Source organism: Harpia harpyja, chromosome 10 (genome assembly GCF_026419915.1).
Source record: "Harpia harpyja isolate bHarHar1 chromosome 10, bHarHar1 primary haplotype, whole genome shotgun sequence".
Taxonomy (NCBI): Eukaryota; Metazoa; Chordata; class Aves; order Accipitriformes; family Accipitridae; genus Harpia; species Harpia harpyja.
Window position 1 is genome coordinate 42175625 of NC_068949.1, and position 144179 is coordinate 42319803.

The window sequence follows — 144179 nt, forward strand, 5'->3', positions numbered from 1 at the left end:
GTTTTACATTCCCTTCTGACCATGAAATCTTTATGCAAAGACAGGTAATTTCTACTCCTCCTGCTTTGCTAATGTGATCGATGAGCTACAGAGAAAACAATAGAAGAAATCTCATTAATTGAATGGCTTTTGTTAGGAAAAAAATGTCAGTAAAATACTCGGCGTCCTTGGGGTCACACAGCAAACATGTGACAAAGCTGGGGACAAGTTCTCTGTGCTCTGCCATACAGCTCAGCCTCATTTAAGTAAAATAAAGCTACCTGCATCAACCAGAGTAAAGAATGGGTCTTTTTATAACAGAAACCATAGGGCTTCCCAGATAAGATGTTTGAAAAATCATTATCACATATTGCCTTGGAAAATAGAAATAGATAACTACAAGGTGCCTTGATTTACCTTTATTTATACACAGGGCATTTTTCTAAACCTTGGATTTTTTCATGGTGTTTTTATTTTCTTAAGATCATTTTAGGATAAAAAAATCCCACATATTTGGCAACCACTAATCATTCCCTTCTGAATTCTTGCAGGAATGTAACGTATTACCAGTCTTTCCAGATATAGTTAGATATAAACATTTTCCCCTAGATTAGATTATTAGATGATTATTTGCTTTTAAAAAAAAAATGTTAGGCCCTCGTTTTACAAATCCTTGCTGTAAGGACAGTGGGGTTGCTTGGATGAGTAAGAACCATTCATATAATGAGAGGTATAAAAGATCCGGCCTGTGTATTTAAACTTTTATGTTTTGTTTTGCAAATCATGGAAATAAATGGTTTCCTATTTCTAAAAGCACCTAGCCAGTCTGAAGAAAGGTAGGTCTGAAATAACATTAATAATAGCTGCTGTAGATAGGGCATGTTTTGCTTGTATTATTATAAATATACCATTATAATTTATTGCATTTTACTTTTTTGTATTACAATGGGATGTAATTGCAGGGGCTATTTATTTAGGAAAAAATGGCAATATAAATAAAACCTTTCTAAATTGCATGGATAGAGAGATGCACAGACCAATTTGTAATGACAACATGCTCAAGAGTACCATGGGTTAACATGGACTTTAGGGTCCCAGGTAAGCTAAACTGCAATAGTCTCTCAATAGATATTTCAGAGCTAGAAATTCATTCATGTAAAGGCAGATACATAAAATTCTGCTATATTAGTACCTACAGTTTAAAGGAATACGATAAAATAAATTTCAGTCCTGACTTTAAATTCTTGAATAATGGGGCCTGTGCTGTCTATTCTGTTTACAATGGCTTGTGCTTTGTGAATACATATCAGATGTTGTAATATATTTTTATTACATAGAGTTAATGGTTAATACAAAGTGACATATATAAGTAAATACTTACTATATATGTATATTGTGATTTTGTTAAATTTACTGTTAATGAAATGTGATTATGATAAATGACTTGGTGTGAGCTATTTTTTCATATAAAAGTTAACATTTTAAAAAGTCTGTTTCACCTCTTTGTTGCAAAAGTCGAGCCTGTAACGTCATCGCAATGCTATCACCTGATCAGTCCCGCTCATTTTTGGAAAACAACCACAAAGTCAATTGCAACAGAATATTACTTCACTGCACTATGAGCAACACAAGTGAAATAATTGGAGAACCTTAATACATAATGCATATGTCTAGCCTTAACTCATATGTCTAGTCTTAAGACACATGGTCCTACTTAAATTTAGCTGTTCCTTGACGTCTTGAGGAGGTTTCACGGTTGCTGTGAAACCGGGGGGGGGGGGGGAGCTGGTAATGTGGGGCTCCCTATTCCAGCTCCCGGAGCATCCTTGCCCACCTGGAGCTCCCACAGCCCCGTCTCCGGAGGTTTCCAACTCATCCTGAACACCAACCCAGGCCGCATACCCTGCAGAGGGAATAGCTGGTAGTCCTCACAGAGCAGAAGTCTTTTATGGACTATGTAAAGTCCAAAATCTTTGTCCCCAAATGTGTTCTTCTGCTGACTCACAGGGTTTAATCATTAACTGTGCTTTAATAACAACATCATAACTTCAATACTCAGATGTAGGTAAGCACTCATTGAAATCAACAACAGTATCTCCGGTCTTCTCCCTGTGATCTCTAGACAGAGATTTGAGCTGAAGCTTAAATTCCACTCCAGTGCACAGATTAGGCCTCTTAAGGGCTCTTTTGCTTCCCTTACAGGTGTTAAATCTCCTCCGTAGAAAAGCAGAAGAGACCCCAGAAGAGCTCAAAATTCTCAGACATCGAATAATTTCTGATTTAACCAACATGATTACTTTGTGCTATGCCTTTGGTTCCCATTTCCCCCCTTTATTTTAAACAGCTCAGCAAAAAAGTTTCTCTTTTCCATCTTTCTCTGTGCATGCCCTCCCTTCTTCTCACACACAGAGACGGTCTCAGAAAGGCTGGCAGGGCTGGACGAGGTAAATAATTTATTCATGTTCAGCTCACAGCCACTTTCAATTTGTACCGAGGGCAATGCACAAATCAGGCTCCAAATGCAAAGCTTTCACTGTTGTCTTTGGAAGGAGAAGCTGGAGACGTGCTGGCTCTGCAAACCTCAATGCCACAATAATGTCCTCTCACAGGGGGAAGACGTTTCCCAGCATCACGGGTCCGTCCTGGGCTCCAGGCTCAAACAAACACTCAAAGGAAACCTGCTAACACAATGTAAGAGATTCTGGGAGGCTGTTCCCTCTGAATCTGTGGGAGGTTTTATTTTGCTCTGGTCTCCATTACAACTTCTTCTTTTCATCCCTTAGGAAGGACCTAAATATTGCCTTTCACATTACAAAGGCTGATGCAAAGGAATATTAATTCCTGGAAAGTTTTGCGTGGAGATTTAGCAGAGACAGAATAATTATCCTGGAAAATGCATCTCATTTCAAAGGACTTGCCATCCACATGGTTATAAAACATATTTCTTTTGCCAGCATGATGCTAGGACGCAGTTAAAAGCTTCATGCCAAATTCTGCTACCCAGACTTTTGAGGGAAACAAGCTGTAATGCCAGCAACACAGTGGACATGCATCCAGCGTGGCAAGACACCTCAAACAATAAAACTGCTTACTTATTCTTTTGTATATAGTGGCACATACAATGTAGAAAAGGGGCCCAGCCAGAGCTGTAGGACTCCTAAGACAAAATAAAGAGATGTATGTTGGCTCTTAGAGGTGTAGTCCATCCCTTGAGTCAGTTTGGTCCTCGCACACTGGAGCAGTACATGAGAAGGTAAATCTCAGCACATCATCAGGTGGCCAAGAGGCTTCTGAAGGGGAAAGGCAGTGAGCTACTTGGTGGTTTTTGGTCCATTAGATAACAACAAGCTGACCTAAACTGATATGATATCCCTGTGTGTGACCGTAAGGCCCGTTTTCCAATGGGTGTGTGCAGATAAGCCATGCAAACGATGCAGGAATATCCGTATCAGTGCCATTTACTCCAATTATTTGTGTTAGCATCCCTCCCAGAGCATTCCCAATGTATTGGACAGAAAGACTCTAATGAAAGATAAAATTAAAGAAAGCAAACCAAACACAGTTCTCTGGCAGTAAATAAGCAGCTGTTCACGTTTAGCGTTGTGTCAACAGAGAGAAAAAGCTTTCCAGAGGAAGAGAAGATTAAACAACCACTCTTCAACGTAAGAAAAGTGCTTTTGGAGGGAGATACAGCTCAGGAGAAGCTTTTCCAGTTAAGCAAGAGAAAAGAGCAAGCAGCAGCTCCAGCCATTCCTGCCCTGCGTGTACTCTGGCTGGCACAAGTGCAGCCCTGGAGCCCCTCGCTGTGAGCTCTCCCTGACACCGAAAAAAGGAAGCACTTGGGTTTGGTTTTTTTTTTTTTGTTTGGGTTTTTTTGTTGTTTAATTAAACTCTATAAATTCAGATCATTGCAGCACAGCATTTTCCAGGTAATTTCTTTATTACTCTCTAAGCCCCATATTTGAATATGCATGTATCAAACCATTCTATTTAATAATTAGGATCAATTAACTTTGATGGTAATTTTGAACATGCAGAGACTTCAGCTGAAGGAAACACTAGGAGGAAACACTGCATATCATTCTAAGTTTAAGCAGTCTAAATGATTCAGCTTTCCAGATGAGGTTGGACATAGCTAATGCCATTTGCCTTTGGGTTTTGGTAAGGAGTTTTATCATTTTAAATTGCCAATATTTCTTTTCAGATTTCTTTTTCTTTTCTGCACTTCCTGAAAGTGCTTTAGAGAACCTATTTCCAATATGACAAGTGATGTTCTGACATCTTTCCTAATGGTTTCATCATTACATCCGACTTAGTAATTTAAAAATTAATACTGCACCTTTGCTGTCCAGGTATCACATTTAATTCCCATTTTACTAACTGCAGCTACATAGCATTTTCCTATATCTGCCTATATGTGATGTCACTTTTGCTTTCATTAGTTCTGTAAGCTTCTTAAACAGTAAAATAATGATTATATACTTTTTCAACAGAGCAGTAATTCCTGTTGCTATGTATTAAATATCCTGACTTTCATGACATATGGGAAGAAATAATGTTGGCTTGATTTATTCTGTTCTAACTGTTTCTGAAGTTGTGTGCTTGAAGCTAATACTCCCAAAATCTTAAATCTACCATCACAAGATTTCATTAACATCTTGGGGTAAACCTCTCATTCTGTTAGTGTTTGAGGAAAAGACCCACTGGGGCAGGATCCAGCCAAAAATGTTTGTAGTATTATCTTATCACTCCTACTTCTTTCTGTTGTAAACCCTCCACTCCTCACAGGCAAACTGTCAAAATCAAATTGTTTCATTTAAAAGCAGGTTGCTCTGGAACCCATACAACTTCATAGTGCTCGTAAAAATAAATGTAATATGAACAGCCAGCCCAGCAATGCGATAGCATCCGAACTCACTCTAGTCTGATTAGTTATCACCTTTTAGACAAACCATACTTAAGTCTTGCATTTTCTCCCTGAAGGGCTGTCAGTCATCCTCTCTGCTCCCGCATTTGCCCCAGGACCACTCGTGTTGTGTCCCAGGGTCTGCGCAGGGCACAGCACCTATGCAAGGACCCAACACTGGGGATGCCCACGCACCTCTGGGTGCCAGGTGAGGCTTCCCTTGGCTCCTCTGTTTTGCAGGGAAGGTTTCTCCACCTTCTCATCTACGTCACCAAGTCCTTGAGTCACCACTCTGAAGTCATCATTGTTAAGATGGACGTGAGAAAGGACAAAGTATGTTAAATGCATTTTCATCTTCTCATTCAGTGTAAGAGTTGCCAATAACCATAAACATATCAGATACCTTTAGGATGTCCAGTGCCTTGATAATTTAAGAAGTCGATTTTTCTTCTAACTCTAGGAAATTTAATACTTCTCAATAAATTAATGTAATCTGGCCTACTAAGCATGCACTTGCACGAGACCCTTCACCACTATTTAGAGGAGTCTATGTCGCAGGCTGGTTTTCAGCAGCGAGCAAACCTGGCAGTACTCTGCGGCTCAGGCTTGATCCGAGTTGAGTCTTTTCTGAACTTGGGCAGAAGAGCAAGAGCCAGGGTGGCACTTTGCTTCACTGATTATTTACAAAGGTCTACACTTTCTCAGGATTGCAGATTCTTGTTTTACCACTGTGAGAAAAAAAAAAGTTCATTTAAAGTTTTTAATACATACAAAGTCATGATACAATAATTTTTACAAGGCTGCTTTTTCCTTCCATTTTTTCTGGTATAAAGATTGCTTTCAGTGCTTTGTCGTCTGTCCTCATTTAATCCATTTCAAAAATATCTGCGCAGCACGAAACATTGCCGTTGATCTCATTAAGTGTCTTCTAATAATTGCAGGTTTTAAGAAAGCTAAAGACAAAAACTGACTGAAATTAAGCTTGTAATGAAAAAGAACAAGAAAAAAATGAGTAGGAGTATGGTAATTACATGCTTATGACTGTGACAGCAGGCAAAAGAAAACAGAGCAGCAGATGGTAACCAAATCTAAAGGAAAAATGTAAGTGATGCTGAACTCAGACAGTTCTCTAAATAATGGTGTATTTAGCAGCAGGTAGATGTTTCACCTAAAGAAGTGCTGCCTGATAATTCAAGGACAAACATCTGATGTAGGAGGGACATAGGAGCCTTCTTTATTTGGACGAGAAATCACTTTATCAATTTCTATGTACTGCGGGGCATTTACCTCACTTTCCTGGCCATCTTTATGATTTTGCTTATCAACAAACTTACATTAGATTTGATATTTGTCACTGGTAGTGACACAAAACATCACCTTCTTCTGCGACCTTAGTAGCCTTAACATGGCTATTTGCAACATAGCCTGAGTCAGTAGTAGCTGGCCTCTAGTTCAGTGGGGAAAACAAACATGACACTAAAAGACAACAAAAATTACCATCAGCATTTTAGCACATGCTTCCAGGAAGGCTGGTCAACATTCTAATAAAGGTGTCATGTGAATAAGTGTAATGGAAAAATCAGGGCTTCCCAATTTCCCATGTCTGTGCCTGCAAGAGAACATGAAAGGCCAAGAGAAGCCGGGCAGGAGGTCTGGCCAGCAAAGTGCTGACTTACAAGAGGTTTTTTAAAGAAGGGCAGAAAGCAGGGCGTGTGTGCAGTCCAAATGTTTCATCAGCAAAAACTTGTGTGTCAGGTCTGATAAAACCAGCCAGCTGCCTAAAAACCTCTTTCCAGCTATGAATTATTGGGTATGTATAAACACAGTTAATAAGTTTCTTGGGCTTTGTTTTGCTCGTGTTGTTATAATTCTGGAACCAGCAATGTACGACCACTCTGTAGAGCCAGGCAGTATTTGTCTAAAGATATTTTTACTCATATTTTGTTTCTCCTTTGCAATGCAAAAGAAAGAAGAGGAAGGGAATATATATCCATGCATTTCTCATATTTACATACGTATATATTTATATCGCATATAAATATGTATGTGTTCTACAAATGTATTCCTCCAAAGGAATACTACGAAGGCAATAAAATCTATTATCTGTTAAAAATTAGTCAATTATTTCTGAAAAAAATATTAGTATTTTGAAATTATAATTATTTTCACTTCTCCTATGTCAAGAGGACCCAAAGAATATTGCTGCCTACCAGCAAACAATCAATATACATAAGCAGTGAGATCATCTCAGAAGAACTTCTGATTACTTTAGATTGTTTTCTCCTCTATTTTTTGGCCAACTTGCACAGTCTTCTTCCAGGAACCGAGGCATATTCTTGTCTATGGTAAAAATAAGTAGATTAGATTGAGTTGATTAGGTGGTGACGATACAACCTGTGCCTTTCTAATTTTACCTTTTCTTCCTCCGTAACCCAAATTCCATGTACGTTCCAAACTCTTCATTGAATTTAAAGAGTTTCCTGAGGGAAGTAAGCATCCGTTGTGGCCCACGTGGATTTCCAGTCTCGTGCTGCTTGCTCAGCTCATCCGCACCACCCGTGAGCTTCCACACCATGGCCCAAACCAGCCACGTCCTTTTATGTTTTGCATTATGCTCAGGACCTTCATTACATCATCCCAGGCTGCCTTACAACGTATTTTCTCGTTCCCCTTTCCATCTCAGTTCCTACCAGCCCGCACCATGACCCGCAGATAGGCTGACGAGTTACTGCTTGTTATTCTGTATATTTTGCTTCTTTTAATAGATGCAGGTGCACACGCTGCTGAAGTGTTTTCCCCAGGAGCCTGCAGTTCTTAATCATCCTATTAAAGTGACTGTCTATTTGCCATAATTTTCACATTAAAATTATCTGCTTTAACTGCACACAGAGAGCTGTTCAAATTATTTGTTGTGAACAGCTGATTGAATTTAGCTCTGTTTGTTGTTTATAAATTGTCCCCTGCCTGTTCACAGTTTTAGGGAGCTGCTGAGTCACTGAGGTTGTTTAAGATATTATTTCAGCTATTTTGGGCTGGGAAGGCATGAGCACTATTTCTTACAGTGAGCTGATCTGAGCATACAGCTTCTGAAATGCCATGGGGCACCTTGCAGACAAGCACCTAACCTGGTGGCATTCCTGGTCTTCAGTAGGCTATCGGAGTTTTTCTCATCGTTAATGCATGTGTGCATAAAGTCTTCCTACAGCAGCAGCGTAACAGAAATAGCCTCAGTGTTAACTTGGCAGCAGCAGCCTCTATGGATAGAGCACTGAAGCATTAAGCCATCAAAATAGATATACGTCCAGACTTCTGTTTATGTGGAGCCTCTATATTTTTGTCTTTCCGTACTACGTTTTTCAGTCTTCTGGTCCAGCTGGCTGATGTGCATAAAACAAGGGAGCTTCCAGACAGGCATTTAGTGTCACTTGATGCGGAGTAACTGCTTGCTTTAAATATCTTGCTCGCCTGGACAGAATGGGTATACGAGTGCATTGCTCCTGCCTTGGAGCAAAGGGATGAAGATGACAACCTCAGATATCTTCTGGTATTTCTTAAGAAACAGTGATAAGGAAAAGGTATTAGCTACCATACTGACCATGAAGACCTATCTTGCTCTGTTGTTTGTTTTTTAAATTGTTTAACATGTTTTTATATCAGGGTTTCAAAAAATCTGGGGGGTTTGCCTTGCAGAAAGAAATGTGCTGAGCCGGCAGTGTGCCCAGGTGGCCAAGAAGGCCAACGGCATCCTGGCCTGTATCAGAAATGGTGTGGCCAGCAGGAGCGGGGAGGTGATCGTCCCCTGTCCTGGGCACTGGTGAGGCCGCACCTCGAGTGCTGTGTTCAGTTTTGGGCCCCTCACTGCAGGAAAGACATGGAGGGGCTGGAGCGTGTCCGGAGAAGGGCAACGAAGGAGGTGAAGGGTCTGGAGCACAAGTCCTGTGAGGAGCGGCTGGGGTTGTTCAGCCTGGAGAAAAGGAGGCTGAGGGGAGACCTGATCGCTCTCTACAACTACCTGAAAGGAGGTTGTAGCGAGGTGGGTCTCCATCTCTTCTCCCAAGTAAGAAGTGATAGGATGAGAGGAAATGGCCTCAAGTTGCGCCCCGGGAAGTTTAGATTGGATATTAGGAAAAATTTCTTCACCAAAAGGGTTGTCAGGCATTGGAAGAGGCTGCCCAGGGAAGTGGTGGAGTCACCGTCCCTGGAGGTATTTAAAAGACTTCTAGATGTGGTGCTTAGGGACATGGTTTAGTGGTGGACTTGGCAGTGTTACATTAATAGTTGGCCTCAATGATCTTAAAGGTCTTTTTCAACCTAAATGATTCTGTGATTCTATTATTTGAAAGGCTCTATAAATTTAAGAAGACGTCTCCTATTTAGGAATGCTTCCCGTGAACTCAAGAAATACAGAATTAGTCTCAGCTTTTCCAACATGCATTTGTTTATAACATGCAGATATGTGCATTGTTAAAGCTAATTTAGCTTGCAGAAGTTGTGCCTTTGCTTTTGAAACAACATATCAGTGAACTGAAAACTACCAAACACTGCTGTGACTACAGCTTCCACCATCCCCTCCCCTCTCACTTTGCATTCACAAGAAAAAAAACATTAGAGACAAGCACTGGTGATGCTACTCAGTTTATTTGTACATGAAGTACTGTTTGCCTGAACACAGGAGGAATGAAAAACAGAGAACAGTTTTCCTTGCTCCCAAGTCTCTTCTCTCTTCCTTCCTCTCCCTCTGGGACGTTTTGCATGAACACACTGCCAGTGAGTTTCTTTCAGGCGTTCTCTTGTTATTTTCTTGCCCTTTACACAGTTTCTCTCACAGTCATCTACACCATCACAAACAAGTGATCAGCTTCTGAGACACAGCTAGCTGATGAAGGGAGGCAGTTACAGCTGAATTTCAGGGAGTTTTCTGTACCATCCGTAATAAATGGACAATGCTGGATGTACCAGTTATCCACATCAGTCCCCACGTCTCCTTACTGTGACACCCGTCTCTCTTGGGACTGTTGCTGTTCTCCATTTCTCCCTTTTGCCAGCAGAACAACATCACAAAACCTTTTTTCACCAAAACAGGGTGACTTTCAGCACTGACTTGGACTATGGGTCTGTCTCTGGGAGGCTAATGCTTACTGATTAAGATATTGTGCATTCAACTTAGAGAGGGAAGAAGGGGCAAAGGCAATAGGGTACCGTGCCCACCATGATTAAAGTGATCTCCTAAGTACAGAAAACCTTCTTATAAGTTCAATGTTAAACACAAAATCCCTATAAGAAAAGCTGTCTTAGGAAACAGCAAGTGAAAACCAAAATATCCTCGTCATAGTACCAGTTCAATGTCTTAAAAATTTCTAGTCTGGCTCATGCAGAGTCATGAATGCTGCTTAAAAATAATGAAATTAACAGAAAAATATAATTGAGGGCATTGGCATTTGGCCATGGTTCCTCCAGATGCTTGCAAACTTCTGATCTTTGGCTTTCTTCTACAACTCTGAAGGCTTTTAAAAAAACCAAAAGCTGAGATTCTTCCAGCGAGATCTGTAGTATAAATACAAGTGTTGGCAGCATTTTATCAGAGCTCAAATGACATATTTTTATCAGTATTTTGTTTACAGCAGCACCCACAATGTGCTGGGCCTTTTACAAACATTCAAGTGGGGATGGGTCACAAATTTTGATGTAGAAAATCATCATACTTTCACAGTAGGAAAGTAGGAAAAATTAACTCTTGGCAAGTAATGACCACTGTCTTTGAACTACTAATAAGGAAGTCTATCAAATGCAGTGACAAAGTGGCTAGGCAATTTTATCTTGGTGTCAGTAGGTTTGGTATAGCTTCAACAAATGACCATTTGTTCTTGTTTCCTCTCTAAAGCCTCTTTATAACCTTACTCATATAAAAACATGGCCAGGTTCCTAAATATTTCAAGGTAGCATTTTCAGATAGGGAAGTCATGGGAAACTTTGGGGTATTCTTCAGGGTTGCCCTGGGTTTGGCTGGGATAGAGTTAATTTTCTTTCTAGTAGGTTGTACAGTGTTATGTTTTGGATTCAGTATGAGAATAATGTTGACAACACACTGATGTTTTCAGTTGTTGCCAAGTAGTGTTTATACCAAGTCAAGGATTTTTCAGCTTTTCATGCCCAGCCAGCAAGAAGGCTGGAGGGGCACAAGGAGTCCGGAGGGGACACAGCCAGGACAGCTGACCCAAACTGGCCAAAGGGGTATTCCATACCATGTGACGTCATGCCCAGTATATAAACTGGGGCAGTTGGCCTGGGAACAGTTGCTGCTTGGGAACTAACTGGGCATCGGTTGGCAAGTGGTGAGCAATTGCATTGTGCATCACTTGCTTCGTATATTCCAATTATTTTTTTTTATTATTGTCATTTTGTTATTGTTATCATTATTATTTTCTTCCTTTCTGTCCTATTAAACCGTTCTTATCTCAACGCATGAGTTTTACTTTTTTTCCCAATTCTCTCCCCCATCCCAAGTGAGGGGGGAGTGAGAGAGCGGCTGCGTGGTGCTTAGATGCTGGCTGGGGTTAAACCACAACAAGTATACTTTGTTTTTTTTTTTTCTTTTCCCCCTCTTTTTTTCTTTTTTGGAGGGTAGGAGGAATGTTAAAACCATTGTTTTACATCTTGAGTTCTTAGGCTGCAGCTTCATCACTGAAATTCAATGAGATATAATCAGGAAAGCTGATAAATACTACAGACTCCTACACTCTGCTCTGATTGTTACTATAATAAGGCTACATTCGTACAGTTTGGTTTTTCTAATGTCAAACAATTGGCAGCTCTGCAGTTTTGATGCCCCCTGAGGGCTGCCTGTCCTCATAATTTCTTCTGTCTACTGACAGTAAACATATGAAGTGTATACAACATGCCCACACAAGGCACATAAACACACACCCCGGTATTGTTGTGGGTCACAGAGTCTCATTTCTACTCTATTATTTTTAGCATCCTTATTTGTTCTTTCCTCGCCCTCCAGAGTTTATTTTTTAACTCTAATAACAGACATTTGTTTTATTTTTAATTGGGAATGGATCATTTCAACATCCTCAGCAGTTCATGATACTTCTGTAATATCTTTGTAGAAACTCAACACCCCTCTCCAGACTCTCTGTTATGGGACAGTGATGATTCAGAGCCGTGCCTGTGCCTGGTATGAGCCAAATACTCTGAAAAACAGGAGGCAAACAGAGCCCTGGCTTGGCTTCTTTCACATGTGCTCCACTGATCATCCATCTTCCTGCCACGAAAAGGATATCACACCATTTCCTCCTTCACACCAAACATGAAAATCATGTCAAAACATAAACTCGTTGAGGGAATGTTTCTTTGACCATACCATTTCCTACCCTGAGTTTTCTCCAGCTCTCTTCCAGTTCCCTTGGTGTGAAAAATACCCTGTCTTCTCCTTCCTGCCAGATCCCCAAATTCACAGTAATGTTCTGTTATTTGAGAAACTACAGTTATCAACATTTGGGGAAAAATAATATGCCAGCATCTGCTTCCAAACTCCCTGGCTTGGACTGGAAATCTTCAAATGCCACCACTTAGGCTGTTCTTTGTTGGTCACCTCAGTGACTGCTTTAAAAACAAGAACTATTTGAAAATTCAGGAAAAGGCAAGTTCAGGGAAGATTATTCAGGAAAATAGGGGAGTAGAAGATTTCAACTTGAATCCTCTTTTCCATGCTTCATTTTTTCCTCTGAAAAAGTGGTTATCTTTCTCCCACCCCCAATCTCATGCTTTTTCTGTTCTCATTTCCCAAACACTAGACCTAAGAATCTAAGAAGTTCCCAGCAGATTACAAGGATGAGTTCCAGGGAAGCTCTATTGGTTTATATTTTGTGCAGATCTGGTCCATAGTATTTCTTCTCAACCAGCATTAATGGTGCATTTTCAAAAGTGGGGAAATTTTGCTCTTTGTTATTGTCCCCAGAGTTAGTACCAGCAAGGACCAAGCAAGTGACCAGGTGAAACCCCATCATTCTCAAGCACTTACTACATTCAATTTTCAGTCTGCCAGCAGCAAATCATCCAGCAGTCAAGGAATTAATAATACATCTAAAAAAAGTGATAATCTGAAAAGTACTCTCTGGAGACTCACACTGCTTTAGGAATGATAGATTGCTTCCGAAGCCAAGATGGAAATTCATCAATTAATTTGTATGAACACTTTCATTAGCAAGAAACTGGTTTTATAATTCCGTATTTTCTCCAAACCACATATGTTCTGCACATCACTTAATGCTGAAGGTGGCATGGTTATTGACAATATAGTGCCATCTATACTCCAATTTAGAGTGACTCAAAGGCATTAAACTGATCCTTGATGACCTTCTTAGGGCAAAAGCAGTATAAAGTCTGCAATGAAATAGTGCTGTGTAATTTCCGTAAAACCAGATACCTTCTGTCTCTGGAGAATAACTCTCAAAGTTCTAACACTCAAGCAACATATTTTAGAGTTTTAAAATTACAATATAGCATAAACAATAGAAAAAACATTTAGAATGAAACTGAATAGCTAGATTTAACAGCTTACGCTTTGTTTCTGGTGGAGCTGTTGACTTGATAGTCTTGGTCCTTCAGTGCAGCCAGAGGGGGTTGAAACATAACCAGAAACCATTATGCTCATTAATTACAGTGGCTCTAGATGCCATTCATTAGCTAAATATAGAAAAATAAACTTTTGCATTTAGGCAGATACAGAGGAGATCATAGAAGCAGAGTCTGTTTTTCCATTCGCTTTCCACTCCTTCCCAGATTATATTGTAAATCTACCAGTTCTGCTTGTGAAAGCCTGATCCAACCTTGGAACCACCAGCAGCTGATTAGTGAGCTGGGTTAGAGCTCTGGCATGCCAGTAGGAGCCAACCAAATTAATGATTCCATTCACCTGAGAGTTAGAGGGCCCACAAAACTATAATAAATAGGAATGCGATTTTAACACCTTTTACATTAAAAAACATCCTGAAGCCATGTGGTAAGAAATACATCTCAAATTTAAATCCCCCATGTCTATTCAAGTGAGATTATGCTGCCATTGATCCTTATTAACCCAGGTATTGAATTTCTGTCACATCTAAACCTCAAAAAGTAGTTACATTTTTCATATTTTTACTTGCTGACAATAAGGCTGGCTGAAATTTGTTAGATCTTTAAATGATGATTTACCCTGAATGCTCTTTTTTGTTGCTCCTGGGATAGTCCAGAGTTAATAAGAATGATTGTGTTGTTGACAGAAGTGGTGTATTGAATTCTTGAAAGCAGCTGCTGCAAATTAAGTGAGAGTTAATGACCAGAATAATTAAAATATCAGGTGGTTGATATTACTTCATATAATAATAGGTGGGAAGTGTTACTAACTGCTTTCTCTAAACCACATCAGTGTTTCAGAATACACAATAAAGAGTTGGAATGGAAAAGACTTCAACAGAAAAGAGAAAGCTTTCTGTCATAATTGTGATTTGGTATTACTTTCATAAATATTATTTCAAACATGCGGAGGAGGGTTTTTTGCTTGCTTATTTTGCTTGCAAAAATCAAAGTGTTGTTTTGCATTTTTTTGTTGTTGTTGGTTGTTTGTTTTGGTTTTTGGTTGCGGTTTTTTTTCATCTCATTCTCATGGAACAGCCCATTCTGTATACACACATTTTATCACAAGCCTGGTTGGGCTCCCTCCATATGGGCACTTACCAAGCTGCCATGCTTGAAGCTACATTCTGGGTTTCTATATTTATCTATTTCTCTAGATCTGTATTCCATTTATCTTTTTCTGGCCTTGAAAGCCACTGTGCACATTGTTTCTTTACCCTCTGAGACAGCATCTTTCAGCCCCAGTCTACACTGGACATTGCAATTCCTCAGTATGGAGTGAAGGGCAGGATGATTTATTATTTAAGCTACTGGCTAAAAGTGCTCCTTTTCATATGGAATTCATAGGTGTTGCAAGACAACTTTAAATACACCTATAACTTCCTGAAGTCTTGCAGAAATTCTAAGATCTGAATGCAAAGGATTCCTTATGGAGCTATTATTTAATCTTATTTTTTTTCAACATTTGCTCTTCATCAGTCCTTCAGCTTTTTCTTTATCTACGTTCTGATCAGGAAAATGGAGCTTTCTAAATTGCCCATGCCTTCTCTTAGAGTAGTATTAAGCTAAAAGAGTAGGCATCTGCAGAGCAGCGCAATGCTTTTTGTAGTATTTTGCTGAACCCCCCCCCCCCCACTTTCAAAAGTTCTGGTGTACCTTGAGAACCCAAGTGTTATCTCCAGATGCGATGCTGGCACTTCCAGCCATGCTCTGATGATCTTCACAGATGAAGGCTGGACCTTCATCTGGGAGCCTGGCTAACGGGAAGAGGTAAATGCTGGAAAGGTCCCTAAAAATCAGTTTAATAAAGAGAGTCAAGCAAAGTAGCTTGAGCAGAAAACTGTGTGCGATATTGTTTAATCCAGCCTGTACAAACCACCAGACACAGGGGAGGGGAAGATGGATTTAACCTCTCTGATCCTGGCACTATAGCAGATGATTAAAGGCACTCGTATAACTGAAAAAGCAGATTAAGTATGTAAACATGCAGCTATAAACTACCTTTATGTTCACTGCCTAAACTTTTTTCACGGGCTTTCCAAAACGCCATTCTTGGCATTTTTTACTGATAAATGTATTCATTTCAGGTAGTTATGAGTCGAAACGTTATACCAAAAATTGTCCAGTCAATACAGCCCCTCTGAAATTTATGAAAGGCATAAAAATGTCCTTTTTCTGCCTAATGAGCAAGGAACAGATAATGAGCATGAGAGCACTGTTTAAAATTTTTATGTGAAGCAGTAATCTAAATCTCCATCAAAATAAAATTGGGTAACTTGTCAGGTTAAGAGGACAGAGAAGCTACCAAAATGGAACAAATTGTCCTACAGATCTGAATGTGGACTTGGTGGGTTTGTAAGTCTCACCTAGACTAAAACTGGCTATACATGCTGTAAAATGGTGATTATATCAGTGGAAGATGGCAGAGAATGGTTATTTAGTGACTTACTGTTCCAGGCACAAGATTGCATTCACCCTGATGGCTCCATTGAACATAACTTTTGCGGCTCAAAAATTATATTATAGTGTTACAGTGAAATAAAGAAATGTCATCTCAAGGTAAATGACCTTCAAAAAGAAATTAAAGACTAGTAAGCACATTAGACTAAGTGTATAGATGTGATTTAAACTTGGAAAATTAAGGAAATACCAGAATAAAGACCTAAAACTTCTAAAAGTTAATCACCTGAAGCCAAAAAGCATTCATAGCCATTTATTAAGGACTGGAAAGGACTGAGAAAACTGCTTGCCACTATGATAGCACAAAAAAACACAGGCAAAAGTGGTACTAAAATTATCCATGAAATCAACTGTAAAAATCACAGACCCTCTCTCCATGTATGCACCTGCTCCAGTAAGAAAAGGAAAAAGACTTTTAGAAAGTTTTATTCTCTTAGTGAGTATGAAAGAGAGCTTCTTTGGGCTCCCGCTGGGTAGTTGGTAAGTGTACACAGAACTGTTTGCCCCGCGGTGTTTCCATGCCGGCATAGCAGTGTACTGCAGCAGGAGGTGATGCTACCACAATTTATATGACCTGTATGTGCTTTTACATTTCCCCCCCTCAGGCTTATGGCTGCAACCTGACTAAATACACACAGAGACTGCTTACAAAGATAAATGGTAAAGAAGCACTTTTTCCTCCAAACTGGCACATCTTCAGACCCATAGCAAATATATGCCAATTTTTAAAGGAGTGAAAGTCGTTGGTGCGAAACCACTTGTACTCTATTTCAAGTTAACTCCTCTTTGTTCCAGTGTTTCTCAAAAAGGTCAACCACCTACCACTGCATGATAAAAGAGGCAATGAAATGTGGCTGCATAAGTCCGTCGCCGACTGCTGAAATCCATGCTTTGGGAGGATGTCCCAAATCCACTGAAAATAACGAGCTGAACTTAGAGGAAAAAACGCACAACTATACATGGATAAAAGAAGGGAAAGTAGCTTGTGACAGAAGCTGAAAATATGTGACAGACTTAAAATATCCAATGAAAAAATGCATTTCTTCACCAGCAGTGTCAGTAAGTTTATTTACATTCATTTTTATCAGTGTGTTTTACCCACACAGAGCTCAACCTCCTCATAAAAGAGATACTCAGATACTCCTAACAGCCTTCCGGTGCCAACAGATTAAATTTGGGTTAGAGATTACCAAGATCCACTACATTTATACCAACATGTGCAAGCAGATATAGTTTTAGTAGATACAGCTTTATTGGCTTCAGCATTCACAAGCTGATTAGCAGATACTGAGATCTGCCTTTGAGAGGTTAGCATTCTTGTAGTTACTATGATGGATGAGAAAAACTGAGATATGGGGTGATAAAAATTATGAGAATTAGATAAAAAATGAATAGCTGGATAGAATGATGTGGATAGTCAAGGAGAAGCCAGCCAGCTCCCACTGTGTTTTATGATTGTCAGGGCTCTGCATGGGAGCAGATGACTGATGGCTGGTGTTACCAAGGAGAGTAGAATATGTCCTGTTTTAACCTTTTATTTGCTTAACCTTTACTGTGTGGGTGAGATTGTGCAGCTGAATTTCTTATTACTTGGAAGGGATTGTATTTTTTTCTTTTATATCAGGGATGATCAAAGTTTAGCAAAGTCCTCATATAAGTAGCTGTTAAAATGGATCTGTAATTATAAAAGGATCATATCTGTCCTCAAGTTTTATTTCCTGTCATTTCTGTAGGGTTGCCTATTTTCCTAAAACACTGAAAGGAAAAGAGATTAAAAGCACAGAATTTAGAAAAAAATTATCTGTTCTAAAGATGTGGAAAAGATAGATAAATAGAAAACACTGGTATCCAGATTTATTGGTTTGTGGTTTGGGTCTATCCAAAGGTTAAATAGTGGTGCTATGTATTTGAAAGAAAATGAACATTTTAACTCCCAAGTGCATAACTATAGCAGTAAATAGGGCACACATCAGTTCAGTATTATTATATTCAGGGCAGGCATAAGCATCTTATCTCAGCATGAGATATTCACGCATCTGAAGTTCCTAGTAAAATCCCTTTGAACTTGACTGTTTTCCAGTGTAAAGGTGCTGGACAATCAAAAAATAATTGCACAGACAAGTACACTTGACAGCTATTAGGCCATTTATTTAGTAATGCCTGGACTAAAATGGAGTAAGGTCACCTGCATTAGTCATAGTTCTGCTGTGCCCAAGTATGTGTAAGCACTAGTCACGGCCAGTAAAGAGCACCAAGGCCACTGTCTTCAGCATCTGATGTTACTGAGGTCTTCAGCAATCAGAGTCCATCTAATTTTTAGCTAATAGGCATTGAAGAATTTCCCATCAAACCCACTTCTTGTTATTAAATAAAAAACCCCTTCTCATTGAGATAACCTCATACCTGAGAACAAAGCATTGGGACCTCTAGGTTTGTAAAGTAAATCTCAAACCAGCCTGAAACATAATTTCACGGTAGAAAGAACTGACCTGCCAGTGGTTTCCATAAGACAGTGGTTTCCACCTTCAATCTGATTATCAGTGATTTAAATTTGGCTGGTTAGTTCCTCGTTTGCCTGTGCATGCCAACCACCCCCAGCAAGATAACTGGGTAGCCTCCGTGGGACTCCAGAGAGAAGCCACCTAAGAATCTCCATCAGTTCATAACAAAAAAACCCCCATAAAAAATCATGTATGGCCCTGATCTATTGTGGTGGTAACAAAATCTACACATGCTAATGAACAAGCCAAATTAAACTGCTAGCAAAACGTCTGCTGTCATTACTCCACATTCCAAACTTATTTCACATTGCTACCTGCACAAAGATATCATTAATCCCTTCTCAGCTGCCAAAAAAACCCCTTCTTGACAATTTGCTGTTAAATTTGCTATACAAAAATATATGGCATATAGAATGTTGTAAGGGTGGTAGATAGAGTGAAATAAGTAAAATGTAATTCCAAATGCTAATGTAATGATTGGATTATTTGTTTACCTCTATTACTTAATTTAAATGATGCTGACTGGGAGCTGGAGTTCCATAATTCAAGTTATAGGAAATAACATATGCACTCTTCCATTTTCTTTCAGCCCTTGCTGCCAGATACATTGCTGTTATTTAATGGAATCTGCAGAACAAGCATGGGCTGGAATTGTCTAAGAAATTTAAGAATATGACTATTTATTATGCAAGGTTTCATGATTATATTATTCATTCTGCAATCTTTTGCCTTTTATGTGTTTGCAAGATTCACTAACAAGAAAAAAGATTTAATACAGATGGCACATGGTATTTTTACAGTAAGTTTTCTACTTGCACTTTATTTTTCCTCAGTTTTGAACGATACTTTGGTGAATGTCTTTTCCAAGAATCATATCAAATAGGCAAAAACTGTAATAGCAATTAAAATGTTTTAAACAGAATTGTATTTGGAAGTGTACGCTGCAGTCTTTCTACCAAGCATATTAAGAGATGTTTATTTAGCCACAGACTTTTGACTGGCTAAAGTCATACAGCTGGCCCTTCATTTGGTATAATTAAGGTCATAACATTGAAGCTAATGGAGCAAAGCTGATTTTCACCAGCTGATACTGTCCAGTGTTTATTTAGTTCATTCTTTGCTAGATCTGATCTGCATCTTTCCTGAACCTCAATCCTGTCCTGCCGTACAATTTTGTTACTTAAAAGCCAATAATAAAGCACAAATCTTGCTCCCATAGAGTCGTAAGGCCAGAAAAGCAGCAGCAGCTGCAGTGGCAAGATGAGCAGACCATGCAGAGGAATACCAAATCCCTTGCATGTCATAGAAGACAGTGGCACAAGGTGTGCATGAGCACAAAAGGCACTTATAGACAGGCCAAAAATCAAGAAAAAAGGTGGTATCAGTGGATTTGTGAACTATGCACATATCAGTGACCAAGCCTCTCCTCTCATACACATGATACGACTGGCTGTATCCACAAGAAAAGCTTTGTTTCAAGTCCTTCTCCCAGGTTAGAGAAGGGGAGTCATGCCACATGCTGAAGTGGTCCTTATCCCATACCCTTTTCACTAGGTTTAGTTCACGGAGTAAAAACACAGCCTTAAAAAGCCAGAGGAGAAAACCTGGCATTAAACTCGAGAATCGCAAGATATCCTTAAATATAAACAACCCAAGCAGGAAAGCTAAGGTGGGTTATTCGCTTCAGGTTTTTTCCCCAAATATTATGGTGCTTGTCAAAAGGTAGACTTTCAGGGAAAGGGGGACTGAAATTTTGACACAAATTTTAATGATATTCAACAGAAGTTGTCCCCTCTCAGCTTTCCTCCCATATGAAAATAAAATGTAAAGAGTGTCAAAACTTTTTTGAATTGCAAAAATATACCAATTTTACACTTTGGAAACAACGTGTTTCAGCTTTTCATTCAAAACAACACTTCTCCTTTACAAGTATCTCTTTTTTTTTTTTCCTTTTTTTCTATTTTTAAAGAAAACAGATTTACAAAGGATTAAATAACCCAATGAGCAAACAATTTCGTTCCAGGTTAACTCAAAACAACTTTCTACATTCTTCCTGCCTCTCCCCCCAACCTGGGGCTTATTTTGGTTCGACTTGAATTTTGTTTCCGACTTTTCGCCAAACTGAAAAACCCCACTATTCATCCAGCTCCACTAACAGAAAGGCCTCGTGCAGAGAAATACGTATGAAGAGACGGGCTATGTAACTCTCACTACGACTACAGCCAGGCTGACAGAAGCAGAGCTCGTGGACGCCGCGGGCTGCGATCTATCGCTGCTGCTGCCACTGCCGAGCCCTCTGCCTGAGCCGCCGGAGGGACAGGCTGATCGGCTGCTTCCCAAACTTCTTCATGATCTCCTTGATTCTCGCCAGGTTGGTTTTGGAGATGGTGAAGTCGCACTGGGTAGCTCCCATGTCGTAGCCGACTTCGCAGGTCTTGGTGGCGGTGGTGTAGCCCTCCGCCTTCACGCCCACCACATATTCCCCGGGGTTGAGAAGACGCCAGTAATCCCCATCGGCTCCTGGGAGGAAAAGAGATGGTTTTCAGGACAGGGGCCCTTTCTCCTTGAGGAAGGTGGTGTTCATGAGAATAGAGAAACACCTGCACAGGGGTAAGATGATACCACAAGCAGCATCCCAGCATCCTCACACCAGGAAGGTGTCAACGAGGCTGTCCCCCCAACACGCGTAGCCCTCCTCATCCTGCCAACCCTACGGGAAAACACGCCTCAAACATATTTTCCAAATGATGAAAAAAGGACAACGGGCTTCAATCTGGCTTAAGATTTTTGTCAGCTGAAGTCAGAAAGATCCTGAGGCAAAGGGTCACCTTGTAATGGTTGGTGATTCCTTGGGGCTATAAAAGACCTTCCCCAAACTAAATCTAACTAATGAACCACGAGGAGCCCACATAGCACTCATGGTCATGGCCAGACCACCCGGACACATGTGTTTTGGTGCTATTTAGTATGCAAAGTGTGTGAATGCATAATGTCAACTCACTTAGAAATCAAAGTAAATATCCCCTTCCATAAAATCTTACATTGAGTTTTATTACGCTAATTTTCCCACAAAGTATAATTCACCAGGGTACTTAACCACTTGCCTACCTGCAAATGCTCAAACAAAGCTCTTTTAATCAACTAAACTACTCATGCACAAAGCAAAATGTATTTTAACACCTCGTTGAATCAGCACTTTCTGTTTTCTTCTTTTTTCCCTGTAAATGATCTCAGATTACCCATACGTACATAAGGACTTCTTTTAAAATATTATTTTAACTAGCAAGTATGCCTAGCTGTGAACTGAAAAAGGTGAAACACTAATATCTAAAATTAGTTTTGCACTCTCTCCTGGGAAAACCCACTGTGGAATGAAAGTGCATATTCAAATATGCAATTCTATACAGAAATAAAATGCAACATCTCTTGTATGAAGAGGGGTTGGGTTTTTTTAGCAGTCTCTGAATACAGGTGTGAAGTTGTGTGCAAGAAGCACACCTGGCCAGGTTAGTTCTTGCATACCAGCTTGATCAGGTTTTTCTTTCAGCCAGTTTGACCCTGCCTGGGGTGATGATCAAGGTCCAGATTTTCTATTTCTCACGACTCAGGCATTTTTTGGAAGGGCTCTCTGAGAAGCAATTTATTCAGTTCTCCCCTACTATCGGGTCTGTTGGCACCTTAACCAAAAGGCAAAACATAAAGCTGTCCAAGTTTCTTGAATTTATCCCTAAAGGCTCATTTTTGGCTGTAAACGCTCTGGTGATACTACAGGGCTGACAAACGGCTATGGATCACCCTGTGCGTGGCTGTGAACACATCCCTGCTCCGAGGCTGGCTTTAGCCCCTCGAGTTCAAAACTGACCCACATTTTTCTGACACATTTAACAGGCAGTTCATCACAACCCCACACAAGGCCAGAAAAAAAAAATCTACACATTCACACACCACTGGTAAATTATTACAAAGCTGGATATTAAGCTGTTAGCAGGATGCACTTTACCTCCTTTCCATTTACAAGTAAGTAGACATTAGTATTTCTGTCAGCTGTCATTGCCCAGAATTTAATACCAGACTAAAAGGGGGTTTTTTTGAAAATCAGATTAAATGCAGTAGGTAAAAAATGCAGCAGAGCAGATGGCAAGAGAAACACAATTAAAAACACAGATAAATTTAGTAAATAATAGGATTGCTAAAATAATAGGCTCCAGAGGGAGCAGGCTAGAGGCAGACTACATCTATCTCCATCTATCGAGTCTGCTTGGATAAAATAACAATGCATAAAAATACAAAGATAGTATTATTATCAATTAAATGTGTCAGATGACTCCATAAACACTTCAATTAAGAGCAACACTCTTTGAGCCTGAGAGGACAGACCTTTGTTACAATTGTCATATTTACACTTAAATATACCAAATTTTACTAATTTAAATACATTATAAAAATCTATCCTAATGCTTTGTTACCTACAAAAGACTCTTCAGAAAAGCTAGCCATAGTGCTGCACACTCAATGCATGTAACAACTAAAACTCAACTTTTCTCTACTGAGCAGACAGCCAGGAATGAGGCTGGAGAGTTATAATACCAGAATTATACTTAGCTTAGACTAATGTTATTAAATATTACTAAATACCACTTCAAAATCTTTGGGTTTGGTTACATAATGTATTCTGAAATCATATGAAACTTATGAAAATATTCAGAAAAATTTCTCTGAACATTGTGTGAAATTAAATTAATTATGGTTTATTGCAAAAATCACACAGAAACACGTATCTGTCTTTGAACTCTGGCTGTAAGAAACTGTACCTTTCTTCATTGAGATTTGCTTTGAGATTTCCAAAGTGCACAATTACAGGAAGCAACCCACAAAACTGCCTTTGCACCGTGGGGAAAAAAGGTGTCCAGGTGCATTTGGTCATCCAATTGATGAACTCTTTTCCAAAGGTTACCTCATAGAGCACAGTCCACATCTAACCGTAACAGCATGCAATCACTCAGACTTAATCAATAGTTACATCTGCATCAAGAGAAAATGGAATAATTTTCCACAAAGCTCTTACTCTCAGAATCAATGACTTCAATTAGCCTATTAATATTGTTAGCCTAGTGTCAGCAACCCTCTCTTCCCATAAGATATATTGTACATCCAAGAGAAAGTGAAAAAAAAAGCTTTCTATGCACTTTTTTTTGTCCACAGGAAGAAGCACAGAAATTTCCTCAAACAAGTAAATGTTATTAGAGGGCCTTTACAACTTTTGTCTGGCTCTACAGGGTAGGTGACCACATTTATGTATCAAAGAAACACTAGATACCTTACAGCTTAGCTCACTTCAAACAAAACTTATATAAATAGAGATAGCGGCCATAATTCTTCTCCTGCTTGACCTATTTTTACATCAAGGCAACTCACAGGTTTAAATGGATATGTATTTCATTTTAAAAGGTATAAAAGAAAGAAGACTGCTGAAAATTTGCTTGCTTTCTCTGGAGTTTTACATGTCATTTTAGCTCTTTGGCTCCAACATAAATTCTCTAGTTTCAAAGACTAATGAGACATACATTGTTATCTGTATAATATAAAACAAGATAGAACTTTTATGTTGCCATCTACAAAGCGAATCCCAAACAGTGTCAGCTTAAATGTCTCATTAAAAAGAAGAATTAAAAAGAATGAAATAAGTACTTTTATTTGTACTAACAACTGCAGATAGCCTTGAAGCCATAGAAGCTCAGCTCTAAGTCTAGATGTTAATATCTGCAAGATTCCCCGAGCGTTACAAGGTGGATTCTGGGATCTTGCAGATTTATTACACATGCCGCTGGGACTCCTTTCCATATGCACGTTCGCTGTCTTTAAAGCGTTGATTTTTCTTTCATGTGGCAATCCAGCGTACTGAGAGCTGGAGATTAATCACCCATTGCATTTACTTGGCCTCAACCAGAGCAATATATTAATTCTGTTAACAGAGTAATACAGCCTACAGTTTATGGCAGTCTTTCCAGACTGCCAAGACTTCCAAGACAAGGAAAAACAACTGATTACTTTAATTCCCACTATCATTTCCCAGTAGTCCTATTTTGAAATATTTAAGGCAGAATCATTATTGCCTAATTAAATATCTGTCATTCAATGTTTTCTTTTACAACAGGGACACAGTAGCACTGAAATAAAATTAATCATAAACTAAGTTAGATAGTCCAAGATTTATTATTGGCTCAGATAATCTACTGTAGCAAACATTAGAGATTTGGAAGTCTCTTACCTAAAGCTCTAAGATACTCCACAGCCTGAAATCAGTTTACGTGTCAAAATGTGCCATACTGTACCTCAATGGCAAAGCACGTGAAAGTGGCAGCAAATGAAAAACCCAGAATGCCAGTCAGGACATGAAAACTACGTAAAATTAGTGTTCCTCTTTCTAATATTGAACCAAAACTAGACTATGCAACAATATGGTTTGTCTGATTATTCACCATGATGCTACTTTTCCATAAAAGTCCAACAGAAACCTTGTTAACCTCTTGCAACCAGCACTTTAAGTGCATCACTGAAGACTCCTGATGACATCTTATTTTGCTATTTCTTTCTGCGTGCTCGTCTCCTTGCTATATCCCCTCTGTTGTTTCTCCGTTTAAGATTACTGTGTGTCTTAAATCACAGTACAGTACCTACACAAACACAATGGCCATTGGACACTATCCCACCTGCTGCCTGTCAAAGCAATTTTCAGGTATTACTATTAATCTTGTAATTAGCTAGCGTCTATTTAAAGCAGTTCTTTATTTATTACCATAACTACTTTCCAGGCCATTGAATAGGCTTAGAATTTACTCTGAGTATACATACCTGTGTCTGGGTATAGATCAAGACTGTGCTAACAAGGCAAATAGCCATTTGTGCTTTTTTTTTTTTTTAAACTATACATATTGAAAAGTAATTCTCTGGGCTGCAATTCACCTGTGCAAAGCAATGTTTCTGCTGAGCCCCATTAAACGATCTTTTACAAAGCTGTAATGTTTTGCAGGAGAATCTTCAGGTTGTGAAAATCCTCTTTCCCTGCAACAGCTGTTTCTCCTCTGGACACAGCTCTAAATCACATCTCCAACACATTCACAGTCCTGTAACTGCTAACAGCCAGAGGAACACTCTTCACCCAACAAGGCATTACCTACACCCTTGTTTTTCAGTGCTATAATTATTCTGGGTTAGATTTGCACTACCTTTACGTTAGAAAAGGCGCAATAAGAGTTCTTTAGACGCAGCCTTACGTAGGCTATTGATTTGGGGCCGATAAAAGGCTATTTGCTCAATACTTTAAAAGAGGTGGAAAGAAGAAGAGGGGTAGAGAGGAAAGGCATAATCCTGTTCTTGTCCACCCAGCTGCACCATGGAAAGAGGTGACTCCCTCTTCACGTGCCACTCCTTCTGCAACACTCTCCTTAGACTGTCTACTATCTGCTGGCTTTTCGCAGAAAAGAGTTTAAAGTCGCAACGAGGTTCTGTATTTTGTTTTTAAACCATAAATCTGTTCATTTGCACTGATGTTTTGGGGGTTGTTTTTGGTTTTTTTACCTGTGCGAATGTCATGGTTAACACCTTCTACTGAAATAACAGCATTTGGGATTCCCTTTCCGTGCACATCTTTTACTATGCCTTTGATGCCCCGATGGACCTATTGAGAGAATAAACAAACAAATAAATATTGCACAGCAATGAACAGTACCATCATTAGGAAGAGATCACACATCATTAATTCCATACGTGAATTACAGGTATTATATTCCTACTTTACGGTTCACACAGTTTTGAAATATCATTATTAACCCAGTATCAGCCTCCCAGGCATTAGCTCCTTGTGAATCAGCTTTACAAATTCTGTTAGGATTCCTGAGGCATCAAATTCAAAACATAGATAAAACGAGCAGATAACGCAGCAGACGTAAGGTTTTTTTCTGGCAGTCCTTTCTAGCAAGCTCTGCACTCATGCCAAATTTTGACAAGCTTCATTATTTTATTCTCCTAAGTCAAAACAGCCTGGCTGAAGTGATATGCCAGTATTGCTCGTAGGTAAGGTTTCTATCACAAATACCAATAGTCATGTAATTAGCCATGCAAGAAAAATATCAGAAACAAACTCCCTTCCAATTCGAAAGGAGTCATCAAGTTATTCAGAAGTTACTCTTCTGTTGAATACCTGTTCCATAAAAACAATCAGGGACTCGCGGTTGTTTTCCCATTCTTCAGGCAACTCGCTCTCGTGGGGATACTTGTCACAGCCAACGTAGATGGATAGCTCAAAGCAGTTTGTGTGCAGATAACTGAAGTCATTTATGCCTGTCAATAGGGAGTAAAAAAGAAACAATTTTATATCCTCTTTTAATCTATTGATCAGATCTGATTATTTTATGCAAAGTAATATAGAACTTATTTAAACACGAATTGGGTATTTATTTAGCTTAGTCAGCAGACCTGGCAGGGCAAAAGATTTTTAGAAATGCCACATCTCCCATAGCAAAGCATCAGAGTAACACCAGAGCTATACATTTAACAAAACAAGACTTTCTAAAGACAGCGTCCCATCAACACATTCAAAACAGAGGACACAAGATTGCACCATGACAGCATGGGCCGCTGTGTCAGCCCAGCACCGCATCCCCAATTCCTTTGCTGCAAAGAGCAGCGTCCTTCTGCCATCACAAAACTTAAAGGAAATACAGATTTAGCAGAAAACAAACAAACAAAAAGTCATTCCAGATAACGTTTCTATTATATTGGTGGAGAAGATGGGGACACAACCACAAGATGTTAGGAAAGGTCTCTCTTTACAGCAAAAAACTTGTGCTTTGCTTTTAAGAAAGCACTAAGCTTCACTAATGCTGGACACTTTCCCATGGAGCAGCTCTCACTTATGATTGTTATGGGCAGAAATGGGATGAGTCTACGTTAGCTTGCATGGATGCGCAGCCATTAACCGAATTTATACAACCCTAAATGCCAGGACACAGAGCAATGTGCACACAGTCATTGTTATGTAAAAGTGATTTATCAGAGCAGTTGATGAAATAGTTTCTCAGTCTAAATGTTTTCCCACATCAGTAATCTAAACGATAGGAAAGCCAGAAAAATCAAGGTAGTAATAATTCTTTTAAGTTATATATGGCATCTGTTAGCTTGTAAGGAATGAAAGGATCTAGTCTGTTTTCTCCCTATTACGGCTTTGCAGAGGACTGGAATCTGCACCGTCGCTCTGCAATAGCAATTTCCATCAGAAATATGTCCTAATCAAAACCCAGGAACCTCAGGGCCTCTGACCTCTGAGGAGCTGCAGTTTAAGTCCATGTTACAGAGAGCGCTGTGACCTTTGCAAAGGTCCTGAGCACTAAGGAAGACTGTATTTAGATACAGATCTCAAACATTGCCATTCTGCAGGTTTCTCTCTGTTTTTCACAATTATTTTTCCTTTGGGAAATTCCATTTGTTAGCTCTCCACAATCACACAGATAACATGATACAGTACATGAACATTACAGGAAGAAATGATGTGAACTTCATTTCTCATTCCATCTGCAGTTCTAATAAAAAATATTTTAAAAACCATTTATTAATGATCAGTAATTGTTATATTTTAAACAGCAAAGATTATCAGGAATTGCATTCACCGAGTGTTTCTGATTGAAAAGAGTTAGAAAAAAAAAACCAACCAAGTTCTGTCCAATTACCATAGAGCAGTAGTCAAGTATTTAACGAGCCCTCAGTGCCTTCTGGATGCAGAGCAGGAGGATTATATAATACAGATGTTAAGCTTTACACTTTTGTTGATGAGGAAAGCCTAAATATCAGACAGTGGCATATGCTACTCTGCATAAACATGCTTACCCTCTGTTTGAGAAACAGCCACAATTATTTTCCCCTCACATACTCTATCGCATCCTGATTAATCTGTTGTGAAATGTTTTGCAATACACAGTAATTGCTCAGTTTTAATACATGTATTTAAGAAAATGGCTTAACGTTGCCAAGAGCAACTCTTCGCGTAGTGTCTGAACATGCAAATCCAGCCTTGAAAACACTGGAAATGAAATGAAATTCATCTGTTCTTTGCCTTTGTGCAGTTCAACCAGTGCAGAAACGTTATATATAAAATTGCTGAAGAACTTGCACTCATTGCAGTCCAAAATACATGCAGGAAATAGTATGGTTGGGTTTCAAAGGCACACGGAGATGTTCGATATCTGTGCAAGATATCTGTGGTGCACATAATTCTCTAGGGACTCTCTGGTGCTGAAAAAGAATTAGAAAAATCCCTTATAAATTTTCCCATGGCATGAGCAGTGAAAAGTTTATATGTATGATCACTGCAAGGCCAGGCAGCAGGTGGATGAGGAGAGAGAGGATGGGCAGCTTCAAGTTGTGGTACAGCAAGGAGATGCCACCCACACCCAAGGACAGGCGGGGAGCTTTCTGCAAGCAATATAGTGGTGGGTCACCTTCAGGTCAGTCGTTAAGTTAGCAGGGGTTTAGTTTAGGAGAAGAAAAAGTGTTACACGTTGATCTAAAAGTTAAAGAAATAGAAAAAGTGGAGTGAGCTATACAACTACATCTGTAGAGTCATGGAATTACAGAGTGAAAGAATATAGGAGAAATTTGTCTTCAAATCTGGAACTGTATTTGGACAACCCTTTACAAGGTGCCATTGGTTAACTATCAGCTGCAATACATATATATGTATGCATGTATATATATCTGCAATACAAATCACTCTCTCCCATTTGTCTAAGTAGAGAAGAAGCCTAAAACCATCCTGCAGGTTGGAGGCTGAGCTCAAATGGAAACCACATCTTTTGAGATTTAGTCTGGAGTCCAAGGTGTAAAGAATTGAAAGCAAAAGCAGTATTCCAGCATTGTTCTCAAAGACAATCTCGGAAGTCTTACTATAATGTAAGAGAGCAGGATGTAAAGTATAATGAGTAACATTATAAAGCAATAAAACAAATCAGATGAACCAAATCCAATATGCAATTGTTACTAAGAAATCAAGATACAATTCAGCATCTATATTGTACATCATTACTTAATGTAACTTAGTGTGACAGCTGTTAGTGACATGGCCAATGTCATCTTTTCTGGATCGATTTATAATCACGTTTCTTATAGCACTTAGGAAATTAAACTCATAAATTAGGTAATTAAGCGGTCAAGTTAGCATTCAGATTTTTTTTTTAGAATTTGCAGAAATGCATAGAAATGTATTATCAGGCATTGGCCTTGTGATCTGAGTTCAATCTTTCCCCCCCGAATTCAGCCAGCACTTTTTAACCTCCTGAAAAAATATTTGAAAATTTAATTCTTGGCTCTAGCCTTTAAAGGCTGGCCAGCATTAACTTTACACGGGCCAACGTAAAAGCCATAAAAGCCATGTCCAACATTTAGAAATGTTTATGCAGTGAAACTACCTGCAAGTTACAAACACAAGCCAGCGCCAGTAAAAAGTGGTCTGCACAGACACTCGCTTGCATCTGTTTGCCATTACTGCTGCAGTTGTTCCTACTATTATTCAAGTGATGGCAGATGCACAGCTCATTTCTTAATTTCATAGAATATGTTGTCTAACTGATGTACTTATAAAAAACAAAAATTTTGAGCAGAATTCTGATGAATCAGCAGAGTGCCTGATTCTGAGCCTGCTCAAAGCGTACACCCATAGAGATAACCATGCCTATCGCTGTTAAAAATGTGCTTCTAATGGGGCTTTCCTGGAAATCGATGCTTTGTCTGCACTACAGGACACAGCTTTCCCTTCGTGCTCCTCAGAGGGGTGACAGGCTTGGGCATACGGTGAATGGTGCTGTCTGTAATTTATTCTGGCAGCAGAAATGCCTATGGAGCCCATGAAAAATTTCAGTATAAGGATGTCCAGGTCTTTTAAAAACAGGACAGTAGCAGGCAAGCAGCAGCTTTTTATGGCATGTTTTTACAACTCAAAGTGAACGCAAGTGGGGGCTGATCTGCGACCAAGTTCAACGAGAATGAGGCTGAAATTGTGATTTTCCTATCTAAGGGCCACTGGAATCTCGCCTTGGAGTTGCTGCTTCAGCTCTGACACTGGTTACCTTTGACATTCAGCAGCAGTTTTCTGTTGGCACCCTGTGAGATGGAAAAGGCTGACAGGTTCCCCCCTGCTAGCAGGTTTGGACTGGGTTGCTTTTCTCCTAGCAAATCATCTCGAAGGTACAGAATCCATAAAACTAATGTATTGCATGTGCACTTTTGGAAACCTCTGTAGTCAATGAAATGGTCACCAGGTCTTAGTGACACCATTTCCTTCAATCCTCTGCTACTTGATGAAATGCAGCAGACTTTCACATGGGGAAATATTCCTCCTAGGGCACATGTTTTACCACCATTGCCTCTGCAAGGTACACCAGGCAGTGATGGCATTATCATATTTAGCAAGGTAATGCTAATTGCAGTTTCTACAGACACTTACTTCCCGCCACAGTATGCCAGGAGGCTCCATTAACAGTGCCGTCCTCCTTTTGGAAATCCTCTGTGTGACACGCTCTCCTTCTCGCATCTGTCATCAGCCGGTGCGTGGAGGCATAGGAATACGCAAGCCAGCGAAAGACGTGGTCGTCTGGGGTAGGTGTGTAATCCTGGGTTTTCCACATCGATCGCACCATATCGTAGGGGTACGCCACCACCAGCTCTCCTCCCTGCAAATTGCCACCCAGCACAAAAGGAATTTTTTCCATCCATGCTATTATTGCCCGTGTCTCAACTGCCACCTGGGAGAAAAAAGAAACAGCAGCTTTGACTCAACCTGTGAAATCTGATAATCTTGTTTCAAAGGTAGACCAGACGCAGGAGTCCCGCTGTGAGTTTCTTAGCGTGGAGTGAGTAGCCAGCACAAGAGATGTGGACAAGGAGCAGGGCTTCTTTACGTTACGGTGCCTGCCAGCCGTGCATAAAAAGACCTAACAAAACCTTAATGTTAGTAATTTATGCAGCAGGAACATCTATGTAGAGTGAGGCCAAGAGCAGCAACTGACAGAGATGTCAGACCATGACGTTGCTCCCTCTGCCATCGGCTGAAATGAGTTTTTGAAATAAGGGGTTTTAAACACAGAACTATTTCTAAAGCCCACAGAACTGCCACAGTTAAGTGCCTTCCCCTCAAACTGGTAGAATCTCAGCCACTAGAAATAGTTGCATTATATTTAAAAGGCCACATAAAAAAAAAAAGTTAAATTTTTGGCACTACGATCCAATAAATTACTTTAGCATAAGCCACTGCATTGGTTTTGCATATGCCTCAGCATTTGTAGTGCTATTTCAGATAAGAATATATTTCAAGTAAGAACAAATAAGAAAACCCCAGGAGAAATTTGTATGGCGACTGAGTTTGCAGAGCTCATCTACGTCGCAAAACTAGGGAGAAGCCCGATTCACGGGACTGAGCCCTGCGGTGGATTCTCTTTGTCTACCTGTTGCTGCCTGAAAGTTGGGTATCGAGTCCTCCAGGTTCTCATAATTGCCAAGGGAAAAGAGAATCATCCAGGCAGCAGTTCCCTTCCCAAGGGCTGTCTCTAAAATATGGGGGTGAATGGTACTTTTCTGGCACATTTTTATTTCCTGACAAGGAAACCTAGACAGGTAGCTTAGGTCAGGTATGTAACTTCACCCACAAGTTACTAATTTCTTGAGAAGTGCAAAGCTCGCTCTTTCAGCATGCCCCAGCCTTTGTGTTCCCTGCTCTCTGGTCTTACTCACGGTGGCATTTTCAGACAGGTACCAGTCGGGGATTGGGATGTGATGGTTTGGAACTTTTCTTTTACTCTTCTTCTGATCTTCCGACTCCCAGAGCAAAGAGTTTAAATCAGGGAAATTATTGTTGATGTCAATGCCGTCCTGAGTCCATCGTCCTAAAGACCAGCCCCCTAATTCTGAACCCTTAGGTTTAAAGAAAAAGGGAGAAAAAATATCATTCAGAAAAAATATCAGTCAGAATACGACAACCTGTGAGCCCTCAGCAAAGTATTTGGGGATGTGTCAGAGAGAATTCTATACAGAAAAATGAAAGGATGAATTTGATTAACTGAAGTGAATAACTGGCTTTTTTTCATTTTGTACGAAACCTTGAATGAGGTGAAGCAAAGCCCATGAAAAATTACTTGGGGTTAGCCAAAATATTCTGGTTTGTTTTCAAGGTTTCTATGTAAGACTGGTTTTCCTGTGGGTTGCAATGGAGATAGCATATATTCCCTTCCACAGCTGTGAGTGCAAATTTTGTATTCCTGTCTTGTACAGACTGCCCAGGAACATTTTCCAGTATATTTGACGAGCCCCTGCAATTTTTCCTCCTGGTGTCTGTCTTCTTCCAGACTGAATTATTACAATGCCCAACACATTGTGCTCTCCTTAAAGATGCGTTATTAAATTTCAGCTGCGGAGGAATGCAAATTTTCATGTGCTTAGCTTGGTTTCTCATGAGAAACAGACTGCATGAATTTTCCATTTTCCATAATGGTGTTCCCATTGATCTATACACCTCGGTATGGTTTGTTCTGGCAGTCTTCGTGACCCTCCTTTCTATACACATCTTCCTGTTAGCCAATGTCACATAGAATACTGTTTCTTTCAGCTTTTTTTCCCCCGAGTAAGATGTTTCAGTGGTTTGTGTTTGCTTTGATGTGTTTGGGGTTTTTTTTATTTTGATTGCTTGTAAAATATGATCTTTGAAAAAAAAAATGACAACAGGAGCATGTTTCGTTCATCTAATAGACGTAAAATAACTCCTTGATATGTTCATAATCATATTACCGCTTTATATGCCTTGTCATATCCATCTGGGTTGACTGAGGGCAGGAGGTGGATTCTGGTATCCTCAATGAGATGTACAATGCGTGGGTTCCCAGCCAGGTATTCTTGGCACATAAACTGCATTAGCAAAAGGATTAGCTCGCGTCCAAGCACTTCATTCCCATGAGCTCCTGCAATGTACCGAAATTCTGGTTCACCTGTTGAAAACATATGGAGCAGAAGCGGTGTCAGAGCAGCAAATCAAATATCTAACCAAATTTCATTGATGTCAATCAGCAACATTTCGCTTAAGGGGAGTTGGAAAAATGTTTTAACTGAACAAACGATAGATGAAAATGTAACTGTACAGAAACAAATAATTACTTTCTGTTGCTATTTTAGAAGAACAGGCTTATGTATCAGTGATATCTTAAGCTGCCATGTAAAACCCCCAAAACCCATTTTCCATGAAAGGCATTTTTAATTATACTCACAATTTCAGCATGTTACAGGCAGATTTTAAAAGTTCTGATAGTCTAAAAATAACATGAAAAATACATTGCTAGTAGTTCTTTGCGACAGATGTTAAGGCTCTTAAAAGGTAACAGCCAGTAACTGTACATAATTGATCTCTGACTTCACACGCTCCTTTTCCTTCACTCATCAAAAAACAGGTTCACATATATTTTTCAAGGTTATAGTGAATGGCACAATACTTGCACTCAATTACAAAATACTTCAGAGATTATTAGGAATAGTGCCAGCTATTAAAAAACTCCCTGTAATTTCGTTGTCCTTTGGATGAATAACACTTGCAAACATTAACAGGACAGACCCTAACTGGCCAAGCTATGGCTTGTGGCTGGATCCACCCTCCCAATTTGTCTGGCCCATGACACACTCCTTGCATTTTCTGCAGGACTCTCAAAAATAGGTAAGCGGACAGAGCAGATTAGATGAATTATTCTGGTGTTAACATCTGACATTCAGAGACTGTAGTCTAAGGTCAACGCCAAGTCTACGGAGAGATTACGTCTATTGTGCTCCATCCCTTATGGCAAAGGAGAGAGATGTCTTAGGAGCATGTTGCAGCACTCTTCCTTGCATGGAATGAACACGTATCGGGGTATTTATGGACACAGCAAAGCACAAGACACCTTTATTCTCACAGCTGCCTCAGGCACTGTCACAGTGAGATCTTCATTTTTCTCCACAGAAGGGCCAAAGACTGAATGAGTTTCTATTCTGAAGAACTATATCACCGTAGGAAATTGTACCCCACTACTCACCAGTGAAAGGTGATTTGTGAGGTTTGACCTGTCCTTACTTGCAATGCATTCACCCATATAAAAAAGGTAAATTTCTATCCAAAGCTACATAAATCCCGAAAACTAAAATCCATTCCCCAGTACTAAAAATCACTTTTAGTTATTGTAAAGAATAAAACTCATTATCATTAAAGAATTTGATCCCACATTCAAAATGCCTTCTATTTGCGCTCACCCTCCTCTTCCCAATTTAGAAATACAGCGCTGAAGTTCCTCCCACATACATTTGAAATCTTTGCTGCCATGAATATAATTCCATCAGTGATAATTACTGCAGATACAGAGAATGAGGATAAAAAAAAAGCCACATTCCAACACCCGTCAACAGATTTAGTTAGACTAAATCCTAACCAACTTCGTGTTCTCCTGGGTTGTCAGAAATCTCGACAGCATACAGCTTTAGTCCTTGGTTACTTTTTCCAATATTGTAAATTCTTGTGATATTCGGGCACATTTTGTTCACAGTCTTCATCAACTGCCAACAACAAAAAAATGACATATAGTTAGACAATGCAGCATCAAAATAGATCCACGATTAATTACTTCATTCCAAATTGGTTGTGGCAAAATCTCTTCATTTTCTTTTCTGATTATTTCTTAGTTGTAAAAGCTTTATGTTTAGTTAATGAATTTATGTTGTGTGGTAATTCACACAAATAATGTTTATTCTGCTGGAACAAGCTGAATAGCCTGCTGAAACACTACAGCATAGGTGAGGTTTGAGATCTTTCTTACATGAGATGCATTTGTAATATTATCACACAATTAAGGACTTGAGGGGGAAGTCCAATAGGAATAAACCCAACAGAACTACTGCTACTATACAACCAAACACATTTTGGAAACTTCGTGTGATGGAGGATAATTAGCCACCTTAACACTTCCTTCTACATACTCTGTCATTTACTATAGTTGAGTGAGTTGAGATGCCCCAGGGTGTTAGTGGCACAGCAATGCACGTACATTACAGGTTGCCACAGACACGTTCTGCCCAGTAAAGGAGATTTCTCTCTCCTTTGCCCTATGTGGCAGCAATTCAATTCAAAACAAACTAAGAGAGAATGATATCACCCACTTAAACATGATTTTTCCCAGTGAATTCTGATTACACCTGCCTCTGCTGAGGTAGAAACCAGGCCCACCCTTCTTGTATTACAATGTGAAATCTCACATGGCAAAATAGTTAGTTAAGGCAGTGTTGATGTGGCCAAAATAGTGAGATAGATATAATCTGAATTACTCCATAAACTCAACAGGATATACTCCTTCAGTAAATAACAGATTCCTCAGACTTTGCTTACCAAGTTTCAGCAAAAAATAGAATTAAAAATAGAAATGCAAACAGATGGTCTGAAGACATTCCTACCATCAAAATCTATGCTATTCATTGTTTCTGCAGATACTGCATGACATAGTTAAAAGATAATCAAATAGCCTGAGTGCTTACTGAAGTGCAGAGGGAAGATCATGGTTAAGGGTGTAGGTCTGTTTAAACCGATGAAGTTACACAGATGTGATCCAGGTAAGTATATCTGGAGTCTAAATTGTCCCACAAACAGACACTTTACTGTGGCATTTCAGGTGAATGTTAAAATTTACAAACAAGACTGAAAATTTATGTGTTAATAATAAGACGTCATTGCAAATAGCTCTAAATGACAAGAATTTACCCGTCTCGATTTTTTTTTTTTTCCATCGGAAAGCATTAAAGAAAGAAATAAGGACTTTACAGTAAATTGGAACCCTAGGGACTATTAATTAGACAATCTTTTCATAAACAAGGGTGCATACATTATTGAAGAAATATTGTAGCTTAACAAAACTCTTTACTCACATAGTGTTAATTTAGAAACAATATTAGATGATCATAAGGCTGATGATTTAAAAAATGCAATAATTAGATGTGTCTGATTCCCATGCCACCATTTAGCAAATCTAAGTGGAAACACAATTCACTTTGGGAAGAACATCATTAAAATTCCTCTCATAAAAGGCATCACTTCTATTTATAATCATGTTGCAAAGAGACCAAAAAGATGTTATTTTTGTACGTTTGTTCATCTCGCATGTTGGTTTTATATAGATCTGAGAAACTATTGCTTTTGCAAATCTAAACTCAGCACTTGTCTGAAAAACACAGTCAGTTATGCTCTTTCAGTGTATTGTCTAGTTTCATATCTACTTTTTTTCACCACAATCATCAGCATCAGTGTGCTGGTATTACAGGTACCCAGCTATTTCCATGGAACTCTTTAACATTCTGGGCATATGTAAGTGGGGATGTCATAATTTGTTGTTCCAGCTGAAACACATAGGTGAAGCCAGAAAACACTGTTTTACATTTTATAGTGTTTGATTTAAACAAGTCAATTACTAACTTTTTGAGACAGACTGCCTTAAATCATCATGGTCAACCTGCTCATAATGAACCAAAAATACTTTCAGTGGATATAGAGCTAGAGCCTCACAGACCAAAACTTATCCACGGTCTACTGCGGGGGGATTATTAGTTTATGTCCTCCTGACAAGAGGATGAAATGGATTTTTATTGGATCAGATACCACGTTTTTCTCCAATAGAGATAAATATTAGTTTTTTCACTCTGCCAATGAGTACAGATACCGCATTAAAAGAAGGTCTATTTTAGCAGGCTAAACCCGGCTTTCTGTAATGTATCAAGAATGTTATTGTCTCGGTCCTGTGTTTACTAATTCCTCTCCTCACACTCCAAACTGCAGGAAACTCCCTCCTGCCTGATGTATCGCTGCATCCAGGCAGGTCCCCAAGATGCAGAACAGGGGAGATGAGCCTGTCCTCTCAGAGCTGTCTCTGAAATCAAGCTGCAGAGCAGAAGCTTTCCGAACGTGCCTGGCACTTCTGTGTGCGCAGGGTACCAAGAACATCAGTTTAGGAAAGCAGTTAAAAGGATGTTAAATGTTCATTACTAGTGAGAAAAATGCCTAGAACCAAGTTCAAAGTATGTTACAATCAGTGGAAATATTTGTATTGGCCTCAGTAAACTCTCCATCATCTCTTTAATTGCAAGCATGTGATTACTTTCCGAGTCAAACAAAGAACCTTTCCTGAATTAGGGCCTCTGGAGTAGACTTCACTGTGGCTCTTTTGATAACAGTATGGATATAGTAATGTAGTTAAATGTTTATATGTAAATACAATACTGAAAATGAACATATTTCATATTTGCTTTTCTCATACTCATTTCGTACAAACGGCACAATAGGTCACCTGAAATGTCACAGTGTTTTCTTTGGGCTTTGTACAAACTGTCAAAGACAATTGATGATAACAGTCAGTCAGGGCTTTATTAACAACCAGCAGGACTGTAAAACACTTCCACAATTACATTCACTAACAGTTCTTATTTGACAGTTCCTATTTGTTTGTCACTACCAATTATTTACCCTATTAGCGCCCTGGAAAAAGACTGCGTGCAGTCTTTGAAGAAGCCCTGCAAAACTGGCCTCTGAAGGTCCAATTCCTCCATTTTGCAGGAAAGGTGGGTTAAATGTAGCTCTCAGTGCCATCTACGCTTAGAGGAGGCAAAAGGATTGTCAGTCAATGCCTTTCAGGTTAGGGCTATTCTTTATCCTTTGTGGAGATCATAGAATTATAGGATCGTTTAGGTTGGAAAAGACCCTTAGGATCATGGCATCCAACTGTTAAGCTAACTCTACCAAGATCTCTGTATTTCTTGTTCTGCTGTGAGCCAAAACAGAAACGACCTCCTCCTTGAGCGTGGAGACTATCAGATAGAGGCTGCCAACCTGGCATTGCATGCAACCTTGGAAGTTGCTGGGTATCGCTCTAGCCTTCTACATTTGGTTGTTTAACCCTCAAATAAACCTGTTCAATTGGTAATGGATACTGTGCTCTTCAATGTTCTGTATTATTGTTACATCAAGTCCATAAACACAGCTGACCGTGAAGAGCCACACAAGATTTCAGGGGTGCTTGGAGTCTGGCCTGTCCAAAGATATGAGTCACATCCAGTTAAATGGATTTCAAAATTAACAATCCTATTTCCTAAGAAAGGTACGACCTGGGTTTGTTGTTTCAAAGACAAGGTTGTACTCAAATGTCCATCTCAAACTATTTCTGGGGATATCTATCCTACCGTTTTAACAGCTTCCTATACAGCATGAATACATCATGTAAATATTTTGGACTGTAAGACAATCCTGACTTCTGCATACAAGGTACAGCAAGCGTTGCCATAAACTGAAAGAAGAAACTTGAATGCTCTTTTAAGAGAAAAAATTGGTACTATAAATTGTATCTTCCCAAAAAGAGAGTTCTATTAAAATAATCTGACACTGAGAAAATCCCTCTCTCTCACAAATACTTGACATATTGCAATGTAATGTAATGCTTCCAAAACATGGCCCAGGGAACACCCTCTCCTCCTCCTTCTTCAGCATTTATAATAAATAACATCAAAGAACAGTGTTTTTCTAAGATGGTTGGCAGTGAAGCAGCTAACAAAACTGACAATAATGCACAGGGTTTGTTTTTTTTTTTTTAAAGTTTAAGTTGACTCTGGAAATTGACAGTTATTGTTCCATTTTACACTCAGGAAAGAAATTATGAAGTTCTGAGAATAGTTTTGGGGATATAAGACTTATTGCAACCCAACCCACAATCTTCTGCCTACTAGCAGCAGAACCCAATTAGAATCCAATGATCTCTAAACAAATTAACTGCTTTGACACAGAGAAAACCAGAAATTGGGAGAGCACAGTCAAAGACAGCTCACAACTGACCAGCTCTTAGCCACAGTTGCAATTTTTCTACTTGTATGAAAAGTGGAAAAATATTCTGGTTGAAAGCTGTGGTTTTTTCCCCAGAGATATTTCTAACCTGACCAACCTGTCCTTCTGCAATGAGAATCTAAAATACACTTTATTTTATTGTTCTTGACAGTAATTATGCCAATTGAGTTTCTACTTGTCTAATCTTTGTGCTAAGAAATATAGGCCACGAAATCTCTACCGAAATAAATGTGTGACTCAGTACACAATTGCTCAATAAAAATGAATGGTGATTCATGCAGTATAAATACATTGAAAATTCAGCACACAGCAAATGATTCACACACTTCAAGTCCAAACATATTATCTTCATAGTTGAAGAGAAAGCAGGCAGAAATATTACTTTAGGACAACCCTCACCTATGCCTGTGGTGATATGAAGCAAGATTAAAAATAATAACAAAAAGAACAGCAAGGTTGCCTAATTGAAGTTAAAGGAACAAGATTAACAAGGCTAGTAGATTTAAAGTTATGCTAACAGGATTTTTTTTTTCCCTAGTGTTTTTTTGGTGAGTTTTTGCTCGTTTTCACAACTATGAATACAGAATTGGACTTTGTATAGTTTATTCTACTTATCCAAACCCACTGAAATATAGGAGAATCCTGATGGCTAAGTCAGGGTCAAATCTGAAAGGAGAAACCACTGTAACATTCACCACTCAAATATATATGTAAGAAAAATCATGGCACATTATGTGTAAAACCTCCCTCTGTCACGTAGTGTCACCTGTTTAAGGTTAGATGATGTACAAATTAAGACTTTGGGATTTTAATAGATTGTTGCTTTTAATAGATTAAAACAGAAAAAAAAAAGATTTCTTTAAATAAATTGCACCATTTAATAGTATTTTTAACAGGTAGAATTCAGATTCCATAAAAGCTCAAAAGCTTGCACCCATCCACCCTCCATCCAGGAGGTCACACACCAGCTTCTTTGCCTACCTGCCTCATTTCCTTGTAGTTGTGATGCTTAAAGTCAAGATTATCTGTGGTTGTCATTTCATTTCTTCTGTGGTAATAATTATTTGGGTCTGAGAAAAGAAATAAAAGAATTTTCATGTGCTTATGAATTTCAAATATAAAGATGCTTAGCCATAATGCATGCAAGGAACATGGAAATCTGAATTCCACTGTCCTACATGTATTTAAAACAGGTTTTCAAAAGAAAAGCTCAAAGAAACAGCAAATTTGAAATATTTCTAATTACTGCACAAATCAGCTTATATAGATCCAAACGAAAGCAAGGAGGCAGCAGGCATCAGCTTGCTAGACAGCTACTCTACACGAACAACTAAACTTCAACAGAAGAGCAGAAGGGTATCCTTAGGCTACAGAAGAGGGCAAAAGACACTGGAAAATGATGAGTCACATGCAAGATAAAAGAGTGGGAAAAAAAATCACATCAGAGGAAAAAGCCCCAGTAAATGTTTTGTGTCTACTTGATTAATTTAGTATTACAAGGAATTATCTTTTAGTTTTCTTGATGGCTATTTTCAGAGTCTATGCACTGCTTGCAAAATACAGAAAGGATCTACTGTGCACATTAAAAATTCCTGATTATTTTCCTAAACACTGTTTATGAAAGTCAGAGGCTTTTGTTACTTTAAAATCAGCATATTCATTTCTATACGGATATAATTCATAGTTTGATACTTCAAAGCACACAAAGGAGAACATGCGGATAGAACAAAAACCTTTGTGTCCTTGACTGTCCAGGCCATTCACCTGGGCAAAAAAACAGGCCAAGACTGTTAGGGCTCAGCTTTATATTTCCTGATATGTGTGCTCCTAGCCTAATCTACTATGACCTATTTTTAGAGATAAACAAGTCTATTTGGAAAACATCAGACACATTCCTCAATTTGCCATATCTGGGATGTCTGGAATTTTGAGTAATTGTTTGTCAAACCAGTGGTTGTCATGCTGTTATGAAAAATTGTTTCCCTCTGCACAAAATCATCTTCATTTGGTTTAAAATTATTGGAAAAAAGCCAAATATGAAAGCCTAAATGTTATCCTGTCTCATTGCAACGCAGCCATAAGACACTGTCTCTAGAGAAGAAAAATGATTTTTTTTTTTTAAACAGTATCACCTATCAGTTGTGACTTTTTGGGGGGAAAACAAGCATAATTATTAGTAGGAAGAATACGTAGATACTATTCTGCAACAACATTTAATGAAATTATGGAAAAATCATAACACTTAAAAATACCTTATAACTTGACATTTTTAAGCTTCATATTTCTGACATTGTAACCTCTAAATTCTCTAACTTATTCTTCCCATAAAATTCTAAAAGTATTTAGGGTTTTTTTATGTGGAAGGAAAGTAAAATTTGAACTATTTAAGTTATTTATGAAATGAAACACGGAAGTTCCATTAAGCTTCGCTGTAACATTACCCATATTCTCTACCACTTATTTACTCTTCATTCACATGCTTGTCTTCACTTCCATTCCCTAATCTACAGCAGAAATACTGGAAGGTCAGTTGAATGCTGCTCTACAAATACGACTGAAAAATGTCAAAAAACCATCTTGTTCAACAAAATCTGGTTGTTCAATGCAGTTTGTCCTTTCCAGTGAGAACTTATTCTATAACAAAACCACCTGGAAATGGATTTGAATTGGAGCCTAATCAGGTGAGGAAACAAGATTTGCTTATTTAAAAAAAAAAAAAAGTTTTGAAGAATCAAGAGGGTTAGGTTTCACATAATTCACCTGCATTTTTAGGTCTTCTTTCCAACTTAACTGCAGGCTAAATTGATGCAAGGCCACCGACAGCAACAATGCTGCACTAACCCTGCAGATGACTCTGGAAAGCCAAACCCTTAAAGGTCAACCCATGTTAATGCATGGAAATTACTCTTTAATATATTGATGACTGAGAAATGGAAATCATAAAAAACCCACTTCTAGAAAGAGACAATGTGTTTAATGCCACACAGAATATGTTCACCATTGTAAAAATATCCCTCTGTTGTAAAAATACAAAAATAAACATCATAAAACCGCCAAGATGTTGAAGGCTTTCTCTATTACCACGAGCCAAAACATACAGCAACTGATACTTTTTCCTAATACTTTAATCCCATTCCTTTCAAAATCTGGCACTTTTTCCATACATCAAACATTAATATCATGGGAATGACTGTGAATGCTGTAGAGTTGGTGGAAACTTAAAAAAGTTGTACAATGAGAATGATTGGATCTCTGGTCCTTCCTCAAAAACTGCACAATTTGACAGCTCCCTAGAGAATTAACACTCGTATTTTGCCAGGCTCTGCTGCGAGTCTGCTTCGATCACTGTATTTCTGCTGCAGCAGGAATACAGATTAGAAAATTAAAAGCTAAAATGTAGAAAGGCGTACCAGTCTTGCACACAGCTAGTTAGGTCCACTTTGGCAAAAATTATTTTCTTTTATAAAACATAGAATAAGAGACTAAGAAACTCAAACCACAGAAGAATTAGAATTGAAATACACTCATCTATTCATGGCACTACCTCAGACAGCCTTTCCTCCAAGGAGAAAAGATCCTGCCAAACCATGGCACTCCCATTTATACAGAGGAATATATTAGGTTTTTCTACCACTAATCTATCTTTACGTTACCAGTAGAGTTAATTAAGTTTGCAGGTAGAGGTAGCTTGTTACCTTCATACTTCTGTTTTTTGTAATGGAAAGGTATGAAGTGAGCTTTGCAATAACTTGAAGATGGAATCAATGCTCACAAAACAATATTATCAAAATGTTCTCCTTTAGTAAGTAAAACTTGCATCCATTCCCAACATGATTTGTTCATATGCTTCATTCTCACAGAAGTCCTGCCGTGAGTTGTATGGTATTGTACTGATAGAGCTTGCAAGCTCAGAAGTGGTGCTCATATGGTGCTCCAAATGGACAAGATAATGAAGTCAATCCAAGTGATTTAGATAAGTTTTTAATAGAAATAATATTCTAGTCTAAATCCTTTAGACTGCCTTAAAAATGAGCCATTTTGCAAATGACTGATTTATTCATTTCCATGTAATATAAATGAATTTGACTTGTCTTCACAAAATTGAACATGTCACAGGCATCACACGTGTAATCTTGAAAAAATCCGCTGGCAGACATATCAGATGATTTTAAGTTTTCTTCCACATGATCTATTTCGTGTCAGTCACAAGCATTAACATTTCACATTAAATCAGCAATGAAATAATATTCTTCAACTATGGATGGATTCTTTTCTATATATCTTGATGTATAGTCCAATACCAAACAACTAATTCCAGTTAAGCATAATGAATGATAATAATGGCTAAAAGAAAACCCAAACTCTCAACCCGCAGTAGTTGCTTCTTAAAGGTTTTCTACCAACATTTGATATTTCTAATGAATTCCTACAGTTTGATTCTGATAATAATGGTAATTCTGAGGATTGTTAATACTTCAGAATAGTATACACTTCATTTTACAAATAAAATATGAAAGAAAACCTTTACAAAGAAAATACGAAAGAAAACCTTTTAATGACACCCATGGCTTTGCTGGGGGATGTTACACATCTGTCTTGATGACTATGGAGAAATATAATACATTGGCCTTTCCCAGGAGGTTTATTTAATTTGGTCTCATTTTTATTCAGTCTTTGCTCAGGCAAACTCCCCAAAAAGCTTTAAATTGCCCAAGATTAAGTTTTAGTTTTTCAATGACAAAAGCAGAACACAAGGAGAGACTGTCACTCTAAGCAAAAATTTACTCTCACAAGTAGTTCGCTGAATTTAGTACTGCTGTATACACGATCACTTATCATGAAAGATACTTGTAGAAAGTCAGTTTTATACAAAATAAGCACACTTCTAGACTTAACTGGGTAGCCTGGCAAATAAGAGACAAGCAATGAAAATATCACTGAATGATGCATCCACTGCAAAACACAGTACTCCATTACAGAGTAGTTAAAGTTCATTTTTTATCTTGGGTTGAAAGTGATGGCGTAATCATGTTACCAATGATAGTTTTCTATATAACAATTCTTAAAAATTAAATTTCTTCACAAATTTATTGCATTAAAATAATTGCCTATTGCCTTGAATACTCTACAGTATAAATAAATGCATGAAGAGCTCTCAGCTAATTTTCTCCTATCTCTGGGTACTTTTGATCATCTGCATTTTCTTTTTGATTTTCCTTGGGTTTGAGAAAGAACAGGCAAGGAAAAGTACATCCATCCCTCTGAGGCAACTGCAAAAGATTGTGAGTGTCAGTCTACATCTATGTAAATACCAGCATTTCTGGAAACTGGAGAGAGAATTAAATGCTGGTGCTTTTGTCCTCTTTTTCCCCAGCAAGAAATGGCAGCACTGATCCTCTCCTATAGGTAGGATTTTCTGGCATCTTTCCTCCACAGCTCAACGTTTTTCCTTTGGTGAAACAGCAAATCACTTCTGTTGCCTGAAAGACGGTTCTGACACAGTTGGATAACACAGTTTTCTTTGTAGAGCTACTGTAATAGTCTAGAAAAGGTTGTTTGTCAAAACTAGCCTACAATACACCGAAAATGTATGTTGTGAGTAATATATAAGCATTTCACTGATAAAAATTACAATCACCCTATGTAATACTGATTAGATAATCTGTAATTTCTCTGTTCCAATTATCTAAATAGTGTTTTCTCATGATTTGTCCAACTTTTAGCATACCTAGCATATTCAGAAGGTTTTATTAACAGAGCCCTACCCACAGGAATGGGTCCTAACTGTCTTTAACCATTTCCATCACATACTACCAGTGCTAACAAGCTTTCCTAGAATATTAATATCTTATTCAGGTTTCTTCTTTATCTGGTATTCCCTTCTTACACTCCCTTGTGAGCCTACATGATGGAAAGTTGATGCAGAGTACAGACTGAATGCAAATTGCTTAATTTATTCAGGGATTAATAAAGACATAAACTCTAACATTACAAGTTTAAAAGACAGGAAAAGAAATTCACAGTCATGCAGAGTGACTTACTTTCCTTCAGCCCCACTTTTTTTCCTTCGGGTACTTCCCTACGCCCCATCTGCCCATGCATCGTCATTGCCTCAGCAGGACACGGCGCATGGCAACTCTAAAACACGACCAAACTGCTCCTCCTGACAACTTGATTTCTTGTACGTTCACACGCATGGTGTGAATATAATCAAAACCACACCAGGTATTCAAGGAAACTGAGCATCCCATGACTTTTTTTCAAGGGTTTTGGGGCTTTGGAAAGGATAGAAGTGTGTGAACTGACAGAGGTCCACCTCCTGATTTTGATGAATTTGGGAGGCTCACTTAGTTTTATGGAGGAAACCTCTGTCAGAAAAGAACCCTTGATTTCTAGTTGCAGAGTCAATACAGTGTTTGGCAGTGCTATCAAAGAGGCTGGACCCATGGCCAAACCAGTCGGTTATTTAACTTGAAACGAGTAAGATGACACCAATAAAGGGTGAAGAAGTCCAGTTACAGGGAACTGCAAAAAACAAGTCATGTCCTACAGGAGGAAAACGTGCATGCAAAGGCCTCTGCAACCTGGGGAACAGCTTTGTTTTGAGAGCCTTGCGTGCGATGAATAAAACGAGCTAGAAGAAAGAAATGTCAGTTCTTTCTGGGCTAAAAAGACGGGTCAGCAGCTTATCAAAACCTATTAGTTCTTTCAGTCCAATTACATTTTGAATAAACACACCCATTCTCATTGTGTTTCTCAATGAATGATTCTGGTATTTTCTTTCAGGAATAAACTGAATCAGCCACTGCAGGCAATTAACTCAATAAGTGACTACCAAGAAGAAGCACTGATGCTGTTTCCACGCTAATCCAAGACCTGCAACAAGCCGTAACAGCACTCATTGCACCAGTGGTGGAAGTGCAGATATGTTCTCACCTCAGTAGCACCTTCATCCACTGATCCAGTCCCACGAAGCTGAAGGGTGACAAATACTAACACTTCAAAGCAGAATTTGGCCCTATATAGGTGTATACCCAATAAGAAACTAGTGTAAATCAGTGCTGCGCTTAATAAAAATCACCTTTCCAAATATCGACATTTTTGCTCTTTCCTCTTTAAGTACAGTTTTATAGAATAGAAAAGGATTTTGAGAATTTCCCTACAAATTGCTCTTCAAAAGAGTTTGAGTGTCATCTTTTTTATTCCCTGGAGACACCTGTGCCTGTCCTGCATGCCAGGAAAGTCACCATGCTGAAGAAAGCTACTCTTTTCCTTCAGCCTCACACCCTGTGTTATAGAGAGTGGATCCTCCGCAAACGTGCGCAGGAATTTGGGATAGATCACAGCTCTCCAACAGCCCACCAGTCCTTTCAAGAGCTGAGGGGAAATACTGGCTCTGCAATTGCCCCTCCAGGATAAAAGTTACAATGGGAAACAAGCAACGCCCAGAGCTGGATTTTTCTAAACCCACAGTTGAAATAAATCAGAATCCTACTGAAAACATGAATATTCACATACACAGGACACCCCTGGTCACTGCCATTCAAGTTCAGGATGTGTTTGTTAGCCCCAGAAAAGCAGTTGTCTAAGTGTTGCTAACCTTCACTGCTTCATGGTTAATACACCTACAGACTAAGTTTTATGACAATACTTGCCCCATGTTCTCTTTGACAGAGAATTATCCCTTCTGTGCCCTAGATTGTTGGTGGTTGTTTTTTTTCCATGCGTATTTAAATATCTAAAGGACAAAAATTAGGCTACCTCTGCTTGGCATGTGAAGACCCTACCTCAACAGTGGAATTGGAGGCAGCAAGTCTCTGAACAGCAGCAGGAACAGTTAAAGCAGTAATGATAGGCTCTGGAAAGGCAGTTCTCTTTCTGGCTCTAGTAATTCTGAAAATACTATTCATAGCCCCCTGCAAAAATAAGAGAGAGCTATCCCCAAGGTGCCAGAATTTAGGATCAAAGGGAAAAAAAGCAGATGAGAGATGTGGAATGAGTAGTGGGCAACTTAGAAAAGGTTTGAACAGTTTTTCAAATATTTATATACGTACATACACATGTAGACACAAATCCACCATAAGACTATTTACAATGTGCTTAATAGAAACATGTCTTTGCCATAATTTGCAGTATTAAATGCCCTTTTGTTTTTTTAAGTGGCCTTGTATAAGGTTTCACTTTGTATACACTGTTTAGCAAAACCCTAACTGTATTTTGCACTCATGTAAGAGAAACAGCTAACATCCGAAGCTTGTGCTAAACACCAGGTTGTGTCTTTTCCACAGTCTTTACCAAGGATAGAGCCATTTACCTTCACCTGAGACTTACCAGGGATCATGCCTGATTCAGTAACACTTGAAATTTGCTAGAAATTCTTTACATCCCCAACTGCCTTCCCTCCCCCTACAAGATAAGCACTAGTTCAGTCACAGTATTTGCCTTCAGATTAATTCAGAGAAATTCTATGGCCTGTACAATGAAATAATAATTTTAAAAAAAAAAAATCAAACTACATAATTATGATGGTTCTTTCTTGCCTTAGAAGCTTAAGACTTCTGCAAGTGACTGTAATGTAATTCTGTTGCCTCTAGTACATGTGCACTCAGTAAGATTAATTGCATTGCACTTCAGCCCAAACAACAGAGAAATCTTGTTAGATCATCCATGCAATTTTGTTTTATTAATAAAGCCACTTATAGATACTATGCGGTTGCATTTGAAGAGTTATCCTGATACCGTCTGTGTAGACGGACAGATCGTCTCATTTCTTTCTGCATAACTCTACTCACTAAAGACAAGCATTATATCAAAAAAAGCTCACATATCCAAAGGAAATAAAATTTCTGAGTCTTGGCACAGGCAGCCATGTCAACATCAACTGAGAAAGACTCTTACCTGGCAAAGGACACCCTAAGATTTCCAGTCTCATACAGATGCTACCTTCTTCGAACCAGGACCGGGGGTTTATACGGATATAGCGTGCAACCAGTGGCACCGGCAACATATTGAGAACTGGGATCTCTTTCTCACTGTTTCCTTCAAAAATCTATGCAGGCCAAACATATGGAAATAGCAAGATCAGTTCTTCAAAAGTCTTTTAGCACTTTTGGTAACAGAAACAAACAAACAAAAAAAAGTCACCTGGTACAGCCCCGGGGTGATGGTGGCTCAGGCCAAAACTGCTCTTCAAAGAACGCAATCCCCCCATGCCCACCAGAGAGGGGCGAAGGGGCCAGAGCTCCACACCCTCTCTCCAACAAAAGGCACCTCACGGGCACGAGATGTCCCCAGGGACCCGCAGACTGACGCAAACCCTTGCACGAGCCATGCAACAAGAAACACGTCTCATCACAGGCAAGGCCACTGCCAGGGTGGCATTCACATCCATAGGCAGACACATGCAGATTTGTCATATAGGATATTCTGGCTCCCTCTCTATAGCATGTGATTTGCTCTTAAAAGTAGCAGGATCACTGAGAGATGTTGCCTTGTAGTCTTGCGCTGACTAATCTGGCAAATCAAAACTCCACATGGACAGTCCCCACTTTCCCATCTGTGCTTTCTTCATAAAACATCTATTTTGTTATACTCACCACATCTCCAGATTCATTTCTGACAGCAGTCCATGCATGACTGTCATTGCTCACCAATACTCTGTAAGAGGTCACCCAGTTACTCCTTGAAAAAGACAAAGAGTATCTAAGTTATTTTTTCATAACTTAGAACAACTGCAAATTGTGTTTAATGTAATAAAGCTTGTAAGACTGCTAGCAATGGAAATCCCAGTTGGCAAAGTCATGTCAACGCTTGGCTGAAAAAGTGCCATGAAAATCTAGATTCAACAGATAATTACAAAAGCCTAGCACATAGAAGCAAAAACCAAAGATAATAATCTGGAATTCCAGGAGGTGAGGGATTACTGCTCTCCTTTCCTTTTATATGCAGTTTGGGGATAAATAGCTTATCTAGAACAGATGCATCCAGTGTTCCAAAATCTTACCTTTTCAGCTACAGAACATTTCTTATTTCTGCTGTTATTATCAGAGAGAATGGAAAAAAACTCATAAATCCTCTAGGATGAAAAGCCCATGAATTTCAACCAGCAAAATTTCCATTTCTTCCAATACAAGAATGACTGGAGCCTGCAGTCATTCTTGTATTTATTAGCAATAGATAGGAAGAGAGAGACAATTCTGTCTCTGCACAGCAGAGTCCAATTGATCACAGTACTAGTGCACTGCTACTATATCTAGATCAATCTTCAGTAGGCTGATCTTTCTAGTGGCCTGTTGTCTGACTTACAGTAAAATCCCCTTTAATCTAAAAAAGCAAAATATTCATTCGTACTCAAATTGCGCCTTGTCTGTATTCAGCTAAAGAAGAGTATGAGGAGAAATAAAATGCTGCTTCCTATATTCTGAGAGCAGTTAGAGCTATGTAGCTTTTAAACTGTCTAGGTATTCCCCATAGTAATGGGTATACAGCTATGGAGAAGGTAATGCCCTGACTCTCCTCTCATATTTGTTGGTCTGAAAGGGCAGCAGTAATTTATTTTTTTCCCCTAACACCTTTCTGGTTTCAACAGGCAGTGACTTAGAGGAGAGTTGTGGCTTGGAGGTATCTTTGTACTGTACAGTCAGTCCAGGATGATTAAATTCTATATTCATGTATAGAAGCTGATAGTACGTAACCAGCAGTCCTCTAGAGCAGTCATTCTTGAACACGGGTTCTTAGCTAAGCTACACAGTCAGATTGCTGGGAGTGAAACCAGGGTGAGGAAAGCTCATGGGACTACAAAGAGGAACAGGGGCAATCTGGGCAGTTATGGGACAAGTAGCAGAGCATATAGATGGGGAATAACGGAGTACCTGGAAGGACACATGCACCTAAGAAAAGCTTCCCCTTGTACTGCACCCATACAAATGTAACTTTGTTTGCTTTTCTTTCTTTTAAAATCAACAAATAATATTAGCAAACTACCTATGAACACACACATTGACTTCACTGTGCTCACGTTTAAAGGGACAAACTAGCTTTTATATGTTCACTAAAAGAGAGTCAGGTTTCTAGTAAAGACCAAAAAAGGGGCAGGGATGGAACAAGAGCAAATTCATCTGCCACAAGATCAGTACAAGTTCACCCAGCTTTGTCTTGTACAAAATAGTGACCTTCAAATAATGCCTAAGTCAACACATGGCAGCAGAAAACTTATAACTTTAGATTTCCATCTGCTATCCCATTTTCTGGTTAACAGTGGTCCCACTTACACAAAAGACTCAACCTGATGTCCAGACTTACAATGACACCTAAACCCAAAGATTAGGTAAGTGCTTAGTAGGATTTAGAAAAGCACTTCTGTATGTAGTTTACGGATACCCGAAAGTCAAAGATGAGATCATGTAATTTTGAAAAAATGACTGAACAAACCCGGCTCTTTTACACACTAAACCAGTCCTTTGCAAATCTTTCACCAGCCTTCTTCAATGAATAGATTCTGCCATTCATGTTGTTTTAAATGGAGAAATCTTGACATTTGCCAAGCAGACTGAACTTTTTATTATTGTATTGAAAAGATGAATTCATCTGCCACCTGTAATGCACGCACTACTTCAACATTTGTAAACAACTTTAACAAGTTAGCAGCCCTCTGAAAACACTAATTGTCTGCCTGTCAATGGAAGATCTCCTGAGGTAGGGGATTTGCCAGAGTTCTGTGAAGTGCCATACTGGCATCTCAAGTCTTCATGGCTATAAAATGATATACAACAAAAAAGACAGTGAATTCAGCATGCTATATAAGTTTCTACTAATTCTTGTAAAGAACTTTACTTTCTTCCCTCAACTTCTGCAATAACCTGGCAGGTGCCCCAGATTTCACTGCCATCATAAACTGAAGGCAGGCAGATTTACATCTAGCACAGATAGAAATTAGGAATTTTGGAAATGGCCAATATCAGAACTCCAGGAAGAGGAAAAATAATTTTTTCTGATTGAAAACAAAACCGAGGTTGAGAGCAAAACTCATGGGTTTGAATGGGGGTGGTGGTGTACATATTCAGTGCACATAAAAAGGTGGTGTGGGGGGGTGGGGTTGGTTTTTTTTGTGGGTTAGGAGATTTTTTGGTTTTGTTTTGTTTGTTGGGGTTTGTTTTTTTTTTTAATATTCTTGGCCATTTCTCAAAATCAGGGTAAATGACCAAAAGAGGCAATGTTACAAACCAAAAAGACATTGTTGCTTCTGAAGCATTACAGAACTTTTTTTACTTCAACTGCACAAGTAAGATTAGGAGGACAAACACAATACATCCGTATTCATTACTCTACACACGAAAAAAGGTTTTCAAACAGAATATCACAACCACATGAAAACAAGATAACAGTGGACATTCTGTATAATTGAGAATTTTGTGAGAAAATCATGGCATATATAGACAGTTTTCAAAAGAATCAGCTTACTTTATTGGCATAAGAAAATGTTACTCTTACACCAATACTTCCAATCTAGGACTTTTATTTACCATATTTTAATTTTCTCACTCCCTACAGTTACAAAGGTTCAAACTTCTCCCAAAAGAAAATGTATACTAATCAGTTGTACACATATTCCATCTTGAGTGACAAGTAACATGCTTTTCAGAGGCAGTCTGCCAATTAAAATACAAATGGGACTATATCCAGTCTTGTAACATTTGCAGTATAGGACTACAGAGGGTCATGGGATGAGATAAATCAGTGTAATATATTTGGTCACATACCACATCCTATTAACTGTGCTTGCCTGTATGGAATAAGCATCCGCTTCGCGTTTGTTGAGATGCAGAATAAAACCATCACAGTTGACCAGAACCTTCTCCCACTGGCCTGAAATGCAAAACCGCCTCTAGGGCCTTAAATCTTTCCCCTTTTTTTTCCAATGTCATAAGAACAACAACTTCTGCCAATATTAAGAAGGCTGCTATAAATTCAGATTCCCCTCAGAAATGGCATTTTCTGCCTTGAAATCACATTCCCCACAGTGGGGACGGGGAACACCGCATGCACTCCTGTGTTCGGAGTATCTGGAAAACTAGCAGAAGCTAATGCACGGGGCTTCTGACCGCAGCTGAGTATCTTTAAATCCCACATATTTCTATAGATGCAGACCAGCAGAAGAGCATTCCCGTACTAAGCTGCAGATTTTCTACACATGTGCAGCACAGGAGGTCTGATGCTTCCAGGAAGCAGATGGATGTGTTGCACGTGCTCAAATCAACAGCCAGTCTGTTTACAGTAAGCACAGTGCTTTCTGGAATTGAAGAGTTTAATACATGGTGTTCCATTTATTCACGTAGACACAGAAATCTAAAGTTTTCAGGGAAATCCTTCACAGAAACACGACAGCTAAAGCAAAGCCTTGTGCTAGAAGTAGCATTGGGGAACATCATCTGTTTGTGTTGTTACCTGATGACAGGAAGATCCATCTCATTGGGTTTGGGATTTGCAGACATTAATTTCTGCAGCACGTCACATCGAATCTTTTCGGGGCCCATCGGCACTGAACAATAAAACTATCTAAGGAAAGCTAAAAGAAGGCTATAAAACTTTACAGTACTTAGGATGTCCCTACCGTTGTTTTAGAGAAACTCTTCTGAATTCACTCTCTAAAATCTCCCTGGACCTAGTATTATATTCCTCACATATTTGTTGGTTTTATAGAGTCAAGGAGACGTAATTCAGAAAAGACTGCGTCGATTGTCGAGCTCTTTCTTGGCAGGAAGCTATGGCAATAAAGAAGCCGTTGCGTGACAGTATCTTCAAAAGTATTCAAGGTTACCTCCAGTTCACCATGCTCTAGCACAAAGTGCTACTTGCACGACTGCCTCATGAATTTCATCAACGCTAGAAAAGGATCACGAGATACAGATTTGACAGGAATCATTTGGATTCAGGTCCTTCCCATTAATAATCCTTTTTAAAATTTATGCCAGCCTTATCTCTTCAGGAGAAAGCTATCTGAAAAATCTCTGTATGTATTGCCAACATTAATCAATTCATTTCACAGAAAGTAAATGCAAAAATCAAAATATGATTCAATTCACTTAATGTGGTGGATTTTTTTATTATTATTAATTAGTTGGGTTTTATCTGTAACGCATTAGGTTTAGACAAGGCTTATTTGAACATCTTTGATTTTAAATTCAGTTTCTTGTGATGCATGGAAATGTCCAGCTTGTCTACTTCCATCCGAAAAAAGACAAGCTGAGGGATTAAGTGACTTGCCCAGGGACAGAGAGGAAACCTGAATCAAAGCAGAGAATTAAAAGCAGATCTCCTACAGCCTTGGCAGGTTCCCATCCAAAGGATCAGCTTTTCTTTATCTAACCACATCATCAGGCTACTGAGCATAGGGAAAGACATCTTGACAGCACCAGAACAACAAAACATCTTTCTGCCTTGCATTCCCCAATATAATTTGCTTACTTTTCTTTACGTGTGTTAGACACATAGATGAAACCCAACTCAGCACAACACACAGCGAGTGCTAAATGAGAAGCAGTGGAGCGATGCCAGGCTTTTGGCTGCCCAGCCTCCGGCGGGCGAGTACATCAGCTGAGACTTCTGACTATTTGGATAGGGTTTTATTTTGTTGGAACAGCATCTGCCGCATGTAATATTTTAAGGCCAAGCTTCTCAATTATGGAAAGCTGAATAAGCAACAAGTGAAATAAATCTGATACTCTTATCCTAGTCTCTAAGGATGCTTTTCCACATCACTAAAACCCCACATGACTTGAGACAAACAAGGAAGGTTGGCAGGTGTTGGTCAGCAGAAGCTCAAGCCCACGGTGGCAGAGATGCTGGGGATGAGACTAGCAGACACTGGCAGAGTTCACTTCAGCATCATCTACAACAGACCTGGCTCCAGCCAACGCTATTATTCTTCTGCCATCATGATAATCGGATCTATCTGCATTACAAAACCCTAAAATTAATAGAAAATAGAACCAGACAGGCACACAGATGTGTATCCTCCAATAATATATAAATTGACAAGCCAAAATACTTGAAACAGCAGAATCTCTATACCAAAAATATGCTAGGCAAACCTTAAACTGTACTCATGCAACAGAATCAGCATGCTGGCAATTAAATGGCTTTCTGCTTGAAAAAGTAATTTGTAGTCTCATGCAATTAAATGTAAAACCATTAATATTAATATTCTATAATAATATTTATGCTGATAAAATATTAAATCACCCACTGCCAAACAGTTTCAAAAACAAGCCAAGCCAAAAAACGCTCAGACTAACCACAGGTAGCCCAGCAAGTTTTACAAACTAATTAAAATAAATATGATTTAAGAGATGGAGCTTGACTAGCAAGCAAGGGTATTTTTTTTAATAATTGAAATCTTTGAATGTTTAATTTTTAAAATTGCTTCTAGCTGACTTAAATGAATATACCGCTGTGAAATCTGGCTCTTCAGAGGCCCTATGAAGAAAAGCTCAGGGCCAGAATTTCACTTGCTCAGAATGAATTAAGCACAGATTTTTTCAAAGCTCTCTTCTCAGCGAGGAGGAGGTGGGGTTGCAAATGCATTTCCCACCCAAGGGCTGCCACTTACAGCCAGGTTTTGACAAGATTTTAACCTGTGACTGTCTGACCCTTCTAGAAAATCTGGTGCCAGCTCTGGGTGTTTCCTTTTGCTGTTATACATTCAGATAGTAACACCTGAAGGTGCCAGGGCTCCTGTGTGGGGTCAAAGACATCCTCTGCCCCAAAGATTTTTATGGTCTTAACGCCTGTCACGTCAGGCCACTCTTTGCAAAGAGATCTGCACGTGTTTGAAATTCTTCCTACACCAGACTTTCCCCTTTCGTATCTTCTATATCTGCTAAACGCAACCAAGCCGCGATTCCTTATCTTCTAAACCTCCTTTTGTGACATTTTTAATTTCCCATTCTTGTTTGCGCCTATCGCACCTTTGTAGATCAGTCACCTGTTTGAGCAGAAAAATCTGAACTACATAAGCGCTGCCTCTATACATCTTTTTGCCTCCTTCCCGTGAATATTAAAGTAACAGAAAACAAAAAGCTCTGACAGTAAGCAGCAAATACTGCCATTTGTGTGCACAGCTGTGAGCATATTTAAAGTAATGCCGAAGGGGCTCACATCTACCAAGCGCACCCAAAGATGTGGCCAAGCGCTGCTGGCTGGTGCATGCAGAAGGGATGCTGACTTGAGAAGGTTGCACGGGGCACGGGTGGAGGGGAAAGGACCGGCTGCCTGACATCCCCCAGGTAACTCCCCACGCGATCATTTTCCTCGCAACAATTCATAATGCACGTGCAAAATATACAAATGAAGGCTGCGATTAATCAAGCGCGAGTAATCTGTTGCAGCAGGCGCCTGTATTCATCTGATGGAGCCTTTTCCTAAAGGTTTCAGGACATTTGGTTTCAAACTGCCCATAGTAGTCCCTTCCATGGAGTCGTGGTTTAACCCCAGCCAGCAACTAAACACCACGCAGCCGCTCACTCACTCCCCCCCACCCAGTGGGATGGGGGAGAAAATCGGGAAAAGAAGCAAAACCCATGGGTTGAGATAAGAACGGTTTAATAGAACAGAAAAGAAGAAACTGATAATGATAACACTAATAAAATGACAGCAGCAATAATGAAAGGATTGGAATGTACAAATGATGCGCAGTGCAATTGCTCACCACCCGCCGACCGACACCCAGCCAGTCCCCGAGCGGCGATTCCCTGCCCCCACTTCCCAGTTCCTATACTGGATGGGACGTCCCATGGTATGGAATACACCGTTGGCCAGTTTGGGTCAGCTGCCCTGGCTGTGTCCTGTGCCAACTTCTTGTGCCCCTCCAGCTTTCTCGCTGGCTGGGCATGAGAAGCTGAAAAATCCTTGACTTTAGTCTAAACACTACTGAGCAACAACTGAAAACATCAGTGTTATCAACATTCTTCACATACAGAACTCAAAACATAGCACTGTACCAGCTACTAGGAAGACAGTTAACTCTATCCCAGCTGAAACCAGGGCACACGGAGGTTAAAAAGCTTTCCTTCCTCTTCTAAACAACCCCAGCGACCTGCTCCCTCCCAGCACTGCACAGCGAGTCTTTGGCAAAAGCCTCGTAACTGGAGCGAGAGCACCGTGACAAATCATACCCACGACAGAACATCATCGCTTTTGACATTTTTGTCAAACTTGTGAAAGTATAAATACGTTTCTGGGGGTGCTGTCAGAACTCCACCTATGCAGGATTATCCGAGCTGGTCACAAACCCAGCTCCCCAACACCGGGAGCGGATGGCGAGCATTCATCGGCAGCGATGAACGCTGTACCAAAATCCTGCGTAGGGCACAAGAATCGAGGTGGGAGATTAACAAGACACAGGGATGGAAGTTAAGCAACTAGACAGAGAGCACTCGAGGCTGAAGCTGCCAAAGGCTGACTCCCAGTGCTGAAGAACTGAAAGCCCGTGAGATGGCTCCACCAAGCCAGAGTTAACAGAAAATATAACTTATTGAGAAAACCCCATCATAAACACTAGTATAATATGTAACCAGTGACATTAACATATCAAGGGAGCTTTTCCTACATTGAATTCAGGTTGTTTTGTAACTCACATCAATATACTTGATATGATTTCAGTGGATCGGGAACAATTCACTCTATGAGAGTCTGACTTTGGGGAAGCTGTAATAATCTCTGCAGGCCTGTCACCCAGTCAGGGCAAATAACAGCTTGCACTGATTTAGTGCACTGTAACAATTCAAGTCAGTACACAACCGCTGCTTATTTTATTACATGATTTGGATAAAACAGCGAGACGTTTTCATTGAATTTGCTGAAGTTTCATCAGGGTGTGTTTTCACAGCCTCTGTGTGGGGATAGGAGGCACTTTGAAAGTCAATGCCAAGTATGCCTATTGTCCTGGTGAGCTGGACAAGATTTAGAGTTTATTCTACTCTGCTTTCAAAAGCAGCATTGCACTGTTGTTGTATTTTGCCCCTTCTTAGTGTGTACGGTGCAAAATTCTGTTTTCTTAGGTGGCTGTAGAAACAACTCAAATACCTATGAGTAACCACTACACTGTCCCGAATGTTAATGCAATTACGCTGAAAGGATTATCACTGCTTTTTATACTCTTCTTATTGGAATACTGAAGATTATGTATGTATCATGATTATGTCTTCATGAAGCCAGTCTTACTACTGAGACCATGGTCTTAATACCATGAATGACTGATAAACTGGGGAGGAAGCAAGGATTTTTTTACCCTCCTGCAAGCAAGGAAGTTTACCACCTTGCAATCCTCACATACAGACTGTCCGTAAAAGCAAATCTCAGCTCCTGAGGAGCTGCCACTGAGTATGGCAATAAATTAAAATTTGGGGCAACACATTCATTTTGTCACTAAAGAATGAGCAGAATGCTGTACCACCAAAATTAGAAGCAAGTAAACGGCACTGACCTAAATTTATCCTCAGCTATATCTCTGGATGGTACCCAGCTTGCTACAGACCTACAATTCCCTACGGACAGTTTGTCAAAAGGGATGCTGGGGGATCATGAAGGGCTACACTGCACACAGAAAAGGCTGAGGGTGTACCATAAAAAAATTGCAAAATTATTGCCCTATTCAATTCTAAATATCTTGTCGTTAGCAAAAACTTGATCAGACACAAAATCAAATCTGCTGGATATTTATTATTTGCTATCCCTGGAGAGTAGCACAAGGAAATCAAACAAGTGACACAGTAGGCAGCATGTAATGGTGTCTACACTAGCTTCTACTTTTAATGTAGCTTCAACAGTGACGAACAAAGGTGACCGGTTTAAAAGTGTGTCAGTTTAGAAGCAATATGTGTAAGTCATTGTAATTATTCCTTCCAGCCAGCAATGCCATTGATTTGTTGTCTCCTCCAACCAACTAACCTTCTAAGTGCTGTTGCAGGTTTGCAAGGCATGTGGACTAACATCTACCCACATCAGACTTGAAAATTGCCATCCCCCCATTTTGTTTTTCTTAAAGACAATTATGTTGCATAAAACTAAAAAAGTCTTCAATATTTTCATGAGGCTGAAAGGTCTTAACAACAACATACTTGGAAATAAGTCTCTTTTTTTTCCTAAAAAATTCAGACTTTTGCTTTGGAATTTGAGCATTCTACGCAGATTATTTCATCTATGCTCTTTCTTATTGCTGTAATTTTGTTGTTTCATGACATGCAGTGATAGTGCATAGTTTAACATGGTTGAAAGGTTGATTTTAAGAAAATGCATCAAGTCACAAATACATCTTACTCGCTGAAACATTGCATCCTCTTCTAAAAATCAAAACATCCTCTGCATTGAAACAGTCTGAAGCTTTATATTAGTCAGGACACACTGCCTATTTAGACATGTGGGTTTTCTCTTGATACAAAAAATGGTGCTGAATTATCAAAAGATAGTTTGGGTTGTGGGAAACATGTTTCCCATGTCTTTTAGATTCTTGCCAAACTGCTAAGAGTGATTAATATTTTCTTTCCCTCTGTCAAGAGGGTGCATATTTTAAACTATCACATCACTGCTTTGAATATATGGCACAATTCCACAGTGATGCTTCCAGTGTCCCACTCAACAGTCTTGAATAGTTGTTTAAAGATACTTAGTTCATAAAACTGAAAGATGTATTGGCAGCAACATGAAGAATTACATACTGTATTTCTCCCCCAACTATTCAGCCACAAACCCTCTTGTAGCCCAGCTATGGCACCATCCATCTCTCAGGGGAGCACATCACATGCCTTTCTAAAAGGTCACATCACTCGCACCACTTTCTCTAGACTGAGAAGGCAAACAAAACAGCTCTGCAGAGATATAACACTGATGTCTATCAACTACTGGATATTCATAGTGAAACAGTGTGGTAACTGCCCAGAGACACGGATCTCCATATGTTCTCAGTTCCTACAATGGAACTGATACTCTGCCCACTTTCAAGGTGTTAGCTTTTATTCGTATCGACCAACACTTGTGGCATTTCCGAGTTTGATATCTTCAGCAAAAAAATCAAAAAGAAGTCCTGGTTCTTGCAGCTGGGCCCCACTTTATCTGTGAAATTCAACATCTGCAGATCTTCTGGATAAGCTAAGCAGAGTTTGCCATTTACGATGGTAAAAGAGCGCTTTGCCGTGATTTGAGGTTTCCCAAGAATGACTGAACACCAACAGCCCTCGAGTCCACATGCTTGCTTTGACGGGTAGAAGGAAGGACTCCTCGAATTCAGGAGTTTTTGTTCAAAGCCTGTTTTTTGCTTTTTATGGGAGGAAAAAAGGGAAAGCTGAAAGATTTGACTATCGTGGAATTCACAGCCAGGCGGTTTGAGCACAAAATTTGACTCAGAAGTGTTTTTCCTCAAAAAGTAAATGATTAAATAATTTAAGTATTCATTACTAACCAAGCATGGTTTCCTTCTTTCTCTAGTCAGGTCATCTGTGCCTTCAAGATGATGTTTCTGCACCTTGGCCTCCTCTTCCTCAAGGCTCTCATGTCTCAAGCACAAGAGCCCTGGACAGCCAAGCAGAGCCACAGCCCACAGGGGAAGACAGACAAGAAAGAGCAACTTCCCAAGTGAGATTGGGAGAAGAATAACTGAGGTGAAACAGTTCCTGCCAGCATACAGAAAGCGACAGCCCCATGCATTTTTGTGGTCTTTGCATTGTGTCAAGAGTAACCTTCAATTCATCCATTGCCTGTAAAGTTCCAAAAAAAACCAGTAAGCCAGGCTGATGTGAATAGACTGTCTCTGGGCGGAGTGGGCCATCAGCAATACCAGACTACAGTTGCCAGTGCTGCTATAAAGGAGTAAAGGGTTGCTTCCACCACCAGTATACTAGCTCTGGCTACGGCATCAGATATGCCAGAAGAATCAAATGCCAGACTGCTAATAACTCAAATGTTGCAGCCCTGCAGCGAGGGGCAAAGCTATTTGATGCAGGACTCAGCAGAGTGTCCTTGCCTGCCCTCCCTCATCATTTTACATGTCCTCATTAAGTCAGCTGCAGGAAGCTAAAGGGACCAGGACAGGTACAAATCTCATCTAGGCAGAAGCTCAGAGAGGACTTTCAGTTAAGTAAATTTTTCCACTTTGTTAAAGTTTCTTGTTCGATACAAAGAGGAAAAAAAAAAAGGCTGCCTTTCTGATTCTTTATCACTATCACATAATAGCATTGGTGAACTTAGCATATATCCTAGTGTCTTGATATATTTTTTTTTTTCCCTTTTAACATAATGCTGGGAAAGTCTCCAAGGCTTAAATAAAAATCTCACCTTGGCTCTCAAGCTTGGCAGGCTTTTGCTTCTAATACAACACAGATCAGAGGGTGTTTTTTGGCTCTCCTACCTGAAATAAGCTTCTTCTCCAACATATGTTTCTATTAGTTATGAAAGCACTATATTTTTGTAGCATAACTTCATGAAGTTGGGAAGGTGCCTCAGGTAACAGAATGGCATCTTTTCGTACAAACTTTCATATCACAAATAGTCTTTTTTGATACCGTCACTGTCAGTAGCTAAGTATAAGAGAAAAAAAAACTAACAAGCCTCTTTTGCTTCTAGTGCCCATTAGAGAAAACAGTCACAAAAGAACCTGCCCACACCAGTAAAAGTCCTACTAGCCTGTTTCTCCTGGTCTGGCTTACGAAAGGCAATTCACTGCACACGAGCAATATGGCTACAGTCAGGTCATTGTCTCCTGAGACTGCCACATGTACCGAAGCTTCCACCAGTGCCTCCGAATCCTACCCTAAGGCAACTCCTGCTCCAAGCTCAGGGTCTCTACTGTTGTCTGGATTCAATTTCCCTTTGCATAGCTCTTCTCCACACCAGGATTTCATTTTTCTTTTCTTCTCACTTTCTTGTCTGCTGGAGGAATTGGGGTAGAAAGTCATACCGAGAAGATCGTCCTTCCGATGCAACAACGTGATTAATTCAGAAAACAGCATCTGCCATCTTCCTGGGTATGACGTTCCCAAGTGCTAAGACTGGAAACCCAAGGACACCACTCTTGGCTCAGATGAGGGCTGCACACGTCAGCCTAAACTCTTTTGAAAACATGAACATCTACATTGGTACCTCAGGGAGTACCAAGTTATTTCTAAAATCGAAGGGCTTACACATGTAGAAGCAGAGCACACAAACATCAACTACCCTAATTTTATCTGTTCAATCTGATGAGGGGAGAGAGAAGATGAGGTGGACTCCAAGGAAGGCAGCCCCCCAGCCCAGGCTGTATCAAGAGACACCAAGCGAGATGGAGGCCATCACGCTCTTACAAGAACAGCCACCTCCGCGGCAGTCCTTGGTGCACAAGCTGGAGGTCGGTAGGGAGGTCACTCTTTCCTGGGACAATTTCTCCCTACTCCCCTGGCCCCTCCATGGGGCAGATCTTGATCTTACAGGCCACGTTTTCCAGGAGACGTTAGCCTGCCCCACAGTGCAGGTGGTCCAGTTGAAACCATCTTTGCTCCTACGAAGCAGAAATGTGCCTGTTTCTCCACGAATCAGAGTAACAATCCAGGAGGAACCTGGACCCGCTCTCCCAGAACCAACCCTGCTCTTCCTGCAGACCCTCAGGGTTCTGCTCACCAACTCTTTGGTGGGGGAGAAGAGGGCAAAAGCAAGATTCAGTAATTTAAAAACCAACCAAAAAAAAAAAAAAGACAACTGTGAATACCAACTATAAATAGAGCATCAAGTCCTGCTGTAAACTCGCAATAGAGCCGAACTAAAAATAGCAATACAAGACGAAGCAGCGCAGCACTGGTGTTGATAGGAACAGCAATGTCAAGAGTATGAATATGGAAAAGAGTAAGACTTTGCTACAGTAATTATCTACCTAACACAGAACAATGTGGAATAAATATAGAAACCTTATTGCCAAAAAGGCTCCTACTCCCACATCAATGTTAGGAGAAATGAAAAAAACCCAGAAAATTAAATTATAGAAGGAAAATATTCTTTTTCTTAGATATAGTGGTATTTTTCTGGTTTGCCTTTTATTATATGGCACATTCATTTTCTTAAGTGAGAGATCTGACCAGAATCTAGGGCTGTGCATCTCCTGCATACTTGGTCAAAAGGTCTAGCGGCACAAGTGGGATTACTTGCTCACGTAACAGAGTGAGACTCAACAAGAAATTAAGAGACTGAACAAACACTGTAAAGATCAGGAAAAAACTAAACATCACCTCCAGTTCCTGTTTATGTCAGCTGATTGCTGTAGTCCTCTCATACAATTCTCACCTCATTCACACTGGCTGTATTATAGAGCAATCTGGGCACCCACACTCAGAAGCAGGTCAAAGAAGTAAACGCACACAAATCTGTGCAAAACAGTTATTTCCCAGTGCCGTATACTCGTTCTCTAACACAAGCAGTAACCAGAAAGCTCATGAATGTTTTCGGCATTGGAAGTGGGCATGGGTACACATGGTGGGATTGCCTCCTTAGACCAATGCAGCAAGGCAGCTGCCTTATTCGTGGCAAGCACTCCTTCCCAAAAGCTTTTTAGCAAGCAGGCTCAAACTGCATGGAGTCTTCCTAGCATCCATAAACAGAGCACAACGCACCTGCTACCGAACACTACAGTACTGGTCAACACAAACTGTGCAGTTTTTGGTTATATTGTAAATTCCTCTTTAGAACAAAAAAAGTATAGCTATAAAATTTGTTTCAACTGTTTATTTAAAAATCACGTTGTTTTGGAATTTTACTAATTATTTGGTGATTGCCTATGTATTAGGAAATCTCAAAGATGAGTGGTTATTCTAAACTAATATCTAAAACCCCTAGTATCGAAACTAATCAGGTTAAATATTGGAAAAGAATGAGGAAGTTTAACAGAAACAAATTTGACAAGGTGAGTATAAAGGCATATAATCTAAGGGAGTCATGTTGATTCCTTTGCCAGATGTAGATAATGAATGTAGAAGTCTGCTACCCTTAAACTTGTATTTTATGCCATATATATTCACTTTGCCTTTTACTGTTACTCTGTTCAATTACCTGATGTGACACAGCATTTCCACTCTTTCTTTTTTTCCTTGAAGAAACTAAACACAATACAACATGAATTCCTTGGTCTGAAAGCTCAGAATCTCATGGAGAAAAGCAAGCATGTACTTACGACCAGAGAGAGTTTCTTCCTTGTGTGATGACTCCAGTGAATTTTGTTAGCCTTCGAGCATCTACTTCAATCCACTGATAGGGGTCATTTCTTCCTGCACACCAAGCACCATCATAGAAATCATTTTCGTTAACACCTGCCTGAAAAGAAGGCAAAATCATCTTCATAAATCGGAACCAAGAAACTGAAGGTCTTTCATGGGAAAAAGAAAAGAACACGTGAAGTCATCATTCATTCCACTTACTCCTTTGGCACCAGTTTAAGACCCCTGAGACTGCCATTCTCAACAGCTATATGGAGTGACCAAAATGTTTTCTTACTCGAAGCGGGGAGGGAAATTCTGCAGAGTCCCTTTAAAACCTAAGAACCATTAATATAAATTTAAGTTAGAGTTAGAAAGCATAAACAGAGCTTTGGTTCAGTCCACCTGTCTGTGCCTGTGGCCTGATAGAGCCTTTATCCAGAACAGATTATCCACATGGTCTTCAGAGTTATGAAAGCCCTAAAAAGCCAGCTCCAACCCATATAAATAATGGTCAGTGCCGGAGCAATCTCCTTTCCCCTGGAAGCAGCAAAAGAGAGTGTAGGGCATATGGGAACAGTAATACTATTTCCCACCAATCTTCACTCCCAGAATTATTTATTTTCATCACTAGGGTGTCAAAGGTTAAAAATTCAGGAATGCCCAGCAGTACCCAAGTTGCGTACCAATCTGTATCCCAATTTATGCTGGCAAAACCACCACAAACAGCCTTCTCAACGTTTTCAGAGAAATAGCTGCAAGGTATTTTGAGTAAGCTGTATTCCAGATAGATCTGAAATAGCACTTAAAGAAACATAGCATCTGAGGTCTTCAGATATTTATCTCATTACTAAAGCCCAGGAAACATTTGGCACCAAGCTGGCTACTGCCATAGAGAGCACAGAAGCTTTTCCATATGGTCTTCTGAGGCTACATATATTTTTATGATACTCCATCAGTGCTTAATGTGGCTTTATCATTGCCATCCATGCAATTCCAAGAATGGATATCCTTAAATATTTCCCAAATATAAATGAAGAATCTGGAAAACTTTGTAAAGCAGATCTGAAAGCTCTGGTATACAGCTACTCTCTGTTCAGTGGTATAGTTTCAGTTGGTGCATGTGTATATGTAAAACATAAATGAAGTATGCAAGAACACAACTGTCAATAGTTTCCTGAATTATCCCTCAGCTTCCCACTGAGCAGTATTAGCAGATATTATAGTCATAGCTGGGTTACAACAGCAGAGATTGACAGGTCTGTCTACCTCCATGTTTACAGACCATTTCTACCAAAATGGGCATTGGGTGGGTCTAACTCAAAGAGAGGACGCAGTTGTTAATCCCTTTTCCCAATGCGAGTTTGGTGGCATCTGAGGGAAGTGCTGCAATACATAGACACACATTCACTTCCTAAAACTTCTCATTTTCTCAAGTATTCAAATCTAAGACAGGGCAGCTTAAAAATTACTTGTTTTCCTGCACCTACCAAAATTACATTAAGCTACCTACTTCTATGTATTAACTCTGATATTGTAAAGTGAAGTTTGTATAAAAGTTGAAGTACAAGATAGAGAGAAAAACTTTATTAGCAATGAAAGATAAATTCTTCAAGGAGACCTGAACAATGGGAAAACACGAGAATATAAATATGATCACTGACCTGAGATATAACCTTTTTCAAGAAAAGGTTTCCATGCATTTTAAAATAAGACTGAATTTGAAGTAGCCTTAGGGTTTAAAACCAATGCTTGCCAGGAAGCGTTAAGATCTGCAGAGCACCTTGAACCAGCATCATGCTAATAATCCCTTTCACACTGATGAAATTCCACCAGTTTCTGCAGATCAAGTAGCCTTATCTCTCAGTGCTTCAGCTGGGATCCTTGGTCCTCATTCAGATTGAGGATATTTCCTATTAGTGTGATGCTCATCAGGGTGTAAACCTCTCCTCCACATTACAGTGAGGAGAGGGAAGCAGAAAAGAGAAAGAGCAGCTTATTTGCAAAAAAACCACCCCTAATTACATACTCAAGTCTCCATGGTTTCAACCAGACTTAAATAAAGCTAAGCATATGTTTAAGTCGTATATCAAATATGGAGAGTCTAAAGGGCACACTTATAGTTACACACAGCTTAAAAATACTATGGCCTTAAATAGGGGCAGAGAGAGCAGAAAAAAAAGAAACTGTGCTGCTACTTTTTCCTGCTCTCTTATTTCCTGACATCAGCTTCTCTGAAGCTAAAAGAATATTTTTACTAGGTAAGAAGAAGCAGGTGTCTGTGTATAGCTAGCACAGAGCACTACTTGAGAAAGAGGAGTTTAATCAATGAAAAGTTCTTATTGGAAATATTTCTGAAGGAAAAGAATAAAGAACCAATAAATTTATGATAAAACTTCTCTTTTCAAGCTTCAAGTCTGTATTTTTTTCTTAAGGTGCTTGAAGTTTTGAATTTGCCCTATGGGCACTTCAAAATACTGCTTTTATCAAAAAACCCTTATAAACTCAATCAAATATTTAGTAGTTAAAATTGCTATTAAATTTCTTTGGAAAAATTTTCATTCCTGAAAGATGAGAACAATTATATTAAATATTCAGTCAAAGAATATAGCTCAAGATACCTTTTCTCAGCAAGATGTTTACTTGAATTTAAAGATTGTACATTGAATTAACAGAGATAATGGATTCAAGTTATGACATGCATAACTTCAAGCTATACAGTTTAAACACCTGCATTATCTTCATAAGTAGGAGAGTGAAGGAGCTAATGAAAACTGGAAGTAAGGAGTAGGTCTTAAGCAACCCCTTTTTTCCTTCACTGAGTTTTCAAGAATAACTCAAAGTCTAACTCAGCTTATATTCACTTGTTGCCAAATGCAAAAACATTTCTCAATATGCAGTGTCTTATGAAAAAATACCTTTTTGATCTAGGAAAAGGGACTTTTTTTTTCCTGTCACTCCTGACTAAGTTATCTATAAATGTGAATGTTGAAAATTGCAATTCAAATAAAACAAGTCAACTGCTTATAATGTACCCAGAAGCTAAGAAGAAGGGAAATCAAGAGGTTATGATTCCTTTACAAATAATATGACTTCCAATTTTAATTCATGTTTCTCTTCTGAGTTAGACATGTGCAAGACAGAATAAACACTTGCTCACGTTACCACTGTTCCAAAAGCCTTATTCTATAATGAGGAGAAAGATATTACTGCCTAAATGTATTCAAATGAAGAAAGAAATTTTAGTCTTCTGCCACAAGTCAGCTGGAGCAGCAGCAAAAATATACCTAATATCAAACCATTTCTGCTTAAATTCTTTTCCGTTCCCAGCAGGATGATCACAAACATTATTTTACCATAGGAACTTTGGGAGGGAAAAAAAGCGCGTTACTCATCACAGGTATTTATAGCAACTACTGCTAGAAGAGAAGAATTAAAGCACACAGGCTGAAAGTAGAACTTCCAATAATTTTGTCTTTTGCTTGTGTTTTAATGGAGCTTTTCAAAATGAAGTAGTGAAACAAAGAACTGAAAAACCAAAAAGCAATACATCCCGCTTGTTTGCATACGCATGCTTGCATCACTTGGTTAATCTTCAATGTTGTTTGGATTTCTCCAACCAGGAAAATGAGGAAGGGGAAGAAACATAATTTGACTAATTATTTCAGGTTTTAACCACTGCTAATTATTGTACAAGTGACAAATACTAATGACTTTCATCCCTGAAGGCAGAACGCCTCAATGAATATTATTTTAAGCTATGATTTTTCCTGATGATGTTAAATTACTACTGGTTGTGCCACTACTGCAGTTGCAGGCTAGGTCTCCAATATATGGGGCATTGCTCCTGCGCTCAAGAGGTCCCGGCTTAATCACCACATTCATACAGGACTGGGAGCAAAATCAGGTCCCACACAGTGCAAGGTCACAAGAGAAGCAGATCCTAGAAGGGCTTATCCAGTCCCGCTAAGCCTGTCTGTCTCTGGAATACAGCATACACTGACTGATAATTTCATACCCTTCAAATAATCTAAACAGAAAAACCCATAACCCTCAGAAGCCTTTGAAAAACTTCATTATTCTGCAAATTCCCTGTGAATTGAGGTAGTGCCAGTTACCTGGGGAGAACCCTACGCTTCTCAGCTGACTTCGCATCAGATGATGAGGTTGAGCAGAGCGCGGGTTTTGTCTTATTTCAGGGAGGAACGCAATAGTCACATGAATATCGTGTGATGGCACTGCGGTGATACGTGGACCATGCCACAAGGGCAACAGCCCATAAAATTGCTCATCGCTGTACATTTAGCATAGTGCTCCAGTAAAACTTCGGTGGCACAGGGGCCTCTCGGAGCCTCTCTGACTTGGGCCAAGGGTTTTTCTTCATGTGCAGTCAGCATGAAAACACAGCTACTTAAATACCAGTGCCTTTTGCCTTTCCCCAGCATGCCGCAACCCACCCTTTTGAGCGGCAAGCAGAAATCACCAGGGACCTCATTACTCATCTGACACATCAGTCCCCTGTAGTACCTATTCTTGGTTATAAGCATATATCTTCTAAGTACTACCGAAATTCAGAAGTCTTAATGCAAAGTAAAATTAAGCATTGAAACTCAAGTGACAGGGAAGACATCTACAAATTCTAAGTGGCTTTGAAAAATTTTAAAGTGCTATTAATTTTAAGCTAATCCCAAAGGAAACAGTATCTAAAGAAAAATAAAAGCAAGCCCATACATTTAACACTGCCAGTCACAGTGGTAGCTCTAGGTGGTCAAGGGTTTAGGGCATTACTCTATCTATAGTATAAACTTTCAGTAAGGGTAAAAGCTTTTGATTTGAGGATAACCAGAAACCTTTATTAGAGATAAAGGTGTAGCAGAAAGCCAGGTGTTGTTGGGTTATTTGTGTAGGAGCCTCCCACGGTCCTGGGATCAGGTAAGTCCCTGTACGAGAAAAGAGCAAAAGCAGCTTTTGGGTGATAAGGAGAATCAATCCATGCAGAATTCGTACCGCTCAGGAAAACAACAAGGTGAAAATCTGCATCAGGCAGAAGCGTGACATTGTGAAGCTTCTGTTCACAGGAAGAAAAGCCCCATCTTCTGAACGGAGAAGAGCAAAAACCCCATTTGCCCCGGACAGAAGGTCCTTTCACCCGACGCTCAACGCAGCACTCCAGGGAGGGCTTATTCTCACAATAAAAGCAAAAGAAACGGAACAGGCAAGAAGCCGTACAGTTATAACCAGCAGGGCCCAGGCGTGGTTGGTACCCAGCAGGGGAAGGTGGGATGGGAGAAGCACCGGCTCTAAGGTCCTAGTTGATGGGACACCAAAAGAAACACACTTTGTCTAATCCGAGCCCGGGAGCTTTTGGGAAGGAAGAGCTGAGTGGTACCTCACTTCTGCATGCTTCCCAGCAAAAAAAGACTGGCCCCTTGGCTTCTGCTGGAGAGTCTGGATGACATTTAGGGGAAATGTCATCTATAGGTGAGACTCTTGCACTTCTCTGTTTATTTTAATGCAGCGTTACTGGTGCTGACATGACACCGAATCAGATGGACTCCTGGTCTAAACCAGTATGGTCATTCTTGTGTTTAAATAAATTGGACTTTAACACCAGCCTGAAAAATGAGGACCCACAACCAACAGAGAATTCAGAGGTTTGCCTCATAGTCCTTGGTCTTATGCCACTATATAAACAAAACTATAACAAAATAATTAAACATTCCTATAGAACCCATCTGAATACCATCTGCATACCATTTTTGTATTCATGAGAGCTTTTTTTTCCTAGCAAAGAATATGAAATAAAGAAGCAAAATCACTCCGATCTCAAAAGAAATTAAATACAAAGGCTGCAGATGAGACCTCGCGTTGCACCCAACCCGCTGTACCTGCACACTGGCTTGGAAAGGAGGAGCCCATTCCTGCCTCCGTGTTGGTCTCCTGCCACTCATCTCCAGCCGGCTCTGCTGTTCATGGGGCTGCATAGCAGAGTAGTTTTTGGAGCTTTCTGACCAATATTAATCCATTAAAACAAATAATGAAAAAAAAAAGGGGGGGGGGGAAACTGCCTGCCCCCCCAAGAAAACCACAGAGCTTTTTGTAGAGAGGCACCAGAAGAAGCTGCAGCAAAGAGGGATGCTTCCACAGTGGGATTTTAACCAGGAGTGGTCCTTCCTCCCAGCAGCTGTCCACCATTACGCTGCAGTGGGCACCATGTGAAATTGCACTGCTAATTAGACCTCATCCTTCCTAGTCCCAGTCTGTTCATTAACTAGCAAACCCCTTCAGCTGGAGTTAAAAAAAATAATCTAATGGAGGGTCTAATAATAACAGGTAACTAATAAATTAAATAATCTGTAGAGATTTTTCACTGTTGACTTGGTGCTTGTATCCTGTTTATGACTTTTAGTTTTAAGTGTTGCACTTTATTATACAAAAGTAACATTTTTACACTGGAAGAGACTGTAATTCAGAAAACAGCACTAAGGGGAAAACAGAAACACCAGAAATGGGAAAACAGAATTTGGTCCTGCAAAGCACCTAAGCACACCTTTAATATTAATTAAAGAAGCTAAACCAGATTGTATGCTAGTGACTTCTGAATTGAAGAATTTTTTGGTAGTCTAATCACTGCCTCTGAAAAACTGCCTTAGGGCAAGAGCTTCACTTGAAACCACACTTCCAATTAACCATTGTCATTAACTACAGGCAAACAACAAAAAAAGCAACTTGCTGTGTGAGCTTCCTTCCAGGCTGATTATTAAGGGAGCTGGGATGATTTCCTGCAGCTGGGAAGGGAGCAGTTCTGGGCTGCCTCCACCTTTGCTTGCTCATAGAGCTCTGTTTGGATTTGCACCCTCAGCACACTAAGTTTGGAGTTTTTTTCTAACTACGCCCCATGAATCTAAAGGTTATCCATCAACCTTATTCACTTCTATAATTCCAGTGTTTCCCCTTCATTTGAATTACATGAGCTGACAAAGTAGTCAGAACCGATAACCATCCATTGGTTCTCTTGATACAACAGTACAACCTTAAGCCGTTCTCCCACTTAGGAGAAAAATTGATGTTACCTGAATATTAAGCCTTCCTCTGTGGGCCCCAAGGCCATACCGCTTTGCTGTAGAGGCATGGAGCTGGAAATCAGTAATTTTTAATGTCTCTAGACCAAGTGGAGGACAATCTACAAAACAAAAGATTGATTAAAATTTAATTAAAAAACCCAAAATAACAACACAAAACAAACAAGTATTCAAAGTTTCTGGATTTCAGTTGTGCCAAACTGGCTGGGATCCTCAGCTGGTGTAAATGAGCACAGCACCGCTGAAGTCAATGAGAAATGGCAGCTCTCACAAAATCAATGAAGCAATGCTGATTTACACCAGCTGAGGATCTGGCTTTTTGAGGGTCTCAGCTAGTTATTACTGCTTGCTATATGCTTCAGTTTTTCATGGATATGCACAGTATTTCCTGTCAAGTGCTTTTCAGTACAAAATGCCAGTAAAATGGCCTTTTATTTTTCTCTCTTTTTGGCATTTTCTTTTTCATTTCTTGTTTTGATTTCCCCCGCCCCGTGCTCAATCCAAGCTACTGTATGAAGTTATGTTTCTAATTAAAATCTGTTCTGGAAACTTCAATCACAGTCCCTCACGTTGCACAATAGCATCTGTTACAGAGGGCTGGGAGGCCGGACGGCAGAGCTCTGCAGAGGTAATGACTAAATACAAAGAGGGCAATTTTGAAACAAGGGGCCGTGTCTCTAAGCTCCAAATTGTGCCTTGAAGAAAGAAAAGCAGATGCCATTACTTTAGCAGCTAGCCAGCTATGCAGCAAACTACAGCCTGGAGCTCTGGCTTTGGAAGATAAGACGTTGGAAAGAGTCTACTTCATGATTATCAGAAAAATATTCTGCTCTAAAATGACCCCAGCCACCACAGTTTTTAAGTTCCTCGCAATGCTTAGCGTATTTGTCCTCAAAATATCATGGTGGGGTGGGGAAGACCCACTCTCAGTTTCACAGGAGGTGAACAAAAGCACAGGGGAACAGGTTGGGAGCACCTAAATTGTACAACAGAGCACACTTTAGGGACCCTGAAGTCAGCGCCAGCTGGAATTGGAAAGTCTGCGTGGGGCAGAGGTGGAAAGAAGTGTCATACTTATTATTTTGATCAGGTACTTGTAAGGTTAGACCAGGTTTTGCACTGCCGTGGCCATATCACTTCTGGGTTTGGATAGAGGACAGATATTTTCTGCAGTCGAGCATGGGATGTTTGCTGAAACTTGCACAAGGGGCTGTGACAGAGACAGGAGCTGAGCACCAGTCACGGAGCCCAGACCGCATTCCCAATCCCCAGGCCACCCGCCCAGTCCCCAAAGCATCCCTCCTCCTCGCCTGCCTGGCAGCTGGGATCGCCATCTCGCTTGTGCCACAGCTACTGGAGATTCGTCAAAGAAAGAGCTCACTCATGCTCTATACCTGTATCCCACTTACATATATATTTTTAATCACTCACCAAAATGTCATGAGGGTACGTACCTGAGAATCTCATCCTGGCCGTCTCTAACTTTCAGGTGTAGTTTTGCATTGCTATGCACAAAATGGCAAAATGTATGAGATTTCCTATGCTTCTCCTTAGCTCATAACAACCTAAAATCCCGCAGGAAAAACGTTACGTGCTGTCAATTCACGCTCATATTTCTTTGTTCATCCTTAGGAAAGTTCTCTCACAAATCCAGGGCCAAATGTCTCCATCAGAGGCAGCAAGGACAAATGCTAAATATTAAAATATTTTCTAAAGCACCAACAGTGATCTTAGTCTTACACAAGAGACAAAATGTAGACAGTTCCTCATTTCGAAGAGCTTTCAATCTAATTATCCAAAACAGAGAAGAGTCAGGATGTATATGGAAAGCCAGAGGAAGGAATAGCTCAGAGGATTTTTGTTTCATTGGCTGATTGTTTTAATTGCATTTCCTTATAGAGCGTTTCATCTTTCATCATACTCGGAATGGCAGAAGTCTCAGGCTCTGACAGATCTCTGCTGGGAGTAAATTATAGAGCTGGGAACTGCCTGCCTTTCTTCAACAAGTTCAGTCCTCAAGACAGGTTTGGAAATCAATCTCATGGTGTAATCCTGCAAACTCTTTTGCACTTCGGTATATTTTGCTGTGTGAACAGTCTCGCCGTTCCCAGGCACTCCAAAGCTTCCCAGAAGTACCCGTGCCAGGCCTGAGCTGAAAATAAAAGCAAGCTGCTTTTACATACTCGGTTGAGCCTGGCAGCTGCCTGGTAGACCTGGCTGAAGTTACCTGGAGTGACATACACCCGCCAGTGTATGTACGAGAAGTGGGTTTGGTTTTATTCGGACTGAAATGTTACTGATTTACTATAAAACCGCCATATTTTGGGGTTGCCTGTGGATTTCAGGGAGGGTTTCTTAGACTGCAAGATGGGTATTTACAGGCTGAAAAAATTGCCTGCGTATATTTGTGTGTATATTTCCTCTGTTTCTAGAGAAACTGAAGCCTAATAAGACTCAAAAATGCTCATATGGATCTCAAACATGCCTAACTGCTCTTTATTTTTCAAGGATGAATTATTTGTATTGTCTGTGAACTCATCAGATTAACAGGCCATTATTACGAAATGCTCAATTTAACAGGAGTTTTCAATGAAAGCAAGATTAGGCTCTAAGAGCAGGCAGAAGCTATCTATGATATGCAGTACAGATACCTTTGATGAAAACTGTGCAACGCGTTGTTAACAGTACGTTGTCCTTTCTCAGTGAGCTCAAGCCTTACAATATTTCAGGTGAAATCATTTGGATCTTTACCATCAATTCAATAGTATGCAGGAATTTATTTTTTATTGTTATTTATATAAATTAGTAGGAGAATAGCTAACTTGCTTTCTCTGGACATGAACTAGACTTTAAGCTGTGACTTCACTAACTAACCAAATCACGTACAGAATTTTTCTTTTAACTTGGTAAGAAAAATCAAATATTTTGCTCCAATACTTGACTGAAAATTAGTGAAAAGCATTCCTTTCACAGTTGGCCCCTCTTTCTCCAGTGACCATCCCAAACCGGGAACAGAGCAGCAGGATTCTCCATAAAAGACCACTGACCTTTAGATGTTTCCATCTGTGCAGCTCTGCACGGCGGTGATATTCTTGGAGTCATCAAGCCTATTGTTTGCAATAGCTTTGATGTATGGAATTTGTGCTGTTTTCCACAAGAGAAGACCTTTGATTTTGCTTTTAAATGAAATTATGTGTTCTATTTATAGCCATAATATTTGACTACTAACACTTTAGGAATATTAATTTTTTCCACATGCACATGAATTCCAATGTCAATAAAGGGATGAAGAGAGGAGCATATTAGACCAAAACATCAATCTGTAATGTACAGAGATGGTGGGGGAAAATTTTTCAGTATGGCCTCATCTGATTAACTCCAAGTTACTCATTATAATGCAACACAATCCACCTAAAGTTGCCAATTCACAACTGAAAAAAAAAAAAAAAATCCTGAGTCAGACCATGAATTTAATTTTAGCTAAATTATATTGTTGGTGTGTGTCCCCCCTGCTTCTTAAAGCTACTAGAGATAACCAGGACAACCTATTTTTGAAGAACATACAGGAAAAGAAGCTGATTTATGGCATTCATAAAGGCTGTACTTTTAAAGTGTTGCTTTAGTATATTTTATTTAACTTTAAGAAATCTTCCATATAACAATGAAAATTGCTACACAATCAATAAGACTGTCTCAATGATTTTGTGTTCTCCATGCTAGTTTGAAAAACGTTTGCAGAAGCTACAGAAATTGGGTAGCATGAATAATCAGAGCAGTTCATACCTTATAGATTCAACTGGAAATGACCTAGTTATTTGGTCATTTCTTTAACTGGTTGAAAAAGTAATCATTATAAAATACAGGAAATTCAACTATAGCTTTGAAAGACATTTAAAACCACCTACTACGTACATAACAACTTACTAACAAAATGCAGCTAGAGTATTTATGTTTTAGAACAACCAAAAAGCAAGTATTAAGCTTGTGGGTGCAGGGAAGAGGCTGAGTTACGGACATTTCTCTCTTCCTGGCCCATATCCAGCCATGATTTCGTGTGCGATTTGCAATGCTGAATAGGTATTCACTTTAGAAACAAGCCATTAATAAGATGTCTGGATCAAATTAATTAATTCCAAGACCTAAAAAGAGATGGGGCTCGGATTCAGACTTAATAACTTTTGTATCTTGAACAGTGTTCTTGTGAGGTTTCCATTTCGAAATAGCTTTCCTATTAGCTATGTTAAATGGCTATATCTCAGTGTCCATTAGTTTCAATTATGCTTCTACTAGCCAGACAGATGATTGTATCATCCCAGCTAAGGGCAGCAAGGGATTTCTGATACTCCGACACCGTTAGCAATCACCTGTCCCTTGAAGTCAGGAGGGGGAAACACTTGAGAATTACTTCAGTCACAACCTCATCTCTTGAGATCTGAATTTACCAGTTATAATTTAGGGCTTGCCTATACTGAGAGCACTACCTGAAAGAGCTACTGAGCTCCCTTCTCAAGCCACCACCAGCTCAACTTGCAATCTCACTGTGGCTCTGTGCAAGGATATTAGCCCAAGTTTGAAAGCGGTTTCAGCCTCATGATGGCTGTGCCCTACTGATGCAGCATCTTCCACTGAAAGTCTGGTCAAAAAAACCAACTTCTGCAGAGCCAGCTTGGTTGTCTTTACACCTGCAGTATAATTATAGCTGCTCTGCTGCAACATTAGCTATTCTTTATGATAAAACTGTATTAGCAGGCATTCTTAGAAAAATATTAATTCCATAAGGAGAAGATATATCTATGAGCAGGGCAAGGAAAACACTTATGTTCATCTTTATTGTCTAAATTATTCATTTATTTTCTTCTGGTCTAAATAAAGATTGTCAGATAAGCACAGATTGTCTTTATAGCTCTTGTATCTAATAAGAATGCATTTAGGAAATCATTCTGTACTGTTCTTTCGGAGGCACAGCAGACATGATTGTTTTATTTGAAGAATATTTTCCATCAATTTAGGAATATGTTCAATTTTTCAAATGGAAAGCAAAAAAGAAGCACCGTGTTTCCTCTTCACTCATATTTTTAAGAGCCATACCTATAATTCTTTTCAACTCCTGCAAGTCTGTGCTTGTCTAACTCCTCATGCACAGGGCTGCTCAGATCTAGAAATGGAGAAATATCAGCCTTGTGCAGTCTGACGGTCTCCTTGACATTTGGAGGCAGAATGTACTCTGACTATTTATTTTTTGTGATTCTACAGGTGTTTTAGCTCCAGGAGCTTTGTCATTTTTAAATACGTAAGAATCCCCTTGCACTTCAAACATTTGTTTGGGGAGAAAGGATGTTACACTACAGAGATACAGAAGTTCAGAGAAGACAAGGGTGAGGTCAAGGCAGTGCTGATGGTGAGTTAACACAGAATTTTCTTTATGCAAAGAACGGTTTTAGTGCCAGGATTTTTTGTTGCTGTTGGTATCTGTAGCTTTGCATTTGAGGCCTGAGCGTGCAGCACCAAAGTCAACAGAAGAACATCACTGTGATAAATTGGAAGACCTCATCACCCTTCCACTGTAAATGATTTAAGTTGTGCATTTTCCATCAAAACATACGCTGCCAGTGTGATTTTCAGTAATGCAGCACATCCCAAGTTATCACTGCATTCAGCAGCAGCAACGGACGCTGACGTATCTTTAAAAATGCTGCTGGTTGGTTTAGAGGGTCAAAACCACGTTGCACATCTTGGCCTTAGTGTGGCCAGAGTTTGCCCAAGTTGGGGGCTGACAGTGGCTGGTAGGCACCTGCAGCGACAGAGATGATCTGTCACTGTTGGAAGGGAAGCAGGTATGGTGCCAGCACGATGTGCTCTAGGATGCTATTTCTATTTCTGGTAACAACCTATCACTGTAATTAATACCAGTTTCTTCTTTCTGTATCCCCATTTGCCTATCAGACTTGGCTATAGACTTGTCCCTTCTCTGGACACCTTGTTCTCTGGGGACTCAACACACATCTTGCCAACACAGTATGGTCAGGTATCTCATGGCAAAATCCCATGTAATAAGACAGACTTAGTTTTAGGTTTTGATTCCCTGTTTCTTTTTCCAGGCCATCCCAGGGTAGATGCAGAATTTAGGCCTTATTTAAGCGAAACACTTAAACATATAGTTAACAAAGAAGATGCAGATCTCTGAAGCTACTGATATAGGTAAGTAAGTTAAACACACAATTAAGCATATATTTTGGGGGATGAAGACTTTAATGCTTATTATACTAATCATACCATTCTTAGATCTTTATGGTCTTGGACAAAAATTCTTAATGAGGTCAATATAATAATTTTTACCCTAAGAGCTAACTTTAGAGCTTTTCCTATGAAAAGTGTGCTTGATAATTCATCTTCCAACAGCAGAAGCTTTCAATGGAAACTCTGGCAGTCTAATTCCTGTGTCTCAAGTAATACTGAGGTCACAGGTATGCAAAGTATTTTAACACTGCACTGCACCTGAAAGGTGAAATAACAGTAAACCCACATTTCTGCTGACCTGCTACTTGCTGAAAATATCTTTTGATTGCTTTTTCTGTGATGCCTTTGTAGGGGCTGAATTAAACAGAACAAGGTTCTCCATTTTCTAAATGATTTGTTATATTTACAGTCTTAGGACATTTGTGGGGGGAACATGGTCTAGCTAAATTTTGCTGTTTTGACGATATGATCGTGGAAGTGTGAAATTTCCGCAGATGTTCATGAGTCACACTCTATACTTGGTATGGCCCAGCTTATCCCTGGAAACACGTCCGTGGATTTCAGTCTGAGCAGTTTTCTGAATTTGTTGAAGTCCAAAGTGTTGCTAGCAATAAAAATACTAGTTTCTTTTCTGGCCTGAATTCAGGCTACCAGCCCCCATGCACCTCAGATTAATTGAAGCAGTACAGGCAGATGAAGGTTCTTCAAGCACACACAGTTTGCTTTTATTTGCTTTTTCTTATAAACCCATTCCCAGGGCACTAAAAGAACAAAGCAATCAATGTGCACTTACAACAAATCCCCTATATAGAAGTTAAAATACTGAATTATAGTCCCAGATCAAATATCAAATGAAAGATTAAATAGATGCCAAAATTTTCTATCCTAAGACAACATTAATTGTTCTCTAATGTTGCATCAAAGCTGTATATTTTTCTAGGACAAGCAACAAATACTGCACGGGGGTTTAGGACATCGGGGAGTTCTCTCAGAAGGAAAGGGCAATATTTCTCACAGCACTGCAACATACACTTATCCTTATGGTTGCTGTTGAAGATAAAAACAACAAAAAACAGGCACAAACACTTGAGCCCAGGTCTGTCAGAGGTCTGACCCAAAGCCTCCTTAAATGAGAAGCCGTATTTTCATGGGCTCTAGGTAAAGGCGAAACCTGAGTGAGGCTCCCACAAATCTTACCCATCTGATATCTCAGAGTGGCTTCTGATGATCAGATACGCCTCTTCTCCGCAACCATCTTCTCCAGGGGCTGCCTCCATGTTTTGACAGCCTCTTAGCCTGGCAGGGAGGAAGGTGTTTTTTAATCCTAGCTTGCTGGCTAGGCACCGCTTTGTCTTCCAGGTAAACACGCTCCTTTCCCTGCCAGGAGCCTCAGCAGAGGATTTGCTGCAATGGTCTTTCATGGGTCCCGCACTACCCATGCGTGAACCAGCTCTTTAGGAAAGGAGGTAGTTACAGAGAGGTTGCAAATAGCTCCTGCTTGATGGCACAAGGCCAGTCCTGGACAGGGAAGGTGTCCACTGGAGCCAGAGGCAAGAGTGAAAGCCCTGAGACAGATTCAAGGCCACCAAAGCTGTGTCCTTACCATATCTGACACTGGTGACACACAGAGCCCTCCCGTGGTGCAAAGACACCGAACACTTCCATGCTTTCTTTACGCCACCTAAACACTCTGCGCCAGCTGGCAGGATTGGACCCACCAGTTACTTGAAAAGTTGCAGGGTACAGAGCCTATGCAAGGGTAAAAGTGTCTCTTCTCCTACTTCCAAGGTTGAGGGAAGATTCAGCAATTAAAGGCAAATAAAGAATAAATGAAGAATTATCTTGATCCTCTAGGTCAGGTCTGACATGAAACAAAACATTTCTGAGATTCAGAAACTACACTTTTTTTTTCCCTTTCATTACTTTTCACATTTTTGCTCCCTCACAAACCCAGCTTGTGGCTGGTTCTAGATGCAACAAACCAGCACATTTCGCAGGAAGAGCTTCTGTTATTCCTGGCATAGCTGGAAGCAGGAATTTCCAGAAAGCCTGTTCTCTGGGAGTTTTCTGGCCAAACTTTCAGACTCAAGAGGCCAATCTAAACTCCAGATACCATACACATTCCCCGAGCTGCCTACTGCTGCCATCGTACAGCCTGCCTAGGAGATGATGTGATTTATGATGTGGACAACGCAGGAGCCCGATCCCACATGCACAAAGTCGGCACGCTTGGGCACAAGAAGCATTTCCCATTTTTTTCTCCTGGCTCCGTTCCTTGCTGCCTGTGGTTCTTCTGCTCAGGGGGAAGAAGCAACCATAGCCATAGATGCCTGCAGGCAGCAGCCTCCTCCAGGTGGAGAGGCAGGTAGGTATGGAAACGCTGTCCATAGCTCTTGCATGTCTTAAACTGGTTTCATCTCTCTTTCCCCGTGTCTCTTTAGGAGAAGAAAAAGGCAGAGGAAAGGGAGGTGAGGGCAGGCACCCCAGAGTTTCTGCTTCGCTGCCCATGGGAACATCACCTTGCTGACCTGACACGGGAAAGGATGAAGGTGGGAGTCATATTGCAAACCTGCTCATGGCCATTAACAAAAGAAATGATGCGAGGACAAGCTGTGTTCAGTGCAGACCATCAGAATATGGAAGCATTAAGTATCACTGTAGCCCTAGCCCCAGGAAAGGTTTCCAGATGCTCGTGATACTAGGTACCCTCTCATCCAAACCTGACGAGTCCTCTACTTTGTCTGCAAAAGAATATGTGTATTCAGTCGCTCTGAAAAAGACGTGTTATTACCTTTAATGGCCCCAAAAAATACAGCCTGAAAAAATCATATCAATTCTTAACTTTTTATTATGAGCTTTGACTAAGGCTGAATTCTTTGCTATTAATTTTAAAATGTCTCCTCTGATATTTTTCTGAAGCACAGAATGAAGACTTTCTGTAATTCCAGCTAAAGCCACAAAACTGAGTACAGCCATCAAAAATGAGAACCATCTTTTTTTTTCCAGAGCCAAACAAATAGACTTAGCCAAACAATGGAGAAAAGAACTGAGACAGACCACTCGCACAATAGCTGGGTATAGGACTAAAATTACCATTAAAAACGCATATCTGTCCAATGTCTTCACGCCAGAAATAGCTTAAAATATCAACTCACTGAGGCATACTGCAATGCCAAAGATTCTACAATAAGAACATTAACTGTGGCCATCAAAAATACACACTGAAACTTGGAATAGCATTAACAAGTACAAAATCAAGACAGAAAATAGCTACTGTCTTAAGATACAACCCTGGCTTAATAAATGAGACACCTTAAAAGTGCTGAAGTTTAACCACTTTAACAATTACATCTGAGTGTATTTTACCAAAAATAGTACAACTGCATAAAAACAGTTGTACGAGTATAAAATTGGGTTATGCTGCAATTCTTTTCCTCCCCCTCTATGAAAGCTGTAGTAGCAACTTTATACAGAATATAACCATAGTCAGGTATAGCACGTTCACTATCAGTTGTACACAGTGACAGCATACTCAGGAAATTCCTTACACATAAATAACCTTGGAAAATGTCCCTAACTTCAGGCCCTGGAAATACACATCTACCAAGAATTCTGCCAGCTTTAAGGATTTTGCAGCAGAGCCACGCTTTTGGAGCAAAACAGGGATCCCAGGCAGCAAAAGAGAAGTATCCAAGCAGGAGGACGTAGGAAAGTGCTGTATATGCTCCATCATGAGGATCAGAATTGCACACCTGGGGCTATAGTAGATCTAGCGGTGAAATACATGTCAACAGCTTCAGCAGTTCTCTAAAAACACCTAATTTCACTGAAATATGTGGCACTAATATGATATCACCCAGTTTTCACCTTCTCACTCTCCCTAGCATACACATGAAGCCCACACATACAGAGCAGGAAAAACTTGAGAGATTGTAAAGGAGGTCTCATTAGTAGTGACGAGCCATTAAATTTTATTGCCACTACTATAGTTACCTCCGCTCCTGAGAAAGACTGAAATCAGCCACTTCCCAGTCAGTACTACTTAACATTATTCAACTTTTAAGCAAGTTAAGCTCTAGCATAGACCAAACTATATTTCTTTTACTTTTCTGTAAGGTGGAAAATGTGCTGAAAATGATACTGAAACAGATGCGTTAGCTTCCTTTGATGAAGCAGTCCAAAGCCTAACACAAGTAAATCAGGGATGAAGATACAATCACTTTGCTATTTAGTTTGGGGTTTCATAGTAGGCTGTGTTGTACCAGTTTAACTTTCTGACTTAGCTCTTGATGGGAGCCAGAGAACTTCAGAGCCAGCATGATGAAGCAGTATGAGCTATGCCTTTAGGCAGCAGGCAGTCATTAATCAACTTAGCTGTGAGTTGAAATGTCATCTTTCATTTTTTCATGATTAAAACTAAAAATACGCATTTACCAACAGAATGCAGAATAGAAGTAGTCTGTATCTGCAATGAGACCTAGGTGAATAGTACAGAATCATCTTTCCAAGAGTCATTCCTCCCCTGCTGGTTTGTGAAAAACTAAGCCTTGTCAATTTTAAATCTTCCCAAAGAATATGCTACTAATTAGAAGTGACATTAAAATTTGCCTCCTCTGCATGTAGACAAACACACAGTTGCAAACACACCTCCGTGCACAAGCAAGAAGACCCTCGAAGGCGGGCTGACCACTTCAGCAGAGATTGCCAAGCCAACTGTCATACCCCAGCACCCAACTCTGCTTATAAACCCTTGAAATTAATATCCCTCCTCCTCTAGCAGCAGTAAATGTGCTGCCCACTACGAGGAAGGATCACTAAGGACATGAGAGCGACTGTTTAAGCCTCAGAGTTTATTTATGAGTCGTTACCCTGCACAGCCTGGTCTCACTTGCTGCCCAGCCCTCCTCCAGGTTGCACATCTGGGCTAAATACTCGACCTATATAGAGAGCCTGTGACAGGAAATACCTAAAATCAATCCAACTTGGTTTTAAAACCTTTTATAAAGTGTAAGTCTCAGTTTTATGGAGACCTGGTGTGTCTGCTCTAGCAGTGAGTTTAGACATTTATACTTTTTTTTTCCCTAACATCACATCTGTTGTTATTATTTCATATGAAATAATAAGAGGAATGAATAAAAACAAACACTTCTCGTAAAGCATAGAAGTCACCGTAGTGCCTGGAGCTATTGCTCAGACAGTGGTTTCAGAAGAAAGTTGTGTGGTTACAATTAACCTGAACTCAAACTTTGTGCTCCTTTCTAACCCTGAAAAAGGAATCAGTTTGTATTTTCTAGAGCACAGTAGAAGAAAAAAATAAGTTTAGTTGGTTTGTTTGCTTCTCAATTATTCTTTTTGATGAACTTGTTTCTTTAATTGCATGGTTGATTCAAGCACAGCTCTAAAACAGTACTAAAAAGTCAGAAGTGGCTAATACATTTAAAGTCCCAAACGGTGGAAAACTGTTTCAGCGAAGGGATGAAAAATTGACCAAGTGCACACAGAAAATAACCAGAGGTTCTTTGGATATACCCAGAAGTTCTGAAAAGCAAAAGATTTAGGAACTCATATAACAGAGCTTTCTTCTTTCCTTTAAAGCACCCTACGTCCAAGCTGTTGCACCCTTGAGAAGCACCCTGAAAGCAGAGTATTTAAGAGCTCAAAGCAACAGGAAGTAAAACTTCAAGAAACAATTAAATCTCTAAGATATGAGAAAATCAAATCCAGGCACGGATTGAAATGTGACTACCTTCAATTAAAAAAAAAAAAAAAAAAAAAGGGAAAGCATAAAGAGCAGAGGAGTGGAATTGCTGGGGTGCAAGTGGGGGTGCAGGAGGGATGCTTCTCCTGGGAACAGGTCTCTGACTGGCATTTGGGCTCACTGTGGGGACACAAACCTCAGGGCAGCACAGGAATCCCACTGGAAAATGCATCATCGATGAAGAAATCTAAGGACAGAGCCTGGCTTGCAAAGGCAATTAATTATTCCCTAAAGTAATTTCTGTAAAAGGCATGATTTTTAAGGAGCTCAGAATACACACACGCACTCTCCAGTCAGGCTCTCCCTTTCCCACATTTCACCAACTGTGCTTCCCATGAGCTTTTGCTCATCTTCCTAAAGGATTGCAGCTTCCAGATGACTTTTTAGCTTTCACATGTCCGTTGTGAAGATGGCACTTCGCACATACCGTAGTCCCTCCATTTTAATTCCCCCTCTCTGCCTGCCCTCAAACTGTCATGGAAGAGCCAATTTAGGGAACTAAACCAACAATAACAACAACAAAAAATGCCTCAAGCCCAAGCTAGCACCAGGATTCTGTGGTTTTAAACGCTCGGTTAATATCTTTTAAATTTTGAGCACTCAGCATTTTCACAAGCCTCTGAGCTTCCTGCCTGCAGAAAGAGAAACGCTAAAAATACCAGGAGAAAGACATGGCTGTCGATATTTCTGAGCTGACCGGAGGGAAGAACTGGAGGTTCAGCAGGGAAGCTGTTATGAAGCTCCAGCTCCACGCTTCAGCAAAGGAGCTGAAACAGTTCACGCAAGGTTCAGACAAATATCCCAAAGGGTAGGCACCTCTCCAACTCAAATGACTGAGTGTTCAGAGGTCCTTCTTCCCTAGTCCAGCTTCCTATGATCTTGCAGCTTTATGCAGCCCGCAAAAGATTCCCAAAATCCATTCTGTCTAAACATCTCTTCTGCTTTGTTTAACAATTCAGCCCTGGTCCAGCAAAGGCTCATAATCACAGGCTAAACATTTAGCCCATAGGAGGCTTCACTGATTCAAAGCTAAGTGTGTCAGAAGCTTCAAATGATATGAAATGTGAGTTATTAGTGAGTTTAAAATTGCATGCATGCATGTCTACTTGCTCAAGGCTGAAAGCCCAAAGATCTAAACTGAAGGCAATGCATTTACCAGCTTGTGGACCCAGTGAGGACTGCTTAGGAAAGCATTCAGAAAAAACCTAATTTATACTACTTGCCCAGTGAAGTTTGGCATCCTATCCCTGCAGAAAAGTGTCATGCTAGCAATAGCCCATGTTGTCACCAAGAGAATCCTTGTCTCCTCTGCAAAACATGAATGTGCTAATGTGAAAAGTGCAGGCTGGGATTTGGGACTTATCACTAACTCAGCTGCTGCCTTGGAGAGCCCAGCCTCCTTCCCACCCACAGGAGCTGGAAGTATTTACTAAGTATAGGTATTCTGCACTTGAAAAGCTGTGGAATAGAGAAAGCTTTGAGGCAAGCTTCCCTGAGCATACCCCCCCCGCCCCCCTCTCCAAATTTTTCAACTTGCTAATTGGGAGGAAAAAATCTGATTCAGGATTAATGAACAGAAATATGGAATGGTTTTGCAGAGTAATAGTTCTGTCTTATCTTCTCTCCACTTTTTCAAATAGCTCTGTGGCATTATAGCTCCATAACTCCATACTAGCATTTTTTTATCATACTTTGAAAAGTTTCCCATTCTATTCCTCTTGTAAGAGTGTAGGGTCTCTACATGAATGGTCACCATTTGACTAGCATTCAAGCATCAAAAAACCCAAGTACATATTTGCTGTTTACATATTAGCAATATCAAACAATTCAGATGTGTCTGCAATATTTTGTATTCCACATGCTACTGGCCTTCATCATGATTTGGATTATTTAGAAAGTAGATCTACAAGACTTTTTTCCCCCTCTTTTCATTTAATAGTTTAAAATAACACTGAATGCTTTCAGCTGCTGTTGAGAGCTTTGCTCTTTGTTCATTGTGGACTTAAATTATTGCTTGCAAACAGACATTGCTCTTTTTTTTGTAGAAGGGTTTTCAGATCCTAAGCAATAAGCAGTAGTTTTGCAGAAAAATTGGATCAAGAGTGTATTAGCCTCATATTTTCTTCTCTTTTTAAATAAAGAATTCAGTCATTCAGGCAGAGAGCAGATGCTATACATTGTGATTTCAGTGACCAGATACCTCAACGCTCATTCCTCCAGGGCTGCAAGTTTGGCAACTGAGGAATTTATCCATTTTCTTCTCTGAGCCTCATGCATCGCACCCATCTCTGGGCCTCTGCAGTACCTGGGCTCACCTTGTCAGCATTTTCAAAGGTCTTTGGAAGAAGACTCAGCTTTCTGCCTCTATATATGATCCCTCAATCATCTGTTGCACTACAAGATGGAAACAAGATTTTTGGGGGGCCCTTTTTGTCACTTGTATTTATCTAATGAAATACCTGATGCAAAGGAACTGGACCAGATTTGAGACACTCATCTGAGCAGCCTGCAAAAGTTTTGGGCTGCAGTCCTCTGCTGGGATCCGAAAGCATCCGGAGGAGCCTGAGGAAAAAAATATCTGCCAAAAGAGCTGTAAGATGTTTTTCTCTCTGTCTTAGTCGGGGTGTGCGCTGGACCTTGGCTATGACCAGCCCTGGCTACTCATCCTCTCCTCTCCTCAGCCCTCTATTCACCAGCAGCGTAAGAGCTATTGCCTCACCTTAGGGGAAGGCTCCTGCTCCAGTGACATGAACTGAAGACTGGGGCATGTCCCCATGCTCTTGGGCCACCTGCATCCCGGAGAGATCCGACTCCAGAGTTATTGTGGGAAATTCCAGCCTTCCCTCCAGCCATGTGTACAGGCCATATATAACCCAGAGATACTTTTGGCAAAGTTCTCGATGGAATTTTTCCTTGGAATTTAAAGTGCGCAAAGAAAGTGCAGTTTAAATACTCTGTGGGATAAAACTGGGTCTAGCCTTTGGGGTAGGGCACTTGCCATCCAGCTCGTGATGGCAAATATAATTCTATTTCTGAAATGTTTTCTGTAACTTCTCAGTACATAAGCAATTAAGGGAGAAAAGAGAAAAATCATGTTGTCAAAGGCTGAAGTTTTAAGTTCTACTTTTAGGCAATCACATATGAAAGGCTGTTTGGCTGAAACTGAAGTCTGTGTTCTAAGTCAGTAAAAAATCTTTGGGAGGGTTGAAATCTGGTCCTATGTTCAGACATCCTCTGTTATGTGTATGGGGGAAAAAAGAGTGTGTTAAAGCCAAATCTGGCATAAAGGGTGGTTGTAATGGTGGTGGTAGGGAGTGCTTACATCCAGATTTGAGATCAGCTCTTCTAAGATACTTTGAACTTTTCCCTTCATTTGACAGATGTTTTAGGAGGACCCTGAAAGTAGAGAGGAGCCATAAACCTGTCACCATAAAACACTGTATCTCTGAAGAGGAGAACATAAAAATACTCTAATTTCTGGGAAAGAATGAGAAAGATGGTTTTCAGTTGCTCCCATTGCAAACACCATCTCCCAGCACACCGCAATGATTAATGCGCTCGGGCAGTTTACAGTAAATCTTAGATGTGTTAGAGGAAGGAGATACTTGGCCTTGCTCTGTGCTCTCTTGTCAAACATAACTCCCCTTGAAATGGGAAACTGTTTTGCTTTCTGAAGTTCATAGGAGGAAACAGGTAAAAGGCAAAACTGGGGGCAACGGAGACCGCAGACCTCCTGAGCCCCTCCACAGGCCAAAGAAAACTCTGGGAGCAGGGACATTTGGGGTTCCACCTCAGGTTCCCTTTTAGGTCCCAGCCAGGAGGATCAACCCTGTAGAGCCAAAAAGAAGGGAAATGTCAAGAAAACTGCTAAATCTGTGATATGTGGGAGTGTGAGGAAGAAATCATCTACAGGAAGCATTAAGCCCCATAATCTAAGCAAGCAAATCAGATTTAGGAAGCTCTGTTGGCCATTTTCTGGATGAGCTATTGAGGTCCAAAAGAAAGAAGAACCACCTGAGTACAGGACTCTGGTGCTGAAGCCAACTGAGTCCCAATATGGCACAGGTGAACGCTGTACCTATCGTATCTAGTAGTGTCTCTTTCTGGATGATGAAGACCTGTCTGCCATGTACTGGGATTCAAAACTGAGCATTTGCCTGTCCATGTCTCCTGAATGGAGGTGATTATTATGGTATTTGTATTAGCTCTCAATGAATGAAATAGAGAAATATTGACTACAGTTTCCATCACTACCACCAAAACAATCACTACCTGTGGCTATATTTCTAAGGACAGGAGCTTTCTTAGATTGCAATCTGCTGTGAAGCACAACACTCTTTCAAAAATCCCGTATTTTTAGAAGTTTGTAACTATAAAAATGCACATAATCCTTTAATATAGACTTCATGAAGTTCTAAGTTGCATTGTTAGTTGAACTTTGTCCTTGGGAATCATGTTGATTATAGAGACCGCTATTGCCAGGTACATACCTCGCATAATTCACAAGCAGCCCAAGTCATGTAAGAATTCTGTCAGGCAATTCATTAAAAAAAAAAAAAAAGATAAACCACAAAATAGATCTATAAGTGATTAATCAAAAAAAAAAAAGAGAGAGCTCCATTAATCAGGTTCACTATTCATTTTGAAAGTAATATTTTCTATGTTGGCAGCTGGAAACTACAGAGTAGGTACATTGTGTAGCAGAAAGAAGTAAAAAGAGATCTAAGCTGCCAATACATGAACTATGTTTAACTTATGTATACAACAACTTTTCTTACATTCCTTGTTTGGACTGTTCGATGCAGCAGCACTTTTGCAGATACAGCATCCTGCTAATTCTTGTGTTAAAGCAGGAGCAGAACTATATCATTAACTATTATTTACAGACCTGTACATTCAGAGGATTCCCATACTGTAAATAACCATAAGTAAACAGAATATTAATCCTATATCTGGGTGCTTTCACTACTGAATCAGATACTCAACTTCACCCATGAGCCATAGTTACTGGAAGTCACTATGGTCCACTGAAGCTCGCCAGCTTTTTTGTGATTTTCTACAATATCAAATCCCAGCAGACACACTGTGACGCAGCCCCACGCAGTGCAGGTTTGGGGCTCACTCATGTGTCGGAATAGGAAATCATTCACTCTTCCTAATCCAAGAGTAAAATGTGTTTCTCCAGCTCTGACACAGTAGTAGTAGCTCATAATTTTTTACAAGACATTCTTGTAAAATGCACTCTACAGTGTATTGGGCCTGATTCCTGTTTATAAGATAGCTCCTTTAAACACCCCTCCAGAATCAGAAAGTCACTCTTAAGCCTCTTTTTGTTTAGAAAAATGATGTAGATTGCTGTGGAAATAAGGAATGAAAACCTTTATCTTTTCTCATCTCCGTTTAACCTACAGTAACATACCAGCTTGCCAATGCCAGTATGTTACCCACCACAAGGGAAGTATTTTATGTCCAAAAGGGGACTTAGATATCTATCAGCAGACTCACCAGACTACCCTTTGTAATTTAATTCAAACAGGGCTAGAGAGATTAACAGCTAAACCCGAGTACTCTAAAGATGCTTTAAATGATCCCCACATACTTCCTCTGATGTCTTCATAGGCGCTCTGACTCTCTGAGTCACCATCTGGCATCTCTTCATTCCCCCTCTTGTTTTTCTCACCTTTTTTTGTTGCCATTTTTAGCTATGGGTAGAAAAGAGAAACAGTTTTCCTTTTACACTTGTCAAGTTGATTTAGCACTGCCTGGTGACTGCACGAAGAATAAAATGCCTTGCTCCTCTCTGATGGTGCTCCATCCCTTCCAGCTCACAGCAGACACCCCGAGTACCCTGTTCTTCCCCACATCGGGACGATAAAACCACAGGGGAATGGAATCACAAGTGTTCCTTTGGCTGTGCTACAAGGAAATTAGAAACGTTCTTGCATCAGAAGTAGTGAATTAACATTGCCGTGTGTTTTACTAACGATTTAATGTAGGTGTTTTTCATTACTTGAGCAGAAATGTAAGAACCCCACCTTCTGAAGTCAACAGAAACAGCCAGAGAAAGGCTTCCAGAGGAGCAAGGCTGGTCCCTGAAAGAGGTAGATGTGCCCAGTGAGCAGCATCACCTGTGGCTCGGGAAAAGATGTCCCCATCAGGAAAATAATCAGACAGCAGCAGTGTTAGAGACCCATCTTGGGGCTGGCCACAGTGTCCTCTAAACATTCTTATTTCCATTTTCCACGCACTTTATTCTTGTCTGGGCATGGATAGTGTGTTCAGGCAGGTTACTGAGAAGTAACTTCTACATTGGAGATGTAACTGCACAGATACGATGGCCACGACCACCCCTGAATGAAATTCCATGCAAAAATGAAGGAAACTCGAATGTTCTCTTTGATTCATGGCCTATTGAATTAAATAGGACTAAACTGTCCATTCAGGTAGCTCCCAGGGACAGAAAGATTAAAGGCGATTGTCTGTTTCTAACATGAGTGATCATTCCCATCACCTCTGTTTTCTCTCGGTGAATGTTTGTTTGAGCTGAGTAAAGGCTATGGAGTGTTTTGCATGTGTAATCACTGGATATTAAAAGGCAAATAATTTTGGCTACATCAGAGCTTTGCTTGTTCCTGTTTTCCTCGAGTACCCCAAAACCTAGTGTTAAAGGCACATATTTATATGTTCATTTCAAAAAGCCTTGCTTTATAAAACGAGCAGTACTACAAGACATAACCTCACCAGAAGCCTGACAAGAAGATGAGATCTAATGCATCCTTTGCATAATAACAATACAAGCACAAGCAGCGACTATGTGTGAATATGATAATCAGCTCTGTACACAGCCAACAAATCTTTTGGTAGTCTGCTTTTTACATAGACAGTGAATTGGGCAAGATTCAAAAATCCCAGGAATAAAAAGGCTCAGACATTGAAAATTCAAGAAATTACTTCTTCTGCACCATACTTTCCACTTCCACTACTTCATCTTTTCGACAGATTCTAAGTTCACATAGCTGACAGAAGTCTTCATTCCAAACCCAAAAGAAATAAATGAAATTTGATTGTGAACCATCGGATTGACCTGTCTAGCCAGCTCACTGAACAGAGAATAACATTAAAAACCAAGAATGAATTCAAATAAGAGTGACCCGTGATATGCTGGCATTTCAGGAACAAGTCTAGACTCAGGTTCATACTATTAAAATCTGTTCAGTGAAACCATCCCCTTTTTAAAGAGGTATTTTTCTCACCTTAAAAATTAGTTTGAATTCAGAGAAGGCTGCTAGGAGAATTATCATAGAAAACGGTTTTTCCTAGCATAATCAAATGTGTTTATTCTGTTTTTTTTTTTTTCCTCATGTTACATTATTCATTGAAGCCATGGGTAAGGAAAGATGCTAATCAAAAAGGTTTGGCCAGTTTTGAGGGCATTGCTCATTATTCATTCTTAGTCATCCTTTGTCCTCTTTTGTTGTGACATTCTTTAAAGGATGGGCTCTTAAATGGAATAGCTATGTTACATTTCATTATTCTACATATTTGTAGAAGTCCTAAGGAGAAAATAGAAGCTGGTAGATGAAAGAAAGCTCATTAAAAGCCACAGGTTTTCATCTTTGCTTGTCACATCTGGCAATTAGGATGTGATACAGGTCATATTAAAATTCATGGGATATGCACCTAAGGCCAATGAGTTCATTCTTAAAAGTTGCTAGTATAAGAAGTTTTAAGCAAAAGCTTTAAAATTACAATCTACATTCTAGGTCACAGGAGTGCTCCACTTTCTCTGGGCTTCTCAGGAATGGAAGCCAGCTACAAGGTTTAGGAGAGAGGATACCAGTGGGCTAGAAAACAGCAGCACTGGTAATTACCCAGCACATGGATAATCCTGTGCTTATTTCTTCCTAGTTCCTATATGAGTCATTTATCACTGCATAGCCTTCTCTTAAATACCAGACTATGCACGCAGTCATCCCCCAACCTTCACTTCACCCTCCGACTCGGTTCCCTAAGCCAAAAGCCCGTTTCCCGTTCCCCCCGAATCTCTTCTGTATTTCCAGCTCCTGCCCCGCTTCCCTTCACACCTTTCCCTCTAAGCTCCCCGACGCGCTGCCGAAAGCCACCGCCGGCTCCGCTCCCTGCCAGACCCACGCCAGTCGCCCGCCCCGTCTGGCTTTCGGCCCTTGCGTTCCGCCCAAAGGCACCTTGCCAAGGTTTCTAATTACTTTTTTCCCAGCCAGAGCTCTGAGGCATTACCCCATCTTCAACGTGCCAGCAAAGTTCAATACGCTGGACTTCAAAGGTCTTTAGAAAACTTTGACTTTGATGACTCTCTTTGCTCCTAGATTTCCTCCTCACTCCAGGTACACCTTCAGCCTGCCTGCCTGTTTTCAGACTCCCCCCTTCCCATCTTTGCTCTAGCTAATCCCATCCAAATCCACAATTTTGGCAAGCAATGCTGATTCACAGGCTACCTTTTCCTTCTATGTTTCCTTCTGTTCTGGCTGGAAACCTGGTGTATCTTGGTGACCCCTTCTTAAGTGCTTTCAGCTATCAGTTCAATGCCTCGCATATCACTCTTTCAGATCTTCTTCCTAGCAACAAATTCACCATTCAAATGCCAGTAACACCATAAACTTGTCATGTTTTTAACTTCACACCCGCTTCAGGTCTTCATCACCATTTTGCACTGAAAACTTTCCAGTTTTTCCTGAATGACATCTCTCTGATTCAGCTTTTCCTCGTCGTTCACTCATTGATCTCTCTCCAAGCCTTCATTATCTCATATCTTGATAAATGCCTCAATTAATGTACTATCAGCCTATTTTTATACATTCAAATTCTTTCTGCAAGATAATTTTCATGGTTGCTTGCATTGGCCTTTTATCCCCTTTTTGCCTTCCCTTGCTGACTCCTCCTCAGACACGTGGTCCAGTGAGATCTTGACCCATCCCAGAGATTCCTATGCACTACATAAATTAAAAAAACCTAACAAACCAAAAACCTTAAGAATTACATTGTTGAACAGGTGGCAACATTACACAAAAATAAACAAATACGGGGAAAGTAAACAGTGATGAATCTGAAGAGTTTCATCAAGCCTGGGGAAAGCAACAGATAAGACAAGGCAAAAGAAATCATGATTACTACACACACACACACATGTTGGATTGCGCAGATATCCAACACTGGAAGACCTGTGAAATACAAAATAGATGTGCACTAGAATCCCATTCTGAGCCCTGCCATATAAATAAATGTTACTCCTTTATTTTCTAAAGGCAGTCAGAACTGAGGTATGGCCAGAACAAGAACTACTATAACAAGTATAAGTTTTGTAAACAAATCAAAATTGCAGATTTAATTGTGGCAGGTTTGGGCGCAATAGGATTGAGAATGGGAACTGTTGAGTCACAACCCAGAGCGATGTGCGACACTGAGCAGCGTTCGTGGGGACCTCAGCCCCATAAACCTCACAGTGATGAATTTTTGCCTGTATGCAGACAGACCCCCAAACCATCTGTAGGAATCTGCCCCACAGATGGTAGCTGAGACGGCATACATTAAACTCTATTAAAGGCCTCATAAATGAAAAACATTGACATTAACAAGACTCTTTCCACTGATTTGAATGGGCTTTGGATAGTGGCCTAGACAAACAAGGATGGAATTAGAAAATGGAAACATGTATATACAGAAACCTGTCAATCCAACTGTTTACCTTCCAAGGATGACCTAGTACCACTTCATTTATGAGTCATTTAAAGGGCAAGGAGGCAGGCTGATATTTTTAACTGTAATCTGAATCGAGTATTTGCAAATATTGATTCTAATAATACTTTAAAAAAACCCCAACACATTGCAACCCCACGGGCATCAATAGGCTTTCTTTCTACATTAATATTTCACAGATTGAAAATATCTATATTCTCACCACCTTCAGGAATCAGCTTAAATAAATTGAGCCTGTGTCATCTGTTATGTGCCGTGTCCTTCAGACTGCTATATTTGATTGCAACTTTGATTCAAAGCTAGGGCTGATCAGTACCAGCTGCTCAGCCAAAGGGCAGATCACACGTTCCCGTTCCTCCGCTTTCTTCATCCCAGCTCCCAGCCAGACTATTGTTTGTTACAACTAATTAATCCCACATGCCCCGACTGCCAGTGAGCCTCACAAAAAGCAAATTTTTGTATTTACTGCATGTCCAATAAATCAATTCCACTTCCAGATATATGTATAAACACATAAATGTATACATATAGACACAACACATATATTTACACAGCCAGATTTATAGTTACTATTCATGGATATCTGTTTGGGAACTGCTATTATTATTTCTAGTCATCCTCTTAACAGGCCAACTGTGAGAAATTATAGGTATGTATTATTATTTAGGCACCACTGTGAGGGGCCAGATTGTCAGATCTTCATTTCAGACCGATCCCTGGTGACACGGTGACATGGCACTAAGCATTGGAGTCACTGCACCGGCAGGACCTGGCCCTTGCCTGCCTTTGGGAGAGGAGAAAGGAGAAATTTCAAATATTATAGCCAGAATTTTTAACATTGTCTGCAGTTAAAATTGCCTGACACTTCCTGCTAAAAACCTCCTGTTTTCACTCACATCTTTAACAAATGGTAACCATTCTCTTTGCTGGGTGTTTGCCTTAGGGCTTATTATGGCTATTTCAGTTAAAATAGTTCAGCTGCTCCCGAGGAAATACACTGCATTTTCCCATATTAAAGTAAGTCTAACAGCCGGTTTGTTGAGTTGGTGTCAAGCCTCCATGTGCTGGAGCAAGGAGCGAAAGCTTGGTGGAGGGCATCGGTTGTTTGTTGTACCTCTGGCTATTTTTTTAAAATAGGCTTTATAGGCTATATAGGCTCATAGGCTTTATAACCTCTTCTTGCACATGGCTGGTGAAAGCTTTGAGCTTGGTAGCTCAGCTGTGCCAAAAGAACATGTGCCTGCTGTGGCAGCAAGGACTGAGTTATTTCCAGCTGCTTTTGGTGGTACATCACGAGCCTCTCCCGTGCTCCCCTTCATCTTGCGCTTGGCCATGTGGAAGAAGAGGAGGAGGCTGAGGAAGGATCTCACCTGACTGCAGAAATAAAATGACTGCCTGGACTCAGAGAGTCAGGTAGGGTGGAAAGTAAAATGCAGTAAATCAGGAGATGAAACTTGCACAAGTCAACTGGTTGGCGCACAATGGAGTGTTTTCTGCGGAAGGTCTGGGGAGGTCTTTTTATCCTTTTCTAATTCCATCGTTCCCTACGCAGAAAAATGAATGTGATTCCATCGGTAAAATCAAACATTCTTAGGAAATGACGAAATTCAGACTACCCGTAAAACCTCGGTATGCTCCCCTAGTAGGTCAGCAGTGTAAAATAGTTTGAATTTTGTACTGCTATCCCTACAGTGCATGAACCAAACCAGGTTTGGAAGGGATGAGTGTTCCATAATGATGGAGGTAGTTATTTGTACAGCTGCTGCCTTCTCTGCACCTGTAAGGTGCTCAGTGCAGCGGGTGGGGAACAAGGAAGATGCCTGTCCATAAAGAGAAATGAACATTGCCCTCACAGATTGGATGCTATCCTCATCGCTGTCATGGTGCTCCATGTTTGGTGGAGTATGTCTGAAGCCGTGGTGCCGGGGAAACTGGGGAAAAAGCCAACGGGGAAGGTGAAAGCAGAGCTCAACTGCAGAACATCCCACTACAGGCTGGAAAACTATTGCCTCCACCACAATGAAGAAGAAAAAGCCTGGTACTTAATTAGGTAGCTTTAAAACCCCTACGTTGCCCATGGTTAGATAATAAACCTAATCAGCCAGTCCTTGAGACAGTCCAGGCAGTGCGGTGTGCTTGGGAAGCTGCTGTCTAGCTGCTGGTCCCCGAGGCAGCCACGGGCACAGATGTCTCGTGTCTCTGCTCCCTCACACACGGTGTATTTGCTGTCATCCGTGATTTCAGCCTTGAGTTACACGGGCAATCCAAACTGGCTGCCCCACAAACAGTTTTCCAGATTTCAGAAATGGTATTTTCTTATCACTATTAACTATTATAGACGCTCATATCTTTGCTAATCAAAGGCTAATTAATTTCTGTTAGTGTTAACATTAAATTGAAAATATTTTCTTTATTATCTGTTAGGTGTAACAGGGAAAAGTTAATGTCACTCTACAACCCTTGATCCTCTGTTTTGCTGTACTGCAGGTATTAATGGCTCTAAATTGCAAACTTTGTGCCCTACGCTCGAGCAGCTAACATTAAAAGTTTCCTTCTGAAGTAAAGGGGAGTTCAGCTGTAGGGGAGTGGGATTTGGCCCCAAATTTTACAACTCTAAAGTTCATCACACGGGCCAAACTCACTCCTAAGTGTCCCAAACCAGCAAAGTACCTACCGTACATTCAGAAAACACAGAAAGAAAATACTCTTCTTTCAAGGTGGTGCAGTGGGAAAACCCGGATGGTAAAAGCTGATCAAGATTCTGCAAACTTTAATAACTGCATATTTTCATCTAATCAAATGCAGAAAATAGAAAATGGAATAAAGCATGGCCTTTTTTGTTATAAGGCATTTTTGTTGCTGTGTAATTTCTTTATTTTAGAGGTCAATAATTAAATTGAGCTTGTTATGGCTTAGTCTTTTACAGGAAGATCTTTGTTTACGTATCTTCCTCTGGAGTCCTTTAAAGTGAAATCTCAAAGAAATTCACAGGTTTATAAGTAAAATTAATTCAGGAACCTCTCAGATTAAAATGACAAAGGATAAAGTAGGATGTTACCATATACAATCAGCTTTTACTACAGAATCTGTCTCTCTTCTTTTCCTTAGAGAACAGCAGCTTTAACAGCAAGCCAGTTGTCAAGTGCAATTAAGAAGGAAAACTCCCTATACTAGCTAGAGTGCAGCATAAATAATCCATTACCACTCTGAAACCTCTTTACTTGATGAGGAAAGGGTTAAAAACCCCACAAAAGTTCCGTAGCTCTGTTCTGTGGGATATTAAAAATAAATGTGTTGTCATCAGCATCACCACGAGCACATTTACTGTTATTATTACCAAGACTGCCATTAACTGGATATTCATTAATGTTAAAAGTCACAGTCAGCATGAGATTCAGCAGACTCCACGCTCTGGAGGAGGAGGTGGAAAGTTACCTGGTGGAGTTTCAAGAATGGATTTTCCTTTTTTGTTGCTTTTCTTCGGTTTTAACTCTTTCCTGCTCGGTTTGAACCCTGGGTGCTCCTCTGTCGCTGCAGCACGGATAGGTCCTTCCTCTCCAGGTTGCTCCGTGAAAGGAAAAAACTCTTCACCGGGATACGGAAAGGAATAATAATGATCCCTGTTGCTAATCTCCTGCAGGTAATAATCCTGATCGTCCAAGGGTACAGCCCGGGACACATCTCCCAGCAATGCCAGCCCAAAGGCGCAGAGAGCGAGGCAGAGTTGAGAAGAACATGAGCCTTTCTTGCTGAGGGCAATCATTATCGTTTGCTTTTGCAGAAATCTCCTCCGCAAGTCCCAGAACTTTATTTGGAAACAGGGAAAACAGAGAGCCTTGGCAGCTGGCGAACCTCCCCCCCCCCCAGGAGACGCAGAGGGCTGAAGGAGCCTGCCTGCGAAAAATGCCTCCGCTTTGGGCTAGTTTTGCAAAAGTTGCGAGGAGCGCAGCGGGATGGAGGGCTGCGGAGGGAGGGGGCAGGACGGGGATGCATGTGATCGTCGGGCTCACCAGCCAGACAGACGGACAAGCGCTCTGCTCCGCCGGCGTTTGGCAGGTGGGATCTCCAGCACGGTTAGCTTGCTGCTTTTCCTCTCCTGCCTCTCATTTTTTTTTGTCGTTGTCGTTGCCGCTTTCTCCCCCAAAACAGAGTTACGAGACAGTTTCAGCTAAATCCCCTAACAGTTCCTTTAGTCTTCCCGCACGCAGCTGATCCAAGAGAGCATTTATTCAAAGAAAAGTAAAGTTGGCAGCCAGCCTTTGCCTCCCAGCCTGTGTACAAAAGTGTTTCCCTCCCCCAGGAGATGCTGTGCAGATGGGGGTGGGCACACGGAGCCGGGAATGAACCCTGCCTGCGGCTGGCAGGGTTGATCTGCCTGTACTTTGACCCTGGGCACGCATGAAGATACGTGTGATGTGGGTCTGCGGCAAATAATCCTCATTCCATAGATGTTGTGCTATATTCCCTTTCATGTTTTTCTTTTTCTTTTTTTTTTTTTACCTTTTACAAATGTAGGATCCCTCGCCAGCACCGATCTCAGCCCCCTTTGTTTATATTATTTTTTATATATATATAACTTAAGTATAGTTTATGTATAACTTATGCTAATTTTTTTTATATATATAAGTTATATATAACTAATATAACTCAACGCACTGCATGTGCCAATTTATAAGATGCTTCTCCTAGGGTATATGGGAGCTCCCTGGATTCAGCCCAGCTGAAAACCAGGAAGGACATGTTTCATCAGTGGCCCTTTTTCTCACACTTTTTTGGAATGATCCTGACTTTTGTTCTCTCTGAAACATCTTCAAAACAGATTAGGATGTATTGTGCTAGCAGCTGCACACATGTAACCCAGTGTCGTTAATGGAATCAATTTGTCTGAGAATAAAATCTTATCTTTCATCTTTTTCATACCTCTAAAATAACCATCAGTGCTGAAGGAAATGTGCTGCAGTCGGCTCGCATGAGATATGAATCCTTACTCCCGTGTTGAAAATACCAGCTTATATTTTCACCATGTGTATTGTATTTCTTGCCATTGTCCAGTCAGCTAGGAGAAAGTATCACATCTGTTACCCCACTCTTTATTCTGCCTTTGCAATCACGTTTCGTGTGTGTTTCTCATAACTTTAATACCATAATAAGCGTAATTTCGTATCTCAGTATCTATATCTTTTGGTATATTTGGTTTCCAGACTGTGGGTGATCCAGTTCCATATATTTAATGATCATCCTTGCTTTCTTAGTCACTATCCCCCAAACAGTTTAGTGATTATATTGTGTCTGTTGTCCTTCCTTTTAGACAAATGAAAATATGTTTTCACTAGCAATTCCATTTTCATTCTTCAGCTTTACATTTTTTAAAATCTGGAAACTATGACAATTTCTATTCTAAATATAGGAATTTTCTTTTTCTAGAATTAAAATAAAATATTGTTTGCTTTTTCACTGCTTTACTGAATGATATATTTTTTAAAATTTCATTTGATGAAAAAAGGCTTCCCATCAAACTTTTCAGATAGTTTTATCTGGAATAGATGGCTTTGTCACCTTTGGCACAGAGTGTGCAGTGACTGGGTGCAGTGTGGGAGCTAAGACCCACTGGATATGGTGTGTGAAACAGACTGCTTGTTCTCTGTATTCAGTGGCAGGCTGAATATCCTGGATATCCCGTCTTAGCGATTTCACAGATGTTCTTACTTTATTTTCCCTTTCCAAAGTATCCAGTCCTCTCCTCCCTTGGTCCTAACTTCTGAGGGCAGAGCACAAGCTACAGAAAATACGTATAATTTTGTTACCATTTGCAGCACAGTCACTCTTTTGCAAATATTGTGGACATTCACGTACCTAGAGAAGTAATAGAAAAAGAGACTTTTCCATGACATCATTAATGACCTATTTTTTTCAGTAACTAAAGGAGCTTTAGCTGCAAATTATTATTTAACTCATTGCAGTGGTCGAAGAAGGATACATAGGAACAGAAGAGGATTTACATTTCCAAGCATAAGAAGAAGTATTTTCATAAAATGGGGAGTCAAGTGGACATTAATTAAAGACCCGAGGAATGCGATTTGGGGGAAGTTTACATTATTGGCTTTTGGCAACTTTACACGTGTACCTTTCAATAACGCATGTATGTAAACATCACGTATTTTCTCTCCTTTTCTATATAGGAGACAACTGTGTGGGCCGTGCCCGAGCGTGCCTCTGGGGACACCCGAGCCAGAAGAGAAGTTTGGTGAGCTTCAGCCACGAGGACGTACCCAGCAGGACACAGCGAGGGACTCGAGGAGCGGCAGGTTTGCTTGCACACCTCCACTTCTGCAGGTAAGGCCTTTGCAGAACTTCAATCAGTGCCATACCCACTCCTTCACCTCCTGCAGTCACCACAGATAACTCTCTCTTTTTGTCTGTGTGTACTTGCCTTAAGGAAGATTTATTCACCCAAACATACCTATCAATATCTATTCCTGGGTCTTGACCTGGGTCACTAACCAGCTCCCCAATATTTCTTTGTCTTGAATTTTAATACTTTCTGTGGGTATGGGTATGGATGCGCTGCTGCTCCTTCCAGACCCACCTCTGTTCTTGGGGTGTGCATGCATCCAGCCAGCTGGAACCACACAAAAGTCTGTCTCTAGGCAGAATTTTGGTCTTCCTCACCACAAGATGGTTTTACCATTTTTTTTCTCTCTGTCAGCATCCTAGCAACATACAACTTACAGGAAAGGAGAAGTTTTTTCTTCTTAGAGTGGCACGGGAGTATTAAGTTCACTGAAGGCTCAGATGTTTTTGGCCTAAGGGCTGTTCCTTGGTTTTGCCTGTGAAGTATCACAATAGCTTTTAAAAACTTGCAGTCGATGTGGAAGGAGATAAAGCAAACTAATATTTTTGTAGAACAACTGTAACTAGCATTATCCTCCCCTCTTGGACCAATGCCAGTCATTCTACACTTTGCTTTAAATCTTTGTCCTGCTGAAGTGAAACACGACATGCTGTTATCTACAAACGAGCAGGGCTTTCCCCCTCTCTTCCCAAGAAGCATTTATTTGAAAGATGATGGTTTACCCTCTAAGCTGAGTTAACGCTTCTCAACACTGGAGATGCTCAGGTGCCAGCAGCGGGAGGGCACGCGTCAGCCACCCTCTCCTGCCCTTCTTATGCCTCGAGATGGTGTTTCCCAGCTCTTATTTCACATATACCATTTTGACAATATATGGCTTTAGTGGAACTAGTGGTTTGTGTTCGGGAGAACTGGGCTCTACGTGTCGCGCTCTTCCCCTCCCACCTCTGCAGACTTGTTTTTCCCTATCTGGTTGTCAACAACCACAGCTTTATGAAGTTCAGATTCAGGAATGCATTTTTACTGAAGAGAGGCAGAGTTGTATGTGTAAACACTGGTTCCCGGTTCAAGGTCTTCATTTGTATTTATACTATACCACCAATGATCGCATGTTTGTGCTTAATTCACCTTCAAACTGCTTGGTGACTCCTGCAACTTCTATTTTGGAATACGTGCATCATTTTTTAATTGGAGAAAAGCTTTACGGTTGGAAAGAAAAGATGAAGAAATGGGCATCCCTCTTTCATTGCCATTCCACGGTAACTTTCTGAGGTAGCACATAAGGTTTCTATATGCCTTGGCAACAAAACAACACTAAAAATAACTTTCCTTCCGAACACCAGTAAAGTTTCTGTTCCTTTGTACTTCAGATCTGTAGGAAATCATGGAGCACAGAATGGAGCAGGAAAATAGAATTACACTTTTTAAACAGTCATTTTCTTTCCCGCACAAAGCATTTACCCCTGCTGTCAACAAGGTCAAACCATCTCAGAGGAAATGGAAACCTAAAACTGACATGGGGAAATACAAAGTAAACTGCATTTAACATTTATGCATCTCTTAGATGCCCGTTTCTTACATATGTAACAGATACAGATACTAGCTAGCTGTCCTTCTGCTTACCTGCGTACACTGCATGCATCCCTGGGGTATCCAGGCATTGAAAAGCCTATTTGCACTTTTTGATAAGGTAGATCCTTGAAAGAGTGGCTCTTACTGCAAAAATGACTGGAAACAAAAACAAGCTCTCATATGGAGACATTTTACTCATTAATAGGCATTGGACTTTAAAGGGAATGTCATTATTTTACCAGGTGAGGGATGCCAAAAATATGCGGGATCTTAACATCTGTCTTGACCATATCAAATAATGATACAAAATATGAGTGAGTCTAAAGAATAGCCAGTTAATGCTCCCCTCCCTCATGAGTGGGCTGCTGTTTCCTTTAGGAAAACAGATTTTGAAATAAACAGATGACATTAATGACGGCAATTATTTCCTTTAGCAATTGCTTATTTTAACTGGTTAGAAATGCAGCATGCATCCTGACTGGGGAAATTAGCCCAGTGTATTCTCTCTAACTTCTCTCGTAAGAACAACATGACCTTCAGATAATCATTCAGCATATTGCCCTTGTGCTTGTGTCTGAAGAAGGAGCTCAGATTGCCATGGAAACAAAAGTTCCTTGTTCTCTTATATTTCCTTGTGCTATGAAATCCTTTTCGCTATATGAACCCTTTTCTTAGCAAGAAATGGAATTGTGGGATTTTGATGTTTTGAGCATCCCAAAGTCATCCTCTTAGGTGATGGCTCAGTTTGTGGCAGAAATGCTTGGAATGTGGAGCAGACACTGCACCCATCATCATTATCTTTTAGGGATATTTAGATCAGATACATCTGCATCAGTCCGTTTCAGCTGGAGAAATGAAAAATCTCACGTACTCTTTTCCAGAGTTTTCTTTTTTTCTTCCGTGCTGAACAGAGGAGAAGAAACAGCATTTTAAGAAAGACAACGTTAGCCAGTGACATAAACAGAGCCGAAAAGAATTTCTGGCATTTTTGCAAAGAATGCAATAGGTCTTTTTTTTTTTTTTTTTTTGTGATGGGAACTACATTTCTTCATGTCCCAGAATGCCTCTAGATTTTATGTTGACGACACATTGCCCTGGCATTTGGCAGCCGCTGCTGGATCAAAGCCAGCAGGATTATCACTAGGAGAGAGACTGAAGAGGCTGCCTTGTGATTAAAAAATCTGTAATGCTAGCAGTACAAAAAGGAGAACTAATAATACTTTTTTTTTCTAATACTATTTACTTTTGGTTGATTTATCAGCATTTGAAAGACTGTAGGTCTGCATTAGTCAATGGCTTAGAGTTTTTTGCATCGTTCAAAAATGGGCAAATTTTATGTGCATTTTAACTGTAAGACTGAGCCAGCATTAAGACAACAGAGATGACTGCATGACAGTAGTTTTATGGAACAGTTGGAGAAAATGGGACGAAATGCCCCCACTGTGCACACAGCCAGGCTGCGGGTGATGTGCGGCTGGAACGTCCTTTTCAGTTTACTTGTAGGAAAACAGCCACTTCCAGCAAATTCCCATGGCCATCACCTACCTGCCAACATTTGAATTTCAAAAAGGAATGACTCTCACATTTCAGTCTGGTATTTCCTGGACCAAAATTGCTGTACATGTGCCATGCGGAGTGTGAGCAGTATGTTTAACACATCCCAGGCAGCAGCAGGGAAATGCAATGCGAAGTTTGTCTGAAACCTACTTAAAGGCCATTTTTCCTGGGATTTCTTCAATATCCACAGCCTATGTGTAGCCTGAGAAGTCATGGACAAAAGACCGGTGGGAACTGAAGATGACACATAAATGTAGTAGTCTTTGTCATGCTAAATGCAGTGGAGCTGGCAAATGCAACATCACCAGAGAGCAGTCCTTAAAATTTCTGTATTTAAGGATTGCGTTTTAAAGACAGAACAGCGAGGAATTATTCTTTTCAGATACAAGTAGTATTCATGGCTGTGATTCATTTGGGTGAATAAATACATAATGTGATACTTCCATATGATAACTACTTCTTTTCATAGCTTATGTCCAATTCCAAATAGATTCAATATAATTTAGTGAAGTTTCATTATTTATAGCTAATGTATTTGTTTGAAGGTGGGAAGAGCTGATTTTGTTTATCTTCATAATCACATATTTTTGACAATATGCTGGAAGTACCTTCCATAATGCATTACTTATGAAAATAGTGAAAATGCAAGAACTTATGGGAAAGAAAAGCTCTGAAATGAGTTTTCACTTGTCATACAGAAGGCATCAAAGATTCATGTCAGACTTACGTTACCGGATATGCCAATATAATTTCACAGCTGTGTAATAAACTTGTTTGAACTTGACTTACAGCCATTAAAAAAGGGCTTGTGCCAGCATGTTGGATAAAGCTGTTTGAAAGGTGAAGTGATAGGCTCTAAAGATGCAGTGAAGCTTTAAGGCTATGCAGATGTTTACTAATATGTGGCATAACATAAATTATAAAGTTCCAGAGAAATTTTTGCTGTCTCATATCACAAATGCCCAACTGTTTGAAATGCACTAATATATTTTTCCATGTGGGTCCGTGGGACTAATTCTGCCAAGGAAGCAGGATGGTGAAAATTGCCTTGCATTTTAAAATCTGTCTTAAGTATTTAGTTTCCAAAAATCATAGAATAGCTTAGCTTGAAAGGGACCTTTGGGAGAGCAGCATCTCCCTTTTTAATCCCCTTTGTATGTTTAAACTAGAAGATCTCTAAGACAGAGTTTATTTCTCACAGTGTGGTTGTATATCCCACCCATTAATGGCATCAACACTGTTAGAGATATTATTGACTTCAACAGAGTTATATCATAAACACTACCATCAACCTTTGGGTTACCAAATTTGAGTTTTGGAAGTATTGAAACTTAGCCAAATACACCCCATAGTGCAGTTCAGATTGGTTTTGCTTGCTTCATACTGGTTATGGCAAACACAGTCCAAGTAAAATACCTCGGCTTCACTTGAGGCCAGATAAGCTTGTCAGCTGAGTAGGAAGTAATTTCCAGAAGCATCCATCAGGACTTAAACGGCTCATCTCAGAAATAATGATAATAACAATAATAATAATATTTTTTAAAGGAAATCACTTGTGACTAATAGTAAGAAGAACTGCCGTCTCCTTTGCAACAGTATCCAGACAAGTGGGTTTCTTATTTCTTTTTTACTGCTGTAACTGGATTGATAACAAAACTGGTACAAAGCGATTTCAAAATTCTCCTGGCATTTTTAAGGGTGCTGTTACGTGCTGTTATTGCTTATGACCTTCTCTTCCTCTCCTGCCCACGGTCCCTCCGTGTTTGCCTTGGGCTGGGCCTCCTCTTCTTTGGCCATGATGTTGTACGGCATTGACCGCAGCGCATCGGGGGGGAGGCTGAGCCCGGAGGGCTGGCAGAGCAAGGGCCGTGTTGCTTCTCCAGATGGCGAGGCGTTATATAGTCAAGCAGGCTCCCCAATTCTTCGGTGTCACCCTCCCAGATTTTAGTGCAAATATTGCTACCGAGAGCTGCCTTCACAGTCGTGACCGTGTTCTGCTTCATCGCTCCTTTCTGCTTCTCAGCGGCCGCAGTCTCAGGGCTCCATTTCATGGGAAATCTCAGAAGATTGGCAGTGGTTTTGGAATGAGATCAGCAGACCTCCTGCAAGGCTGGCAACCTGGGGAATGGGACGTCTGCAGACCTGAGCCTTGACGTTGGCCTGATATTTATGTAGGCGTAACACTGCCCCGTAATTATCTTTCCCATCTAGTTTCGCAGGTGATTTAAAGCCATATTAAATATGACGCTTTTTCTGAATACAAACAAGCATTTTCAAATGCATTCATCATCCGTATTTTATTAACTTCGGACAAAATCCCAGCAGAAACTCACAAGAGGCTCCAGATCATTTGCAGGGAACATTACCAAAGGCCTCTTTGCCAGCAAATGACGACAAATGAAAACTTAGCTCCTCTCTCCAGAGAACTCCATCATGCACTCGGGTATTTTGATTATTTAATGCTGAGTGACAGCTTGAGGTTTTAAGGGTACTCTACATGTATTTTAAATGAGATTACAGTCATATGAGGTCATGAAGTTTTATAAATTGTAGAACTCACTTGCAAACACTCATCTGAAAACTCATTATATCAAAAATGTCACACCCTTCCTATACACCTGGATTATCTCCAATGAGTTCAAACTGCCAAGGGTGTTACAGAACCATCATTTTTCCATGCTTACTCCCTCAAGCCCCGTGGAAGATAATTTATTTAGTAGGGTCTTTGGAAACGCCTGTCCTATTGTGTTGCACTATCACCAAGTTGTCTGTTTGCTCGTCTTCCCATCTGTCTGTCCATCTGCAGTGTCCTCATCGCTAGTGATGCTGGAATCCCTGATGGATTTCATTTGAACTGAATGGAAAAATCAAGATGGCAAATAAATTCCCTTCACACAGTATTAAAATTGGCTGAATAGTGAAAACATGGCCGAATTAGTAACCCCAGAGATGGAAAACTGCACTTTGAGTTTAACGATTTTCTGTTCTGTTTAGCTAGCTGATTTCTCAACATACAGAGAACTTCAGACCAACCCAAGCACATGAATCCTCTTGCCAAGACGGCAATTTGGGGGTGTGGAAGAGAACCAAAGCTACTCAATGAGGACAGGGGAGCAGGATATAGGAAGAAAAACTGAACTCACTGTAATGAGCAGCCATAGGCATCAAGTCATTAGAGAAGAGCCATATAGGGGACATAGAATGGAGATCCAGAAGAAATTATGCTCAGCGTCCTTTCTGCCTCACATGCTACCTGTGCCTCAAGTCCCCCCCCAGGACACTCACTGCAAGCTTAGGGGTTTTTTTTTCTTATTTCTACATCAGCCTCTCTTTTCCCAAAGGCTGCAATGGTCTTCCAGTCCCTCTGCCCCGGCCGAAACGTTGTGTCATAGGTCTCCCTTGGGGGAACATGGGCTGTCTGTGGAGGGGAGGTACTGCTGCTCTTTTCATGTGAGAGACAACCACGTTCCAAAGCTGCTATTTCTACACCAACATTTCTGGTGGGTGATTTCCACACCCCTCGCAAGGCTAACAGGCAGGGGAGGAGGGCAGGCTGCTGAAAACTCTTCCTGAGGGAGCTTCCAGACATGTAGGCAGCACATCACCAAACGGAAGGGAGTTTTATAGGCACATTTGATTTCAATCACATATATTCATCTTAAGAGCAGAGGAAAAAGGAAACTTCACTCACAATACCTGTCCTACCAATGAAGTTGCCATATGTGGAATTCGGGTTGCAGCTAAGAACTTCTGGGCTTTTTAACAGCTGTGAGTATGTCGTGATTGGTTTCGTAAACTAATATGAATACAGTCTTTGGCAGCAGATCATCTTCCCTGAATTTTCACAATAAGCTGAGCTGTCAGCCACTTCTTTCTTTAATCCCAGAGTTGCGGTTGTTTTGGTTCTTGATTCAGCAGGCGCTTTGCTTCGAGACCTCGGTGGATCCCATTTGAGCAGGGTGGGAAAATCCTTCCCTGTCCTGAGCGGCTTTGTCAGTCTGTGAACACAGGCGAAGGGCTCTGAGCCATGAGGAGAAGAACGCTCAGGTAGACACGAGGCTCACCAACAGTCATCCCCCTTACATGCCCGTACACCTCCTCGCCTGTCTCAGCAATTCAGGGGCAGTATTAGTTATTCAAGACACTCAAGAACCTGCTCTAAGGGTTTTCCAGTGTCGTATTTTCCTGTGTGAAATGCTCCGTGTCATGAGCCTTCCCGTAGCCACAAACATCCACCGCCTCCAGGGCTGCCCGGTGAACTGTGTCTAAGCAACCCGAGGGCCGGCACAGCAGGGAAGAAGGATGCGATGTGCCTAGAAAGTTTTCTTCTGCTGTAGCAGATGTATCTTCCCCTTGGTAGTGGAATATTAGCTTCAAAAGTTCGGGTCAGCTGCAGGATCGCTTACAGCTACTTTTTACACGGTTCGCTTCTAACTGTGATCCATCATACATACCAGACTAATGGGTTACATTGCCACAACTTTACCTTCATATTCCTTTATCTTGGAAAATCTGGGTAATGGTATTAAGTGTATTTTTCCATAAATAATTTGTATGAGGAGGCCAACCTTGTTAATGCACTGGAAAATATTTGTTTCTTGTTATTTCGCCCAATCATGTGTAAATTCCTCCTGCCTACTTGTCTAAGACTGTCACGACAGAAAAAATACTTAAAAGGCAATGTTGAAAATGACCTGAAAAACACCAGAAGCTTAAAACAAAACAGTAGGGTACAGAAAGGCAAAGCAAGACACAGTAAATTCCAGACAGACAGCCAAATTCCACAGATAATCATTAATCTGGAAAAAAAATCCTTGCAATTTCTAAGATTGTTGGAAGCGGGCGTCGGTTGCTGCTGATTTAAACTTTCTAATATTTAAATACTTACTCCTGCATAAATATCATTGCCATTGCTCATCTGCTGCAGGGACGGCAGGAGAGGTGAACCACGTGGGAGGGTTCAGATGCAAACCGCAACCTCATCCCGCCTGTGACCTGCCGGGCATCTGAAGTTCTCTGGCTGCAAACCTTGTGCAAACATCACTCCCGGCTCTAATTTACAACAATTTTCTTTTCAAAAAGCCCTAATGAGATGGTGTTTACAGAGCCCTGGTTGTGCACGTCAGCGGTGCCGGGGAGCCCGGTGGCCGGTGGTGCAGCCCTGCCCGGCGGGCAGCCCCACAGCGCCGAGGCGTGCAGCCAGCTCCGGGCTCCCATCAGGCCCAAAAAAACTTTCTTCAGGCCACGTCAATTAACAATCCCGTGAATTTCTCTCTCAATTCCCTTTCAGGCAACCCAGTTATTTTGTAGCTTGGTCCTTAATGCCTGTGCCATCGTTTCGTGTGGCTCCTTACTCCATTTATTGCAGCGTCAGTGTTCTCAGCACCTCAAGTTTTTCCAATAGCTGTTTTTGTTAAGAAAATAGGATGAAGCCAGAAGGTTTTACTATCAGCCCAGCAGCAATCTGTTGAGGTAACACTGCCTTTACAGACAGACATTTCTGTTTGGTCTGTCGGTCTCTTTCATTTCCTTGTCAGAAAATAAATGTCTGCGCTATAAAGAAAGGTTTAAAATGGGACAGTTGTGATTCTGGTCTCTTTGGAGTGGACTGTAATTGTGCTTCTATAAATAAAATATCAAAAGCTATTAATTCCAGAGAAGCAGAAGTACTCGTTCGTCTTTAAACAGATAAGCAGCAATACTGCGCTCTTTCCAAATCAGATTTAGGACTCAAGAGGGAGGAAAACTTTTTTTTCTCTAAGTTTCTCCCTTTCCCCCTGGCACAGAAGCGCTCCTCGCATATTTTCCCTTTGTCCAGGTTCTTTGCACTAGCAACAACACGTGGTCCAGCCGCGAGCACAGAAAGCTGAGGAACAGCAGAACTGGGTGTTGCTTTGAACTCTGGCACTGACTTGCTGTGTGAACCTGACCATGTTGCTTAAACTTTCTGTAACTCACTTCCTCTGTTTATCCTCCTGGGAAAAAGTGCATTTTTATGCAGCTGATATAAGCTATTAGCCTTATTCCCTTGTACTTTCACCAGATAATTTTGGTTTTGAAAATTTATATTAGGAACTTTAATTAATAAGTTGACTATGAATGGTGCTCCGCTATCCTAACAAGGAGAAGGCAGGAAAAATCTTGGCATCTGTTCCAATAGTGTCACCTGGTTGCAGTCTGTTCTCCAAATTATTTCTTGAAGAACCTACAACTTGTAAACTACCAACCAGTTTTACAGACATCCTCTTTATAAAAGGGATTATAAGAGTCTCCCTCCTGTTAATATGACTCTTGAGGTCTCATCTCAGTGCAAATTTCCTGGCGAAAATGGTGATAAAGCATAATCATGCTTTTCCTTTGCCAGAAAAGAAAAAAAAGAACAGGTAAAATGCCAGCTATATTAATAGTTGATTCATATAAAAGGTACTTTCCAAAGCAAATGAGGCAAACCTGAATGTTTATACTTTTCACTGAAATTATGATATTTCCCTAATGGAGAAATTTGGCATGCAAATTTTTGAGTTATACTCAAAATATAACTTTCTGCGTATAGCAAGTGTATTATGTGCATGCATTTTTATGGAAAGGTATAGGATTACTTGGTGGCTTTATAAGGTTGTGATAAAGTTGTTGAAGTGTAGCATTCTTAAATGTTTAGTTATATGATGGTGGCTGTATTTTATATATATGTAAATTTGTAATTTAATGTATATTATAATTGTAATGTATATTGTATGCCCTATATACGATAACATAATAATACAGACTATCAGGAAACACATCTCTACTAAATAGTACGGATGAAGCTGGGAGCACACAGGTGGACTGCGTTTGCCAGCAAATCACATTATTGAGGTTGCTGTCGAAAGACAACCTCTTTGATAGACCTCAGGAGAGGGAAGGGGTGCGTATATGAAAGAAAAGGAAGAGAAAGGAAAAGCTAGTTTTCTGAAAGCTTTGCAGTTCCTGCATTTAGGGTTACTATCACAAGAGGACCACACTGGTATAAATTGGACTTCTCATAGGTAGCTGGCTTTGTCAGTGCTGGTTTCTCGGAGGTACTGGCCAGGAATTGCTGTCAGTTTAGATGTAAGATGGATCGCTAAGCCTTTGCCCAGCATCAGGAAGAGGATGCCCGAGCCCGCTGGAGTGTGTGTGTGCCCTGGGCAGCCCAGCCCTGTCCGCTGGGACAGGCTCTGCGGGCTGGATGCGGAGCAGGCTGACCTCCTTTACAAGTCCTGCTAATGAGGGTTTAAAAATGAGGTCAGGGATTTGGGTTTGTCCAGAAAAACATGCAGCTGATAATGATGTGTAACTTCTCCTTTCTCCACACTTATCATTAATTCAGGCTAATTCTGAAGAATAGGCTCATGATCTGGATGGTAAAAATTGTTATAATTGGATATTTAACTCCCTTTACAGAAGCTCGGAGGAGCTGAATGCTCTTGGACAAAAGCAGCAGAAACTCTTAAAAATGTCTGTTGACATTCTCGAAGGCTGATGTCATCATGCAGCTTATTCTTAATAAAAGGGTGATATGTGCGGGTGCCTACAGTATTAATTAACTCTTCTTTCTGTCTGGCTCTGGATAGTTAATGATTAACACTTCTATCACACCATAGTGGTCAGAACGGATTAGCTCAAATTGCTACTGTTACATCTCTAAATAAATGCAGATCATAATACCGAATAAACAGCAGCAATGGCCAAGGCAACCTTTAAATATAACATGCAAATGAGCTCAATACAAATAACGATCCTAGGTCATTAGTAAGAGGGTGTGAGTGTCCCTCTCTGCACTGGTAGATGCTGTTTCAGGGGATTTCTTGCTTCTTGCTTGATTGTATTGGTACTTGCTCTAAAAACAATCCCTCCTGTCCAGACCTGTTTGAGTCCCCGGATCCCCCCAGCATGTATCCTAAGACAAGCCTGGGGCTGATGGATTAATTTAAACTGTAAATGGAATTTTTAGAACATGCCTAGCAAATGCTACCGTATCCCCAAAACAGGCAGTGAATCAGCCCTGCGAACAGCCCAGAAGAGATCTTCATGTGAGAATAGCTGGAGGAGTGTGAAACCCTGTCTGCTTTTGATGGCCTCCCCGAAAGTGCTGTCTGTCCATCACGATGCCAAGCTTTCACCGGGACCTCGGTGCGCGCTTTGGGGCAGATGGGCTGCGGAGAGTCACTGTCAGTTATTTCAGATCACTTCACTATTCCCGACTCTTTCAAGAGCAATTAACGGTGGCAGCTCAGGGTTTGTGTTGCTAGGTTTCCATCGTTTCCTTCGTGTTGTTGGAATAGTGAGTTGTCATATAATAATAGTGAGTTGTGATATAATTTTTTCTTCTTTTTTTTTCCTTCCTTTTTCTATTAGTATGTTAATGTGTACAGCCGTCTGCTCTCTGGGGGTTGACCACGTGGACATCGGTGGTTTGGAGTTCCCCAAGTGCATTAGCTTCGCTGATTTTCCCTGAAGTCCATGGGCAACGCTGAGCAGAGCTGCGCGTAGGCAGACACCAAGAAGTAGCTGCGTTCCAAGATCAGGCCAAATATCTGTCTCAAAACCAGAACAGAAACTATGACGGTTTACATTACATAATGACCCATTACAATAAAAATTACGATTAATAATGCTTTATGGTGACCGAGCTACTTACGATGTATCTCCCAACATAAATTCTCTGTTTTCTATTAACAAGTCAGTTCAAGCTATGGGCTGTTCCTTACACAGAGCATCAGTAATCTGTATCTCATAAAAATGAGGATGTGGGAAAGGAAATCAGTAGTAACTTTAAATCTCTGCAGCCTCCATATTCTCTGTGAAAATCCAATGAGCCAGGCCAACTGGAACAAAAGTTATTAGAGAAAACATTCTCACAGTATGGATATAAAAGCCTAATTAATTAACAAAACAGGCTAATTAGAGAATCAAACTGGGATTTGGTAACAACATCCAGAGCACTAATAAAATTAATCACATGTGCACAATTAACATGCTGTGAAGATTTGGGCCAATAGATCGTAACTTTGGAGTCTCCTTTGAACATCAGGAAGAGGTGAGGAAGATCTTGTGACTGGGCCATTGTTCAGATCAACTGTTGGGCATCAATTAACGCAGGAGGCACGATAAAGTAAGATCCATGGAGATTTCTGCAGTGCCACCAGTGACAGCGACTGAAGCACGGTCAGCTTGCATGGCTGGAGGGAACCTATTTACTTTCAGTTTCTTGAACATTCCCTTGAAATTATCTCAAATGTGATGGATCCATTTAAATGACATTGTACATCATGCCCATTAATTAATAATGAAAGCAAGGGTCATACATGTTCATTTACCCAGCCTCCAGCATGGCTCATGCTGAGAACCATCAGTGCTGCCACAGCTACATACACCGGGCATGCTGGTTTGAACTGATCATACAAGACTGAAGCACACGTAGGTATAAATTGCTGCAAATCCGGTGCAGAGAAAATTAGTATTTCATGCTGGCTGCCTAGGTTTTCTGGAATAGATAACCCAGTCCTGGCTTCCACTAAGTGAATTTACTCTCCAAGCTGTCGGAATGAAGAAAGACCATCCTTAACGAAGTGTCTGAGCCAGCTTGCCCTGTCCCCTCCTCCTTTCCCTTCCTTGATGTGCCCCTTAATGCTTGTGGTGGGCAGAGGGATGTAACAGGCTGTGACGCTCCTTGTGCCTGTCAGAAAGGGTCCTTGTTTCTTCTTTGCGAGCTTCACCGTGGATTGCTCTGCATGATTCAGCCCCTGGAAGCCCCCAGAGCAGGATGGAGCGTTCAGCTGGGTGACGCAAGGGAAAGCGCAAGGGGATCCAGGTCCAGTCGTCAGGGTGAGGGTGGCAGCAACTGGAATAGAAATAACTCTCAGAGCTAACAGTCAAAGAACATAAACCTGGAGTTTCAACCAGCAAATTGCTTTCACTTTGCAGAAGCAGAACCTTTGTTAAAGGTCCATTTCACACTTTTAATGAGCGCCATATTTTTACGAGAGCCATGAAAATAAATTAGAAAGCTTCAGCCCTTGGACTGTTGCTAGCCTTGACGACATTTGCAGGCACTGTCATCTCACATTTTTTAAACTTCGTGTCTTTCTTCTACTCTGGGTGAAGTGGTTATGCTATGACATACAGTCCAAAACAATACCAACCACACCATGGAAAGATGCCTTCTCTATAAGAGTGAACAGTGTCACATACACATCTTGTGGCTGCCTGGTTCATGCTAAAGACAGCATCTCAACCTGAGCCATTTTTCTCAATGTTGTTTTGAAGAATAACTTTTTCAAGGTGAAATATGAGACTTAAAAAATTGGAGAAAGGGAGGCAGGGGAGAAAGTATTTTTGAATTTCACCACAATTGAAATGCCAGTGTTTGCAATGCCAACCCACGCAGCTGTTGGCAATTTTAGAAATGTTTCAGAACAGAGCTACAAGAAGGATGCCAGCATAAGAAATACTGCCTTCCAAAAACTAAAAAACCTCTGTTTTTTTGCACTGTGCAACTGAACACTTGACTGTGGGCTAGAAGTCCCCTGGGTGGAAGTAGGTTTCCAACAGCAGAGGGCTCTTTTGGCTCAGCAAATGATGGAATTATCAGCTCTAGTAGCTGAAACTGACTGATAAAACAAATAAAAAGCAGAACAGAAATGAGCTGCAAATTTTTAATGGCAAGGCTAAACTTTATTGGAACAACTTAACTGGTGACAGATGTGACAGAGAAGTGAGGATGTCTTTAAAAGTTATGAATTTTGGTGTAAAAATAACCTAATAAAACTCCCTTTCTAGCCTGTATTGTACAGTAGATCAAAATGGATAACCATAAAAATCCATCCCAAATTTACAGCTTCTCATTCCTATATGGAAAATGTCATGAGCTAAGGATGGGGAGGTTAACATGATTCAAATTTTTACATTCTATATATTTGTAATCTAGAAATTTGTTTTGATGGAAATGTTGTCCACAGAATTTTCACATTTATTTGGGTTTTAGTTACACAAGTTCACCAACCTGATACATTTACAAAGTGTTTGGAAATACCATCTGAGGCTTGAATTTAACATTTGGAGAAATCAGCATAAAGTAGTTGAAATCAGCTAACTTAGGGTTCTTGGTCACTGGAAAATGATACTTTTTTTCCCATATGGGCATGAAGCAGACATTATAGATCTGTAATTTAGTAACAACAAAGTTACCTAGTCATTCATCTTTTATTCCTGAGGCCACTTCATAGGCTCAGGATCTTGGAAGATAAGAGCAGAAATGAGCAGATGTGCATGTAGATGCAGAAAGTTTATACTCGTGCAGTGGCTGAGTTCATCATGACCTCAACCAAATAGCTGGCATCAATACGACTTCTCTATTATTAGGCACATTTCATCTTCTCTCAGCAGGGCAAGCATTAAGAAAGTGCTCTGATATATGTTCCATCTAAACAATAAAAAGTAGTTCTACTTAATGGGAGACTCCATACCACTTCTAGATCAAAACTTGTTATTAATATTTGATGCTTAATGTCATGTCAAGAAGTTTCTTACAATAAAGTAAATAGCATGTATTTGGTGCATAATCCTTTTCTACGAATCGGGATAATTTTTTCTCAGTTCTGAATTTGTTACTGATATTTATTGTAGAAAACATTGCTGTATCTCTCTGTACTGTGTGGAAATTGTGATTAATCTCTGCTTAATCTGAGTCTGCCGATTAGAGGTTACTTCAGCTCAGCATCATGCATAAATACATCAAAACAGTCCAATCATGTATACAGTCTATACGTGGGGTCTCTTCATGGGACGTATTTGAACATAAACTAAATACAGGCAGCTCTTTGAAATTCATAAATAAATACCATATGTCAAACCTTTTCACATGCCCTTGTGTAAATTGTTGTTTTGTTTGCACTATGTAACCAGATGTTGTTATATAAAATACCTCCCATGCTGAGAACTGTTACTAGAGGCTGCAAAGAGCACACACCATTAGCAAAAGAAACGGTCTTCTTGCCTTTTTTTCTTCTACGTACAGCAGTTTACAATATTTTATCTCTTACTCAAAATAGATTCAGTCTTGATTTACACACTCCTGAAAGAAGCAGCAGGCTATATTTATGCCATGCCCAGTGCCAGCATTTCCATTAGCCTTGAAGATTGCTCATTCTCCTCTTGCTTCGAGGTAACGTCTCCTTTTAGCTCCCAGCCATTGGGCTGAGGCTCATGCAGAAACCGGTTCCCTTTCAAGAGCGAGAGCAAGTGAACGGCTGTCCTTCCCTCCTGGGCTACCCTGCCCAGGCAACGGGGTGCAACTGCACGTCTCAAAAAACGAACAAGTTATTGGCCTTAAATTGGGACCCAAGATTTCCCTTTATTGCTTATTCTTTCAATAGATGTTCTTGGGCTCATTTTCTCTACTTTCAGACAAAGAAATAATATGAGAAAAATGGAACATTTTCCATTCTGGGGTATTTCATTGCAGGTGACTTGACACCACACTTTGCACCTTCGCGATGTATTGCAGAGCTGCTGCCTGTATGCCACATTCATGTTCGGAGCTGCTGAGCCAGATCTCTCCTGGTCTTTAACCTTCCCGGGATGAAGGGGTGGCTTTAGGGAATGGAGCTGGAGACTTTGCAGTTGACTTGAAGAATTCTTCCCCTTCTGTTTCCAAGGGTCTCCTTCCTAAGCAATAAAAGGCTGGAAAAAATGGACATTTGTGAATATTTCTCTCTCAAAACAACTGTGGGCATTTCAATGCCAGCAACTTTTCAGAGCTAACTGCTCCTTTTGGAAGCACTCAGTTTTCAACACACAAAGGGATCTGAGGCAGGACCTGCACGTGTGATCTGCTCCAAATTATTAACGTTGCAGAGCTTGAACCCCACAGAAGAGGACCTTACAGATTAAAGGGAGAGAGAGGGGGGAGCTCACAGTCTTTGTTGAGTGCTCAGAGGGGTGAGAACCCACCTAAGAGGGACCCATTCTCCCTCTGAGAGCAAAAGGCAGATCAAGAGACATTTAAGAGTCTTGTGACAAAGGAAAGACTTTCTTCAAATAATGAATACAGTATCTCACAACAATCTTCTGCTTTGGTCTGATCAGCTACCCTTATCACTGCTTGCTGCAAAAGCTTTGTGCTGTCGTTCGCACATGGAGATGTTTTCAGCAGTTAGAGGAAAGTGAGACGAGCTGTTCTGCCACTTTATTTTGGAGTTCATTGAAATGGCCCTTGTCGTACAATGTAACGGACCACCAACTGCTAGGAAATTCAATCAGAATACAGCATTACAGTGAAAAATTAGCCTACTAAGGAGCAAGTTCAGTTCTGTTTGACTGAACAATGTGTTAAGAATATCTCTGAGCATATGGCTCCCCTATGATCCCCATTTAAAAACAATCTGAACTGATTGATGATGGAAATTAAAGGGTACATGTAAGCATTCCCTACAGCTGTTGAAACAGAAAATTATTTATTTATTTTTTTCCCTATAGGAATATAGGACTCAAATTTCTGTAAGGCCCCCAGCTATACCAGCATGTTTTTCAACATGATCAGCAGTAGGGGCATAAGGCCTGGGTAATGCTTATTCCATGAATGCTGCTTTTAACTCCCTACTGGCTTCCCTCGTGTCTATGGCCATCAGATAGCAGAGTCTGTCTCTGGAAATGAAATCATAATGTATTTCAAATTAGCAATGTGTTACTATTTTTATTACTGCTGTAGATATCCCTAAGCCCGTAACAAGAATTTCTGGACTTAGGTTTGGATGCAGAAGTGGATCAAATCAAAGTCGCCTGTTCAGTAAGGGGAAGTCCTCATCGTTTTGGATTTGAACAGGTTTGATGCACTGTACTAGGGAATCCTCACACCCAATTTTTGCTGCTGGTGTCTCCATAGTTATGCAGATACCTGGAACTGGGTGATTCCCAGAGACTTCCACCCCACAGACTCTGCAGGGGTCAAGAAGTGCTGGCTCCACGGCCACCACAGATCACCATCGCTGTAGCAGAGCTCGCAAAAGACTTGGATTGTGCTATGGAAAGTGTTTACAGCAAAGGGGACAATGGGCAGACAAAGAAATAACCTGTTAGATCACCTCGGCATGATTTTTCAGGGACCATCTATAGGTATTTGTATCTCTTGGTGTCCTGCCTCATCATGTTCTCCTCAGAAAAGCAGAAAACGGAAGAGATGTGCAGAGGTAGAGACTCCTTGGCTCTATGTCAGTTTATCTATAGGATGATGAAATATCTTTGCATGGAGATATAATTAAAGGAAATGTTTTTGTTCAGCTCCAGATACTGGGATCAAAATTAAGTCTTGAATTAATGATGATAAAGTCTCCAAAATGTTTTCTTGTTTTTTCTTGAGGCTGAAATAATATTTAAGAAAATAACAAAGGACTTATTGCAAAATCAGCTGGTAATATGATGTACATAAAAAAATCTTTTACTAAAAGCTCAAGGATGAGCTATTCATGTGATTCACGATCCATGGTCCAGATGGAATTGTGTAATACATTCCCTGTGGTCTTAGATTCATCTGGGAAGAAAAGGCAACACATGGGCCCGGGTGTAAGGATCTGCTGTGTCTGGAAGGTGAGATAATTGCCATTTCTGAGCTGAGCTCAATTTCAGTATTTTGATATGCAGTCTACTTGGGCTGGAGATACACCCCTGCCTGTCTTGTGCTTCTTAAAACCTGTATTCATCATTAGTGCAGTAGTAATGCAAGAGTTTCTACGTCTGAAGCTCCCAATAATGCCAAAGGTTTGAATTGTCCTTTTGTGGCCTTTTCTTATCTGTGAGTCAGTACTGAGTCAGTATTTCCTTCTCTGATAATGAACAGTAAAATCAATTCATCTTTATAAATATGGGGAAGCCAAATTAGTCTTTTAGGGAAATTTACTGAACTGCTCCAGCACAAAAGAATGCAGCTAATTCGCATTTCTGATGGTGTAAAAGGCTCTTTGCCTCCTACACATCACCACTTACAGTGTTTTAATAAGAAACAAAACTATTGACAGGGCGATGGAACAGAAACCCCATAATAACCTATTGTTAAGCAGTAGCCATAACAGTATTTGTTATATCTTTTAATAAGCTAAACAGTCATAAGTCAATGAATGTCAGACCACATGGCTGAGGTAGCTAGATATTATCAAATGTGAGGTATCAGAAGAGAAAGATTAATCAGGAGGAATGTAACAGTCACTGGTGAAACCTGTAAGCTCTTAAGCCAGCATCTTCAAAAGTAGTTTGATGCCCTAATTTGAATGGGAGTTGGGAGTAAGCTGTGCCATAGCAAAATGTAAGTTCTACAAAGAAAAGGAAAAGAAGCAGAACTTTTAAAAAGTATTACATAATTCAAAGCCTAGAAGAGATGCTTTATAATGAGAAACTTTACGTTTGTTCTGCTGAACAAAGTTAGGATTGAGAGTCTTGTTTGCATTGAAAACATCTTTGCAAGTTACAGAGAAAATCAAGTTATCTCTAATCTATTCTGTTTAGAAAGGGAATAAGTGATCTTACTGGTCTCTTTAGCTGGCAAGCCTGTGAAAAGACATACAAAGCTTTTTTTCTGAGTTTGGGGGCTCTTAATGACTGTGAGAAATGCACAGCTACATATAAAATCTCCATAGAGTGGAGGTAGCACAAGCATTTCATAACACTTCCACTAATGTCTTTCATCTTCTTCCTTTTCTATTGCTACCCAAACTGCAATTTCTCCATCAGTGCCTCTCTTCCACGCATCTCATCTCCTTTACCTTTCTCACCTGACTACGTTTCTCTGTCCAAAAGGAACCAAAAGGCAATGCTTCTGTGTAATTCAGAGCCTGGAGGATGCCTAGCTCTGTCTTAGCTGACAGATGACCCTGCAAAACCTTTTATTCTAGCTCCTTCAGAGCAAACCTTAAAGAGTATATTTGCCTCCTTTGCAAGGTGCACTAGTCAGTGCTGGCTCCTTTGTGCTTTTTTGGCTTTTGTGGCCTGAGTAACAGGATGATTTTACTAAGGATGCTGGAGAGGGTTATGGCACTGGACTGCTGTGTGAAAAGGGACAGCGTATCCCCTAAAATGTTTTTTTAAAAAGTCAATAGAAGTCAGTGTTCTTAAACTGGAAAATGTGTTGCATTGCTTCTCAATCCCAGCTTGTCCTAACATTGTCACTGCTGCTATATATTGATCAGAGTTGGTATCCTGATTTCCTGATTAATATCGGGAAATAGATAAATCTTAATACATATTATAGCATGCAGTGTGAACAGCACTGTTTCTATCAAGGTGCCTTTTTTGCTGGCTTGTGCTAATGATAAAACTGCTTACATGTTGTAATTGATTGTAAGTAGAGCTGACTTGAACCATTCATGCTGTCTGAGTGATTAAAATTCTCCAGATGGATCCTCAAAATACAAAGGTCATGTAATTAGTCACCCCTTAAATAAGAAATTCTTTCTTCAGGGTCTATCTGCAAAATAGAGTGGAGTATATAATGTACATATCTGTGCATAGTTCAGTTTGGAGTGTCTTTATGCTGTAACACTTCACAGATTAGGAGAATGGTCCCAATTTAAAAGATGGACACATCGTGCTTACTACTGCACAGAGTTGGTATATTTTCCTGTCATGCTTATGAATGTCATATGAGCAGCAAAGACCTTTATTATGAAGTTGTTAAGTAACAAGCTTAACTTTTTATGCCATGTCTTTAATCTCAATTCTTCTGCTCCTCTAAATCCCCCCCCTAGATTGCCATGAAGAATTTTGTGGGGGTTTTGATTTATATTAACTACAGATGCATTTGCAACAAGAAAATATGCCTTTAAAAAGATGCCAGATTTTTTTTCCTAATTGTAAGTAATGGAAATAAATACTTGTTAAATTATTAAAATAATCTAGAAAAACTTAGAAAAGTTATTGGCCCTTCTACTCAAAATGTTCTGTTTTTCCAAAAGTTTTCATTTGGATTAAATCACGAGATGTTGAAACTAAGTGTAGATCTAACCCATGAGTTTTATCCTGTATCCTCTGCCACATATTGCCTCTGATGTATCTAGAGATGGTTGAAATTTTTCTCATACATAGGACAGGTACAAGCCCTCAAAATAGAACTTAAGTGCAACTTCTCTAGTAAAGCAGCAATGGATTTCCACTCAGATCAGAAGACAAATTTTAGTCGATGCTTTCTGAGTTGCAGAAGGGTTGAGAAATATTTAATCTACAAAGCTTCAGGCAGAACTTTGTGATGATATGTGTGGCAATGTAAATACAGGCAAAGTGATTATAAATAAAAGCTTCACATTTTGAGATCTCACAAAATGCATGGAGTAAGACACTCTTCATTTAGTTATGTACAATCTCAGCATCATCCACCACATATTTCTTTGTCACCACATTATTTTTCACTACTATTTCCTTCACCTTGCACACCAAATCACTGTGTCTTTAAGTTTCCCCCTAAATGTTTTTTAATTTGTTTAAAAATTCTCACTCTACTGTTTTTTAATTCTAATTTTACTTCAATTCTAGATATAGTTATTTTCCTGTGGTTTGGGGTAGATGTCTTTATTTGGATATTGAGGAATGTCAATGGCAGATGTACAGTGCTTGTTGCGCTCTAGCTTTGGACTCCTTCAGGCAATTTTCCCTGTAGATGCCAGGGCTCTCACTGTGGCCAGACTGGATTCTTTTTTTCTCCAGGAAGACTCCATTAGAAACTGAAGTCCTTTAAATTACTATCTCTTTCTACAGATGTGATGGTCTGACAAATTCAATGTCTCAAACATCCGTTAAAGAGCTTTGCTGGAGAAAACAGCCTCTATAAAAATGCTGGAGTTTTGTGAACAGGACAATGTGGCCAGAGGAGAGGGCCCCACGGAGGGTGGGAACGCGCTTCTCCAAAGCCCCAATTCCTTATCTTAAGTGACCGGGAGAAGGAACACAATTTATGCCTTCCTGGAGGAAGAAGGCCCCATGGAAGTTGGGGCTGTGCTTCCATCTTAAGCGGTCATGCCAGCAGGAAAAGAGAGGCAACTCCACAATGAACCCCCCCCAAAGCTCACTGACCGATTCCAGTGAACCCCAGGTGTGGGAACTGCGCATGTTGAGATCATCAACTAACACGCCATAAAAGAAGAGAGAACGAGTCCTCAGCGCGCGCCCTCCGCAACTGGATCTCTACGCTGGCTGGACCAACGCTGGACCCAGGACTGGTGAAACCCTTCTCTTCTCTCTTTCTTTCTTTCTCTCATTCTCTCTCTCCCTCTTCTCTCTTTTCCACAGTCCCTACACCTCATCCTTTTAAACATAAACCGTTGACCAAGTCTGAGACTAGGAGTGGATCTAGCCGCCCCTGGGCTCCTCTTTGAGAAGGAGTCCAGAAAGCAAGGGGGTCTGCTCTGTACCTCGTGACTCAACGGGAGGGCTCTCCTTCTGACACAGTTTCATGTTCCTTTTTCCATTTCATTTTTCCATACTTCCCTCCTCTTCTCAAACAGCGGCTTAATGACATGTTGCAAGGTTCATATTAATAAGTTCATGTGTACTTGGACAAAGTTAGCTAGGTTGAATAAATGTTGATTGTTTGAACTCCCCTGGTGTCGTTTCACCTTAATTCTGACAAAGGAAATCCATGAACCTGAGTCGCTCCAACTTTGGGACGCGACAACAGATCTCCAGTTTTATAACATGACTAATTCAATCTCACTTAAATGTAATAGTAATCTCATTCTAAAAGCTGACAAGATTCTGTTCCTGAAAACTGTCTTATGGTTTTAAAGGACGATGTAATTTTTAGCAAGGCTGTTCTGTTAATCATTTATTTCTACAGTTTCTCTCTTTTCTTTCAGAGTTATAGTCATTGTCTTCTATACTTCCATCTTTTGCTTCTCTCTTTCCCTTAGTTATCTGGTTGAAGAAGGAAAACCTGTGAAGCTATTATTAAACTCCACCTAGAGTTGTCTATTCTGGATAGGTTCAGATATCAAGGTCACCTTTCTAAATTTTGTCCAGTGTCAATTATATAAAGAACAGAGTTTAAGACATCTGAACTTTTAGTTATCATATTTAACAAAGTGCACATCTTTGTACATTTAAAAATGCATATAATGCTTCTGATGTTTAAAAAGTATCCTAACGATATATATATATTTATTGAAAATACAAATCGAAGAGAAAAACAATGGTCACATTAATCCTTGAGAACTCGACTCCAGTATTTTATCATGGATAAACCTATATGTCATCTAATGGAGAGAAATAAAGCACATCTAGAAAGTTGAAGAGTTTGGGTAAAGCAGGAGCTGAAGATCTTGAAAAGTAAAAAAGGAAGGTTCAAATTTTTAAAGAAAATCTAAAATCTCTCTCTCAACCTTTAAAAATATATTTAAGAACATATACGCTTCAATCAGCATTTCAGTTTAAATTTCCTTCCTAAAAAATACATAACGTCCATTTTAAAATAGAAATAAGAAGTCTGGGACAGTCAATGAATAGTAAAATACTAAGGGGTTTTTTTGCAAGCTGAAGGTTTTGCCTTAGCCTAATTTCTTGTCACATTGACCTGTAAGACAGTACATGCAGCTAAAGTAAACAGTGTGAGCCTGCCGAAGAGGATGGCATGAGACTATCCACGATGGACAATTATGGAAGAATGTGTCCTCAGAAAGAGTTCCCTGCCACAGGGAAACAGGGACATTTACAGTAAATCTTTGATCCTCACTAGTCATAAGCTGTCTTTTCTTCAAGAATGCAAGGAAAGCAATAGGATGCTCTTCAGCCCTCATTAATGAGCACGAAGCTTATGTAGGTGCCACCAGGGATGAGCTTTCTTCTCTCCTTCCAGATGCAAAACTGAAGAGTTGCCCACACTCCAGCTGTCACCACAGCTACCTCCCCAGTACCGCAGATGGACTCAAAGCAAAGCTCCTGTGCCAGAGCTGCTCCTTCAAGGCTGATGGGTGATCTGTCTTCTCTGTCATTTGGATGGAAGGATTTGGGTTTCCCCCTTCGTACAACGTGGGAACAGCTTTACACGTACGATTTTGCACATGCACTTCTCTGCTCGACCCTGGGAAGCAAGCTAAATATTGTTTTCAGCCAGTCATCTGCACTAAATAAACCCTCTGCTGCCTTTGAAATATGCTCATAAATTTAAATCAATACTGAGCCCAGAGTCTCCACTCCTTGATAAGAGCACATTTTTCATGTTGCAAGCATATTGTTGAGACTCTAGAGGCTGAATCCTTGTCTGCCAGCCAACATCTGGGGTGTTATTTTTTAAGGCAAACATTCTGGGTCATTATAAACTGCACTAATCTCCCTTGTTGAAATTTACATTTCTAAACCAAAGAGGGATCATGATGCATTTGTCCTGTCACATGCTATGGCATTTAACCAGGAGGTTAATTCATTGATTGACTTACCGCCTCTCTTCAGCTTGCTTTGCTACTAATCTTCCATACAAATGGGGTTAAGGAATATAATTTGGATTTACCAGCATAAACAAAGTGTACAGGCACCCTGCTAGGATGTAGAGCTTAGGGAATTCAGGGGATAAGAAGAAAACAGCATAGCTGAAGAAGCAATAAAATTAACAGTAAAATCCACATGCCAAAAATGCTGAAAATTAGAAGGAACAAATTGGGGAAAGGAAAGTTTCTGCTTCCAGCAGCCAGGGCTGGGCACAAAGTCAGAGGGGATGAAGAAGAGAGCAATGTCCCTCCCGCCTTGTAATCTGTGTTCACAAGCCGCCCTGGCTGCAGATCACAAGCTGCCCCTTCTTGCGACGTCTGAAATCGGTGCCCAATGGGTAGGGCTGATGGTTCCCCTTTTCCCCTGGAAGTCCACGGTGGTTTGAAGACCCCCAAAGGACACTGCCGTGAGCCCCAAGGTGGTTGTCACTGCTGAGCCGTGTCGTGGCAACTGCACCGCCATGGCTGTAAGGGGCAGAAATCTGCTCCGGTTGACTTAAAGCCCCCCAAATACACAAACTAAATGAAAGAAAGAAATTAATCTCATTGCTTTGAACACCTTCCAGCAAAAGCCCCCAGCTGAGAGGGTTTGCTTCCTGGAAAAAAGCAAAAAAATAGAAATGCTGGGTTTGTTTCTGGCTCAGTTTCGCTGCCCACCTCTCCTCCTGCACTGGCGCAGAGCAATCCTACCCCAGCAGACTCCGGGGGAACCATGAAAACCCAGCACCTCTCCGTATCAATCCCTCAGTGCTGCAATTACAGTTTCAGAGCAATTTCTACCCTGAAGGTAGATCCTGTCAGTCTGTCTATCAGCCCAGCCACATGGGAATAACTTCTGATTATTAAAAGCATCATGAGCTCACCAGCTTGGAGACCCAGCAGGCTCCGGCGACTCTCTAGCATCAGCCAGCGTGAAAGAAAATAGCAACTTTTGTCAAAGCGGCACAGGTTTTGCAATGTGCAGAAGAAATTCCTTTACATCCACTGTCAACTTTGTGCTGCCGCGGTTGTCGCTATCAGCCAGCTGTGCCATGCCCTGCCTCGACGAACCTTGCCTCTCCCGTGCCGTGGGACCGGGGCGCTGAACCGAGACCTGCCGATTTCACCGCATGCACTCAAAGCAATTCTCAGACTTACGGCGTGTTCGCTTTTAACCCCCTAAATGTAACGAAGCTGCGGGGATAAAGCCGAGCAGGTTGTCCCACCGCTCGTCCAACCGCGGGAGCTCCGTGGAGATGGCAGCGATGGAGGGGGAGACCGTGTGTGCTGACATCATTTGTGTTGACTGATGCTTTGACATGGTTTGGGAGAAAGGCTGTGATCTTGCAGAAACATGTGGCGTGAAGGTGTGAATATGTGAGGCAATTAGCAGCCTCCATCTCAATTAATGCGTAAGGGTTAGGCAAAGTATTTTCCCCCCTCTGCCTCTGTTTTCTTCTCTCTCCCACCCTCTGTTTAAAATGCTTTAACTATGGAAGTCAGGAAATCTTTCCAATGGATAAATAAGGGCAAAATGAGTAAATCTCAGGTTCAGAAACGAAGCAATCGTTGGGTGAGGTGTTGCAGCTGACTTTTCAGAGCGCACTATGTTTGAACAGCAATCTCCTGCTTTCTCTGGCAATGAAAATCGTCTTCTCAGTACATGGTGGCAAAGACCACCATTGAAAAAGGCTTAGTGAGATGCCAACATCAATATACTATCTGTAAAGCATTCGGTCTTTTTTGCAAAAAAAGCAATGAGTGTGCTTTGAATACAAACTGATGAAAGCAAATCCTTGCCAGTTTAGGGGTTTTGTCAGGTGAGAAGGTGAGAAACCTTCTCTAATTTTAGTGTTTTCAGTTTGGCCATTGTTCTTTAGCCTGGGCAACCTGTTGTCTCGGTTGGTTTTTTTTTCATAAACATCAAAATAAAGTGCTTTTTGCCTGTCTGTACCTTATATTCTAATAAAAGTGCTTTACTGGAATGATAAACTGGCAGAACTCTGTCTCAGGCCATAGCCCATGCAGCCCACAAGCACACAGTAGCCTTTACAGGCACTGAGCCAATCTTAAAAAAAAGAGGGAAAACTGAAAATATTTTAATGAAAATTTCCATTTTTAATAAAAATCACATCTTAATTGAAAAAAAGGTTATTCAAGTGATTCGGTTTTCAGCTAATCAGAGAATATCTAGGACATCTTTAAAAATTACAGAATTTTGATAGAATTTTAAAAGGCTGATGTTCACTGGCTTTGTAAATTACTTTTTAAAAAATCTGTAGAAAACTGTTATGTAACGAAAGGTTTTCCCCTTAGTTTAAAAAGAGAGTAAGGCAGGGAGTTATCATGGATCGACTATCATGGTCACCTTCCCTGAGACATGTTTGTTTAGTATTTGGCTGCTTTTCATTCTTTGTCTGACTTCAGTCTCACAAAACCAAAACACAGAGTTGAGGGATGTTGTTTGGGACTTGGACAAGAAAAATAAATGCAAGAGTGTTTTCTGATCTGCTCCAGTTAGAAATGAAATTGATTGTTCTCCATTTTTTTATTAGTGTGTCTGGACAATTTTGACTTTTTGGGAAAACACCAAGCCAGAAGTATTCAAAATGTTCCCAAGATACAACAGGGTAATTGAAGTTGAGTTGTCCTATTTACCGTTCTCTTGAAGGAGCTGGGCTTTTCTGGCTGATTTGTCTTTTCTTCTTTACCATCACCGCTAAGTGGTAAAGGATGCGTCTGAAATGTGTATAGTAGATCCCAAAGAGCATGTGAATTTATATATTGGGAGGAGAGAGGGTTTAAAGGCAAAAATATCACAAGTCCCTGGGAAAATGTCACCAGTACATTTGTGACAGATATCTAGAGTTCTCAGGAAAGGTAGATACATTCTGTGTGCAAATATCACTGAATTCAAACACTGTTGGTGTGGATGCAGCAACACAAAGAATAACTAACACCCCCAGGACAGACTCAAGAGAAGGAATGTTAATGGAAGCCTTTCTTTTTTTTCATAAAGAACTCTGTTCATATTTTAGAAGGTAAAACCATTGTGGCTTCATCACAAAATATGTCCAAGGAAGGCAGAGATTTTTCAGGTTAGAAAGTGAATTTTGTTTGCCCTTGTATTCTCAGCATAAGGATTACCCTAGATCTCAGTTCGTTGCGCTTTCTGCTATGCAGGCTGGTCTCTTGTGACTTACTGGGGAATATGTTTTCCGAAATAAAAAGTAAAGAAACTGTGACATGACTTTCATCCAGCTGACAAAATAGAACAGTGAACATTTTCAGTAGCATGTAGGAGTGGGTTTGGGGGCTTCTGTTGACATGCAAGAATTACTTCAGGCAGTGAATCAAATTGCTGGCATCTAGTTTTGTCAGGACCCTACAATCTCTTTTTCTTTGTATAATAATATTTACTCTCAAAGCACCCCCAATTACAGCCTCAAAATATCGGTGCAATAGATAAATTTCCCGTACAAGTTACAACAGATACTAGCTTTTTTCCCGGATCATGAGGCTGTGGTTTCTGCTTCAGATTCCTTTCCTTAGTTCTCCTCCTACACTCATTTTTCTCCAGCGCAACTTCCATAAAGTTATTCTTCATATCTATCGGCATGAACAAATGCACACTCAGAGACAGAGATATTATTAAACGGTTTTTGCAAATCTCAAACCCAGCTTGTTTATTATATTTAAATAAGAACTGATTTTTCCAAATTTGCAACCATGTCTTGGTAATCACCCACAGTACATTAATAAAAGATGTTTTGTTGCTTGCAGTCACCGTACGATTTCCAGAGGTTGTTCCAGTAACAAAAGCACATCCAGATATGATCTTTAAGTGAAGTAAAGCAAAACAAACAAGATCAGCCCAGCAGAGAGATTTCAGTGGCACTCACCGATCTGTACGGCTTTGAATGCTGATCATTGTTGATTCCCCTAGCCCAGCTGAGGAAATGCACTCTGTGCCTTTGCGAAGGTTTCTTGAGAAGAGGTCAACGCATTACCCACAGAGCTCAGGTTTTGTGGAGCCAGGCGATGACCTCCCGCAAAGCCTTCCTCCGCTTGACCCCTGCACTCACCGCCCTGCGGTCCCCGGCAGAAGATGCCACCGTCTGTGGAGGAACAGGTCCATGGTGTTACTCAGCATCCTTCCCTCCTTGTGCTGGGGACAAGGACGTGGGTCACCAAGGACATGGGACAGTTTGATGGCCCACCTCTCAAGTTACCAGGTCCTCGTGCCATAACTGTGCTGTATGGTACATGAGACGGGTAATGCGTACTGAATTTGGTGGTGTTAGTGCTGCAATCAGTGACACATGTCCCATTGACTTTATTCGGATCGGGCTTTCATTTGAAAAGAAGAAAAATTAATCCAATTTTCTGATTACCCCCCACCCAAAAGATGATTAACCTTAAATGCTAATAAAAATTTACATAAACAAATGCCATGTTGAGTCCAGGCAAGCTAAGCAAAGTCATTGTGTTGCAACCAAGAAAATACATTCAATGTTATAAATGGTAGAGCCTGTGTTGTTATTATTATTATTATTGTTATCACTGAAGGAAAGAGGGAACAAAAAGAAGAAAAGGTCCTATTATATTTCTTAGTGTTCTAATGAGTCCTGAGTCACATTTTTTTTCTTCTCAGGTTAAAGCATTAATAAGAGGGTAATTTTTTACTTGGCTTTGTGTCAGGAATATAATCTTTACCCTATTTTTTAGAACAATTAACACTTATAAGGCTGTGATTATGTTATGTGCTAATCCAGAGTAACTATTGCAGGAATTCCCAGAGACAATATCCTCAAAACACCACTGTTCTATTTAACTAACTTAGAATGATACGGCCAAGAAATCATATACTCAAAACTCAGGCCATCGTGGATATAGTCCTTGTCCAGAACAGTAGAAAACCTCAAGTACTCTATTTGCAGATATTTGTGATTTTGTGGTGATTTAAATAAACAATTTCTCAGTAATAAGGACTCAGTATATAGCACTGTCAGGCATTAAGCAGCACAAGATCAGACAGTGAAAGTATTTTTAATTGTAAAAGAGATCTCAATTCAAATTTTAGATCTGAATTTTCCTTTTTTAAAAAAAACCAATTGTATCAAACAGTTGCTTATTGCTGAAGTAATGCCATGGAAATCAGTGGAACTGGTCCTATATTCAACAAGAACACAAACTCCTGTTTCTGTGCTTGTTTTCAGACGTAAAATGCCAGCTCCGCAAAGCTGACCCATTTTGAAGAGGGTCTTGACAAACAGTTCAACCATGAATCAGGGCAGAGAGACAGATTTCAGAACGACGTGTTGAAATGGCATTTCTTCCAGTGTTTTTTTAAAAAATATTTGTACTCTTCCTTTAATTTTTAAATCAAACTTTGAAAATTTTAACCAAACATCTGACTTTATTCCTTTTATTCTTCATGGAAGTCAAGGTTTAGAAATGTATATGGTATGTTATACAGAAACATATATGGAAAAGTATATGGTGAGATGATATGTACCAGTACAAAACCAAAAATAAGTATGATGTAATTGATTATGAAAAAAGGTGTCAGAAGGGCAGGGGAAGTTGCAACAAAAGGTTGGGATAAATAAAGAAGAGTGGGAGGAAAGAAGAAGAGAAGGGCAAGAGCACAATCAGCTCTATTATTTTCTTAAGATATGGGAACATCCCCAAGCCTTGATCTCTAGATGACATGAATCTGTGGGTGTACATTGATAACAGCTCAGCAATGTCAACATAGATAACTAAGTATTCCCCTCTCAGGTTCTTGGTAAGTCACTCACCAGCTCCGCCATCCTTCAGAAAATTGCCTTAAGGGACCGGGAATGGGCCTGTGGCAGCAGCAAGGGGTGATAAAATTTAAGGTTTGAAGTTTAATGGATTTAAGCTCCCTGGCCAGTGCTGAGAAAGCACTCTGCAGGCCTTCATTTTGATAATCTGGGGCATTGGAAAGTTATTTTAAGAGTCTGAGGAAAATCTAGCCTGTCGTTTCAGGATGGCATGCTACAGTCACCTTTGCAGCCTGGAGAAAATTAGACTTGAGAGCCTCAACCACAACACAGGGATTTTTTCCTTAGTGACATCAGCTGGTGTTGGCAAATATCCTGCTCATGCTGAGAGAGGTGAAGAGCTTGCATAATTTGGAGTGAGACAACATACAAAGAAGAAAGCAGCTGCAGGCTCTGGACCTGTCCCGGGCTGTGTGGCAGAGCCTGAGAAGCAGTAAAGTCGTTTGATTCGTGTATTTCTTCCATTTTCTCTATCAATGGTGACCAACGCAACGCGATGGCAACTGGAATTGTGACAGTGTCTTCCTGTATACTCCACTTCACCTGTACAACTAGTACTCAACTACTATTTTACAAAATTTGGACCTGTTTCCTTCTAAACTGTCAGGATCAGCCTCGTTCTGCTTCCTTGAAGTTAGCAGAAGTAAAGTGAAAAATTTCTTGGAATAATGAGCCAAAATAATATCATATTTTATAAAGACAGTTCCAGTCCTGCCATCCACAAAATGATAGCGTTATGTAACTGGGCAAGTGCTGGCTTTTCAATAGAAACCATAATAAATATATTAAATGAAAACATGTGGTGCTAATTGGTTCAAGACCTGCTCTATTTTCTTGTGTTGGCAGTTCCTCCTCCTTTAGCTGAGCATAGATTTGGTATTTCCTAAGAGTCTCAGGTGTTAGAACAAAAAATGCACTTTTATTTATATAGTGTTTGTCACGGTAAAAGCATAGAAAGGCTTTGTTTTAAGGTCAAAAGTATAAGCAGAATCTCTTGTGAAAATAGATGAATGCAAATACCTGAATTTTGAGGAACACTACCTGTCGAGTAACCAACTCACCTGCAGCAATAATGAGGCCGATCCACGGACCTGTGTTCACTGCACAGGTTTCCAATGTTTGCCTTGACCCTGGAAGAGGGCTGGAGGTCAGCCAGCCACCCAACAGCAACGCACATCAATCGCTCGAAGAAGCCAGCCCACGAAGAACAACACTGCACACACCATTGCACTGATGAAAGATTTTATTACAAGTCACCTGGTAATGAACATTTTCTTTAGAGGTCCATCAGCTAAACTTATTTAATGTGTAAGAGTCTCAACTTTTAAAAAGAAGTTCATTTCTAACGCACATGGCTGGGAAGGCAAACATGAAAATGAAATAGGAAACCTGTGGATAATGGGGAAATGCAAGCTTCAGAAAAAGCCGAAATGTTTTACCTTAATTAATCTCACATTTCGTGGGATTGGACTCACATTTTTTCAATACATGGGATTAGCAGCAGTTCACATGCAATATACAGTATTTTTTCTTTTCATTAAACCTGAATTAACTGAAAGTATAGGATTTCTTATGTGACCAAATTTTTTTAGAGATTTTCTGTTTTCTTGCAGATACAACATGGTCCAAGAGTGGAGATCCCCACCCAACCCTATCCAGGAGCGCTCAGTAAAATTGACATGTTTCAGAGGTCTGAAGCAGTAACTTTGCAGAATGAGATATCCTACTGATGCTTTGGCTGAAACACACCTTTTGCAAAAGTTAAGGTGCTTTCCTGGATTTTCACATCCAAACCCAGAGGTGGTGTATGATAGTAAAGACTGCTAGGAGCTGAGGATTAGTGAGACATTAGCCTTGTACCTGATAATGTCAATAAAATCCAGTACTTTGGATGGATGAATAGAATCAGTCCAGTATCAGCAGTCCCAAGTCAACTTTCAAAGACATTTTTTAATTTGGACCTGTGTGCAGTCCACTTAGAAGCAGAAAAATAATTCACATTTGCTTCATCTAGTTAAAATTCTAGTTGGATTTTCTTCCACAAGCAATGGGTTAAATTGGATTTCCTATCAATCACTTAGCATGGAGATATAGTATGATAAATTGCCCTTGAAAATAGAAGTGCAAGTCTCTCATTAATGGTAATGCTACCCCAAAAAAGAACAGATGCCGATCCTGACTCAGCTGAAAAGGCACAGCATTCAGTAAATGAAAACCAGGATTATTAGAGGAGAAAGTCGAATCAATAAATATCTCAAGATGCAGAATGTGTACAGTTGTGGTGGAAGTTCTCTCCTCTTTTTCGCTCGGAAGACCCAGAAGTTGGCATGGTGCTTTCAGCTGGGTTGTGCACAGAGGTGATTTGCAGACCTATTGCTGTTGCAGTTTGACATCTGAAAAATACTTGTTTGGTATAATAATTAGGTATAACTCCTCCCACTAATGACTAGTACATTGAGGATGAGAGGCATAATTATAACGATGAAAATGATATTTGGAAATCATAGAATCATAGAATGGTTTGGATTGGAAGGGACCTTAAAGATCATCTTGTTCCAACCCCCAATACCAAATGGTATCAAACAGTACTCAATCACAATTAAGCCAAAAATATGGTGGATCTCAAATAACCTGAGGAGACTTCAGAGTTGAATAGAAACAAGACCAAATCTAAATGAGACAATACTGACCTGGAAAAGGTGCTTCCTTATAAAAAGAAAATTAGAAGCTGGCTGTAATGTTTATAGAGACAGTGACAACTTTCTCTCAACGGTGAGATTTTGGTAGGAATGTATCCCTTGGCTTGAAAGTTTCCCCAGTTCTAAAGACAGTTTCATTAACAAATGGTCCATTTTTAGTTTTAGCACAATAGTTTGTATAGCAGTTAGTTGTAGTAGCTAGTTGGTATAACAGTTTGAAGCCAAAAAAAGAACATCTTACAAACAGACTGAGAAATGTAGTTTAAATTTAGTAGATGAAATGCCAGAAATAAGCAGAGAGGAACTGATGGAAAACGAACTTCCAGTGTGACTGAAACAAATATTGGCTTCAAATACTTTTAACCAGCAAGCCGAAAAATTCAGCTAAACAGTTGGAAAACATTTGGATGCTCATTCTCTCAGACATTTCTGATACTTTAAGAAAGGGAAGGGGGATTTTAGTGGCTGAAAACATAGCTCAGTATTTAGGGCTGTGGTATGAGGTTTAGTAAAAAAGAGGAACCATTATAATGACCTTGCCATTAAAATCGTGCTGTTCATATTGCCGTTAAATGGAGGAGATACTAGATATGTTGGTATACCGTGCTGTATTTTCCAAAAGTTTACAAGAGAAGAGCTCCCACACAAAAGTGATTCAATTCAATCATTTTTAATCTACCATTTAAAAAGGGGGGAGGGGAGGCTTTAGTTAGCCTCATCTTTCATCCCTAAGGTGCTGAGACCTTCAGCTGTGCTGTATCCATGCCAGCTGAGCTACACTGCAGAATCAGGGAAGGGGGGGATGACTTTTATATATATATATGTAATGTTTGCCATAACTATGTACGCCATCCAAATGACCAGGGTGCCAAGCCCATGCTGGCATGAGCATGCTGCTGAGGTGCAGAAGCTCCAGCAAGAAATTTATTAAAACTGTCCACTAACATCAGGCCAGAGAAAAGGACAGATATTTTCTATTCCCTCATCTATATTGGCTAACTCACAATATTTTGGATCTTAAAAGAGCCTTTGGTCACAGATACTCACGGCTGATAGTTTCCTCTGTTAAGACATTCTATATTTGGGTGGTGACATGGCCATAAAATACTTTTTTGACTACTGGAGGTGCTCTGATCTCCATGCTGGCTGTATAATTTATTCCACGTGCCGGGATGAGGTATGGCTAGACTGTGGTAAGGGGAAGGAGGCCGTGGAGTGTCTGACCCTCCCCAGGACATCACTTGTGCTCTGGCTGCAGGACCAGCCACCAGCCCTGCAGAGGGAAAGACCCAGGAAAGGGCATAATACATTTGTCCAGTTACTGCCTGTTTCTGTCTCCTTATCGTCCAGCCAATGTTCGACCAGGTGGAGCTGCCTGCTGGGAGCCATGTTCAGGAGAAAGGTTGAAGTGCTCCACACTGTCCCTCTTTTTACTCTTTTTACTCTTTGTTGGATCTGTCTGCAGCTTAGGTCTACTCCACCCATGGGAAACACAGTTCTATATCCTGCTTGGGACCTCTTGGTCCTCCTCAGCACCTGCGTGTCTTTGAAAATCCTAGTCAAAGACTCGGAGTAAAAAAAAATATAATTTAACAATGGGCCTTGGGTTTCTCAGTCACAAATATCTGAGGCTTCCTTCCGATGAGCTAGCCTGGGCCAGCAGTTTCTTCATCTCTTCTCACTCCATACAACACCCCTACAAATCTGAAGGGCTTAGACTGCCAAAGGATACGGACCATTGCTGGCACTGAACAATCCCAACCTACATGCAAGTTAATGGGTATCCAATGCACACAAATCTCTTTCTCATAAAGACGTTCTATTCCTGTTGACTTAAATGATGCTGGGGTAACTCCTGTCAAGGTACTGAGGTGTAAGTAACACTCCATCCACTCGCGCTATGTAAAAGTCTTCTGCAAAGAAACCAGAGCCTGGGGCTGGCCACAAGGCATCTTCAGGGAGAAGTTAACACATTAGGCTTTCTACTGCAATGGGTATAGCATACAGCCTGTTGTCAGCCAACGTATCCCACCGCCCGCTTTTGATTTCCAGGCTCCTAACCGAGGTGACCCAGAAGGGTGCTACGACTCAGGCTCAAGCGCTGAACCGAGAAGGATCCACTTGCAGAGCCAGCGACCCCAGAATGATCCACTCCGAGCCTGTAAATGCCGTTCATCACGGTTCCCTAAGCACAGAGGCAAGCAGCACGCATGCATTTGGCAGCCACCCTCCGTTTTAGGGAGGGCTCTTGTAAGGGAGGTGAGGTCAATTTTTAGCAGATGGTTTTATTTATTTACATCTCAGCAGCCCTTTCTTGGCTTTATTTGTATTTATTGCAGGGGTTCTGCTTGTGGTTCAGGGATTGCACCGGAGCCGTGGTGGTGCATTATAATCAGCGCTGACCGTTCTGCTTGTTGAACAAATGACAACTGGCAGCCTTTGCAGTGTTTCCATTTTGTAAGCACTTACTGCTGTGTCTCTCCATGATGAAACACATGTCAGCTCCCAGCAGCGGAGGACCACCTGGAGCACATTAGCATCAGAGTGATTTAACAACCCGATCAGAACTTTTTCAGACAACAAGTGGCATGTGGAAGAAGCAGGACATGGAAACCTCACCCAGCCTTTCCAAGCAAGCACACTTCCAAGCATTTGCCTGATTTTTAGCACTCCATAACCTCCAGGTTCACTAAGCAGCTGTGTGGGGTACAGCATATCAGAGGCTCTGAAAATTGCCAGGAACTGCGATATTGCTGCCAGAAGAGCAATTGTACCTGTTAAATACTATGAGGCCTGAGCCAAAGAGGGGAGCAGCCTTTCACCAATGGGTGCTAGAAGTGGGTTATCCAAAGGAGTCAAGGATTTTGTTCTTTTAAAATGAAAACATTTTTTTTCCAGAACTTACAATGATCTTTTGATCAGGATCTTTATGCAACTGCCCGCCGAGGATAATATGGCTATATGATACCCAAACCCCATACTGAAAACAGCACTGTGATTAAAAAGTCTCAGAAGTTAGGAAATGCCAGCATCAGCCCATGTGTGTGTTTGTGTGTACGTGTGTGTGGTGTGTACGTGTGTGTGTACGAGAGAGAGAGACCCTAAGCAGGGGCTGCCCCTACCACTCCGTGGTAGCACAACGACAAGCACTGCGGGGCCTTACTCCTTCCCTAGGATTCCTGGCTACGAATAATGGCAATACACAATAGAGAAAGCAATCTGAATCATTACAAGGATATCCAGAAAGGATGGAAAAGATTGCACAGGAATTAATGCAGCATTTTAAAGACCCTAGAGTACTTTAGCAGTACCAGCCCAAAGATCTCTTATTCTTTCCTTAAAGACTTGAAATAAATTTTGCAGTTTGGGAAAATGACTTTTTGTATAGCTGGACTGGAAAAAACTCAGCACAAATAGTAATTTTTTCTTTCTTCTATTTTTCATGTAAAGGAAAAACATGTTATTTTTCACTAGGGAGGCAGATGATAAGTACAAAAAGATCAAGCCTTCTTTTAGCATTACAGTATTATGACTGATAATAATCTTTCCTTTCCCATATGACAGCTTCCTCATGGCAATTAAAAACAGCCCTAGAGCAACAAACTTTTCCTTCACTAGTTTTCTTTCATGAGAAGCTGGAAGGGACTACTTGGGTCATCAAGTCCCATCCCATGTAATGCAAGGTAGCCATGTAGGTGGATGTTTAGTTCAGAATGGTCCTTTAAACCCCATTGGAGGTGACTTACACCCCCCAAAATTACACAGCCTATTCCAGCAACACATTCAGCACCTCAACTCAAAAGTACCCCAGGAAGAGACAAGGAATGACGTGGGAAAATCCCAGTTACTCTAGTTCTCTGCAAGAGCAACAGTATTGCTCTTGGATAAAACTCCCAAATGTGGATATAAATTTTCGTATATTTTAAGTAAGTTCCTGAGCTTTTCTCTCTTCATTTATTTTTTTCCCTGGATGAGCAATTTGTGATATTCCAGTCTTTTCTCATTTATGCATCTGGAAATGCCTTGTTTATAAAACACCAAGATCCCAAGGCCATATAAAATTTTGATGAGCCGTGTTCTCCTGGGGTTGAGAAGATTCAACATTTCACCTGAAAGTGCCGCTTCTGCATAAAACTAGGCCACTTCAGCCTATCGACTCACATGGCCGAGACAGCAACCCACGCTTTCTGTTTGGATTTGCTGGCGGGTAAGAACAAGTTTCTGCTGTGAGAAATGCCCCTCCAGCAGCAGCCAAGCACCTTCCCACTCACCAGAAGGCTCCCAGCAGATGTGTTGGATGCTCATCGGTTTGCTCAGGACCTGCTGAGCTGTGACCTTCCCTGGGCGCGTGGTGGGACCACCACCGGGGAAACACCTCCCACAGCTGGGACTTTCTGCTCCCGCAAAGAGCCAGGTCCCTGCAGCCCGAGGGAGCGGGCTTCGTGCCATCCCACCCTCGCACGGCGGTAGAGAAGAAAGAAAGTCTCTTTTCACCAAAAGAAATACCCGGAGGATGCCCAGGTCAGAGCTTTGGAGAGCTTCCCAGGAGCTTCTGTTGTTCTCTCCACGGATGATTTTGGCACTGCCTCACCTTCTCCTGCTGTCCCTGTGCAGCCACCCCGCATACCCCGTGGTGCACATCTGGGATTTATCTCCGAAAGGGATCTGCATGCTGATGGGAAGCAATGCAGCGGCACCCTCTCTTACCCAACGTGGGACTTGCGCATATATAACACCCAGGCTGACAACCACAGAGGAGCACTGCAGCTTCTGCTCCTAGCCCTTGGAAACCCACCGTCTGGTTCTGCCTGCTGGGTTTTACCAGCCTGTGCTCAGAAGGGGCAGAGGAGGATTTTATTCCTTTCGGTGCATTGCCAGTAGAATTATTTCCTAAGCAATAATTCCAGGGCCAAGAAGATACATCTCCACAAAGCGCATCCCAGCGTGCATAAATGTGTCAGAGGGCAGAAACAGACTCTGCAGATCTTGGCACTTCACTACGGCTTGTGTCTGTAGGGGTAGCATGTAGAAGAATCTTCTTTTTCCTTGTTTTACTGTGACTGCAGTACATCTTTTCATTTTGCGGTGCAAAGTCTGCAACGTTACTTTGTGTAGCCTTTATTTTCAGAATGGAAGTTCAAGCGGTTGCAGCTGAAATACTGTCTTGTGATTTTGATTGAATTTTTGTTTAATCCTTAGCCAATAAGAAATCCTTTGAAGTAACAGAACTATGCTTCTCTGCAGGTTGATCTGGACACGCAGCAATCAGAGACAGATAGCAGGCGAATGTACCAGAGCAGAAATCACAGATTTGCTGCTAGGTCCCTGACAGCTCCAGATAGATACCCTGCTTTAGTTTTGCTTGCTTCCCTCTTGCTCCAAAGATAGGGGTAATAGCGAGAGGACCTCACTCCATTAAGTCCCCACTACTACTGGCCTCAGACCAAGCAACAAAATCCTTACTACAAGGGCTGCTGACCAGCTGAGTTGGGGTTTTGTCTGCACAGAGCCTTGCTCCAAAGCATTTCCACAGCTCACTGCTGTCAGAAACCTTCCTGCTACTCTCCCCCTCCCCAGAAGAGCTCCAGGCTGGGACCGTCGGAGCAAGAACCAGCTCACACTTAGGGTAGGGAGGGGATGGCTGATGCGGACCCCCCTCAGCTCCACTCAGCCCTCGCTGTCCCCAGGTCCCACTTCTCTCTCCACCAGTGGGGGTAGGGGTTGGCAAGCATTTAACTGGAGCAGCATATGCAAACGGAGAGGAAAAAAATCAGCTCGAGGTGCGTAGGTCTCAGCTGTGGCTGCACGGCGGCAGCTAACGTGGTTAGGATCCACGATGGGATTGACCGGTGGCGTGCTCTGTATCTGCCGCCTCTCCTAAGAGTGCCTTGAAACCCAACCGTCCGTTACACAAGTGCCATAAAGCCTGCAAACGCAAAAGCGCGACAAATAGCTGGCGCTTTGAGGAAACGACGCCGGCCAAATGGATTTTCCCTTCGCTGAGAAAAAAAAATCTCGCAGCAAAGGGACTGTTTGGATTAGAGGAGCAGCCTGAAAGTGATGGCTCTTCTCTCGTTTCCATCCCTCGCCGAGGAGCACGGTGCCCATCACACGGGAGGATGCAAGGTGGTTTTTGCGTTTCCCTTGGGCTGCCTTGCACGCTTCAAGAAGGCGAAAGTTTCCCATATGCAAACCAGCTCGCTGCAATGCAGAGGAGAGTGCAGGGCTTCAGCTCCACTGTGCAGGGTTAGGTTTCACCTAATTTTCACGCTGGAACAACCCGAAAACAATTCTTCTCCCAAATATATTCAATAGATTATAAAAACAAGATAGTAGATGCTGGAAATAAGTGTTGCTGCCCCTTACAGTCCTATTTAGATTGACTTTAAGCATGTGAAATGATTTTTAAACTGCAGTGAACATAACCACATGTACATTTTAGGCATCTAAGTTTCCTATCGTGACTCACTCAGAGATGCTTTTCTTGTGTAATATTCTCTGGGCTTGCAACTCAATGTATACATTTTCCTTAACCTAAACACAGAATAACTTTGAAATACTGTAATTCAGGGAAAAAATATTTATACTTTAATATTCTTCCTGATGTGTTACAGAGTGCAGGAAAAGACTTTGGCATTAAAACATGCTGTGAGGTAGCAAATCCAGGTCCCCATCCAGGCATCCAGCCTGGCTGTCTCGCAGCCGTGCTGGCACTGTCGGGAGTCTTCACATTCACCTTTGGGCTCAGTAATCTTGGGTTTGTGTTTAAAGACAATTTACACTTTATTTAGGGGATATTCATCATACTGAAGATTTCTTCAAGTGGCACCTTGAAGAAAGGCATGGTGCAAGTATTTGCACCAGCCTCATCTGCAAACCTGAGCCAATGTTATTTGTGTTACATGTGTTCATCAAAACTGGGATAGTGTGAGAATGCTTTGAGGATAATCAGGAACCAGCTCAGCTTATTCTGGGGACTTGTGTGAGCTCCAGAGCAGAAAATCTGCAGCATCGGTCTAGAAATCAGTTGCTCTGAGGAAAAGTAGGACAAACCTGTTAGGAAAACCAGGCCTGAATGGGGCTAAATAAAAATGTGGTATTTCTTCATGGTAAGACTGACAATATGTTGTAAAATCCTCTAGTAAATTAAGTTTTTTTCTTTGTAAGCACATGGTAGATAGCGTAACATCATGTCAACTGGAAGGCCTCTTAAAAGACTGCATAACGTAATGCTGAAAGCTCCTGTATCTATGTTAATATTGCACAGTATCTATGTTAATATTGCAAAGATGTCACAGAGAAAACTTGAGGTGCTGCACTGGTAACTGATGCTGTTAATCACAGCACTAACTCTGCTATCTAAAAGCCTGGACCTCAGTATGGAAACTGTTTCAGAGCTTTGCGTTCTTTATAGATTTCTGGTCTTCTCCGCTATTAATGCAGAAAATTCCCCCTTTTTTTGCCATAGACCCAGTGCGATAGCAGACATTTATTTTTGAAATGCCATGAGGATCTAGTTCAACTGTTTATCAGTCACAGGAAAAAGAGGGGAAGGGAATGGCTATAGGGGAGAAGCACACAAAATTATACTTCCTAAACAATGTGCATGTTTCCAAGTATAGAAAATAATAACACACACACCCCCCACACTGTTTTCTTAGTTCTTGGATTTAGAGACAACCAGGTTTTGGCTACCTACACAAAGCTTTATAAAAAGCTCCGTGTATTAAAAAATCTCAGGATATTGTTCAAGCTACTTATTCTAATCAGTTACATTCCTCATATTCCCTTTTGCCTTGTCCTTTTAAAGCAACCAGTCAAGCAAATACCAGGCTAGTTCCTTGCAGCAGAGGAATTTCTCTCCGTGCTTATAGGCAAGCCCTGCCGAGCTCTCTAGACTATCCTTCACCATTCTCACCCAGAGCTACGTGTGGTCTCCTGCCCAGCCACAGGCTGGGTTTCCTAAGTAGCCTTCTATTTTTCTTCCAGTGCTAGGTTACCTCATGAGACAAGGCATTTTTGGTGACCTTTTCCTCTCAGGGAGAATATTAGTTTAGGTGTAAATGCCAAGCCAATGTGGCTGGTTTGCCTCCTGATGTTTGCCAGGCAAGGTGAGCCCAGGTCTATCCTGTTAGAGTTTTCCTTGAGGTCTGATGGGGGTCTGGGGATGACAGTCATTACAATCTTCTGAGTCCCAGGGAAGGGCATTAGCTGCAAGATCATCTTCTTTTCCTTTAGGTTTGACGACTACAACAGTGAGCTGAGTATTTTATTGTCTGGGGCAAATCTTTGATGCAGCATTCTTGAAAGTAAAGAAAAAAGTAAATAATATGCAACTCTTCAAAAAAGTAATCTTAAGAGCAGCAAGAGATTTTTAAACACCCACAGCTGAGGGCACTTCAAATTTTAAACATTTACAGTCTAAAATTTCTTAGATACCTGCCAAGACAACAGTGAACATTTCTGTCTAGTTCATTCCTTTTACAGCTGGAGGACCAAATCACTCTGGCACAAGCCACAGTTTCTCTAAAATAAATCAACTTATCCCCACCCCTGCTAGGGCTGCACTTGGAGCCTTTCATCTCTCTCTGCCCCAACTTCTCCAGTTCTCCAGCACTTCAGTTCCTGAACTTCAGTGTTAAAATTCCCAATTTCCTGGCTCTGCCAGCAGTTAACTTTAGCAAATCCTGCCTCCTGCGGTGCTGGACACCTACAGCTTCTGCCTCCTGAGGTTTTATCATACTCATGCTAGTATACTTATGCTAGTCCAAGTGCTTTGAACCTTTTGGCTTCAGAAGCTCAGGATTTTGATTGCTTGCTGAATTGTTCTGATTCAAATACCTGTCTTAGCTCACGCTGTGCTGCTTTCAGCCCCCCCCAGCCTTTAATTATACAGCAACGCGTACCTACCAGGGTGTTCATTAAGTAATATACACTTCTGTAGCACATATAGAAGAAAGGAAAACTATTGAAAAGCAGCTCAATGTAAATGTATAAATTCAGTACTTCTCAAATACAGTATTACAAAAGCTCAGCCCCAGTTAGGACAGGACTACTCTGCAGCACCATCTGCTGAAATGAAATACACTTTGTAATGCAGTTTCAGAAAGGCACATAGTCACTCTTGAATCAGGCCAGACATCATGCACACTTAGCTTTGGGTTGGGAAAAAGTGTTCCAGGATTCACCATGGGCCATATGACACAGCACCGTCAAGGACTGACTCATACGCGCCTGTTTGGAAGGTGTTACTTAAATATAGGGTTTCTAAGAAACTTTTTTTCTTGTTTTGATAGTACTACAGAAGCAAAAGATGCTTCAACACCATTCAGTTTGGTAAAATCACTGTGAGGCAACACAGAACTTAGCAAATGTTGTTTAATGATGCAGTAAATATTGACCTGACTGGACTGCTTAGTGTGCAAGTCTCACAGAAGGATTTTTCAGTGGGGGTGAATTGTTCGTATGTCCTTTTCCTGATATACCATGCTACAGGATAACTAAATAATGCACTGAAATATTAAACTTAAAGAAGTTGGGCTTATTTTTGCCCATTGCAATAAGGAAGTGGGATTTTCATTTGGTACTTTCAAAATCCATATTAGCTGCATTGAGGTTTGAATGGATTTGTATTGGGCAGCATGGATCAGAGCGATTTTGAAGGTGTGGGACTACCGCAGTCCTGGCAGGCTCATGCAGGAGAGAGAAGGGGGATCATGATGCCGATGACTCTACGTAAATAGCATTGCTGCCATGCTGCATGTAAATTGTACTGCTGGGCATGGTTTGGTCTTTTTGCTCCCAGTGCTCTTTTTGTTATATTGAGCTATGTTGAGTTATATATGAGTTATATTGAGTTATGTTGAGTTACATATGAGTTATGTTGAGTTATGTTGAGTTATTTATGCATTTGTGTTATGTAGCATGAGAACCGCTTTCCCTCCACCGCTCGGTGCGATTCTGGGGAAATCTCTGATAAAAGCTTTTTGTGAGAGAACCTCTGGTAGGCTGTGAGCCAAGGCAGCAGGCTTTGCCCACCTGGCTGCAGTCACCACCAGACATGTCCCTCCTTTTCCCCCGGGTTTCTTTTGCTCCCTCCCGGAGCAAATGGGAGGGTTTTCTAGCTGCAGCTGAATTTCCAGATATGCCCTGCCCTCTTGTGGTATGCTGCTGGCCTCGTCACGCCTCATTTCTTGCTGGTCCTACCCTACACCCCTGGAAAATAAATGCTTGGTGACCCCTCAAAGCTGCAGCCGGAGGGGATGGGGTGGCAATGTGCAGGCAGCTGGGTTTCGGCAAGTGTCGTGCTGCACCCCACCTCTCTGCTCCTGCCCCACATTGCTTCCATCAGCATCATTGCACCCCACCACTTAAAATCACCAACGTGGTTTCCCACAAACAGAGCCACAAAAAAAAAAAAAAGGCAGAATATAGTTTTGCCATCTGTTACACACCCTCTGGACCAGAGTCCTGCTCTTGGATGGGTCCTCCCATCTAGAGCCTGCACACAGGGACGGAGGATGCCTGACAACTCTCCTAATGCCAGCCCTTTTCTCTTCTTAGCTATAAATGCAGCATTTAGCCTCTCTTTCAGACTCTTAATCCAGTCAAGTAGCTCCCATTCTTATTTTAGCCCTTCCCCCCTCAATAATTGTTCTATTCCCTTTAATGTAGTTTGCTCCTTCCCAAGCCTAAATGAAGCATTGGACTCTGTTGTATGAGCCGGGCAGAGGGAGGTGAGGAACCAATTTCTGTGGATCCCATCCCCGTTCCTCCTGATGCTGAAGTTAGACCTCCCAGTGCAACACGCAACAAAAGCCAAATCTCCAGTGGGCTCAGCTGATACCTTTCCAGTCAAGCCAACATAGTTTCTCCACTTTATCATTATTTTCCTTTCCTAAGCCTTTTCAGATGGTCAAAACCAGCCATCTTGTCTTTTCATCTGATAGCCATACATCTCTTTCTGCTTATTTCTCTGTCCAATTTCTTCTATTTTTTGCCTGCCTTGCTTGGGTTTACTTTCTTCTATGCAATTTTGCCCAATCGATTTGTCTCACCGCTCCAGGATTTCATTTGACTCAACTGCAGGATTTCTTCCTTATTTCCCCCACCTTCTCCATCCTTTTCTGTAGGTGTTGTATCGCAGCCTTTGCCTCCTTGCCCTGCTGTAGGGCCACGCTGCCTGGGTGCCCTGCTTATATCAATGGAGAGAAATTTTCATTGCTTTCTATCTCTGATTTCAACATGTTAGAGAAGAGCTAACATGTGTAGACCCAATTAACCACCCAGGTAATTGGGGCCACGTGGGCAGCACAGCACAAAGGGCAACCCTTGGCTTCTTCCAGGCCTGGGACAGCTTGGCTGGAGGTATCCGAGTGTATTTCTGCTGTAACGCCTATTTACTGGCAGCGTGACTGTTCCCTGAGTGGGGAGCTGGTAATCACTCTTCTCATAGAAGACCCGAGAAAGAAATAGTCACTTAAATGAAGTCAGTTCAGGCCCAGAGTAATACCTACAAATAAATATACACATGCTGTGTGTCACCATGAGGGCTGAGCTGGGAAGACAGAAAAGCTAGGAATGATCTAAATTATATTGTGCACTTGTCTGACTTACAGATGTGTTCAGCAAGTCTATAAGCCAAGAAAAATTTAAACACTTTTTTTTTTCCTACAAACTCTTTTTTTCAAATTTTCACTGTGGAAGAAGACCCAGCTTGCATGGTGAAACTGCGAGCAGCCACCGATGAATGACATCTCACTACATGTGTGATGCAGACAGCCCCAAATCTTTGGTCTCTGAGAAACCAACATTTTCAATAATCAGGTTGCACTGGGTTTAGCTTCATCAAAAGCTAAACCCCAAGTTATTTGCAAGTCATCTGTGGCTTAGGCCTCTGTAGGTTAAAATAAATAAAGTTTTGGGGAGTTGCTCTGAGGCTGTTCTTCCACTGCAATTCTCTGAGTACCAGCACAACCCTTCCCTTTCCTCATTCCCATTCATTAGTAGAGGAAAAGATTATTTTTAAGTGTGTGGGACATACCCAAACTGAGGAAAGAACTGTGAATTATTCTGTCCCTCCTTTTGATAGCAAATGACAGTGCTTGCCTGTGTTTTCCTTGGGGAAGATGTCCTGTGCAGCAGATTTGCAGTACCACCACTGCCGTGCAGTAAGTTATTACCGCAGCAACTGCTACTTCAGTAACTCAACAGCAATTTTAAAGCTCTTAGAGTTGTATTTTCAGCATTTTTCCTCTAGATCTTCCATGCCTGTGACCCATAGCCGAAGGAGAGCGAGTGGGTGGGGAGGCAGGGAACGGGGAGCGTTGCGGTGTGTGGGATCCTGCCGCTGGCTTGGGGATTCAAACAGAAGATGAAGGACCTGAGTCTTCTGGAGGTAGGGAGCCAGGTACCAGCTGCATTCACATCACCCATTGGGGCTTCTTTCTCCAGGCACTGGGACTTCTCACCCCTGCGAGCATCAGAGGAGTCATCGTGGTACAGATGTGCGCACAAATCTTACCACCTCTTCCTGCAGCCGTCATTGGAGAAAAGCACATTTGGTGGGTGATACTAGGAGAAGGCAGATGGACACCTTCGGAGCCCAGTGTGCCCAGTGCCCCTCTGCCCTGGCACAGCCCGGGGGTGCGAGCAGCCGTTGTCCCTGCCAGCCCAACACACCTACACCTGCTCGAAGGGACAGGTCTTTCACCGAGCAAAGGGATGCTCAGAAACGACGAGGGTGAGGGACAGCAAGGGTGCCTTTCCTCTGAAATGTGATACGCCGATTACTATTTTTGTCTCTTCCAAACCTTATTTCCTGCTAACTGTGGCTTAATTCGTACACAGCAGGCCTCTAATGTTCAACGGCAGCTTTCAGCCTGCAGTCCATTAAGCCCCTGCCACGCCGGCAATCATTTTAAGGGCCTTTCTATTGATTGAGGGAGCACAGAGAGCTGGCAGAATTTTCACAGAAGCTGTGACTTAAAAGCAGGGGTCTCCAGTAGGACCCTGCTGTAATCGGCAGAGGCGAGCATCTCCCCAGACTCAGCGGCTGATGACATCGTTCCCCTGACGCAAGCAGAGAGCTGGTATGGATCAAAGCCCTTCGTAGCATCTCTGCAAACTGGGATTCCCAGGCCACCGCCTGAGAGCAGTTTGGCAGATGCTCTGAGCCGACTACTTATTAGTAACTAGACGTACTACCGCAATAAGGTGACCCAACAAATTCCCTCGGTGCAGAGGTTAAGCGCTCACGACGGTCTGTGCTGGTGCTGGTGAATCCCTGTGGGAAACTGCAGCACATGCAGGACCCCGCGGCAGCTCCCCAGGAGGG

At 40.7% G+C, this 144179-nt stretch overlaps 1 protein-coding gene across 1 annotated transcript; it reads right to left on the minus strand.

Moving 5' to 3' along the window:
• Positions 1-16202: 16202 nt before the first annotated feature.
• Positions 16203-96329, minus strand: CPXM2 (carboxypeptidase X, M14 family member 2). The gene is made up of 13 exons (XM_052799588.1): positions 95836-96329; positions 70665-70774; positions 63570-63709; positions 48985-49069; positions 48287-48437; positions 40370-40458; positions 34950-35073; positions 33292-33488; positions 32242-32421; positions 30959-31256; positions 26666-26805; positions 26044-26143; positions 16203-20985 (listed from the first exon to the last, which is right to left on the minus strand). The coding sequence occupies exons 1-13, from the start codon at positions 96161-96163 to the stop codon at positions 20732-20734; spliced, it is 2196 nt and encodes a 731-aa protein (XP_052655548.1). The 5' UTR covers positions 96164-96329; the 3' UTR covers positions 16203-20731.
• Between the last annotated feature and the right edge of the window lie 47850 nt (positions 96330-144179).

What these genes read in the sequence shown, in the direction of transcription:
- CPXM2 (XM_052799588.1), bottom strand. Translation starts at nt 96,163, where the DNA reads ATGATTGCCCTCAGCAAGAAAGGCTCATGTTCTTCTCAACTCTGCCTC. An exon ending in CATTCTTGAAACTCCACCAG is followed by an intron (nt 70,775 to 95,835) that starts GTAACTTTCCAC and finishes TTTGTTTTGTAG; the next exon opens with ATTGTCCTCCACTTGGTCTA. An exon ending in ACTACAAGGAAATGAGGCAG is followed by an intron (nt 35,074 to 40,369) that starts GTAGGCAAAGAA and finishes TGTTGTTGGCAG; the next exon opens with TTGATGAAGACTGTGAACAA.